This window comes from Boleophthalmus pectinirostris, unplaced genomic scaffold, assembly GCF_026225935.1.
Source record: "Boleophthalmus pectinirostris isolate CB_2022bp ecotype Guang Dong unplaced genomic scaffold, ASM2622593v1 HiC_scaffold_17, whole genome shotgun sequence".
Lineage (NCBI taxonomy): Eukaryota > Metazoa > Chordata > Actinopteri > Gobiiformes > Gobiidae > Boleophthalmus > Boleophthalmus pectinirostris.
This window is the reverse complement of record NW_026571115.1, coordinates 575019-701000: the sequence shown is the minus strand read 5'-3', so window position 1 is coordinate 701000 and position 125982 is coordinate 575019. Positions and strand designations below refer to the sequence as shown.

The window sequence follows — 125982 nt, the reverse complement described above, 5'->3', positions numbered from 1 at the left end:
CGTGATCAATGTACAGAAGCAACCACATCATTTTTGAAACTATGTCAGGAACAGGGTGGGTTCACGTAAGTTTTTCTTCTTCCCGCTCGTTTTCTAGAAATGTGCTTTTATGTTGTTTATAATGTATATGTAAGTACATATGATTATTGTTTCTCTCTTGGCACAAACTCGAAATAAAAATGAATGAATCAATCAATCAATCAAACCTCTGCTGATGAATTTATATTAGAGGGGGGGGCTGCATTTAACTGAAGATCAGCTTTGTTCCAAGTTTTTTTCAGGGTAGAATGAGCAAGAAATAATTTGAAAACATGAAAACCTGTATATGACATTGAATTTTACATAATTAATATAATAATTAGGGCTGTGACGGGACAATTTCCACAAAAGAAGACGAGATTAGGTTATGAGAATGAGACAAAGAGAGGTTTTGAAGTAAAATTTAAAAAACTGTGCGGTCTCATTTTCAGTTTTGCAGTAACATTTTAAATTTTATATTTTATATTTTTGTTGTAGCAGTAGACTTACTTTTTGGATGAGAGACATGTAACTGACCAGCACTTTTGTCCAATCTAGATATAAATAAATGAAAAAAAATCTCACAATTTCCATCACAATTTTCATCACTATCCTCATTTTTCCCATCTTGTAATTTCATCATTCAACATTCATTTCGACACATCAGATCAGAATTTCTTTATTGTCTTCATTCTTTATAAAAGTTCACAAGTGGAAAAGTCGAATGTAAACTTAAAATGTAAGCCACAAACCAAAAAAGAAAGCACAAAAAAATAAAGATGTAAGAAAATAAGAAGTGATTGTCAATGAAAGAAAAACATTTGAGTTCAAAATAAAAGACCAAAAAGAGGCACATTTACAATAATAACAATAATAATACAGATAAAGTTGTAACATCGATGTCTAGACAGGTGTCAGTCTTTGGTCCACTTTAAAGCAGAACTAAGTCACTTTTTACCTTAAACAACAAATATTATGCGTTCATTTTATTGTTATAGGTCTTTAAAAATGCAGTTTGTGATGAGCGAACATGTCAATAATATGTGTCCTTTAAAGATGCACTGTGTAACTTTTTGGATGGGGGTCCGTCACCTGCTTGTTTCTATGGATATGTCGTTGCTCTGTCTGGAATGTTCCGCAGTATGACATTAAACAGCTCTACCTTACATTGGCCACATTTACATGATGTTTTTTAATCCCGAATTGACTGTTCTGAATTAAAATATTTTCCTTTGAGTTTACATGGACATAATAATTCCGAATTGAGGTTTACATGGAAAACGCATTAAATCGTCTTTATTTAATTCTGCTCAACGTCTGGGGATGGGGACGAGTTCTGATTGGATTGGGGGTGCATGAACGTATTTACGTCGACTGGAAGAAAACACACACTTCAGCTGCTACCGGCTTTTTTGTCATCTTGGTTTGTCGTTACGCCACGGACACAAGCACGATCCAAACTTTTTCCGTGGTCATTCCAATGATAATTGTGCAGCAGCTGGAGAATTCTCTCATCACGCTTTACATCTGTCAGCTGAGGAGAAGAAGGGAAGCGTGTCGGAGAAGGGAGGAAGAAGACAAACTGAGTCAACGGCTGCTCTACCTCAGCCCACTCCCACATCCCGCTCACAAATCCAAAGAGACGTGGATGAAAGTCCATAGCCAGGACTGGTGGAGCAGGATCGTCTGGATCACGTTAGAATGGCACAACGAACATGTGCTGAACGACCGGAATTATTTTTACGAAGAATAAACGTTTACATGATCGAGGAATAAATTAATTCGGCTTTAAAACCTGAATAAACCACCCACTTACTTCGGAGTTAACTTTAATTCCGGATAATCATTTTCATTAGGAATTAAGTGTTTACATGGTCTTTTTAAAGCTGAATTAATTTTTATTCAGAATTAAAGCTCTCATGTAAACGTGGCAATTTATTTAGCTACAGGTGGTTTATAGCTCAAAAATACCTCGAAAACAGACATTCTGACTGTGAGCGGGGTCGCCTCTCCACAGATCTGACCTGTAACTTGAAGACTGAAAGGTTTAGTACCATACTGTGAAACATTTCAGACAAAGCAATGACATCTCCATGGAAAAAAAGCATTTGACGGACACTCCACCAGAAAAGTTACACAATGCACCTTTAAAGTTGTCATAGTAAAAATGTATTTAGTCAGAAATCATTTTTAAAACTATGGGAACTTGATGAGTCTAAAAAAGTAATAGCATCTGAGGAAAATGCGTCTGTCACAGTTAAGGCAAAGTTCCGTGGTTCTGCTTTATAACTGCTACTCCACCTTAAACCATTCCGCCTTAAAAGAGCCGTCTCGTTCACAGTACATTCAGAATGATACAGCATAAAGTCCATTCATTAAAACACTCAGACAAGTTGCGTTATGAGTTGTGCAGTTTCCAAAAAGAAATGAAACAAATCAATATGAAAGAAAAGGCAGTCATTTTGAATTCAAATCCGGTAAGTGCTCACGAAACAGTCTGTTGCAAACTGAATAGAAAAAAAAGTGAATAATGAAATATGTAATGTTACCATGTCATCTTCTCCCATTTATACATTTAACTTTAAAAATGCTACAACGATATATTGGAATGAATTAGAAAGTTTACATAATAACATTCAGCTGATACTTTGCAGTTGTTGTTGACATTCTCTGGAGGTGTGAAGCTAACTGGAAGCACTGCTCTGTCTGCTGAAGCTCTGTTACTGACATTACACAATCTGACCAAAAAGAAATGACTTAGTTGGAAAAAACAAACTCCTAAACAGAACCATGAACACTTGTAATGATCACAGACTCCTGAAAAAGTGCCGTTTAAATTCATTTTGTATATTTTTTTTCTTGAGTTTTTAGACAGGGGTGTGCAAAAATACATATACACGTACAATATATCGTATCATTTAATATCATGGGCTGCTCTATCGATATCGCCAAGAGTATTTTTTGGTATATTTTACTAACTTATTTTGTTACAGCCCTACAGTTTTGTGGATTGTTTGGAGGAAGGAAACTCTTTTATGCAACATACCGTATATTCTGAACTATTGAGCGCACCTGAATATAAGCTATTCATATAAATATAATGTTAAAATTGTACATATATAGGCCACAGGTGTCCATGTCTTCAAGAACGTTTTCAAGTTGGGGCCGTCTGCTTTTATCTCCTCTGAAAGCTTATGTCGTCTTTTTGCATTGAGTCAGTTTGTCACACTACCGTCGCCAAAATCTCACCATCGACTCACTAATGCCGAGTTCACGTGCAGCAGCTCTGTTTCCTTCACATCACAGTCACATCAATCGCTGTTAACTTAAAAGCTGCATCATCTGCATTTCTTTGTGTGTTTTCCATAAGAAGGGTGTGTGTATGAAGTGCATAATAACTGTTCAAAACACGATCAAACAAGCATCTTCCTCCCCGCATCACCCCATATCTCCCCGAGTTCTACTGCGCATGTCTCCTGCAGAAAGAGTCGTGGAGGATTTCAGACTCTCTCGGGGGCGGGGCTAGTTGTGTCAATCAGGTGTGAGTGAATGTCAGGCTACTGAAGTTTGAGATGTTTCTTCTCGTCATTTAGGCACACAGGTAAGACGTATCCCCCTCACTAATGTTCATTTAGCATCATAACTTATTTTGTCACATAGCAATAAACTATCTGAGTGCACTGACAATATCGCTGGCTAGTGTAGCAACTTCACGTGAACCCTAGATTCATGTGTAACTGCACAGACAGCTGCGAGTATCCGCTGTGGTGCCAAACCATAGACCATATGAAAGGACAATGTGCCAAACAAATAATCTGTCCATATATTCTCCGCGCCATTTTATTTATTATAAGTGTGAGAAAAAAGTAGCAGCTTATAGTCCGGAATTTACGGTATTTGATATTTTCACTGTTTTGATTATTAAAATATTTGTGTTTCATATTCACTTTGCACAAGAAGCTTTAAAAAGACTTTTAGTATCACAACCACGATTGAGCCTTTATTTTTTATTGAACCGTATTGAATCAATTTGAAATATATCGTATCAAATCGAAAGTGCACTGCATCGATATATGTATCATTTCGAGGCCTATGTATCGAGGTATGTGTCATATTGGTGACTTCTTAAGGCCTATTTTCATTTACTATCTTGAAACCTTTCTGTCTGTGATCACTATTGTGTGCTTTGTGTCACCATGGTAACTGCTGAACATTCCGCTAATACAGATACATGTAGAACACCCCCAGTGTCAAAGATGTAACTGCAAAGTATCAATACTTAATTACTTAATTGTATTTGTAAAATTGACATTATAAAATTTCAATTAATGAAGGATTTTAGTCAAAAGAGCTTGGAATAAAAAGCTTGTGTGATTGTTTTTGAGGAGAAATCATAATTGTACAAAATCATACCCTATTTTAGCCCTAATTATTATTATTATTTAATGCCCCCAAATCTTTAACCACATAAAGATACCGCTACATCCTGATATAAGAAAAAACTCCAGCTAGACTACAAAAAAACCAAAAAACAAAATAGTCATTATGAAAATTACTTGAATTTCAAATCGTAATTTCCGCATTTCTGTCAGTTTCAATTTAAATGCAAACTATATTACTATGTAATTTTCAAGGGGTATAGTCTGAAATCTCCTGGTCTCCATGGGGATGTTATTGTTTTACCTGGAATGTTCCACGGTATGGCATTAAACCTATCTGTGTCCATGGAGTGAGCGTGCAATTTAGCAATTAAAATTGTCTGTAATTGACTAAATGCAAGATAGAATAGTTTAAGTTTAATGCCATACAGTGGAACATTAGAGGCAAAGAAGATGCATATTGACATAAACAGGAGGCAGACCCTTTCCAGAAAAGTTACATAGTGCTACTTTAATTAATAACCCTACATTGACTGCCATGTTTTTGAAAATATACAGTACTAGTCAAAACTGCTTTATTAAATGTCCTATATTACGCAAAAATGACTCTTGTGAGCGTCATGTTATAATGCTGTTACCTCCTTAAAAACATACTTGGGAGTTGTGTTTTGTTTCATTCACACATGAGTAACCTTTATTATTAGTCTGTCTCCAAAGCTCAAAATGCTCCGTTCCACCTTGTGATGTCATGAAGCTGTAATTTTCAAGTTAGCAGCTCCTTTTACCAATGTTATTAGGTTCTTTTTTTCAGACCAAGAGTTTGTTTTCATACCTGACAGTTTGGATTGCTCCGTACAGTCTTCCTCAGAGTCACGTGATGGTTCTGTGACGTGTCGCTCAGCTGATTTAAACAGGTTTTGGTGCTGTCTTCCTACCGGTGGAGGCAGGACAGTATCTCAGGTGTGTGAGAGTAAAAAAGCCCCCTCATCCTGGTTTATAGTCTGATGGGCCCATTTCTGTATCTCAATTGCCTCTTTAATCCAGTGACGACGTTTGTTTTCCTCTGTCCCAGTGATGTTTGCTCCGTCCCAGTCCATAATGTGCTTCTCTCTCTTACAGTGCTCAGAGATGGCCGATTAGAGTTGTTCCTGTTCTGCTTTGTGTTTTGTTGTTCGGGTTCATGTTCACATTCTGTCCTATGTTACTTTATTCGTGTGCTGAACGCCCACCCTGTTTCCCCGATGTCTGTTTTATTGCAGGATATGCAGGGTATTTTGTATATGACATTACATTTATGCTGTGGTTCTGTTTTGTCACACACTTGGGATACTGTCCTGAGGAAATAGGACTGCAGGTGACGCTGTCTTCCTGCCTCCAAAGGTAGGAAGACAGTATAAAACCTGTTTAAATCATCTGACCGGACACATCACAGCAACATCACGTGACCACTCCGAGGAAGAAACTGTCAGGTATGAAAACAACTCTTGGTCTGAAAAAATAACCTAATAACATAAATTATCGGAAGACAAAATGAACCTCATTGGACTATGAGCTCCTTTTACTTTTGTTTGGCAATTGGCCATTCCGGGGCTGAAATCCAAATAATTTTAGTGAAGCTGTATAGTATTAAACAATATAGTGGAGCCCTTCCTCTTTTACCACATGACATCACTATGTAGAACAGCGTGCTTTCAGTTTGAGAGAAGAACTCAGCGTAAATATGCAGGGTTTGTGTGTTAAACATGCGTAAATGAAACAAAACAAAACAAAAAAACTCCAGGTCTGTTTATGATGAGGAAACAACATTATAACATATCAGAAAGTAGCATAATATGGGCCCTTTAAGTTGTTTTGGGTTTTTTTTGTGTGTGTGTGTTGCTTTAGCTGAGTGAATAAAACAAAACAAAAAAAGCACCGAAAGTGTCCTGTGAGTTGTGAAGCTATAGAAACAACAAAGCGAGAGTCCCAGAAGTGTAAAATTCAATAATGAAATCTCTAAAAACAGTCCCGTTTCCCTTCTCGATTTGTGTCATAAAAATATTTGGTCCCTTTGAAGAAAAAACGTGATAAATTAAAAACATTTCACACCACACCCTCGCACTTAAAGGCACACAGTCTGTTTGAATAAGGCCTGAGCAAATAGACTTCTACACTATAGACTTCTGCTCATTTATGGATATCTGGAGGATTTTAACTTGATGGAACACGGTGTAACTTTTCTGGAAGGTGGCCTGCAACCTGTTTGTTTCCATGGCGATGTTAATTTGGCTTGCAAGTCTCCATGGAGATTCATACATTTATGGACAAATTGTGGAACATTCTACGCACATCTCCATGGAGACAAGCAGGTGAGGGACCCTCCACCGGACGAGTTACATAGTGCACTTTTACGATCTTGGCAATATAAAACAACACTAAATGACCAAGCACTTTAGTATTATCAATGCCTAATCAATAAATAGTATAAATGATAATCAAACATTGTACAAAAGCGAGCCCATAATTCTCAGATATTTTTATTTTTTTGTTATGACATAATCAATTTTAGTTTTCAGCATTTTCCTCTATAAACCTCTTTTATATTAGATTATATTTTATATAAGATTTAAAACATTAATACAAAGTAGAATGGTGCATAATTGTTGAAAAGAAATCTAAATTTCTAGTTTAATTTTTTTTAACGATAATTTTAACACAACATTACTGTCTCCATAGAGTGTAGTTAAAGGGACAGTCCAGAATTTTGGACATAGGACCTCTTTTCCTAGTGAGCCAGAGTGTTGGAGACGTGTGGAGACACTTTTTAAAAATATTCCATCCAGTCCTTGTATTTGCAGAGGTCGCTGGTGCTAGGCTAGTGCATGTCAATGGCCATAGTTATCCTGCCACTACAAATACTCCACAAAGCACCCGAGGCAAAACAATTATAAAGCTAGACTGTCGATGCGAATGTCTGTGCTGATAGAATAATTATAGAAGTAAAACCAACCTTGCATTTGAAGGATTTAGATTCATGGTTGTACTTCCTGATAGAAAGCTTGGCAGTGGTGGACTGATATCACCTAGCACCTATCTTAAGTCAAATTCCGCTGCTGCTGAGAAAATAGTCCATCGACATGCAACGATTCATGCGATGCAATGTTAGTTTTATTTCAAACATTATTCTATCAACACAGGATTTACATGGATAGTCTGGTGTAATAATAGTTTTGTTTCGGGTGTTTTGTGGAGTGGGTAAGACTGTTTTTAGTGGCAGGATAACTATGGCCATCGACATGTGCTAGTCTAGCACCAGCGACCTCTGCAAATACAAGGACTGGATGGAATATTTAAAAAAAGTGTCTCCACACGTCTCCAACACTCTGGCTCACTAGGAAATGAGGTCCAAAATTCCGAACTGTCCCTTTATGTTTAATGCTATACTTGGAACATTCCATAGCACAACTTAAAAAATCTTAAAGGTCTCAGTTTTTTTTTTTTTTTTTTTTTATACGAATCTAAATTTGTCTTGTCCCAGTACAGATATGCATTATATGTAGCTCATTAGGTAAAAATAAATCCACTGCTTCTAATTGGAAATAATCTAAAGATGTGTTATAGTCAGGAAGTGTGCGTTAACATGCTAGAAAAGCATGTATAAACTATTTGCAGTGAATAATTAGGATGCTCTGAATGCATAAGGTAAGTGAGGAATAAGTTTGTGCCACTGCAACCTGTTAAAAATGAACAAATTCTGTTTTTCATGTTTTGTAGGACACTAAAAATCAGATGCAGCACCTTTAACATTTCGAAGCGAGCCAAATTGTATGCTAATGACTCCCCAAAAAATCCATAAATGAGCAGAGAAAATTTTAATTCAAATATAGATTTCTTTCTTCTCTCATTTCTTGGTGTCTGTGAGGATAATATTAGCAGTTACAAACATGAGACAGGACGCGGCCCACACCAAAACAAACCAAACCCAGAAGGCATGTCTGAAGGGGGACTGGTGCTTATTCACTGCATCTCTCCCCATTACCGGCTCCAGATGTCTCCTTGAATAGTACACCAAACAAGCTGGAATCACATACTGTATTCCCGTGCCAGCGTATGCCCCTGTAATCCCAACCAAGGACTCCAAATTATGTGTACAAAACGCCACAACCACCGGGGGCACTAGAGTGATCAGGGGAAACACGATTCGGTCGACAATCCACGGATACGTCCCACCTTCTCGGTGGAAAAGCGTCTTCCAGTTGTTTCGCAGCGTCACGGCGATGATCGGGAAGTTCGTGCTTATCGTGAAAACTGGAAATAGTCCAAGGAAGTATCGCAAAAACGGGATGTCCAGTACGTTGCAGTTATCGGTGAAGTTAAGCGTGTACATGTCGTGAAGGAAGGAGCTATCGAAACAGAAGATGGCGGTCAAGGAGAGTAAAACGTAGAAGCCCAAAATGAGGGTGTAGTCGGCGAAAACGAAGGTCCCCACGTGCTTTTTGTTGGAGATCGGAGTGATGAGAGAGGGCAGCGAGTGCTGACACATGAAAGAGTAGACGCAGACTCCGAACAGGTTAGGAACCCCCGATAAAGAGGCGACCGGGGGGTGGCCGTCACCCGAACCCTTACCGATACTGATCAGAGCCAAGATGATCATCATGGTGAACGCTGTGGACACAAGAGAGAGGAGAGAGGTTAGATGAGGTGATTATATGTTCATTATACCACAGTCAGTGAGGATTCTAATGGCCAACTGCTGGTGTTAATTTTGCATAACGCAGAAGTAACAGTTAACAGGTAATGGTAACAGTTAAATCACATTCTGTATCACTGCTCTGCGGCCATCACTAGTCACACTTTGCAGCTGATGGGGTCTAATGCTCATGTAGGCACTGCTTTGTCTGAAGCTCTGTTATTCAAGTTAGATTTTAATCTCAGCTTCATTTTAAGACAATCCAACTAGAAAGAGCTGACTTAGTTGGAACCAGGTGAGCTGATGAACAGTTAGTCCTCTCAAATAACATTCCAGTCACAAGCTGGCTGGCATTAACCATCAGTTTTTTCAGTTAGTGGCTCTTACCTGCGCAAGCTCACTGCGAAGTGTAAATTTAAATGTGTAAACAAAAGCTCATCTGTGTTGATTCTAGAACAGGGGTCTGCAACCTTTTTCCACTGGTGAGCTACTTTTACAAAACAAAAACACCAGAGAGACACTCATTTTAGTGGTGGCAAAAAAAATAAGTAAATAGAAGAGCCACAGTAAGCCTTAGATGGGGTGCAGTTAGATGCCTTTGAAAGATTAGTGCACACAGTTAGGCACATTTACAATGTAATAAGCAGTTGTTCAGCACAATACTCATAATTCAGAAATCCATTGGTGAGCTACTTGGAAGGGTGTGGAGAGATACTGGTAACTCCCAATCTCCAGGTTAGGGACCCCTGCTCTTGAATATAGGGACTACCTTAACAGTCTTTTTACAATCACAGACATTTCAGTTTGTAGCTGTGGTATAAGCGCATTAAACAACTTGGAGCAATGCATTATGCAGCTGTAAACCACTTTGTGCATTTGAAGTAGATAGCGTTTGACTCATTTAATGCTTACGTAATATTTTTACTTTTAATTGAATTTAAAAAGCGACAGATACAAGACACTTAAACATATGGCAATGGGAATATACTGCTGCACATCACTGCCTATAGTCTTTCACTTCTGTAGCCACAGCTGCCCTGGGGACAGCATAAGGCTGCCGTGTGGGCCTGTGTGTGGCTTTCAGCTTCCTGTTTATATATAAGCAACATTTCCAGCACTTTTCACCATTCAAAATGTTTATTATTTACTCAAAATTATATCAATAGATCATCTGCATTTCTTCTCTCAAAAAGAAAACACTCCATCTTGTGAGGTCATGTGGTAATACAGCAAGTGCTCCACTGTGTTTTTAAACTCCACACACCTTCATTAAAATCATTTGGATAATTTTAGCCCTGAAATTTCCTCTTTCTACAAAACTTGTATGTTTTTGAGGAGGCAACAGCAGGTGTAATATAGGACCCATCGATCATTTTATATTTGATGACAGTATTGCGCTAATGTACCATGTATTTTGTAGTATAGGTAAAAAAAAGTTTGCCAATACTTTCCAAAATAAAACTAAACCATGTGAATTCATTTGCTCCAGGATTGATTTCTTTCCCCTTTCTCCATTATCTTCCAACACAAATGTCCACAATCCAGGTGTGTCCCTCTGCTGCTCCTGTCTCTAATGCATTTCCTAAAGACTGACACCTGGTAACGCACCATGAACGCCACGCTGTAAGATCTGACACTGTGAGGGGGCAGCGAACGCGCCCCACACACTTTCATCATGAACTAAGCTGTGAATCCAAACTGACATGCTGAACCTCAGAACCAATTTACTGTACGTTACTGTCACTGTACTGTTCGATATTGACCCAAATAAAGTGAGGGAACGAGGGAAGAGAGCAGAGAAGATTTAATGATGTTTTTCCATGAAACTTTAGATGAAAATGTGTAAAAATTGCATTATTACACAGGTGCAGCCTCAAAATTTTAATTTGAAGCGTGCAGTTTCTAATGGGTTGGAGGAAGTAAGTCAAAGAAAAACTGACTAAAATGTCCATATGCATTATTTAATGAAGTGCATGTGTCTTTAAATGTTTTTGTTTATTGCAGGAGAGGAGACTACAAAGACCATGATCCTTTGCTCCATTTCCATGCACCCACACATATGAATCATTTGGAAAATGACAGTAATGGTAAAGGGTGATCACCATTGGCATAGAACAATAAACAGTAAATATTTAAAATAAAAATTCTCGATTTTGCAGTTAAATTATTTGAAAAAAATATATATATTATTTGGGATTAAAATTTAAATCACAAAATATAGACTTGTCAAAATTCAAAAAGTAATGTTTGGTGATATATTTTTAAAAGTTCTTATGGATTCGACTAGTGAAATGAAGGCCCGTATAATTCAGAAAGTTTTTTAATTAAAACACAAAAACAAAACACTCAGTCTAGACTCTAGTGCAGCTGTTCTCAAACTTTTTAAACCAAGTACCACTTAAGAAAATATTTGGCCTTACAAGTACCACCAGATTTGAACCAGGTCTAAACAGGACTATTCAAGGGATAAACAAGAGATAGATTTCCAACACAAGAGGCAGTTTATCTCTTAAACAGGACCACGACTCTCGTATTGATCACAGGCTCAGGCGCCATTTTGCATTTTGCCTTAAATTTTCATCTTAAAACTTTTTGACAGTGTTTGCTTATGTGTCTTCATGGTAACTCCAAAACATTCCACCATTAGAGATACATGCAGAACACCTCCAGCACGACTACATTACAGCAAAGTATCAATAGCACTACACAGTTGCCATTTTAGTTCTAAACAAGGTCAAACTCAACAGAGGTCAAAAACGTGGAATAAACTGTCTCTAAATTCAGTAAATATTTGAACAGACACGCACGTTTGAGAAGCACTGCACTAACCCATTCTCCGTAAATCACAAACAGGGAAAACAGTTTAAACGGACCAATGGTGTTGCAGTCTTATTACTCCTGCACATTCTGCGGATATCTACAGATGGTTTGGCGCAGCTCCGAAGCATCTGGCCTGGCAGATGAGGGGCTGACGTGAGCCAAATCAAGCAAAAGGGATTTAATTATTGCATATTCATGTTAACTTCACTTTTATACGCTGATCCTTTACATTTTCAAGTCTATATGCAGAGATTTAAAAAAAGTTTGAAAACTTTGGCCCCAGGTGCATTTCAGATCAGTGAAGCATATTGTCATTACTTAAGAGTGCTGATAAAAAAATAAATATAAAAATTAAAATAAAAAATGTAGAAATGGCTGATGAATACTTTGCAGTGACATCAGGCTGGGCTTGGACTACATGTATGTCTATGGAGGAATGTTGAGCAGTTACCAAGGTGACAAATGCCTGACAAGGTGACACTGCCTGACAAGTTTAAAACTTTAAAAACTCAACATATTTTCAGGAGCTTATGCTCAATGCAAGCATTCATGGTCCTGTTTAGATGTTTGATTTTCAACAAAAAGAGCATAGAACTATAATAAAATCTGGAAGGTGGTGTCGTATTGTTTTCAGTGGCCTGTGCTCATTGGTAGCCAGGCTGGTGCCACCTAGTGCCTCTGCTCAATTTCATTTCTCTCCAGCGACTAGGTCAGGAATCAAAATACACTAGATGGTTCACAAAACCCCCGGATGTGCAAGTTCGGACATCAGCCAATCAGCGAAGGGCCACATATTCAGTGTTGTCAACGATTCCCGAGATTGAGGATTTAAAGCCGGAACAAAGAGAATGTTTGGTGAATTTCATCAAGGGGAAAGACGTTATTGTTCTTCTTCCTACAGGATCTGGGAAAAGCTTCATATAACAGTTAGCCCCATTAGCGGCGCATTACATACGTCACGACCAAATAGCAGTGATTGGTTAAATGATAAAAAGTATTCTAACACTGTGCAGTCAGATGGTTTCTACAAAGTGAAACTGGCTGATGAATCAGGCTAGCTCATTGGTGCATGGGCCCAAAATGATTTTCTCTTCCACATTACCTCCTCCCACCCATGTAAAGTCTGTAACACGTGGTGCATTTGGATCATTTAGACTGAGAGCTGCAAGAGCGGAGTTAGCGAGGGCTCAGAGCGGAGCTAGGTTTACTCTTACAAAGCTAACTTTTAGGCGCTTTGAGAATTTAAAGTTTGTGCTAGGAAAATAGAAAAGAATCCTACAAAATCCAACCTTTGTGAAAGTTGTCAATGCCCTGTCAGCTGAACACGGGCAGTTTGAATTCCCAAAATGCATTTGGGCCAAGCTCCTGGGAGCTGCAGGACCTGGAGTGGCCGCTAGTCGGCCTCAAGTGGGACAGAGGGGGAGTGCCTCATCCAGTTTTTATTATAGATCCATGGGTGAGAGTGATTAAGTGAAAAACTGTTGGCTAATGTTGGCGAGCTTGTGACTGTAATGTTTAGTGTGAGAGACTGTTCTGTTCTGTTCTGTTCTAGTAAAGCCTGTGCTTTATGGCCAGACTGTGTTAAAATGAAGTTCAGATTAAAGTCTAATTTGAGTTGACATCAGATGCAAAGTATCCATAAAAAAGAAAAAGTAAAAAAAAACTTGGCAATATATGAATAGAGCAGTTTATGATAATGAAGAATACATCTAAATATTGGTGCATTGGGATTCTAACAGCTTCTGACAGGTTCCCCAAGTTGAGAGAAACAATTCTGAGGAAAGTATGCCCTACCTTACCTTTAAAGACTTAGTATATAACTTTTAACCCAAAATTTGAGTAAAAAAGCATGAGTATGGTTGTATTTATTACACAGAAATACAAGCCCCTTTACTGTGAGCAGGATTGCATCTCCACAAACCTTATTTGGTCTGGGGGATGGCCTAGTACTGCCTGTTTCCATGGCCATAATATTCCACAGTAGGGCATAAAACACATCTATCATGGAGAATATTCAGAAGTATGATTTTAACTTTCTCTTTATGTGAAATCACGCAGTTGACACGCCACCTTCGGAAAATTATGTAATGTTGCTTTAAGTTAAAGATCTTTGCTTTATCTATCAGCTCCCACAAAAACTCTGCAAAGAATAAAACCTTATTGAGCCTTATTACCCGAAGCATTTTCATCTCTGTAATGTAAAAGTCGCTGTAGCTGGAGAAATAAATACCCCTCTAAACATGTCTGCGGTCGTGAATATGCAAAAGGTTATGGCGTACAGTGAGAGGAAGACAAATGGCATGAGCTATTGTGTATGAAAACTGCCTCCCTCTCCTGCTCGTCCTCCTCTTCCTCCCTCTGTACCAGCTTTGATCAGTCCGAAACCTGTGGCCAAGAAGGACTTTAATATTTAATGTGTCTTTGGCTGTAGTCCAGCTGCATCAGAGGCCTCAAGTCCAACCTTAAACCCCATTACAAAAAGAGGTCACGGGCAGCGCACCAACTCAGCAAGGGCATGAAGAGGGAAGCGTGGACAAAACTATCTCGCCAAACTAATGTATCATACGACTGACAGAAAGGGAAAATAGGTGATAAAAGCGTTTATATTGTTTCTTGACCTTCTGTCCACAGATATTAAAGGGCCATACTGCGCTATTTTTGGATCGACTGCATGTTATAACATATGTTTCCTCATCACAAACATGCCTGGAGTTGTGTTTTATTTCATTTGCACATGTTTAATACAAACCTCTAAAACTGTTCTACTTTGTGATGTCATGTGGTAATACAGGAAGTGCTGTCCTGTGTTTTAAAGAGCCCATCTCAGCCGAAATAACTCGTTTCACATTGTATCTTCTGCACATACACAAGCACAATTTGGGTTTTGGAACATCCATTACACAATAGTTATGATATCTTACTGATTTATTGGAGGCATCACAGACCAGGAACTATGAAAGGCCGACTATTGCTCATCCCTCCACCTGTCCTGAGAAAGAACAGGCTCCGCCCTCCAAATGTGACGTAGGCTCTGAGTGAGCCGCCCTTCCTCCGCCCATCTCAGGGAGGGAGGGGGAGACAAACGTGCACCCTGATAGTGGTAGGAATAAACTTTTATTCATCATGGCGATACAACGTGTTCAGCCTGTGTTGCACCCGGAATCAGACGAGGACTTTGAGGTGCACGAAGCCCAAGCACCGTGTCCACATCAGCTGAACATTACTGATTGGTAAAGTATGAATAAACACTCGTAGATAAACTTATTATATCATGTACACTGCAGTGCAGCACAATGAGCTTATGCTGTCGAGGCGGGTCAGAGGTGTTAGAGTGGGGGAGAGGGGCGGGTGCGAAGTGCTCTCTGCTACGTCAAACGTGTCATAGGTGTATCTGCCGTGTCATCGTTGTAGCAGCTTTAGTTCATTGTCACGTGGGACGGTGGCAGAAATACGCTACAATTTGTTAAAAAAAACACCGGATCAATCCAAAAACCACGACATATACAAGGCGCATACATCACTGTTAGAAGGTAGAAAGCTCTGAAAAGTTGATTTTGCATGAGATGGGCCTTTTAAATTCCATACACCTTCACTAGAACCATTTGGGTGATTTTAGCCCTAGAATTGGCAGTCTTTATTGAACTAAATGTAAAAAGTAGCAGTTAACCTTAAAAAGCACTACTATTACATGAAATCACAAGATGGAATAGAGCATTCTGAGCTTTGGAGATGTAGACAGACTATTAAGAAAAGGTTACACAGGCTACAAGACGATATGTTTTTCGATACAGCACACTTTCGATTCACTACGATTCCATACAATATATTTCAATTTGATTCAGTACAGTTCTGTGAAAAACAAAAGCTAAATCATGGCTGTGATACTAAAAGTCCACTAAAGCTACATACAGACTGCAGCCTGAAGTGACCCAAATCCCATTTTTTCATCCCTATGTGACCTGTATCTGATATTTTAATGACAGTCTGAACGACACAGATCTGATTTTTTCAAATGCGACCCAGGACACTTGGATATGTGCTCCTAAAACTAATACATATCTGCTCTTTTGACATGCAACTTCAGTCTGAACGGCCAGGTCGCATTCATCCCACCTACACGCTCACAAACGTAAACAAACATCATCAACTTTCATCATCTGAAAATTGTGTATGAACTTCAGTCAGTAAAGAAGTGAAGCACATATCAATCCCACCACTCTTGGCTGTAGCTCTGCACCCACACGTTCCTTTCTGCCACTGGCCCACAAAACACCATGGCCAAAAACCTTGTACTTTTTCTCCTCCACATCTCCTCCTTATAACAAATAAGCTGTACATGTTCTGGCTCTGATATGACAGCAACTTTAAAATGGTCAGGTGCTCAATGCTCGTGTCCATGTTTAGGCGACTTCCGTAAACACTGAGTTGCTCGTAGCGTGTTACATCATCATGTCCTCCAATACACATGCGGGACACTTTTGGGGCGTTTAAAGTTCACACTGGAGAGTACATACAAGTCGCATTTAATTGGAAATGTGAACGACCTCGCAATAAAATCCAATTTCACAAAAAAATCCACATTGAGCATTAAGCCCTGCAGTCTGAACATAGCCACTCAGCTTAAATGAAAAACACCCATTTTACTCATCAAAACAATGAAAATGTCAACACAATTGTAGCTCTTACATAAAATAATTTAGTAAAATATGCCTAAAAATACCTGTGGCGATATATCGATACAGCGGCCCATGATATTGATACGGTATCATCAAATTAAACTATAAGATATATTGTTATTTGAATATTTTTGCACACCCCTAGTCATGAAACAAAACAACTCCAGGTCTGTTTTTTGAGGAGGTAACAACATAACATGGCTAAAAGCTCATGACTCAAATTTGTGTCTGAAAAACGTGAAAAAGTTATTTCTCACTTACCTTATACATTCTGAGCATCCAACTTATTCACAGTGAGTTTATAAGCACTTGGCAACTTTCAGAGATCAGAACAGAGTTTTTGGATGACAGTAATGCTAATAAGAACTAGCATGCCAACACACTCTTCTTGCTTACAGGACAATAAAATGCTTTCTATTGAGATGCAGACAGCAAGCAGAGGGCACAGTTTGACCTGAAGAGCTGCTTATATATTTACTAGGGATATTTTTACTCAAATACATGGGCCAAAATCTGGAGCAGGACCTTGAAGTGCTGGTTTGGGCCAGATTCTGTCCTTGTCCTGGTTTGGGTCTGGTGCAGTCTGGTTTTAGATAGGGGTTCACTGTGTGTGGCTAATGCTATCGCTAACGCCCAGGGCAGCTTAAATACAGAGTGTGGAGGCTCTGCAGACTATAAAAATGCTAATAACGGCAGAAAAAGAGATTTGCTTTACTTCTTTAATGACTTCATTTAGTCTTTGTAATGGAAGCAAAACTTTGGTAAAATAGCGGATACTGCGCTAATATAGACTTTTTAGACCTGGCTTAGTCCCCAATGAGTCCTGGTTTAGTTTTTGGTTTCCTTGTCCATAAAAATATAAAAACAAAAACATTTACACACCATTACACACAAACTTTTTTCTGTTGTGCTTTTCCACTTTCAAGGCACTCAAAGCGACAAAAACGCACTACCAACTAGGTCTGCTTATCATTAAGAAGTTGCTGATACAATATATACCTCGATACATAGCCCATGATACGATACATATCTCGATATATTGAGCTTTCGATTTGATATATCTCAAATCAATTCGATAAGGTTCAATAAAAAAATACAAAACCACTTCTTGTAAAAAGTGAATCATGAAAACAGTGAAAATGTCAAATGTGTTGCATAAAAAATGTTTTCTTCCTCTGAACAAACAACAAAACTGTGGCGCAGAGGCAAAATAATTTTGTAAAATATACCAAAAAATACTCTTGGCGATATATCAATACAGCAGCCAACGATATTGATACTGTATCATCACATTAAAAGATACGATACATTGATATTTTGATATTTTTGCACACCCCTACTACCAACTGACATTCTGATTCATCAGCCAGTTTCACTTCGTAGTAACTGTCTGACCTCGCAGCGTTAGAATTCATTTCGCTCAACGGTAGGTGGGTACTTTTTTCATTTAATCGCTGTTATTTGTTCGTGATGTATGTAATGCCCTAACAGGGTTAACTGTTATATTAAACTTTTCCCAAATCCCATAGGAAGAAGGACAATAACGTCTTTCCCCTTGATAAAATTATCCAAACATTCTCTTTGTTCCGGCTTTAACTCCTCGATCTCAAGAATCGTTGCCAACACAGAATGTATGGCTCTTCGCTGATTGGCTGGTGCCCGAGCTCGCACTTCTGGGGTTTTTGTGAACCGTTTAGTGTATTCTGATTCCTGACCTAGTCATTGGAGAGAAATGAAATTGAGCGGAGGCATTAGGTGGCGCCAGCCTAGCTAACCAACTGAGCTACTGTTGTCCGGAACTGGTTCAGACCATTTCTGCGATCACTTTAATAGTCAAGAACGTCCCATTGTGTTAGGGCATTTTATCATAGAAAAAAAGTTTAAATTGCATTCTGATTCTGAAATTTAGCTGCTGTGATAACACCAGAATATTTTTGTTACTCACACATTGATCACTAGGCACTGTCCTACTTCAAAAAAAAAAAATAAATAAATAAATAAATAATACAAGTTCAATAATACAAGGTGTTTTGGAACAACATTGGCTAGTAAATCATCTTATTACCCCAATATAGACCAAAACGAGATATTGATTGAACCTGATATCTGATCCAAAAATTTCAATATCAGTACCGATATCTGATACCAGCATTGTATAGGTGCATCTCTAGTTTAGACCTGCTTACATTCCAATTTTGCTCTGGTAAATGTGTAAGTGTAAAGTCAAAAATCTGTCAGTAATTTATTCAACACCACAACATTTGAGAAGAATTCTACATAAAACGTTTAGAAGGCCAGAATAAATTTAAAAAAATGTTAGTTTAAACTCCTTTGGTTGCAGACCGTGCTCAGTGTTACAAACCGGTGGTGTTAACAGCCTGAGCTCTGCGCTGCTCCATCTTTGTCCAGAGGCAGGACATAGTTTTAGCCTGAGCCTCCCATTCGTCACTCTGTCCCCTCCATCTCTGCTGCAGCTAATGCCTTTACAACCACCAGCGGCAAAAAGACTGGAAATATGACTCTGGGAAGGCTAAACGACTCTGAGAAATATCCAATTAAAATTTTTTGGACAAGAATTAAGATTACATTTGTAAGTCATATTTTTAGGGGCATTAAAGGTGCACTGTAGGTTTTCTGGAGGAAGGTCTGAAACCCTCTAGTCTATATGTCTATAAGACTTGTCAAGCTCCATGGGGACAAGCGGGTGGCAATACCAGGCCAAGTAGCAAGACAGATCTATGGAGATGAGACCCTGCTCACAGTAAGAATACATGTTTTTAAATGTATTTTTGAGCCATACAGACACCAGCAAATCAAATAAGTTTAATGAAATACTGTTGAAAATTCTCAGTAATATGTTAGTGGCTTTAAAGGTGCATTGTAGGTTTTCTGCTAGAGGGTCTGAAACCTTCCAGTCTGCAGATTAAAGTAATGTTCTACAGTATTGCATATAACATGTCTTTCTCCATGGAAACAAAAAGGCAACACCGCAGGTAATTTTATACTGATAAAAATGCATGAATAAATGCAAGACACTGTATTTTTCAGACTATAAGACACACTTAAAATCCTTAATCTTCTCAAAAATCAACAGTACGAGTTATAATCCGGTGCATCTTGTGTAATAATTCTGCTTGTGCTTACTGACCTCGACCCGATTTTATGTGGTACATGGTGCTCAAAAATCTGTCAAAATATTTTAGTACGACTTTGGTAAACTACAAAGCCGCACCACTTGATGGATTATCGAAGCACTATGGCTACTGTGGTCAGGAACCTCGCAGAGTCTAATAATAATCTCTGAAAAGTTTCACATGTACAATCTCCAACACGATAGAAGCACAGAACATACTCACCATCAACACATCCTCTGTCACAAAAAGAACACACATATTCCACTGAGTCGTGTCCTTTAGTCCAACAGAAGCTGACCGCATCAGCGCACAAGGAGCGAGCTGTTTTTTCAGTGCTTATAGTTTATGCAAATGAGCCATGTGGTTTAAATTTTGTTTCTGTAAAGCGTAAACAAATGTGCACAAAGCTGCATTAATCACATTATTACTCAATGTATATTTGAGTCATCCTCGTAGGAAATAAAAAAAGCAAACTTATATTATCCACCCACATTCACGTTCATAATACACATTCACCAAGACAAGGACGCAACTCCGGGTGAATCACGCCACGATCTGCCAATGGACCGTGGAAGCCTGGGCTAAGGGAAAAGTCTCAAGTGTTGTCCATTTGTTTCACTTAATGCACCTTATAATCTGGTGCAATTTATGTATGAAAATAGTCAAGAGAATTCAACATTATTGATATTGCGCCTTATAATCTGGTACACCTAGTCCGAAAAATACGGTAGATATGCTTAAGTCCCTACAACATTTGAAAGAAGACTACAATAACTGCTTAAAGATGCCCTGTGTAACATTTCAAGTCAGATCTGTGGGGAAGAGACCCCGCTCATAGTAAGAATGTATGTTTATGAATCTTTGAGAAATAAAGACACCTTCAACTGAATGAATGCAAATGAAATACGCTTAACTCAACACGGCAGAACATTCCAGGCGAAAGATTAACATCTAAAGGGACAAGATGCACCCAGAAAGATACATAGTAAACCTTTAAGTAAGACAGGAATCCCATATATTTCAGAACATGTTTATAGAGATCTAAACTGCAGGGTTAGCAGGTTTAATACAAGATAGAACCCAGGAAAAACAACTTTTATTACAACTGACGATTCAGACTGTGATTTAGTTTCGATTGCAGTTCATTTGACGTGTCTCTTTATGCTAAAAGTCCATACCATCTTTATCACACCTTGACTCCACAAGGTTTTATGCTAATTATCGCCGCGCGGGTCATTTATCTTACTTACGACCATGCATTATTTTCCAAAGCAATTCCGACTCAATCATTTGGAGGGGATCGAAGGACCACCAACGTGTAAGGACCCTAATAATAAAACCATTTGTCATTGGCTGGCGTTGGGCAAATCACAACCAGGGACTAGTTTATTACGCTGTACGCATCTACAGCAGCTATGAATCTCATTGTAGCAGCTTTGATCACCTTTATTTACAGTGGAAAGCAGCAGTGGGGTGGAGGCGTTATATTCAAAGTGTGTTCTGTAACATACAGCGGCATACACATGTCGTAAACACTACTTTAATCTACACCTGTCCAGATCTTATGGCTCAGAGGGTTTTCTTTATTATGGGTCAGCAGCAGACGGAGAGGAAAGAGGAGGGCTTACAATGCAGCTAAACTAAATCAAAGCAGCAGTGAAGCCTGGATTAGTCTTTTGATTGTAACGTTAAAGGGGCAGGATGTAACTTTCTCATTCTATTACCGTCTCTGTGGAGATGTTATTGCCCTGCCTGCACAGGAATGTTCTACAGTCTGACATTCTTTCAGTTTAACTCCCATTGAGAAAGGTGATGACAACAAGCCAATTTACATGTCAGATTTGTAGAAGGATGAAGTAAGATTGAATGTTTTGCTATATAGATGACTTTAATGCCATACTGTGGAATAATACAACCAAAGCAATAACATCTCCTCAACCAGGTGGCAAACCCCCATATCCAGAAAAGTTACACAGTGAACCTTTAAAGGCCCTAAATCATAGTTTGTTCGGTTTTTTTTTTGTTTGTTTTTTTTTTACATTTGACAAACCATAACAGACAGAGAAAAAGAGTTTTTCAGTTACTGTATTTTTCGGACTATAAGACGCACTTAAAATCATTTAATTTTCTCAAAAACACGATAGAAGCACAGAACATACTCACCATCAACACATCCTCTGTCACAAAAAGAACACACATATTCCACTGAGTCGTGTCCTTTAGTCCAACAGAAGCTGACCGCATCAGCGCACAAGGAGCGAGCTGTTTTTTCAGAGCTTATAGTTTATGCAAATTAGCCATGTGGTTTTAAGTTTAGTTTCTGTAAAACGTAAACAAATGTGCGCAAAGCTGCATTAAACACATTATTACTCAATGTATATTTGAGTCCTCCATGTAGGAAAAAAAAAAAAAAACTTAAATGATCCACCCACATTCACATTCATAATACACATTCACCAAGACAGAGAGGCAACGCCGGGCGAATTACGCATCGATCTGCCAATGGATCATTCATGTCTGGGCTAAGGGATCAGTCTCAAGTGTCATCCGTTTGTTTTGCTTAATGCATCTTATAATTCAGTGCAATTTGTGTATGAAAATAGATGAGAGAATTCAACATTATTGATATTACACTTTATAATCCGGTATAGTCTGAAAAATACAGTAGTCACTCTCACCTTTTTGTTGAAAATCTGAGCCCTAACAGGACCATGAACACTCGTATTGATAACTGAAAATATGCTGTTCAAAACCATTTTGTTTTTTTTTCCAGACATCTTAAAACTTTGTGTCACCATGGGAGCTGAACATTTCACAATTGAGATACAAATCGATACTCAACCTCCAAGCTCTGTGGTTGCTTCTGTTCCTCCTGTTAACAGCTGCTCCAAATGAATGAAGCCACCATCTTGTTTTCACTTTATCTGTCTCTTCATTCATACTGTTGATGAGTCATCTCCACAGAGCACTGTCCATCTGTCCTCCATTACTACACACCTTTAGTCCCAGTGTAGTCTTTGTTCAGTCCTGTTTCAGTCCAGGTTCAGTCCTGGTGTAGTCCTGACTGGTGTATGACTAATGCTAAATAACTTTAAAAAATATACAAGAACATACAATAAGAATAAAGATTAGACTTAGATGGGCCTTAAAGGTGCGTTTGTTCGTTTTCTGGTGTAGGGGCTGAAAACTTCTAGCCTGATTCTTCAGCCGGTTTCACTTCGTAGAAAATGTCTGACCTCGCAGTGTTAGAATTAGTTTGCTCGACGGTAGGTGGGTACTTTTTATCATTTAACCAATCGCTGCTATTTGGTAGTCACGTATGTAATGCACTGCTAAAGGGGCTAATAGGTATATTTAGCGTTTCCCAAATCTCGTAGGAAGAAGGACAATAAAGTCTTTCCCCTTGATGAAATTCACCAAACATTCTCTTTACTCCGGCTTTAAATCCTCGATCTCGGGAATCGTTGACAACACTGAATATATGGCTCTTCGTTGATTGGCTGGTACCCGAACTTGCACTTCCGGGGTTTTTGCGAACCGTCTAGTGTATTCTGATTCCTGACCGAATTGCTGGAGAGAAATGAAATTGAGTGGAGGCACTAGGTGGCGCCAGCCTGGCTAGAAACCTTCTAGTCTCCATGGCATAAAAAGCAGGTGACAATACCAGACCAAGTAACAAATCAGATTTGTGGAGAGGTGTTCCCGCTAAGAATACATGTTTTCTATTGTATTTTTGAGCCTGCAGTTCAATAAATACAAAACAAATAAGCTTAATGCAATTACAGGCAAAGCAATAACTAGGGGTGTCAAATTATCATGTTAATTACGATTAATTAATTACAGTCATATTTAGCGCGTTATGTTTTTTAATCGCGTTAATCTCATTTTTAATCTCTAACTTTACTGTTTCTGTATGCGAGTTGTTTTATTATAAAATCTGTTTTTATGTGTTGTTGGGACAACAACACACACAAAAAACACATTTATAATTTTTTTTTATTTCGGCAATTCCACTCATTGCCGGAAACCCACACAAAACGCGCGCAGTAAGAGCGATGTAAACGTCATGTTAATGTTGGCGGCGTCAGTCGCACAATGGATGAGGTCGAAGAGCCAATAGAACAGAGGCAGCAGTGCACAGGTAAAAACACATTCGTGTCTTGGAAATCATTCTCCCGACGTGAAATATAAGAAAATAACAAATATAAAATCGCTTACAACTTAAATGTCACTGGTGAAAACAACATGCATAACCTGCACCACTGTCCTATAGTGACCTGCCACATGAGGGGACACGCACACAAACACACACAAACACAAACAAACACACACCTTCATCATCGTCATTAACCTGAGAACGCGCGGACCACATTTCCTTCCGTAGTTACTGAGCGGACACCGACGTGCTCCCGTGCGCCGCACATGTTTTCTCGCGTACACTGTGTAAACCGCGCTTCCTCCTGTGCGCCTCTAAACCAGAACTAACACCAAGACTAAAACCGGGACTAACCCATTCCAGGACTAAACCAGGACTAAAACAAGGACTAAAACCAGTGATCTCATATATAAAGCATTTCTCTATCAATAATATTTTTAATATGGTTAAGGAAAGACTGGACTTTTTATTGTCTTTAAGTAGACAAAAGTTATTATATTCAGATTTCCTAGTCTTTGCTACTTTACAGCAAACAGTTTCTTATTCATGGAGACTTGGGCTCAACAACCAATTTGGAGAGATTTGTTAAACAATAAATGACTTTATAAAGTCACTTTTTTGTTCTATATCAGTCTTTTGATCTGCCACAATAATGTAATAATGAATTTAAATGAAAATACCTCTGATTGAAGGCTTTTCTCAGCAATTTTTAGGTGAGATTAAAAAGAGATTAATTAGATTAATTAATTACAGATCATAATTAATTAATCTCTCAATTTTATTAATCGCATGACAGCACTAGCAATAACATCTCCACAAAGACGAGATATAGCAGTTTCCACGCCAGAAAAGTTACAATGAGCACCTTTAGTTACAATAATTTCATGTATTTCAGAATATGTTTGTCTCCAGCAGGTTATAGACAACCAAAGAAAACAAGGAGCAGGTGTAGTCCTGATTTTAGCCCTGGCTCAGTCCTGGCTCAATCCTGGTCCAGTCCTGGTTTCCCCATATGGCTCCCTGTGTGTCCATTACTCCACATTTTAACTCAGGACAAGAGACAACAGCTCCTTCATGCCACACGCCGGCGGTCATTTTGATGGATCACACCTGGACACAGATGACAGTGACCTTGTGGTGGAGCTTAAAGAGCCCAGAGGAGAGACAGGCCAGAGCGGAGCCAAGGCCCAGCTTTAAACAAGGCTGTGTGGATCTGAAAAGCCCACCAGAGCCAAACATGAGTTCAGTGGGGAGCAGAGACCTCAGTCCACACTAATGAAGAGGAAATGGTTACGAACGAGATGGATGACAGATACAAAAGAGCAAGTTAAAGGTTTGGGACTGTGAAAATTAAGGCGAAAATTGGGAGATGTGTCATTTTTTCAACTGCGTGGACCATCACTTCTTAAAATTTAAAACACTTCTACGGGGTATTAATTGCTAACACATAACATGTTTCGACTGTTTCGAAAATTGCTAATTTGCCAAAAACATCATATTGACATGTTTAATAAGTTTCAGTTCCCTTTTTGACACCGAGTCTCCTTTCCTTTTGCTCTCCACGCTAAGTCACTCCATCTTCAGAAAACACATGATCATAGAAAGTTCACTGCATCAGGTTTGTGAAGTTGTAGTGTACTGTTTTGTATCATGCTTTTGTATATTTTAGGTTTCACGTCTGACACACACTGGTAAAAATAGCGTAGTAAACTTAGAGATGGTAGCTTTAAACAACAAATCAATGCCGTCCACTCCAGCGTGGTTAGAAGCAAAGTTTAGGATCAAATTTAAAGTCTAATTTATGTTAAGCTCTATTGACTTTGACTGTTATAAAATCAAAACTAAAATCTTGATGTTGCATTAATTAAAATAAATAACCACAAACTTGTAAACAGCCAACATATACTCGCATCATTAGCTACAGCTACTTAAATCTGACAGTTGGAAAATTGCTGGCACACCTTTGCATATTTTCTGTTCAATGAGGCAAAATCTGAGCGAGGGAGGGGCGTCTATATGTATGTACATGGCTGAATGTTCTGGGGTTACCATGGCGACACAAAGCACACGTTAGCAAACAGAAAAAAGTGTTAAGATAATCTGAAAACTCAAGAAAAAATACAAAATGGGTTTAAACAGCACATTTTCAGAAGCCTGTGGTCATTACAAGCATTCATTGTCCTGTTTACGAGTTTGATTTTAAAAGGTGAGAGAGACAAACTGAAAAAAACTAAAAAACTAAACATAATTGGATAATGTTAGCTTGTTTGTGACATCCATGGCAGCACAAATCAGCTCACCTGTTGCAGTTCCAACTAAATCAGCTCTTTCTGGTAGGGGTGCACGATATCTCGATATTTTAAATATATCGAGATATTTTTTAAACTCGATATGAATTCTGACATATCGTATGTATCGATATAATTTTGATTTAGCTTATTTCACGCACCTCCCTGACTCACTCCTCACTATCGCCCTGAATGCCGAAAGTTGGTGCCAGTGAAAAGCTTCAAGCCCCACGAACCTTTTCCACCATTTACAGACAAAACCATCAGCAGCACATCCTCATATTCCACCGAGTCACGTCCTTTAGTCTGAAAGAAGCTAAACGAGCTGAGCTGCATGAGAAGTGCTGTTTATGCAAATGAGCCATGAGCTTAAGTTTCGTTTCTGTAAAATGTAAACACACGTGCGCAAAGCTGCATTAAACACATTATCTCGAACGGGCTGATGTGGCTCTAGAGTCGTTATGCTTTATATATTGTAAAGTTTAGCAATGTAAAGTTTATTTATGCAGAAGATTTTAATGAATAATCTGCTGCAGTGTCACTTGTACAATAGTGTTTGGAAACGTTGGGTTTGATCTGCAGTGGATTGTGGGATTAAACCTCAGAGCTCCTTACTGCTGGATAATAACATGGATCTGTTAAAATAAGGAACATCCTGAGCTTCTTCTGCTAAATGAGCTCATGGTTCTGGTTCTGGATAACAGAGTTAATGCAAAGATAAGCTTGTGTTGAGTTGTTTTATTTATGAATGAAAAGAAAGAAATATGTATTATTTCTTTTATTTTACAGTTAAATTATTATTTTTTGTAATCTTAAATGTTCCTGTATGAACTGCCTACCTCTTACACTTCAATAAAAATAAAAAAAAGACCTTGTGGAATTGGCAGATTTGTTTTTGCAGTTTTCAGTTTTAGGGGGTTATTTTTTCTTGAACATATATAGACAGATATATAACAGATATATATCGTATATAGAGATATAGCAAAATATATCGAGATATATTTTTTGATCCATATCGCCCAGCCCTACTTTCTGGTCAGACTGTGCTAAAATAAAGCTCAGATTAAAGTCTAACTTGAATAACAGAGCTTCAGACAAAGCAGTGCTTTTAGTTAGCATCACACCTTCGATGACATCAGCTGCAAAGTATCAATACATTATCTGTAGTAATAGTAGTAGTAGTAATAGTAGTAGTAGTAGGAGGAGGAGGAGTTGTTGTAGTTGTAGTACTAGTTGTTGTTGTAATAGTAGTTATAGTAGTAGTTGTTGTATTTGTAGTAATTGTAGTTGTAGCAGTAGTAGTAGTAGTAGCAGGACCAGTAGTAGTAGTATCAGTAGTAGTATCAGTAGCAGTAACAGCAGTAATAGCAGTAATAGCAGTAGTAGCAGTAGTAGTAGTAGCAGTTGTAGCAGTAGTAGTTGTTGTTGTTGTAGTAGTAGCAGCAGTATTAGTAGCAGTAGCAGTAGTAGCAGCAGTAGCAGTAGCAGTAGTAATAGTAGTAGTAGCAGTAGTAGTAGTATCAGTAGTAGTATCAGTAGCAGTAACAGCAGTAATAGCAGTAATAGCAGTAGTAGCAGTAGCAGTAGTAGCAGCAGTAGTAGTAGTAGCAGTAGTAGCAGAAGTTGTTGTTGTTGTTGTTGTAGTAGCAGCAGCAGTAGTAGTAGTAGGAGCAGTAGCAGTAGTAACAGCAGTATTAGTAGCAGTAGCAGTAGTAGCAGCAGTAGTAGTAGCAGTAGTAATAGTAGTAGTAGCAGTAGTAGTAGCAGTAGTAGTAGTAGCAGTAGTAGTAGCAGTAGTAGCAGAAGTTGTTGTTGTTGTTGTAGTAGCAGCAGCAGTAGGAGCAGTAGCAGTAGCAGTAGTAATAGTAGCAGTAGCAGTAGTAGTAGTAGTAGTAGTAGGAGCAGTAGTAGGAGCATTAGTAGTAGTAGTAGTAGTAGTTGTAGTAATAGTAGCAGTAGTAGTAGTAGGAGCACTAGGAGCAGTAGTAGTAGTAGTTGTAGTAATAGTAGTAGTAGGAGCAGTAGGAGCAGTAGTAGTAGCAGTAGTAGTAGTAGTAGTAGTAGTTGTAGTAGTTGTAGTAGTAGTAGTAGTAGTAGCAGTAGTAGTAGTAGTAGGAGCAGTAGGAGCAGTAGTAGTAGCAGTAGTAGTAGTAGTAGTAGTAGTAATAGTAGTAGTAGTAGGAGCAGTAGGAGCAGTAGTAGTAGTAGTTGTAGTAATAGTAGCAGTAGTAGTAGTAGTAGGAGCAGTAGGAGCAGTAGTAGTAGCAGTAGTAGTAGTGAACAGCTCATATAGTATTTTGTGTATCATTGCATAATCTGGAGATAAAGTGAACAGGATAAACACTGCCCTCACACTGACCCCAAAACTAATTCTAATTAAAATTCATGCAGATTCATATCAATTGAATGGGATTATTACATAGCATAGGTCAACAGTGTAAACAAGCCCTTAACATCTGGAGAGAGATAATATGGGAGAGCGAGGCATCATGGGACAGAATTTTCATTTAAACACCAACATCTGTGGAATGCAACCTTTGCTAATTAACCAATCGGCTTGAGCTGTTGCCGTAAATAGGAGGTTAAAGGTAAACTGAAACAAGTCGGGACGTAATTACCAGCTTAAGGAAATGACTATGGATTCAAACTGACCAGTAATGAGAACGGCGAACGCAACCCGATTCACCCAAGAGCTCATTTGAACAGGAACTCGAACGCCTCATTAAATAGACTCATCGATACCGGGATGTAAACGAGGAAGTGTCGAAAGAGTAATTGGAAGTGCTGAGGGCCAGTGGCAGAATATGTGAGTCTATTACGCCTGTCAATGCAAAGAAATTTCAAGTAGTTAAAAATGAGCAAGTTAGCGACATCGAAATGACAACTTCCGGCGGGTTCTGTTCGTGGTAGTAAGTCTGACAAAATCTAGGAAACATGAGAAATTGGCCCGGTTTTCTTCACCTCCATGTCATTGTAGCGTTCCGTTGTGTTCGGCTAATCAACAGTTACAACCGTACCTCATTTTTCATCACTTCCCCACTGATGCACAACTCCAAGCACACTGAGTACATGCGATTAGAAGAGATGAGGGCACCATTTTACCGCTCTACAGGCTTCATTTTACCACTGATTACATTTACTTCAGTGGGTTTTATCACAGTCGGTCGGAGAGCCCAGTATTGGGAACTACACCGAAAGTTGTCATCACATGTTTCTCAATTTCATTTCTCTCCAGCGACTAGGTCAGGAATCGGAATACACTAGATGGTTTGCAGGAGTCCGGGCACCAGCCAATCAGCGAAGAGCCAAACATTCTGTGTTGGCAACGATTCCTGAGATCGAGGATTTAAAGCCGGAACAAAGAGAATGTTTGGTTAATTTTATCAAGGGGAAAGATGTTATTGCCCTTCTTCCTACGGGATTGGGGAGCCCTGTTAGTGGCACATTACATATGTCATCATTAAATAGCAGTGATTGGTTAAATAAAAAAGTACCCTCCTACCGTCGGTAGGTACTGCCAGGTCAGACGGTTTCTGCGTAGTGAAACGGGTTGATGAATCAGGGTAGAGCATTATAACAGATCAGAAAATAGCATAATACAGGCACTTTAAGTGGGAATCCCATCCACTTCAGTGTAGAATTTGAAAAAAGTTTTGCTGTTAAAAAATATGTAAATCAAGTTGTGTAAAATGTCACAGGTCCACCAATAAGGTCTGTTAAGATTGGTGTGCAAATAATTCGACTCGAGGGACAATTTACGAGAATATGTAAGCTGCTTTGTGTGACTGAAACCAATGACTCATAACTGTGAGGTGGTAAGAATGCTATGGTTGGCCAGAGCTGAATTTTGCCATCACAGGCCACGTCACATGATGTTTTTTAATTCCGATTTAGTTTGGAATTAAAATATTCTCCTTCAAGTTTACATGGAAATAATAATTCTGAATTGAGGTTTACATGGACATGTTAAATCGTCTTTATTTAATTCCGCTCAACGTCTGGGGGTGGGGAAGAGTTCTGATTGGACAGAAATGTATTTAGGCCGACCCGAAGAAGAATTATATCATCACGTTTTACCCATGTCAGGAAAAGGGAAAAGAGTTGGAGAAGGGAGGAAGAAGACAAACTGAGTGAACAGCTGCTCTACCTCAGCCCACTCCCAAATCCCGCACGCAAATCAAAAAAGCAGAGCATCCAAGATCGTCTGGATTGCGTCAGAAGAGTGACTCAACGGGCATGAACCTGAATTATTTTATTTTTTTATTATATATGATCGAGGAATAAATGAATTTGGCTTTAAAATCTGAATAAACCACCCACTTATTTCGGAATTAATTTTAATTCTGAATAATAATTTTCATTAGGAATTAAGTGTTTACATGGTCTTTTTAAAACGGAATTATTTTTTAGTCAGAATTAAAGCTCTCAAAGATTAAGCTAACAATAACAGACATGCTAACCAAGCACTTCCTGGTTATAAGACAATAAAACGCTTCAAAATTAGACAGTACACAGTGGACTTTTTTTGACCTCAAGAGCTGCTTATACAACATGTCTGTACCGGTGCAAGACAAATTTTACTGAAATACATGAATGAGGCTCTTTTAAGTCTCCCTGAAAGCATGGTATTGTCAAATAAATGCAATCTCAGTGAACTTAAATCAAAAACTGGAAATAAAAAAACAAAATCTTACATCAGTAAAGGACCTAAGTGTCTGCTGTCGGCTTAAGGCACCTCCATCACCGATAACAGGCAGATCAGTGTTCATCATCTGAGCCGGCCTGATACTGTTACAACAAACCCCCTATTGGTCACAACAATCCTCCTCTCTCCATTGGATTTGAAGCATTAACTAAAATATAGGAAATCCTCGGGGCTTATCACTAAATCCCTGTCCTCCTGAAGCCTGGATGTAGAGGCCATTTTGGATGTGACAGTGAGAGGTGAACAGCGGTGACAGGGACATCGGATAGGGCTATGGGTGAGCCAGAGTACTAGTGTCATTCAAAGTACATGTACAAATATCCTACATATACAGTATATTGCATTTAAGTAGTTTTGATTGATCAGATATCTAAAAAAATGTATTATTATTATTTTACACTGACAACAAATTATTACTACTAGGCATGACAGAGTAAATTTAAAAATAACTGAGTACTACTGCTCCTCCTACTACTACTGTAACTATTACTGAAACTACTTCTGCTACTACTACTGCTACTACTACTGCTGCTACTACTACTACTGTAACTATTACTGAAACTACTTCTGCTACTACTACTGCTACTACTACTACTGCTACTACTACTGCTGCTACTACTACTACTGTAACTATTACTGAAACTACTTCTGCTACTACTACTGCTACTACTACTGCTGCTACTACTACTACTACTACTGATATTACTACTACTACTACTACTACTGCTGCTACTACTGCTGCTATTACTACTACTACTACTACTGCTGCTACTACTGCTGCTATTACTGCTGCTATTACTACTACTACTGCTGCCACTGCTGCTACTACTACTACTACTACTACTACTGATATTACTACTACTACTACTGCCGCTGCTGCTGCTACTACTACTACTGCTGCTACTACTGCTGCTGCTGCTGCTACTTCCGCTGTTACTACTGCTACAGCTGCTGCTGCATATTAAGCAATTTTCTGATCTGATCGGCTCATTTTGAGCTTGTGAAATGACAGACTAATAATGTAGAATTACTCAGACATGTGTGAATCAAGGAAAATACAACTCCGGGTATGTTTTTGAGGAGGTAACAACATTATAATGCTTTACAGCTCAAAAGCTGCATAATATAAGATTTTTAATTAAAACAAAGAAAATGAGAAGCTTTAGGCCAATCTTGGGGTCATAAACTTTCCAAAACAACAACACAGAGTTATACCTACATCACCTAAAATCAAATCAGGTTGCCAATGCTAGCAAAAGGCACTGTACTATCCCTCCCCAGGTCTAAACAAATATGAAAAGAGCAATTCTCCAAATGGCGATGGTGTGATTGTGCTGCCGAGGTTTGAATACAAAACCAAATAAAGTGGGGAACAGGGGGGTTACTGGGGACTTTTCCATGTGACTGACGCTCCAATCAGAAGGGCCTGTCAGGACTGTCCCGCTGACGGATGAGAATCAAAGAGCCGAGCGGAGTGATGGACAGAGGCGGCCGACATAAAGGACACCAAATGGAAATGTGGAGTGGCCGGAGACAAGGAATTTACTATGGGCGCTGATTTAGGCCAAAAACTGGGCTAGAGGAAAAGAGGAAGGCAGCAGAAATGTTTGGGAAATACAGAGCTATGCAAAAAAGTTTAAATAAACAGACTACTGGTTATGTAAAAGTTTTATCACAATATTAAAATTTCAACTACTAAGAAGAAAATACCGATTCCAATACCACAATGACAATTAAAAATTGCTCTTTTTATACAATACAATGTGATTTTCAACATTAAATCATCGTACTTTCTTTTCTATTCCCATGTGGTCTTATATGTGTGTAATCCCTCAGTGGTCCAGGTAGGTTCCATAGTGGTCCATGGGTGTACACTAGTCTATGTGCTCTTATACTTGTTCCGATACAGCTCAACATCATTCTAAATCAAGTCTTCAAATATTTTTCAGGCCAGGGACCTCCAAACTGATGGAGAGCTGGAGCAGGGACCCCTACTATATATAAATGGCATACAATTGTGTTTTATAATAAATTGGGCTTAGTGTCTTGTATAAACAGCTACTCTTGTTATCGTACATTTAATACTAGGGGGGGTATTCCACTGAAGTCGCTTAACAGGTCTAGGGTTATCCTGAAATCCTGAGCTGAACCTAGCTCCATCTCCAGTTTAAGCGTCAATTCGTTCCATGACAGAAATAAGCCTGAGTCTGACCAAAGCTAATTCAGGCCTGAAGTATAACTGTGCTCGTGATGACTCTGGGAAGGACAGATCAATGGAGCAACGGCATCACGGAAAAAGGGCTCTAAGTGTGAATTCTTTTTTTCACACTTTGATTAAACGAGAGAGGGGCCACAGTGCACACAGACAAGAGTTTAATATTTTGGGGCACTGAACTTTTCCGGTCATTCTGATCTGAGGAGCGAGAGGAAAAACATGACTCCCCTCTCCTCTCCTGTTGGCTCCCCAGGTAGAGAGAAAGCTGGCTGGGGACTGCGGACTTCAGAGCCTCGTTAATGTGCCCGGAGAATGAAGCTGCATGGCCCCTTCCAGATGTGTGATAGTACCTGCGAAGCTTAAGTTCCAGTATGTGTAAAAGTGAAGCTGTAACAGAACTCTTCACATTTAGCCTAGAAGAAACAAAATCCTTGTAGTCGTGTTTGCAGTTTGACAGGGAGCGAGAGATGAGGGGATGAAGAGAGAAACAGATGTGATGAAGGAGCATACAGACAGAACATCCTGAAAACCAGTTCATCCTCATTCTTCAAGAAAAAAAAAAGTCTAATCAACCAAAGACTTCTTCCCTGTTGAAGACCTCTGTTCTAAAGCTATTCAGGAAAGGTTTCTGTGATGTTTCCTAGGCCTGTCACAATAAACACATTATGTACTGTGATAAACAATAACAGTGAAACCAAACCACAGAGCAGAATAAATATATAAAATTGTAATATGAAACTGCAATAAATAAATAACAGAATGCAACTCTTAAAGGTGCATTGTGTAACTTTGCTGGTCGAGGGTCCGTCGCCAGCAAAGTATAACATCATCTTCATGGAGATGTTATTGCTTTGTCTGGAATGTTTCACAGTACGGATTAAACATTTCAATCTTCATGGAGACCAAAACAGACCAAGTTACAGGTCAGATCTGTGAAGAGGCGACCCCGTGCACAGTCAGAATCCCTGTTTTTGTAGGGATTTTGAGCTATAAAACCACTTGTAATTGAATAAATGTAAGGCAGACCTGTTTAATGTCATACTGTGGAACATTCTAAGCAGAGTAATGACATATCCATAAAAACAAAAAGGTGACGGACGCCCAAGGGAAAAGTTACACAGTGTACCTTCAGTTTGTGAGTCATAGTAGTTCATGTTTCAACCGTCTACAGCTCAAATCTCTATAATAATACAGAAAAATAAACAAAAATTGTCCAGTAAAAGAAAGAAACTGTCCCTCTGATAAATATTGACCCCCAAAAATTGTTCCACCTAACATATACTGAACGTTAAGTCGATATATTTGCCACGGATCAACACAAAGTCAATGTAAAAAGGATCACATTCCGAGTACAGGAGATAAACAGTTTGGGAAAACTTCTAACTGCATTTTCTTTCCAGTAAGTTATGAGACTGTGATTGTGATGAGATCTGCGATTAATGTAATGCCAAGCTTCAGTTGACAGAGCATTTTTTACTCCCATCGAGGGGCACTGACATTTGAGAGAGACTGAAATATGAACAGACTAATACGAGAATCCCATGTATTTTGTGTATTTTATGTGTGTAGAGTCTAAACTACAAAACTGCATTAGTGTTATATGAAAGTCAAGTATTAAAATTCTTACCGATCCAGCGCATGAGAGAGGTGAGGATCTGAAGATATTTGGTCTTCTGAGCGTTGAAGAAAGTGAAGGGTCCCAACAGCAAAGTGAACACAGCCTGAGGAAAAAAAACACATAAAAAGAAACATTTAGAAAGAATGAGATTTATCTGCATTAAAGGAGGGCATAATTTTTCTTGGAGCCTAGACAACAAATAAATCTTGTATGGGTATTATCTATAAAGGTGCACTGTGTAACCTTTCTGGTGGAAAGTCTGCCATCTCCTTGTCTCCATGGTGATGGGATTACTCTGCCTGGGATGTTCCACAGTATAGCATTATATCAATAAATCTTGCATTTATTCAAATACAAGTGTTTTATCGCTCAAAACTTCAGCAAAAGCATGCGTTACTAACAATGGGTGGACCAATTTCTCCACAGACCTGACCTGTAACTTGGCCTGGTGAGGTGTCCTGTTTGTCTCCATGGAGATAGTTAGATTAAATGCCATACTGTAGAACATTTCAGGAAAACATGGACAAAAACATGGAGTCAAGCAGGTTGTGGATTGTGTACACTGTGTAACTTCTCTGGTAAGAGGTAAGAGCAGAGTCATTATACAAAGCTTATAGCAAACTTTATTTAGTCGTAGGATCCCACAAACCAAAGTGAGGAGCTTTCTGCTTGGATAACTAGCCTGAGACCAAAACAAAATGCAAACCTGAATTGTGGTCTATAAAATTAGTATTTGATTTGAACATCTCTACTTTACTTAAAAGGTCCAATATTACACAAAACTGATTCTTCTGAGCTTTAAGCCATGATGTAATGTTGTTACCGCATCAAAAACATATCTGAAGTTTTGTTTCATTCACACATTCATGTTTGAGTAATCCTGGTTTATTGGTCTCCAAAGCTCAAAAATGCTCTCTTCCACCTTGTGATGTCATGTAGAGGTAGTTTTCAAGTTAACAGCTACTTTTTAAGTTTTGTTCAATAAAGATTGGCAATTCCGGGACTGAAATTATCCAAATGTTTCTATTGAAGGAGTTGGAATTTTAAAACACAATGGAGCACTTCCTGTATTGCCACATGTTTTCCATTTGAGAAAAGAACTTGGTCTAAATATGTAGGATCTGTCTGTGAAACCTGAGTCAATGAAAAACAACATGATAAATTAGATCAGAAAATAGCATCATATAGGACCCTTAAACCTACTACCTGCAAGTGTATTTGTATTTGACAGGGGTGGGTCTGCCAGTCTAATTACAGATGGTAGCTTTAACCCACGTGCTCTTTTCTACTCTGGGCATGCTTTGTATCATTTGTCATGTTGGAACATCCATTGACATTGCCGAGTCATTTAACAGTACAATCCCGGGCAGCAGGTCTGACAGTTTCCCATCATGCATCACTTCCCTGGTCTGATCTCACAGACAGGAAACAGAGAAAAGAGTTTCATCTGAACAGCAGCTGCCTCCAGGCTCTCTCTTCAGACAACAATTTAGACATTTTACACTGTAGAAGATGGCAGGGAGAAACTCTATACTACTTTATAAAATATACACAGTCAGTAAATCAACTTTTATGTATCGGGACGTTAGGTTATAATTGTATTTCCCCTCATCTACAGCTGTATTTAGATTCATGCACATTTGAGTAATCTGGTTTTGTCCTGCATTCAAAAGCTTCAGTGTTCCAAAAAATTGTGTTTGTACTTATCACCCATCCCCGCCCACAGCTCTGTACTTTGCAATTCAGTGAAAAACTTTAAATAGTTGACAATGGTAGAGGTCAAACAAGTGGCAGCCTTTTTTTTTCTTTGTGTTTGGAAGATTGCACTGGAATTTTCTGTTCTTTTTTGTAATTTCAGATGTCTACACAATTTCGTTATAATTGTTCTTTCCTCATCTACAGTTGTATTTAGACTGATTGTTTCATGCATGCTTGAATAATCTTGTTTTGTCCTGTATTCAAGGCTTGAGCGCTCAAAAAAAATTAAATCTGTTTGCACCTATCCCCTGTCCCTGCCCACCACTCTGCTACTACTGCTCTACTTTGCAATGTGAAGAATTAAAAAGAGGTTATAATAGTAGAGGTCAAGCAGGTGGCAGATTTTTTTTTTTCTTGTTTGGAAGACGATGCTGGAAGTTTCTGTTCTTTTTTTAATTTCAAATTTCCACACAGATGACTACACAATTTCACTATAATTGCTCTTTCCCTCATCTACAGTTGTATTTTGATTGATTGCTTCATGCATGGTTGAGTAATCTTGTTTTATCCTGTATTCAAGACTCAAAAAAATAAATCAGTTTGCACCTATCACCTATCCCCACCCACAGCTCTGTATTTTGCAATTCTGTAAAAAAAAAAATTAAACCAAGGTGATAATTGTGGGTTCAAAATTTAAAAAATAAAAACACCATAATCTAGAGAGAGTGGAGTCTTTTTTTTCTTTGGTTTAAACTGTTGCAACTAGATTTTAACTTAAAGGCGAATGGTGCAACTTTTTGGGAGGAGGGTCTGCCACCTGCTTGTTTCCATGGAGATGTTATTGCTTTGCTTGAAATTTTCCACGGTACGACATTAAACACATATATCTAGCATTTATTCAATACAGGTGTTTCTTTTGCTCAAAAATACAAGCATTCTCTCTGTGAATAGGCTTGCCTCTCCACAGATCTGACCTGTAGTGTCACCTACGGTTGTCTCCCTTGAGATAGATAGGTTTAATCTCTGCCATGGAACATTGTTGTTACTATTTTGCCTTAAATGTTCCACAGTAAGGCATTAAAGGTATCTACTTGGCATTTATTCAACTACAGGTGTTTTATTGGTTCTTACTATGACAAGGGTCATTTCTTCACAGATCTGACTTTTAACTCTGCTAGTCTCCATGGAGATAGATTCATTTCATGCCTTACTATGGAATATTTCAAGCAAAACCATCACATCTCCACAGAAACGAAACGCTGGCATACCCTGCTCCAGAAAAGTTACAAACACGCACCTTTAAATTGGCTTACGGTTGCAAACTCTTCCCACTGCTTATATTTTATCTGCTTTGTAGCGCTTTACATTTTATTACCCAATCTAAAAAGCCCTACATAATAATCCATATACGGGACATTAAAAAGTTTGCAAGGGAAGTCCTGATTTAACTTTCACGTTGGCCTTTCGGAGTTGATTTTTCCACCTCCTCCGAATGTTTTATGAGCGTAACACGGCACTGAATCCACAGTTATACCCCAGCTTGAGTCCGGCCCTAACTTTGTTCTGGCCTGCACGGACAGCTGGGCATCAGTGGGAGGGAAGGGCCAGGAATAATCGCCCCTAATTCTGCTGAATAGTGGCTGTGTGGTGTGTGTCTATATATTAACTTATTACCATCTGCCTCGGCCTGGTTCGGAGCAGCCCCAGAGCCAGCGCATAAATCTACCGTAGCCATCTCCAGCAACGAATGAACCATTATGGAGAAAGATGGGTCTGAAAAGTGAGTGGGATTAATGACTGACAACCCAGGCGCAGTATTTTAGCCGCGAATGGTAGGGCTCAAACGCTTTCACTTTGAGATTTGTTTAAAAAGACATTTGTTCACGTCTGTGGTTAGGAGATTTAGAGGACTTGGAAGTGGAGTCAGATGGTTGGAAATGGTTTGTTAAGCAGCTGGTGTGAAGCCAAAGATGAAAACTGAAGGAGCTAATTGGATAAAGATGGGCGGCCTTTAGCATATGTTTAACTACTCGAGTCCAAACAGGGCAAAAGGGAAGATGAGAGGACCCAGCAATGCATAAAAAGACCACTAGGGGGCGATATTGATATCCACTTTACAAAAATTTGATCAGATGTAATGAGCAATTAATGGGCTAAACAAGTTCTCGCAAATGTCTTGGTTGAAATTCAGTAGCACAAAATTTTAACTAACAAATCTATAAAACTGTTATTATTACAGTAAAGGTGCACTGTGTAACTTTTCTAGTGGAGGGGTCTGCCTGTCCATGGAGATTGTACTTCTTTGCCAAGAATCAACCACAATTTGGCCATTAACTTCTCTATAACCATAAAGATGGCCGGCCTTTAGTATATGTTTAACTACTCGAGTCCAAATAGAGCAAAAGGGAAGATGAGTAGAGCTAGCAACGCATACAAATTAGATCAGATATAGTAAGCAATTAATGAGTTACAAGGTTCTTGCAAATGTCTTGGTTGAAATTGAATCGAATTTGTGAATTTTAAGTAAAATGTAGAAAAATACCACGTTATTATGTTGTTAGGGAAACTACACTGGAAGTTTCTGTTTTAATTTAACATTTCTTTTATTTATTTTTGATACAAGGCAGATGTCTTGAATCTCATAGCTTAAAGCTGCAGGTATAAATCAAAACATGAAATACGTTAAAGAAGATATATAGTGCTTGTGTTTGCTATAAAGGTATAATCTACGACACCCGTGGATCATTATGTTATAATTTGGACATTTTAAATCACAATTTTCATCTCAAACGAAGTCCGCTGATTTCTGTGTTAGAAAACTGTGGTGCCCAATGGGAGCTGGCATCGCCATAACTCATGCATGCTCAAACGTGCATGAATCACTCTGAATATAACTTTGAGAAGTAAAAACACCTATAACATAGTTTAAAGCTCTGAAAAGTCGATTTTGCATAATAAGTCTGCTTTAATTTTCTCCTTATAAGTTAGTGAAATGTTATTTCAATCCAAACTTCGACTTAGTCAAACTTTGCTGAACCACAAGGGAAATTATTTGGACACAGCAGCTCACTCATCACAATATATTAAGAAGAATAAAAACTGTATACATGGTAAATATAAATTCTAAATAAGTAGCATAATATTGTAAAAAATCACACTTAAACCAGAAATACATACAACATGTAGCTACCTCGAGACATTAACTAAACAGTCAAGCAAATGGGAAACATGATGTTGAATGGCAACATGACACTCTCTGATGCATTTATTCATTTAATATTTTGCTTTGTCCCAGTTCCATCCATCTCTTCTCTCATATTCAGTTCTCTTGTTTTTCTTTGCAGACAGAAAGTGCAGACGTTTTACGCTCGGTTTCATAAATGTCACAACAAAGTAGAACAAATGCTTCCAGGACAAGAGAGCGCTGATGATTCAAGTACGGACCAGCGCCTTCCTCCTTTATGGGTTAAAACGCATCAGGCTCTGGGATGGTGGAAAACACTATAAAGATTCTCATCTGACAGAGAAGAGGTGTCAAACTGTCAATAAGAGAGAACCACCCACAAAACTGAGTAAAGTCTCCTCCAAAACTGGGGCTGCACCCAAGAATCATAAATTAATCTTGTGAAAGGCCTATTAGTATGAGAAACTTTTTTTTTTTCGTCCAAAATTTTACCCAACTGATGTACTTACAGCTCTGTATACCTGATAATTATTACAATACTACAGTTTTTGAGGACTATTTCAGTAGTCAAAGAGTCAAAGAATCTATGACATTCATTCAAGTCACCGAAAATAAAAACCACAACGAATATGCATGATAATAGCATGTCATTGTTACGTTATTTTTTACGTGCTCTGGTATATAAAGTTAGCCTGATTCATCGGCCAGTTTCACTTTGTGGAAACCATCTGACCTCGCAGTGTTAGGATTTGTTGCTCGACGGTAGGCAGGTACTTTTTTTATTTAACCAATCTCTGTTATTTGGTCGTGACGTATGTAAAGTGCCGATAACCCGGCCAACTGGTATATTAAGCTTTTACCAAATCCCGTAGGAAGAAAGGCCCTTGATAAATTTCACCAAACATTCTCTTTGTTCCAGCTTTATATCCTCGTTCTCGGGAATCGTTGCCAACACAGACTGTATGTCCTCGTCTACATCCATCTCAACCACTTTATTTATTTATTTATTTACTTGAGACAGGGACAACGCACAATGTTTACATTAATCTTAACAGGAGAGATGCATGTACCAGGTTGTAGCATCAATTCTAATTTCCACCTGTAGTCCCTGGGCAGGTTCAATGATTGATTGTATTTAAATTACCTTGACTACCAACTGTTCTTCTTGGAGACCTGTAGCATGTTTTGGGTTGTTCGTTCACTGTTTTTTTTACTGTTGTGCTGTACCACAAAAAGGGACCCTGTCATGGCTTCAGAACTCTTCGCTGATTGGCCGGTGCGCGGTCTACAACTTCCGGGGTTCTTGCAAACCATTTAGTGTATTCTGATTCCGCTGAGTGTCTAAAAAACATTGGATAAGTTTGATTAATATTTAAATGTGAGGGGAAAATCTTGCCCAAAGACACAACAACTGTAAACTTTGAACTGGCAGAAGTTCAATCCACTGCAAATCTCAAAGCTCATAGGTCAAAATCTGCCCCAGTGCTACCTGTGACTGGGTTCAGACATTGGCGCTTGCGATTTTATCTGGTGACCCTCTCGTTTGTTGATGTACGCTTAACCCATTACACTAGCATCACACCAGGCCCAGGCATGCCTCGGGTGAGTGATAAGATGAAAAACAGCTATTGATTTTCTTTTGATTAACCAGATAATGATCAGATAATTAAACATTGATTCCATATTTTGCGCAGTCCATCAGAAATGTACTGAAACATCCCGGTAAATGTCTGGATCAAGTATGTGAATTGACTAATCTCCCAATATATATAATCTCCCATGTAGATATTATATTATTAAAGGTCCTACATTACAAAACATTGACTCCAGTGATCTTCAAACCCATGTTACAATGATGTTACCAACTCAAGAACATGCCTGGAGTTATGTTTTGTTTCATTCATACATTTGATAAGGAAACAACATTATAACAAATCAGAAAATAGTGTGATGTGGAGGGTAAACCTAGATCTTAAAATACCAAAAAACGCTTAATTTAATGTAAAGACCAACTTCTCCAGCGAGCTATAATTTGTGGAAAAGCTTAAAACGGCTTAGATATGGTGACTGCCCACAATGAAACACCAATGCCCCCAATTGGTATCTACCAATCACTGCTCCCATCTTTAAACCCCATTTGTTCAGACGATAAAAACAGAATATTAATAATAGATTGAGATAGGATTAATATGGACATGTGTGGCTTTGCAAATGTATGCCTCCCATTTATTTAATTAACGTGACATATTTTTCCGTTCGGTTACAAAAGGTCAAATACATGCACAGATGCTATATGTTTTGTAGATATAGGATTTGAATGGGGAAAAGGGCCTTAAATCTATGTGGTAGCCTGGACAGAGATAATCCTGTCACAGTAGAACACACATGAGGAGATTTGTGTAAAAAATAAGCTGCAACAGATATTTACATGAAGCGATGGATGCTGCTGGAAAGATTAGTTAAACTAGTAGGACACTGTTTCTCAAACTGTGGCACGTTAACCAAATGCAAGCTCCTTCAGATGGTACAGGCAGATCTTCAGTTATGTATAGTCACAAAGCGTAACAACAGCGGAAAAAGACGGAAAATCAATCGTTCGTTACATCCAGTTGAAAGAAAAGCACAGACATCCGTTTTTCACAAACAAAATTGTCCATATTGACACTAAAATAGGCTGAAGTATGTCTGTCAGCCATTTCAAAGCACAATTTGTTGCAATTAATTGATTAACTCGTTTCTTGCTCTACTCCAAGTCAATATTTTTGCTTTGCAATTGTTTCCTAAAAATGAGAAACGGACTAACTTATCCCTCTTTACGGTCACAGACAGGAAGACTGTGGTGACACAAACTGGCAAAACATATTATTTAAATATAATACTAACTAACTAATTAATTAAGGCACTCATCAAGATCACTTCTATTGACAAAACTGCCCTGGAACTGAAGAAAAAATACAAAATTTATTTAAACAACTCATTTTCAGGAGCCTACGATCCATACGAGCGTGTATGGTTCTGTTTACAAGTTTGATTTTCAACAAAAAGGTGAGTGGCTAACTGAAAAACTTTTGTCTAATGCAAACTAGCTTGTGACTTATAAATGTATATAATATTAATAATATTTATAATTTTTACAAATATTATTTGAGAGGTACTTGTTTTAGCACAAATCATCAGCTCATTTGTTGTAGTTCCAATGAAATCTGTTCAATCTCGTCAGACTGTGTTAAAATAAAGATAATTTTAAAGTTTACAGTTTCAGAGAGCAGTGCTTTCAGTTAGATTTAAACCCCTCAGGGAATGTTGATGAATGTATTATAATTGTATTTGCAGAAAATACACAGGACTGCCCGCTTGCCCACATAATAAAGTGCCTGGGATTTGGTTAACAAAATTGACAAAAAACCACAAAGAAAGCAAATAAAAAATGTGTAATGAAACTTAGGCTACGTTTATATGATGATGGTTTGAACAGAAGATGCAAAAGTGGTGTCGCGTCTTCTTTTTATTCAATGTTTAGACGAGCATTTTCAGGAGGAAATCTGTGTGCATACGGTGGCGCAGAGGTGTGTGGAATTCGACTGGGTATGCATGCCAGGCGGGTACATGGTGACGCTAGGTGGTGATGTATGTGATGTAAGCAGATCTGATCAGAGTTTTGCGTCTTGGGCAGTGTAGATGGAAACGCTACGGCGGGGCGTATTCAACTTTTCTACATTGGAGGGTGGTTTCAGATTTTTGCATTTTAAGCCCTAAAACCGTTGTCACTATCTAAACAAAATGCACTTCCGATAAAATATTTAGTTTTTACCTGCAAGCTCATTAAAAAGCCCTTAAATTCTGGTGTAAATTTGTTTTGACCAAGATGGTTTTTTTTCTTTTTACGCTTACACAACTTCTTACGAAACCACTCTAGAAAACCGCCATCTTGTTAACAACATAAAAATTTGAACCTCAAAAGCCTTCACCCAGTCCTTCAGTCATCATTAAAGACTCCTTCCATCTGCCTCCAGTAAAAAGACATCTACAACACCATGCACCATTTAACTTTAATTAAGAGCCAAGTGTATGTGTATAAATGTAACGTATGACGACAGTGGAGTTTGCAGACAGAGAGATGGGACTGAGGTAAGAAATGAGCCAGAGCTGGTCCCTCATTAACACCCATACAAATTAATCAGGAGAAAACCAACTACGTACAACTGGAGATGGATGGGCCTTCAATAATGGAGTGAACAATCGAGAAGAAGCCTTCATGATTTTCAGTTTTTAAGGAAGCTAAAGGTTAAACTGTTTGGTAACCTTCCATCAACTGATTACAGAATTAATTTTTTAAAGATTTTTATGAGAACTCACATGAAGAACACACATTATTTGTACTGTTGTTTACCCTTAAATGTGCATGATGTAACTTTTTGGTTTGGTTTGCTTGTTTCTATAGGTATGTCACTTTTCTGTCATGACTTTAAACAGCTCTCTTACGTGTACTCAATTATGGGTGATTTTATAGCTCAAAAATGTCTAGAAAAGCAGGCATTCTTGTACCTTGGTCTGGTTTGGTCTCCATGAAGATAGAAAGGTTCAAAACCATACTGTGAAACATTACAGATAACAATAATATCTTCACAATGCTCCTTTAAATATGCTCTTGAGTACCTTTGGTTTGGTATCATTTTTAGAACTTACTGTATAATAATGACTATGTATTAAACAAGACATTAAACAGCTTTGGCGATCCTCATCTTAGAATATAATGAAGAGCTCCATCTATTGACCGGAGACGGAATTACCATAGGGAAAGAATGATCTTAACTAATAAAGAACATGTCTCGAGATGTTACTGTAAACATGCAGTTGTAATAAACATGATCTGATGGAACAAATTCTGCCAATGAGTCTGGCAAAGATTTACGGACATTAAAACTGAACAGGAGTTTTACCTCAGACAAAACAATCCAGATAAAATTCAAACCATGTATTTTTAAGGTTTAGAAGCAAAAGAGCTTTTACAGAGGATTACTCAAACAAGCATGTATGAAGCAAAATATGACTCCATGTATGTTTTTGATGAATGAACAGCGTTATAAAAGGGTTAAAAGCCGGTCAAATGTGTCCGGTTATCTAACTGTGAAGGTAACTTTGTGGCTTGTTGAAATTCGCCCTCTGCACTGCCCCATCCTTCAATGTCGCCGGGGCAAAGAGTTAGGAGCAATGAGTAACCGCAGTGCACTGACTGGGGACCCATTTGCAGGCCTTGAATTAGTATTGGTCAGGACTCAGGCTGACAAACAAAATAATCAATTGATACTAAAACTTATAGCAATACACACATTTGAGCAGGTATGAATATTGAGAAAAACAAAAAAACAGAACGGCAGAGATTTAAATCCCAGGACCTTCGTGCTTAGAGGTAAGAGTGACAGCAACTCAGCCATGTTGCTTACAAATCATTTAGATTTAGTGTTGTCATGATACTAAAATTTCAACCTCGATTTCTATAATAAAGAACAGACTCAATACTTGATACTAGATACCAATTTTGATACCAAAATGTTAATTTTAAAAGCAATTTTTTAGACAATATTGTGATTTTAAACACAAAATAATGGTGTTTCTTTATTATACAGTGCAGTCTTATACTTTTTCAGATAAAACTCAAGATGAAACTTTTCAGAAAAGGCCCTAATTATCCAGTTGTGTGTTTTGTTTTGGTTTTTTTTTTTTTTCAGTTTCAATACCTGAATACCTGCTTAAACGAGTATCTAGTTTTAGTACTGATTAGTATCTGATTTCCAATACTTCTGACAACATTATTTGGATTACTTTTTTTTTTTTTTTATTCTCAGCCCATACCCAACAATCATTCAGGTTTACAATGACCAGCACATTTCAAAACCATTCAAAATCAAACATAATAATCTTATTGTAACATTCTTTAGACCTGAGATTATTTTTTAGGTAAACTGTGCTCATTTAACACCATTTTAGCTGAATTTCGTGGCACACTGCAGGCCAACTCCAGCCCATTGACTTTACACCAGGCATTGATGTATTAGCGGTTAGCATGTGGAGTTATGGGTCTATTTATCGCTGCATGCTGATGACACATATGATGAAGCACAGCAGGGAGCATGACCGCGACTCTATACACGAAAAAAAGGAAAAGAATAATGTAAAACCAGTCGTAAAGGCCCAGGAGATACGGACAAACTCCTATGACGGAAATAACATCGAATGATTCAGTGACCACAAGACAGCAACTAAACAGGAAAGGCCCGAGGGAGAAAGCCAAATTCAAAACGTCAAAATGTGTTTGTCATTGTAATGCATGGAGTGGGCAGCTATATTTATCACATAAGGGCACATAAGGAGGCAGTGATCGAGTGCTCCAAAATCCTGGTTTAGTCCTGGTTTGGTCCTGATTTAGTTCTGGTTTAGAAGTATTAGTTAATTAGTCTTGGTTTAATAGTCTTGGTTTAACAGTCTTGGTTTAGTCTTGATTCAGTCTTGTTATAGTCCTGGTTTAGTAGTACTGGTTTAGTCTTGGTTTAGTCCTGGTTTAGACTTGGTTTTGTCCTGCTTTAGTAGTCTTGGTGTACTCTTACTTTGGTCCTGGTTTAGTCCTGGTTTAGTAGTCCTGGTTTAGTCCTGGTGTGGTTCAGGTTTATTCCATGTTTAGTGCTTTCTTAGTCCTGATATAGTCCAGCTTTAGTCCTGCTTTCAGTCCTAATTATGAATGTGCAAAAAGTCTAATTATTGAAGAACAACGTTTTCTGTTATGTTTCCTTATCAAAAACATACCCCAAATTTGGTTCATTCACATATGTTGCTTTCAAACAGAAAACACTCTGTTCCACCTTGTGATGTCACGTTCTAATACAGGAAGTGCCCCTTGGTCTTTTAAACTCCATATACCATAGAATCATTTGAACGATTTCAGCTGTGGAATTTTGAATCTGTACCGGACAAAAGGTAAAAGGTAGCTGTTAAATTGAAAAGTACAGCTTCATGACATCACAAGGTGGAACAGAGCATTTTTACTTTTGGAGATGTACATTGCCTAATAAATCAGGGTTGTTCAAACGTGTGAATGTCGTTGAATGGTTTTGAGGAGGTAATAACATTATGACATTGCTGAAAGCTTGAGTACATTTTGTGTAATATGCAATGTTTAATGATCTTCTATCAATAAAAGGATGTGGTTTAAAAACTTTCACATCTCTTGTTGCAAACTCTCCACCTGTTGCCACTGTTTTCCAACACAAAAGTCATTTATGTTGCATATTGAAAGAAAAGGTCAACTCATACATCAAAATGAACAGCAATAAGAACGTACTGGCTCCAGCTCGGGTGACTTTGAAACCGCTACTGCTATTTCAAGACATCCCACTAATTACAAGAACGCAATATGGGTTTCTTCTCTTCAAAAAAAAAAAAAAAACACATGGCGCAGGTTAAATTACGAGCAGAGAAGATTTATGACAGGGCAGGGACACATGCTGGAAGCGATGAAGAGCTATAATATGCCTTGGGTTTAATAGGACGAAGGTGATTTTGCTCCAAACTATTGTAAAAGTGAGCTATAGGGCAAAAAAGGGGGAGGGGGTGATGGTGGTAAATGGGAAGATAAAGAAATCAATCAGGCTTTTGTGAGATTCAGAATGTAATTAAAAAGAAGGCAATGGATCTGGGGTTTTGACAGAGGGCACCGGAGGTCAGTGCATTTTAAGATCTGGTCCCAAAAGACAGACCAAAAAAACTGCAATGGCTGGACTCAAGAACAAGGAATAAGACCTTACAGAGACATGGGTCAGAGAATATATAGTCCCACAAATATGGCATTCTGAAGAAATTCTAAAAATAAGTAAGGTGCAATACACACATATCATAATTCTGGTGGGATGTTAGCTATCTGATTGTGTCCATGGAGCTGTAATAGTGTTGCCAGGAATGTTCCACAATATGGCATTAAATGAATATAGCAGTTATTTAGTTAGATGTGTTTTTATTGCTCAAAAACTTATGTAATTTTGAAGTGCTCTCTGTAACCTCTCCACAGATCTGATGTGTAACTTGGCCTGCTTGTCACCATAACCTCCTTGTCAAAGCCTGATTTTACAAGATCTCAGAGGCTAAGCAGGGCTGGATCTGGTTAGTACTTGGATGGGAGATGGCTGGAAATTCTAGGTGCCACAGTGGGGTGCCAGTGGCAAAACTGGTTGAGTGTCCTTAGCCTAGACACTTCACCCAAATTCAATTTATTTTTTGTTTCCCCCAAGACAGCAAGAAAGTTTTTATTATCACTATGTAATGTAAATCTGACTTTTTTTTATTATTATTATCATGATGATAGATACCAAACTTTGGAACATTCTAGGCAAAGTAATAGCATCTCCATGCAGACAAGCAACACCCTATTTCTTGAAAAGTTATATTATATTCAACTTTCACTCTTATAGTTTTATCAGTTTTAGGACCTCCAGTGTTTCCTCTGTAGGAGCCTTCTGCTGCATGAGCTGTGCGCCATCTCGACATTTATTTAAACTCTGTGTAATGCACTTTGGGCTACATGCAATGTGTGAAAAACGCTTTATACATAAAGTTTGATTTGATTTAAAATACAATGCAATTTCATCCAAGACTTAGTACCTCCATTCTCAGTCTAACCCGTGAACAGTATATCGCATTACACAAAAGCTGTCTGAATCTTAAACAGGCCCATGAGCCTGGGTAGGACTATGGAGTCATTAGAGTCTACCACATGCGATTGTCCTTGGACCCACTGACCCTCGGCTGAAAGAAAGCTTTAGTCCAGAAACATGCATGGCACCTCCAACTTGCCTCCTATCTGTTCATTACACGGCTCTTTTATCGCTCTTCAGGAGCACATTTGGACCATGCACATTCACACTGCGCCATTTCAGACTAAAATCACCATTTACCAGTCTGCGATAAGGGCACTCAGACTTAGACTTGTAGAAGGGTGGACTCTGTGAAGGACATTACAAAGGCTGGGCATTATAAAGCACCTCATCCAATTATTCAAAGACTAAACGTTTTAACCCTTCAGTAGTTTCTGAACAGCAAAGTTAAACTATGCATACAAGTAACTTAGATTAATTTGAAAATGTTTAATATAGTTTTCGTTTGTGAATAGAGCTAGTAATGGTAGTAGCTCACTATTCTTTCCATTTCAGACATTGTAGGTAACATAGGGCAACATGGGTTATGTTAATTATGCTTTTCTATTTAGGTATTTAGAAATAAAATTATACAGGTCCAAAAGTTAAAAGTATAAGGTGGGGGTAGGGGTCCGTTACCTCTTCATAGACCTGACCTGTAACTTTGCCTGGTTGTGTTACACTCTAATGTTACACTGTGGAACATTCTACACAAAGCTATAACATCTCCATACCAGTGGTGGCCTCCTTTTTTTTTTTTAAACCAACTTTTTGTCCATATTTGGTAACAGTGCCAGCATTAGCAGAGGGCACTGTATTTTAGTCCCTCTCCGCATCCTTCACTGCCTCTCCTCCTCTGTCTGGAGTGGACGCCCTGCCTGTGGATCTCAGTCATAACAGCGCCCCCCGCAGTGATAATCTGCAATAAGCCATCTGCACGGCCCCTCGCTGCTTCTCACGCTCTGGCACCAAAGCTGACAGAGAGAACATCAAATATAAAACAGCACAAATCAGGACCAATGGGCTCAGGCTTTTTTTTTTAACTACTTACGATGCAATGAGAAAGTCCAGGTCATACTGTATTGTTTTGACCAGTGATTATATAAAGAAGGTGGGGATGTAAAAGGAGCATCTTTATAATGTTCAAACCCCAAATTCTACTGACAAAAGATCTTGACTATTCAAAGGTGCATTGTGTAACTTCTCTGGTGGAGGGTCCATCAAATTCTTTTCTCTGTGGAGATGTTATTGCTTTGCCTGGAAAGTTTCACAGTATAGCATTAAACCTTTCTATCTTCATGGAGACCAAACCAGGCCAACCAAGTTAGGGTCCGACCTGTGTAGAGGCAAGCTGAGAATGCCCGTTTTTTCTAGCTGTTTTGGAGTTATAAAACCACCTGTAATTGAGTAAATGTAAAGTAGAGGTGTTTAATGTCATACTGTGGAACATTCCAGGTGGAGCAATGACATATCTATAGAAACAAGCAGATGAAAGATCCTCAACGGAAAAGTTACATAGTGTACCTTTAACTATTAATAAATACTAAAAACATTACTGTTATTAGCTCCATTTTAGAACCGGCATTTCAAATTCTTTCTGAACATAATTCTTGGCACTTTCAGATCAGTACAAAGTCGAACAACGTTAAAGTCACAGTAACCTTTTAGTCAAATGGATTACATTTAAATTATTAAATGATGGTAAAAATGCCAGAATTGTTTTGGGACAAAGGTCAGCCTTCCGACCCTTTACTTGGCAGGAGAACCACTTCTGAGTGACTCATAGCTAGTCACTCTCTTTGGTTGAAGAGCCAAAACAGAAATGAAACACAAAAGCTGATTTAATTCTCATACAAATTTTATTCTCATAGTAAATCAGCTACTAAAACAATATGCACACAGTACAATAATACAAAGTCAACCAAATAAACAACCAAACCTACATCACACATATAAAACCATTTTTATAAAACATATATTGATATAATAATCTCAACTGTGCAGAAAACCACAACATAGATAACGATCTGTGTAATTATTCTGATACTGACTAATGTCTCAATGTCAAGAGGAGTAGATTAGAGGTATGGAGTGCTATCTAACCCTTGATACAGCTGAACCAATCAACCAGTATTGTTTTACTCAGACCCTAATTGTGTTGGTTATCCCTAAAGCGGGAAGTACAAACAAAATTATATCACTCTCCAAGATTATTTTTTACCCACTTCTCATTATTTTTTTGCTGTCAGACAAATCACAACCGTGGCGTTGCATCCGGATTTCCCAGTTTAAGTTGTCAGATGAGACCCAGTCACTGTTGACCCAGAACCACTCCTCAAAAAAGCAAGCGTAGAGTAGTCCCACCCAAACAAACTCTGTGTCGGCCATATTGGCTCTCTCTTGGACCATTCTCTGCTGGTGCTCATCTGTCATCATGGCCAGATCACTGTGGTTTCTCCTACAGTAAACCAGAGCCTCCTCCCAGGTCAATATTCTTTTTGACCAAGACCATGTGATCTGCTCAGAAAAAAGAAAAAATATATACCTGACTGTACATAAGGCTTAGAAATCAGAATAATCACATCAAGACAATGACACAATTGACTTTGACAGACAGTACATAGTGTAGATTGGGCCAGAATTTAAGTGAAGTTTTTCTTCTTTTTTTTTTTTGTTTGAACATTCTAAATAGGTAATATCTTAGGCTTTTGTGTCTATTAAGCAACCAATGTAATGCCCAGATAATAAACAAGTCATTTAATTAAGAATGAGTGGGAGAATCTCTGTGGATCTCAAACTGTGGTGCATGGGTGTGTTCTAGAAGTAATCCAAGTCTTTTAAAGTTTTCTTTAAATTATAGTTCATCCACAAACAAAGTGCATGTGACAGGTTAGACTAAAAATACCACTAAAATGTAGTAAACACAACTGTATTACATATTTTACTAAAGCCTGTTTGACAATTTTGGTGAAGTTTTAATATTTCTTCCTGGTTGGGCATCATTAACATGTGGAAAATCATGTCAATATATAATTAAGGACTAAACTAGGATTAAACCAAGACTAAACATGGACAAAACCAGAGAAGAGCATAATGTGACAAGGACTATATCAGGATCAAACTAGGTCTAAAAAACTACTGTGTATAGAACTGGAATAAACAAGTCTAAAATTTACTAAACAATGACTTTTAAAGTGCAACTAACTGATTAATATATATTTTTATTGTTATGTATTATATACTAGGCCAGAGGTTGATGATCGACTTTGTCATCGTGTCATCTGACCTCCGTCCGCGTGTCTTGGACACTCGGGTGAAGAGAGGGGCTGAGCTGTCAACCGATCACCACCTCGTTGTGAGTTGGATTAGCTGGCAGAGGAGGAAGCCGGAGGGACCTGGCAGGCCCAAGCGTATTGTGAGGGTCTGTTGGGAACGTCTGGCAGAGCCCTCTGTCAGAGGGATCTTCAACTCACACCTCCGGGAGAGCTTCTCCCAGATTCCGGGGGAGGCTGGGGACATGGAGTCCGAGTGGGCTATGTTCTCAGCCTCTATTGTGAATGCGGCCGCTCGTAGCTGTGGGCGTAAGGTCTGTGGTGCCTGTCGTGGCGGCAATCCCCGAACCCGGTGGTGGACACCGGAAGTAAGGAATGCCATCAGGCTGAAGGAGGAGTGCTATCAGGCCTTGTTGGCTTGTGGGACTCCTGAGGCAGCTGATGGGTACCGGCAGGCCAAGCGTGCGGCAGCCCATGCAGTCACGGACGCAAAAACTCGGAGCTGGGAGGAGTTCAGGGAGGCCATGGAGGAGGACAATCGGATGGCCTCAAAGAAATTCTGGGAAACCTTCCGGTGCCTAAGGAGGGGGAAGCAGTTCTTCACCAACACTGTTTACAGTGCAGGGGGAGAGCTGCTGACCTCGACTGGGGATGTTGTTGGGCGGTGGAAGGAATACTTTGAGGATCTCCTCAGTCCCACCGTCACGTCTTCTGAGGAGGAAGCAGAGGCTGGGGACTCAGAGGCGAACTCATCCATCATCCTGGCTGAAGTCACTGAGTCACTGAGGTTGTTGGCAAGCTCCTTGGTGGCAACGAGATCCGTCCTGAGTACCTTAAGTCTCTGGATGTTGTGGGGCTGTCTTGGCTGACACGCCTCTTCAACATCGCATGGCGGTTGGGGACAGTACCTCTGGACTGGCAAACCGGGATGGTGGTCCCTCTGTATAAGAAGGGGGACCGGAGGGTGTGTTCCAATTACAGGGGAATCACACTCCTCAGCCTCTCCGGTAAGGTCTATGCCAGGGTACTGGAGAGGAGAATCCGGCCGATGGTCGAACCTTGGATTCAGGAGGAGCAATGTGGTTTTCGTCCTGGCCGTGGAACACTGGACCAGCTCTACACTCTCCATCGGGTGCTCGAGGGCTCATGGGAGTTTGCTCAACCAGTCCACATGTGCTTTGTGGATCTGGAGAAGGCATTCGACCGTGTCCCTCGTGGTGTCCTGTGGGGGGTGCTCTGGGAGTATGGGGTCTGGGGCTCTTTGTTAAGGGCTGTCCGGTCCCTGTATGACCGGAGCAGGAGCTGTGTTTGCGTTGCCGGCAGTAAGTCAGACCTGTTCCCGGTGCATGTTGGACTCCGCCAGGGCTGCCCTTTGTCACCAGTTCTGTTCATTGTGTTTATGGACAGAATTTCTAGGCGCAGTCAGGGGTCGGAGGGTGTCCGGTTTGGGGACCACAGGATCTCATCTCTGCTGTTCGCAGATGATGTTGTGCTGATGGCTCCATCAAACCAGGACCTTCAATGTGCACTGGGGCGGTTTGCTGGGATGAAGATTAGTTCCTCCAAATCCGAGGCCATGGTCTTCGACCGGAAAAAGGTGGCTTGCCCTCTCCGGGTGGGTGGAGAGTCCCTGCCTCAAGTGCAGGAGTTCAAGTATCTCAGGGTCATTGTATTGGACCGTTGTGGTGAAGAGAGAGCTGAGTCGAAAGGCAAAGCTCTCAATTTACCGGTCAATCTACGTTCCTACTCTCACCTATGGTCATGAGCTTTGGGTAATGATCGAAAGGACAAGATCGCGGATACAAGCGCTCGAAATGAGTTTCCTCCGCAGGGTGGCTGGGCGCTCCCTTAGAGATAGGGTGAGGAGCTCAGTCACACGGGAGGAGCTCGGAGTAGAGCCGCTGCTCCTCCACGTTGAGAGGAGCCAGTTGAGGTGGCTCGGGCATCTGTTTCAGATGCCTCCTGGACGTGGAGGTGTTCCGGGCATGTCCCACCGGGAGGAGGCCTCGGGGAAGACCCAGGACACGCTGGAGGGACTATGTCTCTCGGCTGGCATGGGAACGTCTCGGGATCCCCCTGGAAGAGCTGGAGGACGTGTGTGTGTGGAGAGGGAAGTCTGGGAGGCCCTCCTCAGACTGTTGCCCCCACACCCGACCCTGGATAAGTGGAAGAAAATGGATGGATGGATGGATATTATGTATTGGTTTGATGGTACCTGAGGTTAATATCATAATTTTACTAGGGCCGGGCATGTTAACGCGTTAACTTTGCGTTAACTAATTAAGTCATTAACACCGACAATTATTTTAACACTGTTAACGCAGTTTTTAATTTATTTATTTTTTTTTTTATTGTAAACGTCTGTTTCTCACTGGCTTTTATTTTGAAAAAGTCCACTGCGAGCGTTTCTTTAAGTTTAACATTCTTTCTTTACACTTTTTTCACTTTTTTCTGACCATGTGAGATGCAACGTGCCCGAGTCCGAACTCCGGCTGAGAGTTCGGCCGCGGGCTCCGGTTGTGGGCTCCGTGTGCTCTGAGCTGAGCTTATTTCTTTAGTTCAGTGCTGGAGTAACTGATTTACCCAGATACCACTGGAAGAAAAAATGTGATTGGTCCATTTCCATTCCATTATATTAACCCTTTGTTTCCTAAGAAATATCAGTCCAAGTTTATAACACTGATCTAGAAATTATTACTAGTGTAGTGTTCATTACTCACAGCATAAAAAATATTCAATAAAAATATTAGTAGTACAAACGTCCATTCAATATTTTTTCTTGAGCCTTCCCTGAACACCTTGAAGGCTTTGAGGATTCCTCTGTGAAAGAAATGCTGTTTGCACAACAAATGTGTGGCTCTTTCATTTACATTTCCAATAAAAGAGAGCTATACTCTACTTTTTAATTCATTAATTGGTTTTGCGTATAACATGCGATTAATCGCGATAAAAACATTTTATTTTTGCCCAGCCCTAAATTTTACATAATTGGCAGTTTGTGAAGAAAAGTAGAAAACAAAAAGTTGGAAACTGCAGGGAATCAACTGAAATCAATTATATCTAAATAATATCTAAGGTGCTGTCATTTATCTTTTATGGCCAAATCATAACTATTGTGTTGCAAGGTAACAGTTTAACAGTATGCCATATCTGCTGCCTGTGTCCAACCAGGAGGTAAAATGATAAACTTCATAAAAATAGACAATAGACAAAACTAGAAAAAATAGTCAAGTTTTTTGTAAAATCTGAAATCTAATCTAGTCACATACACTTTCATATGGACTTAAAGTTTAGGTAATTAAATGCCCCTATTTTCTTTGGTGGTGAATATTGACAATCTCTGGACCATGTAATACTCACCATCGTAGCAAATAAAAGGAGGTTCTTTATTGCAATCAACATTATTCCACTTCTTGTGACCTCCAAGTTTGGCACATTTATTTTTATTAATGTCACAGGCAAATTTCTTGTCACCATCTTCAGCCCAGTTTCTGAAGGAGGAGTTACTTTCATCTGACCAGACCCAAGCATCTCGAAAAAGCCCGATCCACCACCATGTAGACAGCAATGTGGTAGAACCTATAACTTCCAGGAGTTTTGGATCTTTTAACATCTCAAATCCACTGACCAGGTCCGTGTGATGATCCCTGCAGTAGTTCTGAGCCTGCAGCCAGGTGAAATTATTCACTATACACTTGGTGCCCTTGTCTGCAGAAAGAAATACAAGTTATATGACCACTGATTAGTATTATTGCATTACTGTCATCATTATGTTTTGTAAACTCTTTGCAGATTCACTTTGGTAGATTCAAATCATTGTTGGGATTAATTAAGAGAGGAAATAGATGCCTATGCCTTTGCAAAAGGGATCAAAAAGAATAGGTGCCTTAAAGGGGCATTGTGTAATTTTTTTGGCTGAGGGTCTGTCAAGTGCTTTTCTCCATGGAGATGTTATTGCTTTGTCTAAAATGCTTCACAGTATGGCATTAAATCTTTCTAGTTTCATGGAGAAACCAGACCAAGTTACTGTTCAGATCTATAGAGAGGTGACCCCGCTCAGAGTCAGAGCCAGTTTTCCTAGGTATTTTTAATCTATAAAACCATATGTAGTTGAAAAAAATGTAAGGCAGAGCTGTTTAATGTTATATTGTGGAACTTTCAGGGCAGGGCAATGACATAATCATAGAAACAAGCAGGTGACGGGCCCCAGCCAAAAAGTTACATAATGCAACTTTAACAAACATTCTTCGTGTGTCTCATGAACTTGTAATGTAATGTATTGTTCATTACATTAAATAACAGGTTTGTGTGAGAAGAAAAGGTTAATGTTATGTTTATTTGTCTTAAATTTGTAGTCTCACCATCATAGCATAAGAAAACAGACATTTCGTAGCAAAGTTGTGCCTTCCCGTACAAATGCTCATCTGTCTGAATCTTTTGAGCATATACAGTTTCTTACTTGTGTGGGCTCAGAGGTCATCCAGTTTGCTTCTTCTTCTTTATAAACCTGTTCAGGCTGAGACCAGTGCCACTGTTTCTTGCATTCAGTGAATTCAGTGAATGAGTAGTAAAGTCCGATCCAGGCATCTCCACAGCCATTTTGATTAGTGAATATGCTATTCTTTTCAGTCATGTTATTAACTGTCACAAGGTCAGTGTAGTGCTTTCTGCAAAACTGTTGGGCTGCTGTCCAGTTTTTCTTCTGGTCAAAATCATGATAAGCCCGACTGTTACCAACTGTGAGAGAACACAAACCTAAAACATAAAAAAACATTAATATCACAATCAACAAGCACTGGGCAAGTACTAAAAATGTACCACTGATACATTTAGCATGATTGAATAAAACAGTTTTAAATTGAAACCCAAACCATGCACCATAGCTATAATTCTCCAGCTAAGGTAGTCCTGACCAAGACTAACTGGAGATGGGTTCCCTTCTGGCAGGTTAGGTTGCCCCAGCTGTATTGAAGGATGGGTCAAATGCGGAGGATACATTTTTCTTACGGGGACAATAAAAGTGTAACTTAGCTTAAAATTATTTTGCTCAGAAAACTGTCAAATCCTCAAGGGTCTTTTTTGATTTTAAACAGAACTGAAAGTGCTTCTGACAGGTTGGACTATTCATTTGACTAAAACACGGTTAAGATCATTACATTTAAGATTTAATTAAAGATTTTACATTTCTTTTCTTACAATTTAGCATTTTTTTAGGTTTAAAATTTTACTTTATAAATCATGACATATAGTTTTAAAAAACACCTTTATTTTATTGAAAATGTTTAAATGTTTAATGTTTAAATATTAGCAAAATGTGTTTCTTTTGTGTAAATTGTGCTGAAATTTTGGACAGAATTCTCTCCAGTGTGATGTCATCAACACTGAACTCTCTAAAACAGAACTTTACTTCAGGAATAATAAAACATATTTTTCAACTTTTCCTCACAAATTCCTTCTTTATTTGTATAAAACATTTATATTTACAACAGGTATTATCCCACCTAATTAAGTCAAAATTAGAGGATCATCAGAACCTGTCACATGCACTTTAAAGAAAATATAGGCTATAAATATATATTGTAGACATGTTGTAGACATTATTAACGCCACATATAATTCCTAAAATTGTGAACATAACTGTATTTCAACTTAAAAAATAAGAACCTCACCCCAAATTTGTTCAATATTTGTCAAAGCAGAAATACTGTAAACAAGTCACTGATCAGAACACAGAGTTGCAGACTTCAAGATACATATTGAACTGAAAAGACAAAAAAGCCAGCATATAATTGACATTGTGAACTAAAAATATTACATTTTTAAGTGAATTGTAGCTATTATCATCAACATTTACATATTACTACAATTTACCAAACTTTAGGAGAGTGTAAAACATATTTTGTACAAAAAACTAAACTATTCTCATTAAACTAACTCCACTTTAAAGTTAGTATAATTTAGATATAACATACAACACAAGATAAGACTGAAAGGTTTTAGAATTACGCAAGATTTGAATCTGGAAAATATTTTCTGAAATATGGAAACTACACTATAGCTATGACAGCAACTGATTTAAAAAACTGACATTTGCAGTTTAATCTTACAAAAAATGCTTTTAAGATGCATCCACACATAAAGACATACATACAAGTATATATTTCAATACAAAACTACTTACCCGTGTCTTCATTGTCACCCAAGTTTCTCTGAAGTGCTCTATATCACTGTCGAAGTAACATTCTTCTTTGTTTGAGTTATGAAAATTTGGCTTCGGTAGGACCATTGTAAAACACTATATTTAAATACAATTCAAAAGAAAAAAACATTTGCATGACTGTTTACATAGCAGCCTGCTGCGTACATCTTTATATTAGTGAGGATTTTTTTGTTATTTTTGTACAGCATTAGAGTTTGATAAATTCTTCATTTAATTTAGTGCAGCTAATTTATTGCAGTATCAGAGGCCTCAAAACATGCAAAAAAAAAATGTATCACAAAACAAAAATCACCTCATGCAAAGTTAACAAAAATTGGCACAAACATTATTTAGGCTACTCCAATCACCATAGCTGTATTATGCTTTGGGTTGCTGGTTCTCAGCCATGGACCCTACTAGTATAATGAGAGTTATGTATGTAATCATAGATGCAAAGTGCAAAGTGACTGAAAACTGACATAAACATTACTTAGATTACTCTCATAGAAAAAGTCAGATAAACCCTAGCTGTATTATAAAGTAAGATAAAACAACTGGTACACTGCAGTATAAAAATAGGGTGAAGAGGGGCAGGGGGGCAGATAGTTTCCTGGGCAGTGGTCAGGAAGGGAGAATGCTCATGTTGGCCATGATTCAAGGGTATGCATGAGAGGAACGTGTGTACAGGAGCAAGGGCTACCACTTGCAGCGTATATTTTTTTGTTTTGTTTTGTTTTTTGTTTTCTATTTGATTTAATTTGACGACTGAATAACCCTGTATGTCTAGTAGTGTTAACAGTTAACGGTGTACAGGTCTGTTTTTATTACTTAAGAAAGTACGGTAATATTAGCTGACAACCAGTTTTGAATATGAAAATTAAGTTTCCAATGACAAAATACACAGCACACATGAGCAATAACAGAATGTAAATGTCAAGCACGTCATACAGCTTTTATAACACATCTTTAGTTATATAAAAATATAATATATGCGTTTTAACTACCAGTGGTACTAAAGTCATTCGTCGCATATTGATTTAAAGTTCTAAAAATCATACACTAAAGCAGGACTAAGTAAGAGATAGTTTTGTAAGAGATCTCCCCCTTTAAATATTAAAATAAGTCAGAATGCAAATTGCATACAAAAACAGATAACATTATCAAATATTTAAAAAAAAAAAAGTTTGAGAGTGGGATACCCTTGTTGCCATGTTGCAAGGGTGGTTTTCCAGCCAGAGACAGTAGTGGGAGACAACAGACAGTTCAAACACCACAAAAATACATATTTGACCATCGCTGGGAATTACAAACAAATTTAACCAGGTAAAATTTTTATTCAGTTCTGCTTTAACCTAAACTTGTTTTCTTACTTTAAAACAATTTTAAATCAATGATGAATGGAGCAAACAAAATTATATCGTTTGTCAAAATTCTTTTTGACCCACTTCTCATTCTTTTTCGACATCGCTCCAGAAAACCCACAACCATGGCGTTTCTTCCGAATTTCCCAGTTTTCGTGGTCAGATGAGACCCAGTCACCGTTGACCCAGAGCCATTCCTCGAAAAAGCAAGCGTAGAGCAGTCCAACCCAAACAAACTCTGTGTCGGCCATATTTGCTTTGTTTTTGACCATGCTTTGTTGTTGCTCGTCTGTCATCGTGGCCAGATCACCGTAGTTTCTCCTGCAGTAAATCAGAGCCTCCTCCCAGGTCATATTCTTTTTGACCAAGACCACATCATCTGTAACATTAATATATGGGTACATTTAGAACCAAGCAGAGACCCTGGGTTGTGTGCATGTTTTAAAACTACTTGAGAGCTAATACATTATGAGATGGTTGAAGTTTTTTTTGTCCACCATTTTGTCCATGAGCCAGATATTTAGCACCTCAGTGTTCTAATGCCACTGTACTCTTGGGCAAAACACTTCACCCCCCTGACATGTCTGTGCACTAGTGTGAGATTATGTAAATGATGGAGCGAACAGCAAATTTAAGTTAATTTAAAGTAGAAAACAGTTTCAGAAAACTTACCATCATAGCAAATGAAGGGCTGAGTTTTGGAACAGTTCTCCCTCTTTGAACTGTTGTCATCATCAAGCTTCTGACAATATGAACCACAGAAATCTTCTGACTGCTCTGTTGGGGATCTGAACAAACCAATCCACCACAGAAGGTACAGGCCCTGGTCTATAAGATCTGTTTTGCAGTGACTTTGGTTTGTCTGGTCCAACCCACTGACCAGAGTCTTTTGCCGTTTTTGACAGTAGTGCAGAGCCTCACACCAAGTCAACAGTTCATGCGTTGGTTGACACTTGTATGACTGGCCTTGATTTTCTATATAATGAAAATAACCAAATGGAAAAAATTTAGAGCTCTCAAAAACAAGTATATATTTGGCTACAGAAGAATAATAAAAGATTTTCTTACCACAACACATAAAACGGCTTTTTTCTTCACAGGATTGATTGTGCCAGGACAATTCAACATCATCATTATTGTGGTAAGTAACATATGCACAGTTTCCATCACTTTGTCCATTTGTTCCTCCCTTTATTTTACTTGAATCATTGAGGATATTCCCATCAATCCAGCGCCACGTTGCATTGCTCTGTTCAGTGGAGTTCAGGAGTCTAACCCAGGCACCTGCACAGCCTTCATCTCTTGGGCAGACAGAGCTCACATCGTTCTGGTCAGTCACTGTGGCCAGGTCTGTATAGTTGCTTCTGCAGAACTCTTCGGCTTCCAACCAGGTTTTGTTCTGATTGATAAAGTGATACACACGTTTGTGACCCACTGAGAGGGAACAGAGACCTAATAACAAAACACAAATATTATTGTCATAGTGTAAGTCATACATTATAAACGTTTAATATATCCCACAAAACAGACAACTCACTGGTCATGACAAGAAGCAGCAAAGTCTGATGCATCTTGACCTGAAAACAAATAAACTAACATACACATTTTTGGTCTGGAATTAGTCTTAGAAGAGTTTTATTTTCTGTTTTTATATAGTTTTATAATAATACACAAAAGTGAAAAGTGAATCCCCTTTAATAGCCTTCACTGTCATGGTTTTAAAATATCAGTTACTTAGGAGTGAATAACTTTTTGAGATGGTGTGTATACTGTTTGAGAATAGCCATCTAAAATCTATTATTATTCACAGGAGTAAAGCAGCGCATTAATATCTAAACAGTGCAGCATAAAAGACAAACATTTGAAAAAGCTTGTTTGCAATTATGAATGCAAATTAGCAGGTGAAATTATTATTTGTTCAAGGATTGACAAAAGAATCAAACATATACTGATTTTGGTTGTGTTTATACTTGTCCTGTTCTAGTCCTGGTTTAGTCTTGGCCTGTTCCAGGATTGGTTCTGCAATTTTGATGTAGCGCACCTTTTAATCAACTCATCCATTTACAGTCAAGAATTATTGCTTAAGTGCATATGGCATGTTTTCAAGTTTTTTCTAATTATTTCTTGGTTTGGTGGGATAGTATCTGTGGTTAATATTCATAATTGGTTTATAAAGTAAGAGTCAGTTTGTCGAAAAAATTGAGAGGGAAGAACAAAAATACAGGAAAAAGTTAAGATGGAACCCCTCTACCTACACCCAGCGACCAAAATTTCTACACAAAATTCACAATACACAATTTATATGCAATGACGGCAGTTCAAAAATGCATTTGACACAATAAAGGTGTTATTATTTTAAGGTGCATTGCGTAACTTTTCTTTTGGAGGGCCCATCAAATGTTTTTTTCCATGGAGGTGTCATTGCTTTGTCTGGAATGTTTCATAATATGGCATTAACCCGTTCTATCAGCATGTAGACCAAACCAGGCCAAGTTACAGGTCAGATCTGTGGAGAGGTGGCGCCGCTCACAGTCAGAATGCCTGATTTTCAAGGTAGTTTTGAGCAATAAAACCACCTGCAATTGAATAAATGTAAGATAGAGTTGTTTAATGTCACATTGTCGAACATTCCACGCAGCGCAATCCATAGAAATTGAAGGTAATGGACCCACATCAGAAAAGTTACACGGTGCACCTATCATTTTTATTGTCTAAACATAACTATTGTGTAATTTGTATTTTTTGTGAACAGGTTTTGCCCCTAGTTTACATTATGTTGTAGTAAAATATGATGTCTAACCTGTCATTCGCTTGAACCAAATTCAAGTTTAAAGGTGCACTGTGCAACTTTTCTAGTGGAGGGTCTGCTACCTGCTTGTCTCCATGGAGATGTTATTGCTTTGCCTGGAATGTTCCATGGTATGACATTAAACACATCCATCTGGCATTTATTCATTACAGGTGTTTCTGTTTAACGCTCAAAAATATGATAACTGCTTCTGTGAAATGGTTGCCCCTCTCCACAGATCTGAATTGTAATGTAGTGTAGTGCTGCAACCTGCTGGTCTCCCTTGTGATCGATAGGTTCAATCTATACAGAGGAACATTCTAGAAAAAGCAACTACATTTCCCTGGAGACAAGCAGGTGTCAGTGAAATGTTGTACAGTGCAAAATTAAATATACTTTGAAATGAGGAGAAATACTCACCATGTTCTTCTTTGGAGCTCTGGAGTTAACTTGTTTTCTGTCTCTCAGATATAACGTGTGCAGTATCAGACTCCTCTTTCAAAATATGAAAAGTCTATTCATTGCGCGATAAGATCCAGGAACAACGGGAGCTTTTATTACCTCCATAAACATGTATCCAAATAGAGGTCTGTGTAATTTCTCAGTTCACCAAGTTTGATGCATAACAAAAGAAACATTTAATTCTGTCAACTGGACAAAAGTGTTTTTTTTTTTGAGTGAAAGCGTTTCACTGCTCATCCAAGCGGCGTTTCAGTTAAAACTAGTATCAGAACTTAGTTTTGTTTATTTAGTTTATTTGACATGTACAGGAGCATTAATCATAGAAACATTAAAACTCATTTGGACAGGTATCGATACTAAAAATGTCACATTCACAGGACAGACATGAACCTTTTCCTGAATAGCTTTGATGATGTTGAGCTGTGTCAGAACAAGTTTAAGACCACACAGATTAGTATACGCCCATGGACCATTTATACATTTATAAGTCCGCATCGTAATATAAAAGAAAGTACTATTGCTTCATATTGAAAATCACATTAAATATCGTTTAATTTCCCTCTCAAAAAAGTTTTTCAGTTAGTCACTTTCCTGTTGAAAATCACCTAAACTGGACCATGAACACTTGTTTAGATCACAGGCTACTGAAAATGTGTTGTTTCAATTTAATTTTGTTTTGTCTTTTTTTCCACAGAGTATTTTCCAACTTTTTAGCCTGTGTCTGCTAATGTGTGCATTGTGTAATTGTGCATTGGTAACTAAAGAACATTCCACCACACACATATTGGCCTACATATAGTATGAATTATGACTTAGTGGGATAGGTCAGATTTGCTTTACTTATAACCAAGACAACATTTTGTTAGGGTTTAGATCAATGTTTATTGAAAAAATACACTTAAAAACAGACAGTACTGCCCCACAAGACATATGCTAAAATCTGAAAAAATAAAATAAAATAACAACCATAACTGCAATGAATCAAAAGTGAAAGGTAAACTAAAACCCTAGTGATTTTCAAAATGTTCTATACATTTTATGTGTGTTAAAAATATTAAATAATAAAATAAAATATATATTTGTAAGGTAGAGAATTGTGTGCATTTAAGTATGTTTTTCCTACTATAATTAAATCTTTAACAGTTTCTTCATGGAGCCCTTTTTAATCCTTCATGTATAAATTGTACTAAACAAATAAACTTACTTTCTGTATGGAACTAATGACAGACCCTTTGAAGAATAGAATTGATTAGAATATTTTTTATAAATATGATGACAACTTAAGATTTAATTTGAAGACTGGATAACGCTCTAAGTCCAGTTGTGGTAACAACTTACAGTGTACAGGTCTGTTTTTATTACTGAAGAAAGTACAGTAACATTAGCTGACATCCAGTTTTGAATATGAAAATTAGGTTTCCAATGACAAAATACACAGCACACAAGAGCAATAACAGAATGTACATGTCAAGCACGTCATACAGCTTTTATAACACATCTTTAGTTATATGAAAGGTAATATATGCGTTTTAAATACCAGTGGGACTAAAGTCATTCGTCACTATATCAGTTTTAAATTTGAAGTTAAACTGTCTTTGTTGCAGTTAAAAATTATGCAGTAAAGCAGGAGTAAGTACCTTTAGTAACAGATCTCCCCCTTTAAATATTGGAATAAGTCAGTATAAAAATCACATACAAAAACAAATAACGTTGTAAAATATAAAAAGAGCCTGAGTTTCTGAGGGAAGACAACAGACAGTTCAAACACCACAAAAATACATATTTGACCATCGCTGGGAATTACAAACAAATTTAACCAGGTAAAATTGTTATTCAGTTCTGCTTTAACCTAAACTTGTTATCTTACTGTTAAAACAATTTTAAATCAATGATGAATGGAGCAAACAAAATTATGTCGTTCTTCAAAATTCTTTTTGAACCACTTCTCATTCGTTTTCGACATCGCTCCAGAAAACCCACAACCATGGTGTTTCTTCCGATCTTCCCAGTTTTCGTGGTCAGATGAGACCCAGTCACCGTTGACCCAGAGCCATTCCTCGAAAAAGCAAGCGTAGAGCAGTCCAACCCAAACATACTCTGTGTCGGCCATATTTGCTTTGTTTTTGACCATGCTTTGTTGTTGCTCGTCTGTCATCGTGGCCAGATCACCGTAGTTTCTCCTGCAGTAAATCAGAGCCTCCTCCCAGGTCATATTCTTTTTGACCAAGACCACATCATCTGTAACATTAATATATGGGTACATTTAGAACCAAGCAGAGACCCTGAGTTGTGTGCATGTTTTAAAACTACTTGAGAGCTAATACATTATGAGATGGTTGAAGTTTTTTTGTCCACCATTTTGTCCATCAGCCAGATGTTTAGCACCTCAGTGTTCTAATGCCACTGTACTCTTGGGCAAAACACTTCACCCCCCTGACATGTCTGTGCACTAGTGTGAGAAAACAGTTTCAGAAAACGTACCATCATAGCAAATGAAGGGCTGAGTTTTGGAACAGTTCTCCCTCTTTAAACTGTTGTCATCATCAAGCTTCGCACAATATGAACCACAGAAATCTTCTGACCGCTCTGTTGGGGATCTCAACAAAACAATCCACCACAGAGGGTACAGGCCCTGATCTGTTTTGCAGTGACATTGGTTTGTCTGGTCCAACCCACTGACCAGAGTATTTTGCCGTTTTTGACAGTAGTGCAGAGCCTCACACCAAGTTAACAGTTCATCCGTTTGTTGACACTTGTATGAATGGAGTGGATTTTCTATATAATGAAAATAACCAAATGGAAAAATTTTGAGCTCTCAAAAACATGTATATATTTGGCTACAGACGAATAATAAAGGATTTTCTTACCACAACACATAAAACGTCTTTTTTCTTCACAGGATTGATTGTGCCAGGACAATTCAACATCATTATTGTGGCAAGTAACATATGCACAGTTTCCATCACTTTGTACATTTGTTCCTCTCTTTATTTTACCATCAGTCCAGCACCACGTTGCATTGCTCTGTTCAGTGGAGTTCAGGAGTCTAACCCAGGCACCTGCACAGCCTTCATCTCTTAGGCAGACAGAGCTCACATCGTTCTGGTCAGTCACTGTGGCCAGGTCTGTATAGTTGCTTCTGCAGAACTCTTCGGCTTCCAACCAGGTTTTGCTCTGATTGATAAAGTGATACACACGTTTGTGACCCACTGAGAGGGAACAGAGACCTAATAACAAAACACAAATATTATTGTCATAGTGTAAGTCATACATTATAAACGTTTAATATATCCCACAAAACAGACAACTCACTGGTCATGACAAGAAGCAGCAAAGTCTGATGCATCTTGACCTGAAAACAAATAAACTAACATACACATTTTTGGTCTGGAGTGAGGCTTAGAAGAGGACATAATTCTAGTTAATTCCTGCTTTAATTATGTTTTTCTCTTCTTATTTTATAATGAAAGGTTCTTGAGTCGTCCAAGAAAGTCAATGCAGAAGAGTATCATCATATTTTATAGTATCAGTTACATGTGAATATCTCTTTTAAACAGACCTATTACCTTAGCTGGTTACAGATTCAGAAGCCTACTTACAAATACTTGAACATTTCAAGTTGAGGTGGTGCCTGAAATGTTGAGAATGTCCTATTAAAAACCTGAAATTATTCATACTAAAAAGTATTCTCTAAAATATTCTCAAAAAGCTTTCTCATGACATGACATTATTTCCATTGGCTAGAATTATTAATAAATCATTTTGAAGATGCATCAATGTTTTATATTTTATCATTTATTGTATTTAACTGAAGTGCACAGTGCACAGATTATAGATCTCAGTGAGACAGGATGCCCTGCATTAGATTTAACTACAAGCTACTTTCCGTCTGCCGTTCTTGGGCAAGTCTAGACAGCCTACTTATATAAAAGCAAATAAACACTATATCTATCAACATTTTGTCAGTAACAATGCCTGCTGATAATTACAACTATTTATTTAATCACGTGGTATTTAAAATAGTCAAAATGCATTAATACTACTAGCCAATAAAATTCAAAAGCTTAAAATTCATAAACTTAAAATAAACAAAACCCAACCCAATAAAATTTTAACATTATCCTCTAAATCAAGGGTCTCCAACCTGTAGTTCGACCCCTTCAAAGGAGCTCACCAAGGGATTTATGTGATTAATTACAATTGTAAATGTGCCATTTGTGCACTAATAATTATTATTTTAAATAACTATATTTTAGTTATTTATTTCATGGACAGTGCAGATTAATGAATACTTTTGAAAATATATCATAATTGGCCATTTTTCATATGTAGTGACAGAAGTTAATGTCAGTCTAAAAACAAAAAAGAATAAAAGTAAATCTAAATTATAAGCATCTAACTGTTCCCCATTCAAGGCTTACTGTGGCTCAATTTCTTGTAACCTCTAAATTTTGTAAAGGAGCTCACCAGAGGAAAAAGGTTGGAGACCCCTGCTCTAAATTGTACAGTTAATCAAATTCATAGTTGAATTTGGAGAGATACTCACCTGTTTTAGTGATGCTCCTCTTTGCAGCTCGAAGTTGACTTGCTTTCAGTGTCTCAATTATAACATGATCAGCAACAGACTTCTCTTTTAAAATATGAAAATTCAGATATTGCGTGATAAGATTCAGGAACACAGGGAGCTTTTTTCATCCCCGTGAACAAATATCCAAATAGTCATTTTTACTTCCTTCTGGAACATAACAGTGAGCTATTTTATATTTCAAAACTTGATCAGGTTTAAAGAAATGAGCAGATTTTCATAGCTATGTAGATAAATTTGAATGTAAATATGATCATGAAAACATGAAACAGAAATAGACAAGATGCATCACCCAAACAGAGATACAAAATAATTGCGAAATAATATTCATTAGTAAAATATTAACACACAAAATTAAATTGCTCAACATACATTTTCCACAAGTAAGGCTGCCAATCAGGCGCCATCAGTCCCTCCAACCACCACATTCATACTAGGCAATGTAGGTTAAGTGTCTTGCCTAAGACCACAATGATGGAACTTGGTCCAACATTCAGGTTGAGGGATCACTGCTCTAATCACTGAGCCATGTCTTCTATTTGTTTTAATACAGCTCAAGCTCATTTTAAAGCTTTTCAGGAAAGGTTAATTCTGTCCTGTAACTGTGACTTTTCTAGTATCAATACCTCCTCAAATGATTATCTAGTTTCGATACTAGTTTAAGTATTGATTAGTATTTGACTGTCACTACTTTTGAGAATACTACATTTTAGACCGTGCATCCAGCGAAACTGCATGCTTTGGTTAAACTGACACTTTAATCAACTGCAGTTTGTCTGGTAAAACTATTTTAGATGAGTTGCCAAAACCTAAACAAATTGAGTTGTAAGAAAGCTATTACTTTACTGAATAACAGCCAAGCATATATTTTACTCAATGAGTTTTAAAGAACTGCCACTTCATTCAAACAAGTGTGAAAACTATATGAATTTAAATACGTCTTACATCAAGGTCACTGCTTCTCCCAGTGGAATAAATCTTCATTAATTAACCAATCAGCTCGCAGGCTACTTTACAATCTCTGGACGACTTGTACTTGAAGTTGCATATAATACTAGACAGGCCATAATTGAAACATCTGCATGAAGTTAAGTGGTGAACATTGCAGAGTAAGCAGTAATAGCCTCTAGCCTATAAACGCCATTGATTTTACATCAGTTTGCACACAGCGATAGAGAAAACAGCTACTGCTCCTGCTAATGCGGTTGGATCGTGGTTTGGTGGCGACAAAACTGCCCAAAGCAAAAAAGAAAAAAAAATAAATTTGAAAACTAAGTCCATGGGGAACAGAAGGGGGCAGCGTAGTTTAATTGAGGTCTGTCTGAACGCAGTAGGAGCTGTGAATGGACTAAAAAGAGAGAAGAAGAGAGGGAGGAAAAACAAACTGTTGATAATTTGTTCAATCAAAGTGGAGTCAAAAAGTGCAAAATCGAGACTAGGGGGATTATCGTGCAACAATTATGAGGTTCAGGTTGACACGGGGGAAATATTAGAAGAAATAAGAGAGAGATGAGTTAAAAAAAAAAAAAAAAAAAAAAAGACAACATTCAGGACAAAACCAAAGCAAATGACAGTTGAACCACTATTAAATCAGCACTAAACCTGAAATAAGGTCTCTATAGTATCTATTATAGCAGCCATCTGTAGGGTTATTGATATATATATATATTTACCAGTGGATAACAGATGTGAAACCTGTTCTCCCTGCCTCCTCACCTGGCCTTTAAACTATATACTGTATTTTCCAGACTATTAAGCGCATCTGAATATAAGCCGCATCAACTAAATTTTTATACAATTTTTAAATTGTACATGTAGGTCGCACCTGAATATAAGCTGCAGGTGTCCACGTCTTTAAGAATGTTTTCAAGTTCAGGCCGTCCGCTTTTATCGCCTCTCAAAGTTTTTGTCGTCTTTTCGCATGGAGTCAGTTTGTTACGCTGCCGTCACCAAAATCTGACCATCGACTCATTGATGTCGAGCTCACGTGCAGCAGCTGCTCTGTTTCCTTCTTCCACAGCCACATCAGTCACTGTTAACTTAAAAGCTGCATCATCCGCGTTTCTTCGTGTGTTTTCCATGACGAAGGTGAGTGTAAGCGCAAAATAACACAAAACACAATCAAACGAGCATCTTCCTTGGCGTATCTTCCTCAGTGCATCACACCCGTCTATCCCCACTGCCCCTTTTTTGTGAGAATACAACAGGGGCGGGTCAGCCAGTCTAATTACATGTGGTAGCTTTAATGACACTGAATTTATGATTAGATGTGGTTGAATTTGGATCATGATTATAAAATAAAATAGGAAAAAAGGCTTTTAAGTTTTAAAAGGGTCTTATGTGAAATGAAATCTTCAAAAGGTGCATTGTGTAACTTTTCTGGTGGAGGGTCAGCTCATTACTTATCTCCATGGAGATTTTGGAGTTATTGCTTTGCCAGGAATGTGCCACAATATGGTATTAAGACTTGGCCATTTCCATAAAAACAAGATTATAAGATTATAGATGCTGTGCCCAAGGACATAACATCTAACACCACCAAGCAAAGTTACACACCTACTTTAATTGAACTGTGGAATATTTCAGACAAGCAAAAACATCATCACATAGACAAGCAGATAAACCTTTAAAGCACTCCACTGACAATGAAACTGAAATAATTAAATACATTTAAAGACATACACTTTTTGCTCAAATAATACATTTTGTGCCCCCGCTCCCCTAAACCGTAGTGTATAGTGGTACGGTGGGGGGTGCGTGTGGATTATTTCCGAGTTGAAAGTGGTTGTGAACTTTTGGATTGGAGCGTCTTAAATGTCAAAATGAGCCTGAGCTGAAGTGACAGAGTTTGTGAGGAACAGGCCGGAGGAGCTGGGGCTAAAATAACACCACACAGACCATCAGAGCCCGGGGGCCACAAAGGAGTAGGTCCACTCCAATGAAAACCACCGGCATAAGTTTAAAGACTGATTTAAAGTCACTGTGGGAGTCCAACCGCTCTGTAGCACTCTCCACTTTATGCTATACCAAGAGAGAGTCAGGCAATTAACCAGATCATTTGTGATTTAATAGAGTGAGTACTTGATTTGCCCAGAAACACATGTAAAGAATCATTAAAGACGCATTTTTAATTCTTACTAGTTTATAATTGTTGTTCACTATTCAAACACTAAATAAACATGATAAACTTGGCTCAAAAACCTTTAAGGTGAGCTGTGTGCCAAATCATTAATATCACAGTGTTCTTTTAACAGCAATGGCTCTCAAACTTTTTCAACCAAGAAAAGACTTATCGAGTACCACCAGATCAGAAGCAGGTCTAAACTAGGGCTAAAACAGGTCTAAAACAGGTCTAAAACAGGACTCAAACAGGACATTATGACCAAAGTATTTCCAATCAAAAGTGCAATTCAGAACCACCGTTCAGAAAAATGCCAAGCCCTATGTGATATAGGTCAAATCACTGTATAAATAGAATCTTGATCAGTCCCCCCCCCGCAATATTGATCGACCATATCAAAAACTGACTTTTTTTTTTCCTTCTTAAAGGTACACTATGCAACTTTTCTGAAGGAGTGTTCTGCACGGCTTTGTTCAGACATTAGTTCTTTGCCTGAAATCTTATTGATCTTGAACTGAATCAACTACAGGTGGTCCCATATCCTTAAAAACATGCTTTCTTATGGGTTTACACTAGGGGTCTCCAACCTGTAGCTCGGGAGCTACTAGAAGCTCTCCACCCCCTTCCAAGTAACTCGCCAAGAGATTTGAGAATTGGGAATTATACCATTGTGCTGAATAACAAAAATTGTATTAATTCCATGCCTATTACCATTGTAAATGTATAATTTTGAAGCCCAACTTTGTGCACTAGTAAATGAACAATTGTTTATGTTTTGCAGACATCTAACTGTACCCAAAGGCTTGCTCTCTTTTTTATAATCATCTCAATTTCTTGCGGCCGCTGAAATTAGTAGCTCTCTGGCAAATTTGTTTTGTAAAAGGTAGCTCACTGGAGAAAAAAGGTTGGAGACCCCTGGTTTACCCCAACTGCTGGTTGAATTTGGCACATACTTTGAGGAGGTTACGTGCGAATAGCCTGTTACACCAACAACGACAAAAGCGGTGCATACTTGATCAAGGCAGCACTGTCAAAATCTCTTGAATATTTGCTTTTAGTTATTTAACACAGTTTTGTTTATTGAACTCTGCTCCAAACTAAATGCTCTCAACAGGATTGGTTGTAGTCCTCTCCATTAAAAAGATCCACACTGATCATTGAAAATTTTAACATTATATTAACTGTACTGTAATTGTAATTGTACTACTGAGTTCTATTTTACCAGGTCACTCAAAATCTCTCTAAATGAAATGACACCTTTATATAGCATTTTTCCACCTTCAAAGCTCTTTAGATAAAGGAACCACTCTCCCATTCACACACACACACTCACCCGCCATTGTGCACAGACACTGGGGGCAAGATAGGTCAAGCGTCTTGCCCAAGGACACAGCAGCATTCTTGGAGCTAGAATCACACTGCCAACCTATGATCTGTGTCAGTGGATTTGACCACTCTGAAAATGATGTTTATATCGCGAGCGAGATTCGAACTACCAACTAGGGATGGGCATTCGATGAAATTTTCTTAATCGATCGTCGGAAGAATTAACGATCGATTATCAATTAATCATTAAAGGTTGTATAGAGGATTTTCCAAGGAACGAGAAATCCAGTGACTGTTTGTCCTTTTTCAAATGTTGCGCATGCGTGAAACCACCCCCCCTCCCCTACAGCTCCCTACGTAGAAACGCCTCCTCCAGCCTCCTCCTTACGCCAGAAACTGGTTTGTTTACAGCCGGTGCACTGCACATGACTTGTAAACAACTAACTACAGTGTTGGTTAGATAAGGCGGAGAAGTGAGGAGCGGGGGAGCGGGTGCGCGGACATTTCGTGCGCAGACGAGAAGTGAGGAGCAGGGAGAAGAGTGGAGCGGGGAGAGAGGAGAGGAGAGAGGGGAGGGGAGCGGGGCGCGGAGATTCCGTGCCCGGAGAAGTGAGGAGCAGGGGGAAGAGCGGAACGGGCAGCGGGGAGAGGAGCAGGAAAGGGGTGCAGAGAAGGGTGTGCGGAGATTCCGTGCGAATGAACTAGCTACAACACGCAGCCGCAAGCGGACTCTTTCTTTGCCTTGAAAATTACGTTTTCAGACATAGGATATCTCTTTCATGTCCTGAAAAACGTTTGTCTAGCTCTTGGAAATAAAGTACGTTTTCATAATAAGCAGAAGTGACCTGTCCAGGAGTAATTTGGCGACCAATGCGTCAGTCTTTAGACCCTGCGTCTGCTTCAGTTGCGCCATCGCTGGAATGAATCTACAAGAATCACCTTAGTTTGGCTTCGCTACTTTTCCGCTTGTCTTCTTCTTTCAGCGACCTCAAAAACTGACTTTCTTTTGGGTATAACTGCTCCTGGATTCTTGTCTGCCATTGCAACAAACTTTGTGCTAACTGCGAGGAAGATATAGGTCAAAAAAAGCCGCTAAGAACTGTTGCGTTGGTGGAGTAAACAGCGTCTGTGCGTCTTGCGTCTGTGGACTGCGTGACAGGCGTACGTAAACCACGTAATGGCAGCGCGCAGGCAAGTCAGTTACGCTAGAAACGTAGGGAGTTTGATTGACAGCCTGTCAACTAACAGATAATGAGGCAGTGTCATTATCTATTGGCAAATGTTTAGCCCCACCACGTCCAGAGTTGATGAATTTTTATTCTCTTTTTTTTTGGTCATCATAATTACAAGGCTACTGCATCTCTATAATGCTATCATTGACAATTTGAAACAAAAAAAAATCCTCCATACAACCTTTAAGGCTTTTATATTAAAATTATCATCATTATTACTAGCTGCACTACTAATCTGCATAAATAAATTCAACTTTACGACATATAAACCGTAACGACTCTAGAGCCACATCAATCCGTTTGAGATTACAGAAACGAAACTTAAAACCACATTGTTAATTTGCATAAACTCAGCGAAGATAAAACTACAGCTCTTGTGCGCCGATGTGGTCAATTTCTGTCGGATTAAAAGACATGATTCAGTGGAATACAGGTTAGTGTGACCATATTTGCGTTTGTCAAAACCAGGACACCGTACGGGGGGAGGGAGGTGGGGACTCGTCATCGACATTGCGCGACTCTCACCTGGCAAAACTTTTTCCCACTGGACACCGAAACATATGTTCCTGCTTTATACACTGTGCACTTGGCCTCACACTTGTCCCGAATGCAACGGAAAGCGTGGATTTTCTTGTACAAGTCATCGTTAAATACGCATTTGTGCTTTGGTACGTTGCAGACTGACCGACCGTTTGTGTTTGCTCGCTCCTTCTGAGTGCAGAGAGCTACATGTACAGACCCCTGTTTGGTCACGCTACGCACAGCAACCTACATTCGGTTTGTCGATTAAAATTAACGTAATCGATGAAATTCTTAATGATCAATTATCGATTAATCGACTAATCATGCCCATCCCGTATCCTTTGTATCTGTGGACAAACAAACAATTAACTGAGCTACTGTCGCAAATACAATAGTGCAACAACATTTAAAGAAATACCAAAGCTTCAAAAACTACATAAACTGAAAATTACCAGCCATGAAAAAACCTCCGGAGGCAAAGTTTGATTTAAGTGAGACACATTTTGGCCATTTTGTGAACCGCACAGTGAGGTCCAGACAGAAAATGTGTTTCTAAAAATATCTATATGAAAGGTGAGCAATGCTTGTAATTCAAACCTTGTTGGTCCAATCGATCCTAAGAGTCTTTCGTAAAATTGCATCACGTAAGGTACTTTTTAACACAATTTGGTCACCTTTAAAAATAGCTTGTAGTTTTCATCGCGTCAGTTTTTTTGGCCAGTTATGACTCTGCAGGTGTAACCAAAAGTTTCAGGTCCCAGAGGGTAGGGAGAGGTGTAAGTAAAATATAAGTCTATCGCTGGACAGAGGGGACAATTCATCTCTGTCATAGAAGCCAAAGTTTGGACTCACTCCAAGGTCAGGTGCAGATCCCGTGTGGAGGGGGGGGCTGGTTTGAGAGGGGACGGAGGCAACAGGGGGCCAGGTGATAGATGCCAGGTGGTGTTGTCACGATACTAACATTTCAAACTTGATACAATACAGATTCTGATACCACAAAGTAGTAAAAATAAACATCAATCATAGTACTTTCTTTTATATTCCCATATGTGTGTAATCCCTCAGTGGTCCAGGTAGGTCCCATAGTGATCCTTGGGCGTCTACTAGTCTATGTGCTCTTATACTTGTTCTGATACAGCACAACATCATTCTAAAGTTATTCAGGAAAGGCTCCTTCCTGTCCCGTGATGGTGACTTTGTTAGTATTGATCCACGCCCAAACGAGTATCTAGTTTTGATACTAATTTCAGTATTGATTAGATATTTTTGACAAACCTAAGTCTGCTTCTTTATAACGATTTCGGCCTTCATTTTTTTGAAAGTTGCTGGCAAATTTTCAGAGTCGCGTGTTGCATCTTTTTTTAGCTTGCTCCCGAGTGGCACTTTCAAGTCATAAAAGAGGTGAGTTTTTATCGGGTTTTTTTTCAGTTCTGTTTTATGCTAATAGACTCAGTAATGACCAAACAGTATAAAAATGACTGAAAAACAAGCGTTAATGCTTTAAAGTCATTATTTATATTAAAGCTGAAATATCAAACTACACCATCTTCATCTAATTAAATGACATTTTATTTATTGACAACATAAGGTGGAACAGAGCATTTTGAGTTTTGGAGGTGTAGACAGACAAATAATAAAGGGTTTTGAGAATGAGAATGAAACAAAACACAACTATAAACACATTTTTGATGAGGTAATAACATTATAAAGATGGCTTAAAACTCACAACATGCCATTTAGGACCTTTAAAAGTACGCACATAACAAAACATTTAACTAGTTGCTTCTATTTGCGGCTTCTTTTTGTAGGGCTCAAGTCATATGTTTGAGTTTTTTTCAAAGGCTTGGTCGCTTGTTGTTCTCTGAAAACCTGGCAACCTTGTCCAGGTGATGTGTAGCATTTGGTATCTGGCACTGACAATGAAACAAGGTCAGGGCGAAGGAAGAGCGGAGGTCTGAACTCAAACATTATTCAACCTGGACTCAGCTGTTTGTCACATACAGTTTCACTCAAAACAAAAGCACCGTTTTAAAAGGGGCTCTTACCATGAAAACATTTGACTTGTGAATTGTAGTTAGCTTTCCTTACTTCTTACTACTATTTTCCTTCCTTACTGCTAAACTGGATAGTACTTGGAGGACTAAAGACGACAGTGAGGGAATGAAGGGCGGGGTCTGGACATATGTATGAGGAACCATGTGATTGGTCTAACAGGTATCCATGCTTCAAACTCTCCTCCTTAATCAGGTGTTTGTATCAGAAACACCTAGCTGTAATCGGGGCAGTTCTGTGTGATGTCACATAGTACTTGAAACTGCAGTGGCCACTAGAGGTAGAGGTCTACATGGGACATAATTTTCAGTCCCACTCCTGCCTACGCCCGCAAAGAATTGTAAGTTTCATTCTAACTTCCGCCCACAACATTTTGCCCCGCTCCCACCATCAAACACCACCTCAGATTAGATCACATCCGCAAGTTTAGGTTACTTAAAATGTTTTTATTAATGTTAAAAAAATATCCAGCACAAATTATGTATGATAGGCATACTTTAATCATTTGTATATTTTACATCACACTCATATTTAGTTTGCCCATTTTGAGCCTTCAAAATGTGTCTCGCACCGCACTGTTTTGCGTCGGGTCCCGCGGAAGTGCAGGGCTCTAACTGGAGGGAGCACACACTCAGGTTTTGACAATTTCTGACCACAGCGCTGCAAAAGTACCTAGTTCGCACTAAAATGGCCAAAAAGGGCTAGGGACAGTTGACAGTGCTATTAAAACACTATATAGAGTTTAGCAGCAAAATAAAGTTGATTTAGTGTTCAGTCCCAATTTAACACCAACACAGCAAATCAAAACCACCAACAGTGATAAGAAGTAGAGCCCGACCGATATGGATTTTGTTGTGGCCGATATGAAACCGATATAATGGGAGTTGGAGCTGCCGATAGCAGATATAATTGTCGATATATTTAGTGATGTAAAAATTCACTGTAAGTCTTGAATTATTAAAAAAAAAACTTAAGTTTACGTTTGGCTCTGGTGGATTCTAAACTGCGTTTATTTAGGCAACATTTATTGTTATTCTGCCTCTTTACATGATATGTCATAGGACTAAAACAGGTCTAAGGCAGGTCTAAAGCAGGTCTAAAGCAGGACTAAAGCAGGACTAAACCAGAACTGAACCAGGACTGAAAAAGGACTAAACCAGGACTAAAACAGATCTAAACCATGTGTAAAACAGGACTAAACCAGAACTGAACCAGGACAGGAGTGTCCGGACTCGGTTTCTCTCTCTCTCCCTCACTCGAGCCCAAGATTAGTCTTGGTTTATTTATTTTATGCTGAATATATATATGGACTTTTTTTTTTACCCTATGCACACGCAGATTTTTGAAAGTTTCGTTTTTAGCCGCTGCTACTGTCAAACTACCACGAGTCTGCATGTGGTGTAAAGAGAAAAAAGTGAGAGAAAGAGAGAGGGTGAGAGAAAGAGAAAACACGGCTCCCAATCCCAATAATCCCGTCGTTCGCTTCAAAGAGCCGGCTCTAAGAGCCGCTTCGATCGCAACCGACCCATAACTCCTAGCTAGTAAATAAACTACTGCTATTAGCCTTTAGCCGTAAAAACGTGCGCGCCGCGGTAATTAATTATATGAATAAATGTGGATCATTCACACTTCTATTCACAGCTCATTTACATATCAATGCTGGTCCAGTAACAAATAAACTGCCAATATAGTCACTTTACAATAGACCAATAGAAAACAGCCTGTTTATATGTGAGAGCTACAGCAGCTAATCGCTAACCTATCAGAACGAACCAAAACCAGCTTCAAAGTCGACATATTATCAACAATCACCGCTTACACAGGCTCCTCCTCACATCACAAGTCTGCACTAATAAATGTCCTTTTACTCCAGACTCAAAAAAAGAATAGAATCTCAGGGTTGCGCACATGGATCTATGTCTGCGGGTGTAAACAAACACATGTGACTCTGGTGGTGTGTTCAGGACACACACACAGAGACAAATGACTCCGCAGATAAATACTGATGAGGAGCCACATGTTAGGACATTTATCTGTCTGTAAATTGGATTAAATGAACATAATGTAGAGAGTCTTAGCTTTATAACGAGGTATAACATGCCCACGTGAAATATCGGCCCCTATCAGCAAGCATATGGGCCAATAGCCGATATGCCTCCAGCTGCTCATATTGGCCGAGAATATCGGTCAACCGATATATCGGTCGGGCTCTAATAAGAAGTCTCAACTCTTCCCATACTGCATGCTTTCACTGAGATTAAAAAGAGTTGAGCTAATCACTGACAAGTGGAAATCACAACTCACACATCACACACATCAGCTGCCATCTCAATAAAGACAAAGATCAAAGTCAAACATGCATCACTTTAAATACAACTCAGTCAAAGTTAGGGAATAATACATAATAAAAGCTGATTTTGTCTCATATATCCCCTTCTAAAGGTGTCCAACGAAGCCAACTTACATCTAGTACAAGGGTTAATGTTTTGTCCTTTCAGCCACAATAGATTATATAAAGTATTATTTACTTAATTACTGTCCCTTTATGACCTCTTATGATCAGTTACATCCCACTTATATTCCACTGATTACTTGATCAAAAATTCTGATTGTTATTTTGAAAAGTCTTAATGATTCTTTGCATCAACATTCCCTGGGGGTACCATGCTAACTGTAGGCATGCTCTGTGTGAGGGCTTGCTACTCAAGTTACACATTAATCTGAGCTTTATTTCAACACAATCTGACCAAAAAGAATCAACTCACCCGTTGTAGTTCCAACTGTTAAACAAGTCCCACTCAAATAACATTACAGTCACAAGCCATCTACTCCTAAGCAGGACCATGAATGCTTGTATTGATCAAACTCCTGAATATGTGTGGTTTTCAGACCATCATAAAACGTTTTGCTAATGTGTGCATTGTGTCCTGAACATTCCATCATGCACATACACGCTAAACACCCCAAGCGTGATGTCATTGCAGTAGTATCATTTCCAAAGTTTGAAATGTTGAGCCAAAAAATAATGTAACCCCATGTGTAAATCTGCTAGTATTCATATTACAAGCAAATTTGTTCAGCACCACTTTGAAACCATCACACGAACACTTTTTTTAACCAAGCAGACATATTTTAAAACACAAACTTTTCAGAGCAAAGTTTGACCGCCCATGAATCCGATCAGCGAGTGTGTAGATGCAGTTTGTGTATTAAAAAGGGGCATAACTCACCAGAAAGACCCTGTACGCGTCCTTCCTGGTGACTGGGCCCCAACACGGGTCGGTGTCATTGTACTTCACGCTGCCTGTGCTACACGAATGGTTCCCGCTGTAAAAACAGACAAACAACTTTATCAGAAGTGCAAAAACATGAATGAATAAATAAATACACCAATCAAAAATCTGGACATGCCTCCTTATTCAATGTTTTTTTGTTTGTTTTGTTTTTACCACTTTATACATTGTTGACATATATGGAAGTCATCAAGAATATAACACAAGATATATGGAGCAAATAAAAAAGTTAAATAACTCAGCTAAATATGTTTAATACTTTATATTCAAATCCTCAAAGTATCAAAACCTTTGCTTTGTTGACAGTGCTGTAACCCCTTTGCCTTCACTCAATGTAAAAGTCTCCTAAAATGGTTTTCAATTCACCGGAATGCCAAAAGTGCAAAGCGGTGATTAAGGCAAAGGCTACTACTGTCTTTAGAATAAAACAGTTACTTTGAGTTCATTTTTCATTTACATTCTACATGTTAGCATGCATAGTTTTGATGCCTTCAGTGAGAATCTACAATGCAAATAATTATGCAAATAAAAAGGAACATAACTGGAAGTGTGTCCAATATTTTGACTGCTTGGTTGTTGGTGTTGGTTGTTGTGGTTGGTTAAAACCATACTTTGGAACATTCTCCATTCCATGGAAACAAGCAAGAGGAGGCCCTCTTCCAGACCAAATAAGAGTCACGTTTGTGGAGATGCAAGTCCACTATTTTCTTTTTTATTCTGAAAAACAACCAACCAGTCAAAATATTGGACACACTTCCAGTTATGTTCCTTTTTATTTGCATGATTATTTGCATTGTAGATTCTCACTCAAGGCTTCAGAACTATGTATTTACATGTATGGAATGTAAACAAAAAATAAACTTAAAATATCTCTACTTATTTTATAAGTTATATGGCCATACTAGCTTGTCAAAGCCTGATCCGGTCAGATTTCAGAATCTAAGCAGGGCCGGGCCTGGTTAGCCTGGTTACTTGGATGGGAGACCACTGGGGAATTCAGGTGCCACAGGGGGGGCGCCAGTCGCAAAGACGTTGTGTTGTGTCCTTAGGCAAGACACTTCACCCACATTGCCTAGTATGAAAGTGGTGTGTGCATGAGTGTTGGTGGTGGTCAGAGGGACCAATGGTGCGATTGGCAGCCACACTTCAGTCAATCTGTCCCAGGGCAGCTGTGGCTACAATAGTAGTTTACCACCACCAGGTATGGAGTGACTGAATAACGATCTGTGACATATGTCTCTGAAAAGCACTATATAAATAAAACTTACTAAAGTAAAGTTAATGCTACTAAAGATTAATGTCTCTCTCTTTTAAATTTAAGATTTAATTTTATGATTATTTATGTTTTGATTTGTTTTTATTGTGATTTTAATGTATTTCTTATTCTGTAAAGCACTTTGAATTACTTTGTGTATGAATTGTGATATACAAATAAACTTACCTTGCCTTGCCTAAAGATGGTTGTGATTATAATTTTCTAGTTATGATTATCGATTTAACCAAATGATCTTGCAATGATCCATCTTAATATTGAAAGTAAACACAGAAAAAAGTATTAATATTGTGGTTGCAAGTGGAGATTTTTCACATGAACTCAAAATGCTCGAGGACTATCTGACTTCTCTCACTTCATTTCACAGATTTGAATCAGAGTAAATACATCCAGGATAAAGCCATGTTAGAAGTGCAGCTTAAACCTTTTCCATTGACTTTGTGCCATTCTTTTATGTGGAGCCTGGATGCGGCACAGGCCTGGGGCTCGGTATTTGAAGTCAGACTCAATCTGTTGAGGTCGAAGTGAATTTAAGTTTTGGTCGAGCTAAAGGTGAACAATGTAATGTGTGGGAGGTAATATATGTATTTTCAATTCATCAAAAGAAAGAAATATGAGTTTGTTTGGGATAGCAGAATTTAAATACTAATCAAAACTGCAACAAGTATTGAAATGAAAGATGCATTTGACACAGAATGGTTTTGGTCTTGAGCTGAATCTTCTGAAGCAGGTCTTGAGGTTCAAATAATTACAAAGTGTTTAACTGGCAGATAATCAGGAAGTGCATGTAAGCATACCAGTTAATTTTAACGTCACGGCAAAACTACACTCTGGCTTCTGAAAGTTGTGAAAAGCTCTTATAAACTCGTCACGGTGAATAATTAAGATGCTCTGAAGACAGAAGTGAAGTGAGGAATAACTCTGAACCACTGAAAACTGTTTAAAATGAAGTAGTTCTGTTTTTCACATTTTTAAAAGACCGGTCAGATCAGGTACAGCGCCTTTGAGAAGCACAAACTTTAAGAAATTAGAACTATTCTGTATTAAAAAGGTACACTATGTAACGTTTCTGCCTGGCATTAAACTTCTCTGATTTGCACTTATTCAATGAGAGGTGTTTATTTAGTCAAAATTGCTATTACTTAATTACTGCGAGCGGGTTCCCGTCTCCAGAGATCTATACTATAACTAGAACTCCATGGAAAGAAGCAAATTTAACGCCATTCTGTGGGATATTCTAGGGCAACTCATAACCATGGAGACAAGCAAGCAGCAGACCCTCTACCCCAAAAGTCACATAGTGTACCTTTTGAAAGTACATTATATGGTGTACAAGTTCCATTATAACACTGAGATGGCAAAAACGCAGCCTTCATCTTTGTCTCGTGCTGGTCCAATTAGCAAAACCTCTAATATCCACACGGTAATTATAGGTTGCATTTTAAGCCTGTATTGTTAAAGCAAAAGGTGACATTGGGTTATAACAAATGAAGAAATAAAGTTACATGTTTAATGATATCCCCTACATTATATCAGATTAAAAGGTTATGAATAGTGCACAGTTAATTGGCCTGTTCCAATTCAAAATAAAGCAATAATTACCAGCTATTAAATTTGACTTTGAAACTGTCGCATAATCATTTAGTAAAATTAACTTTAATGAAGCGATCACAATTATCCCGGGCCCTTGTGTACCATTATCTAATATCCAATAGACAAAATGCCCAGTTAATATTATGATTACCCATTTTTCTTTTATTACTTCTCCCCAATTAAGAGTACAAATGAATTTCTATGAGGGTTCACATTTACCATTACTTATTTCTCATTAGATCATACATTGAACAGTCTTTTATTATGCAAAACTGACTTTTGTGAGCTTAAACCATGTAATAATGCTGTTATTAGGGATGCACTGGTCCAGCTTTTTCAATACCAATACTGATGTCGATACTATGACTTTAAGGTACGTTTACACTGAAACGAATCACCGTATCGGAAACGATCTGCGTCCAAACACGTCGTTTCCGTGTCTGCAAGTCTTCCCTATCCACACAGCTTTGAGCATATGTGTTTACGATTTACAGAAAAGAAACTTAAAACTGCATGGCTAATTTGCATAAACTAAGTGCTCAAAAAACAGCTCGCAAAGATCGTTCCGTCTCAGGAGCCGTTTTCAATTGGATTAGTGTGGACGAACACTGCATCCACAATGAAAATGACTCGAATATTTACTAGTGTGGACAGGGCCTATGAGTTAGCTGATGGCTGATATTTACCGATACCAGTATGGGGATGGAAAATTACACTTATTTCCTTAAAACAGTTAACAGCTCCGCAACACAATTGGATCTCTTGTGTAATGAGTTATTAATCTTTCATCTAACTACTAAACAGCTAATAATTCAAACATTAAATGATATTCTAGGCCAAAAACTGCCTGTAAGTAGACATTATTATTACATCCAATAAAAGTAAAAATAAAAATAATCACCTTTACCGATATCATGGAACCAATACCCGATCCAGCAAATTTTTCATTATCGGCGCCTATCTCTACTTAAATATCATAAATTAATGTCTTAAACTCCTCCACAGTACAGCAGCTTCGGAACATGATGTTTTATCTGACTGTTTCTAAAGGTAGTGTGTTTTTTCAGTGCATATTATGTTCGAGACCTGTAAAGAGTCGAAGCCCGAAGCACATGGCTAGTCAACATATGTAAACAAATTATCGCATTTCGCTCTGCTCTGCCGATTTGTCCATTTTCATTTTCACTCTTAAGGAAGGCTCCGTCAAAACATCACATAGGTAAACCAAACACTATCTATGTGATTAATAATGTTTCTTGCAATTTTAGAGTAACCTCAGTTTGTGTTTAAGCTGCTCTGGGCATTAGTGGCCGTAGCACTAGTGGCGGCAGCTGCATGCAGAGGAAACTATTTGCAGATCTATTCACCAGTAAAAGATCAGGACATCTGCAGTAGCCCTCCTTTGACCCATCCAAATTGTTGGTTTTCAGATTGTAGAATGTGATCTCTCAGATGGTGGCAACAGACAGTATTAATATAGATTTTTTATCATTGATTATAATAAAGAACTTGAATCTGGTTCTATTAATTACCCCTATGTATTATAATATTTGTGTATACTGTTCATATGTTTGTATGGATTTGTATTCCTGTTGATTACATTGTCCTTTGGCATGAAGTCTCTAAATGGTAATATTCAAATGTTGAACCTAATCATTTCTGTCATTGACTAGACCCAAGAACTTGCTACATCGCTACATTGCAACATAAATCTGCATTTAAAAACTGTGAATTTTACCTGTCACCAAAATATTGGCCTATAGAATGTGAGGACATCTGAATCCCACCAAACAGAACAATTATAACAAAAATGGAAAAACATATCTGGGAGCATCTCTCAGTGTCATTTCCATCAAAATTCTTATTTAAAAAATGTCCAGTGCCTATTTCTGTCTGTGTCTCGAGGCAGCATACGTTCTGATATGAAAACTTTATTCGCAGTTTCTCGCCGACGGTTTGGTAATAAAATCCAGTCTCGGGGCAGCTGTGACGCAGAGGGGAGGGAGAGAGGTCAAGAAAACTTTATAGACAAACAGACAAGATCAGAGAGCTTTGGGCTAAAGGAGGCCGTGTGAAATCTCAAGTCACTTGTTAACCGGCAGCGCAATAAAATCTGAAATGTGTTAATTGGGGGAGATGCTAAAAATGTTAAAATGTCTTGAGAATACAAAAACATAATATCTGTCTTGCATATCTAAACAATCTCATTCATTTGCTGTTTAGAGTGACTGCACAGAGACAGCAGATTAAAAAATAAAAATAAAAAAATCACATTACCTCTTGGGTTACCTGGCTCACACCCTGAGCAGTTTTTTTTTTAAGTTCAGTTTTTACTATCATATCATGAGATTTTAAGCAGCTAAGAAGTGCAGCATCTGCAGTTCAAAGGACACAAGTAGGAGACTGTTGGATTGTGTGAAATGAGCTGTTTGTTTTTCTTGTATCAATGTCACCTGGCTCTCCCTGGACACTGTCTGGGCTGCAGGACACAGGGCAGTTTGAGGTGAGGAACAGCCCTTTGTACAATAGTTTCCCTCCCCTGACACAGGATGCGCCGACTCTACCTGACAAGTCCTGTTAAACTGACCTTTGACCTTTGAAAGAACGCAGTGGAAATGTTGCAGCAGAGAAACGTGAATTTCCCCCGGGATCAATAAAGTATCTATATCTCTCTGCATCAACCTAAATCATAAAATAATCTAATAATCTAAATACTGTAATGCACTCATGACATGACATACAGAGTAAATGCACTCACCAGGCGACCTCCATGAGTGAGATGGGGACAGCTGCAGCGTAGATGGCCAGGTCTCCGTACAGATACACGATCAGACAGATGTAGAACATGTTCACGCCAACTGAAACAAACACAGAAAAGACTCAGGTTTTCTACAAAAGTAGTATATACAGTGTATGTTAAAGACACATGGGACATATGCCAAGAATTGTTTTGTTGTCCACACATTTAAACATCACACATTTAAAGTGTCTTGCCAAAGGACACAAAGGCCATGAATGATGCTTTAAACAACCTTTCAGACCCAGGACTACAGCTTGACCATCTTTCATAGGAAAAAAGAGTCCAAGGAAGATACAAGACACTTAATCAAGAGGCAAAATCATTTTTTGTTGCATTGGAACTTTTTCCTGGTGAACCAGTCCCTACATTCTGTTTGAATGCAGGATGACTTCTCAAACATTCAGAACTTTTTACAGCAGATTTAACATTTAATGCTTCATTCAATGTAATGCTTCTTTATCTTCACTTGTAAGCTGTGTAGGGAAAGGTGCCTGTTCAGGGCCTGCTCCCCCATTCTGACCCCCAATTCACACCAAAGCGCAACGGCGCGCAGCACAGCACACGAGCAGCAGACGCGCTGCTTTAGAACTCCATTTTAACCGGTCTGACAGTGTACACCGACAGTGTCATACGCGCGTCCAACGAGCGTCTGACGCTGACGCGCTGCTCGAGATACGTTGGAGTTCTAATTTTGCAGCGTCAACGGTGCGTCTCCAAGGTTTTTAGCAGGGGAAAGACAGGAAATAAACACGCGGTGTCAAAATAAACTTCCGATACCCTTTCAAAATAATTTAACCAAAGTCAAGATAGCGACGTAAACAACGCGCACGTGATTTACGATGTCAGACAGCAGGACTAAACCAGGACTCACTGTCGAAATGTGCTCGGGGGTCCTTCTGTGTAGCCCCGAGTGTCCGCGGGCGAAAGGACCGGTGCAGAGCTTGGAGAAGAGGTACGTGCAGCCGTCGCGCTTTTCGGACACCTGCTCCGCGGGGCTCAGGGTTCACTATCTCTCTCTCTCTCCAAGATTAGACCTGGTTTAGACCTGATTTAGTCCGGGTTTAGTCATGGTTTAGACCTGGTTTAGACCTGAATTAGTCCTGACCCGCCCTTACAATTCCAGAACGTTAAAACTCGCCCGTTTCAGTGACTATTTTCCCTTATCCATCGGTGCAGGACTCTGTATCAACATATAAACGTATAGGCCTTATTACCTGGACGGACATATGATTTTAATCACACTCATAATGTATGTTAATTATACGTGATTTTACCTTATTAAGGGAAAAAAGACTGAGGTGTTTAATGTGCGTGCTAATAGAGTTAAACCTCATTAAACGCAGATGCGTTGCAGTTGTACACTTAATTCATAATACACTTAATACACATTCTAACTTAATACACTTTAACATAAAATAAATGATAAAAAGCAAGTACAAATGTGATGTCTGAAAACAGTGAGAAGATGTGCAGGCTGCATAGCAGGAGCATCTCCGACGCTCTGGTGTGAATTGAAACTTTGAAATTTACGCGTACGCGCAGCTCCGCCTACGTTAAGCACTGCTGCAGCTCCTGGTGTGAATTCGGGGTGCTTCGCTTCACTTTTCTTCGCTTTTCGCCTTGCCTCGACATCTATATTTTGACACAAATGGACCATGTGTTCCTCTGATTGGTTAATCAGCCGATGACGCCCATAGGGGTTTGTGCAGATAGAATAGAGTTTGACTATCAATCTTTGTAAAGAATAGTAAAAGCATGTGGTCCAGCTTGCTGTTCTTATCTGACTACACCACATCTGTCTGTATCAGGCTTTGTCTAAACACTTTAATCTTGAATCACTGTCAGCGGCGACCACAGTCCTCCTCGTTCAAACCTCTGCTCGTCTGTCACGTCTCTCAGTCACCGCTCTGGCTCCGCGGCGCCAGCACAAATATTAATAGTCTTAATTAAAAGCTAATCTCTGCATGAAGGATGTTCCTCTGTCAGGGTTTGGACTGCAGCTCTCAGCCATCTGCCCTCGAGACCATTTCACAAACTTAACGTTCTCATTCTTGTCGACAGATTTAGACGGGTCTTAAACTGATGGCTAAATGAATCCAAGAGGCTGTGTTATTTTAAGGCTGCACTCTGGGTAAGCAGACTTCAACTAAAAGGCTCAACTTCACTGGGAAATTTGATGCAATTTTTACAGTGGCATAAAAGGTTAGCGCGAAGGTTCATGCCATGGTTCAATTTCTGGTCATTCTATGTGGGGCTTTTACATCAACTTAAATACTCCAGCTAAATATTGCTGCACACATAGCCTGGTACTGATATTAACATTTTGTCCAGTTTTTAATTGATACTTTGCAGTGACATCATGCTGTGGGTGTTGTACGTGTATCTCTATTAGTGGAATGTTCAGCATTTACCATGGTGGCAAAATGTACACATTAGCAAACACAGACAAGAGTGTTTTAAGATTGTCTGAAAACAGGAAAGCAGGAGGTGAAAGCGACTAATGGAAAAACTGTTGGGTAATGCTAGCTAGCTTGAATTTAACAGCACAAATCAGCTCACCTCTTGCGATGTATTTTTCAGACTATAAATTGCTATAAGTTGCACCAGCCAAAAAAATGTGTAATGAGGAAAAAAACATCGGTCGCACCAGACTATAAGTTGCATTTATGGGGGAAAATATTTAGTAAAATCAGAGACCAGGAACCGATATTTCATGCTGAAAGACAAGTTCTAGTAATAACAATAGAACAGAGAACAACAGACTGTTAATGTCACATATGAACAGTTCTTCAGATAAATATAACAAACAACAGAACAAGTTTATCAAACTCTCCATCTCACTCCAAATCACTAAATCTAAATCAGCATCAGTTCCAGTTACAATTATTCCGGCCTTTCTGAATATTGACAGGACGGTTTCAAATGTCACTGAAGTCACTTAAATTTAAAATTTTCAGTGGTACAGAAGTAATGGTGCGATTGACTGACATGATACAGACAGGACAGAGGCTCTTTCTGCAGGAGACATGCACAGTAGAGCCAAGTGACAGTGGTACAGGAGTAATAGGAGCATCAGAGACTGACACACAAGACTAGAGCCTAAGCCAAAGCTGTCAGTGTGAACATGTTAATATATAAGTCCCACGCAGAATCACCCAAACCATCAAAGAAAAGTGTGATTTATAGTCTGAAAAATATGGTAGTTCCAACCAAACCAGCTTTTTCTAGTACGATTGTGTTAAAATAAAACTCATATTAATGTCTAACATGCCTCAGACAGAGCAGTACTTACAGGTAGAATCACATGTCAAAGGCATGTTGCTGACATCAGTTGCCAAGTATCAATTCCAGATAAAAAGGTTGATTAGTTTTTTGGGAGGGTTGATAGAAACTCCACACAAAATGGCGCCAGACTTTCCTATAAATTAACTTGGGGCCTTCTTGTTGTGCGGCGTTAATGTTAGCCACTCAGTCACCTTCTACACTAGCATTTCCCTCTATCATAGTTTCACAAGATATTTCTGTCTAGTAAAAATACCTCTTCGGCGCAAAACACTGTAGCAACCATCCCTAATCTCCTGTAGCACTGCTGTTGTATTCAAAGCACAGTCACTTAATGTGCCCTTGTTTCCTCTCTTTATTTTTGGTGACATTTCGCCAACGCCGTAGCTGCTTTGGGAGATTTGATTTGTGAATGTGTCCTTATTATTCCCACAAGAAAGAAAACCATTTGGGTCAAAGAGCTGAGGACAAGATGTTAATATCCCATTTCTATCTTTTCACAACGCTGCCGATAATGAAAGAGGGTGACTTTGTGCACTTGTTCCTTTGTGTAAAATATTGAATGACTAAGATTATTATGAGAGCGAGTGATTATCTAAAGAGATACGCAAATCCCAGAGCTGTGAGATAACTTTCAAATTGCAAGCACTGATATTTTAAATGAAATCATCAAGGCCCGTGGTAATATTGTCATTCAGGAATCCTTTAGTGTTAAGAGAGGCCAGAGGAAAAGCATGAGTAGCACGAGTTACAACTAAAGCAGCAGTTTGGTGTTAACAATGAGGGAGTAAGTAATCAATTGATGGGGTATTCTTCATGCTTTATGGTGGAATATTCAGCAGTTACCATGGAGACATAATGCACACATTACCAAATCCTGTCCAAAATGTTTCAAGTCTAAAAACTAGACTAGTCTTTAAAAAAATAAAAAATAAAAAAAATCAATTTAAACAACATATTTTCAGAACCCTGTGATCAATTTGTGCGTTCATAGTCCTGTTGAGTAGCCTGATTCATGAGCCGGTTTCACTTTTGGAAACCGTCTGGCCTCGCAGCATTAGAATTTGTTCGCTCAACAATAGGCGGGTACTAGGCGTGTAACAATAATTGAAATATCGTGATATTGTATCATCAAAGTTCTCACAAAAATATTGTGAAACATCATAATATATCAAATTATAAGTCTCTTTGCTTAAATTAATAGCTAAAAAAAGACAGAAGGAACTACATAGACCATGATCCTTTGCTCCATTTCAGTGTAAACTACATGAAGAAATTACAGTTCTAAGCACTTTTAAGTCTTAGTTCTTTAGATTGAGTCTTCTCAAGGCATTTTAAGAAGAAAAAGTAGCATATTAACGGTTCTGTTAGCCTCCTCAAAATATCGCAATAAATATCGTACTGTGAGATGTATAACATGAAAATATGGTACCAAAAGATTTGGATATTGTTACATTCCTAATCGTGAGCCTCCCCACCATATCGTAAGCTTTCCCACAATATCGCAATAAATATCGTACCATGAGGTTCATACCGTGACGATATCATATCGTGAGATATTGTTACCCCCCCTAGCAGGTACTTTTTTAATTTAACCAATCGCTGCTATTTGGTGACGTATGTAATGCACTGGTTTATTAAGCTTTTCCCAAATCCCATATTTTCATTTTCATTTCATTTCATTTCAGTTTATTTATTTCGGTCACAGGTATATATTGACATTAATTCATAAACAGTCATATTTAACATATACAGACCGAAAAGGTGCAGGCTGAAGCTTAAGATTATTATGCCTACCCTTTATTCCTTTGTCAGAGCTTCATCTTGACACCAGTTCATCTTCATAAATACAGCAGGAAGAAACAAGCTAATCAGTAACAGAACAACAAAGTTCTACAGCACAAACCATATTTCATGTATCTGTCCAGAGTTAAACATTTAAACTTCTTTATGAAGTGAAAGAAAGTGGTGCACAATTTTAGGTTTTCTGTACAGTTGTTCCAGAGCTCCACCCCTTTAACAGATATACAAAATTTCATAATGTTTGTTCTGATTTTCTTTTTAATAAACATGGTCGTGCCTCTGAGCTCATATCGGCTCTTTCGGATTTTGAACATGTTCTGTAACGATTTCGACAGGAGATTGTTGTTTACTTTGAACATGATTTTAAGAGTGTACAGGTCGACTAAATCGTAAAATTTCAGCGTTTGAAGGTTTATAAATAATGCATTGGTTGGTTCGTTATAAGTTGATAATGTGATTGCTCTTATTGCCTTTTTTTGTAGGGTAAAGATTGGCTTTGTGTTTGTCTTATATGTATTGCCCCAAATCTCAATACCGTAGGTTATGTAGGGCATTACCAGCGAGTTATATATAATAAAAAGACTGTTTTTATCTAGGGTATATCTATATTTATATATAATTGCGATCACTTTGTATAGTTTGTTCCTAATTGTATTTATGTGTGATTTCCAGATTAAATTATGATCTATGGTTATTCCTAAAAATTTATTTTGAAAGACTCTTTCTAGTGGTGTATTATTGAGCATAATTTGTACATGATTTTGTACTTTTCGCTTTGCATATACCATAAATTTAGTTTTTTCTATGTTTAGCGATAATTTATTAATATCAAACCAAACTTTAATTTTCTGCAGCTCCCTCTCCACCATTTGAAAAAGCTGCCTTTGGTCTTCACCTGAGCAGTAGAGGCTGGTATCATCTGCGAAGAGCACATAATTGAACATTTTTGATGCCAAACATAAATCATTTATATACATAATAAATAGTTTTGGCCCAAGCGTCGAGCCCTGTGGAATTCCACAATTTACTTTCAACAATACAGATTTTTTATTATTTATTTCAACATACTGGTATCGGTTTTGTAGATAGCTTTGTAGCCAGGCATGCACAGGTCCTCGCAGTCCATATCTTTCTAATTTTTGCAATAATATATTATGATCGAGGGTATCAAAAGCCTTCTTAAGGTCAATAAAGATACCCACACTGTATTTCTTTGAATCAATTGCTGTAGATAAATTTTCTACCAATTCCATAACAGCCATTGAGGTGGAACGATTTTTCCTGAATCCATGTTGATGGTCACTTAGGAGCTCATATTTTTCTATGAATTTATCTAATCGATGAACAAATATTTTTTCTATTATTTTTGAGAATTGAGAGAGTATTGAAATTGGTCTATAGTTTGAAAATATATTTTTTTCCCCATTTTTGTATACTGGAAACACTTTTGCTATTTTCATTTTATCTGGAAATTTGCCCATTTTAAATGACTGATTACATATATGTGTCAGTGGATCTGCTATGAGCTCTATTGTTTTCTTGATTAGGTTCATGTCTAGGCCAGCTGCATCTGAAGAAGGACAATAACTTCTTTCCCCTTGATAAAATTCACCAAACATTCTCTTTGTTCCAGCTTTAAATCCTCGATCTCAGGAATCATTGCCAGCACAGAATGTATGGCTCTTCGCTGATTGGCTGGTGCCTGGACTCACACGTCCGGGGGTTCTTGCAAACCGTCTAGTGTATTCTGATTCCTGACCTAGTCACTGGAGAGAAATGAAATTGAGTGGAGGCACTAGGTGGCGCCAGCCTGGCTACCTGTTTAGGTGTTTAGCTATTAGCTTTATATCAACACAGTTTGACCATATAGAACTGACTTAGCTGGAACTACAACAAGTCACTCTCAAATAAAATTACAGTCACAGGGCAGCTAGTACAAGGCACCTTTTCTGTTGAAAATCAAACACATAAATGGGTCCATGAACAGTGGCACAAATCACAGCTAAAATGTGTTGTATGTTGTATTTTTTCTTGATTTGTCAGACCATCTAATTATGTGGCAGCATTTTCTAATGTGTGCATTGTGTCACCATGGTAACTGCTGAACATTTTTCCACAGGTATAAATGCAGTACATCCCCAGCATGAGTCATACACCAGCATAAACAGACACCGAGGTAGGCGAGTTAAATGTCTTGCAACAATGACCGCTCTAGCAACAATGTTTTACTTCAGGAGCGGGATTCAAACCACCAACGACTCTACCAACTTAGATACCGCTGCCCACATGATGTACACCTCAATTCTATGTTATACAAACTGTAAATCAATCTAGGTTAGAAGAGTGTGACGGTCTCCCTCTATCTACATCTCTCCCTTTTTTCCATGGCACTCGTCCGATCTAAATGGATGACCACAATCTCCTTGGTCACACTTCAGGAGCTCCATTCATAAAGGAACAATATTAAACAAACTTTGGAAACAAATTAAGCCTTCATCCAGACTCATCACGCTGTTATCGATTTGTTTTCTAGATCACAGCTCGCCGATACAAGACCAGCGCAAATTAAACTGTGTTTGACAAAGAGGACACCGGATCAGTTACATCAGACCAAACATGGCTCCAGCTATCAGCATTCATCTTCTGAGCGACTGAAGCACTTAAAGCTGCTATTTGTTTACAAAGGTGAGTATAGAACATTTTCTAAGTAACGTTTTGAATAAATTGTACTTTTGAAAGCACTATACTAATCTAATCTACCACACTGATCCAATATATTTCAGTGCAATAGTACTCTTATTAGAGTTGTTTTGGTTTGTTTTGGTTTGCTTTGTTTCCTACTCAACGAATTTGATTGCACTTCAATTAGCCTACATCGTACTTAGCCTTAATGAAGCAAGAAGAAAGACTTAAATCCTGTTCCAAATATTTACCGTCTTAAAAACATGAAAAACAGAACTAGTTCATTTTGAACAGTTTGCAGTGGTCCAAAGTTATTCCTTACTTACCTTATGCATTCCAAGAATTCTAATAATTAACTTTAATCGGTATAAAAAAAAGTTTTATATATATATCTGCGCTGATATTTATGTATTAGATAACACTTATCATTCTTTTTTCCATACACTGTGGAAGGAAATACAATGGAAAGGAAATGGTACTGGTTTATATGAGATATTAGTAAATGAGTAAAAACCGACGTACTGATATTCCTATCAGAACAGAAAAGGCAGGATCGCTGCATCTCTAAACCAGAATGGACTAAACAAACCAACAAATGAATTTTGCTCAACACAGAAAAATGTGTAGAGCCACTTTTCAAAGCAAATCAAAATATTTATCTCCTGGGACCTTCAGACTTTAATGCATTACAAACCAGGGATGTAACAATATCCAAATCTCTCTAAGATATTTTCACAATATACATCTCACGGTACAATATTTATTGCTGTATTTTGTGGAAGCTAACAAAACTGTGAATATGCTGCTTTTTCCTCTTAAAATGCCTTGACAAGACTTAACCCAAAGAACTAAGATTTAAAAGTGCTTAGAACAGTTAATTCATCATGTAGCCTGCACTGAAACGGAGCCAAGGATCATGGCCTATGTAATTCCCTCTGTATTTTAATTAATTTAAGTGAAGAGACTTGTAATTTGATATGACCCACAATATTATTGTGAGACCTTTAACAATACAATATCACAATATTTCGGTTACTGTTACATCTCTGTAACACACAAATTCAAGTTCATTAAAAACATAGTGAAGTTAAGTCCTTTCTTCCACCTTACCTTACCTTTCAGTTATTTATTCTTCAAAAATACCAGATTTTGTGATATCAAATGTTTTGTCTTTCCATTTGCATTAACCTCAAATTATAAATCAGATATTACATTCAGACAGCTAAACTTACTCTTAACTTAATAGTAGTTAATAGTAGTAGCTTCTAATAGTAGTGGTAGTTAATAGCAGTGGTAGTAGTAGTTAATAGTAATTAATAGTAATAGTTAATAGTAGTACTAATTACTTGGACTACTATTTACTCATTTACTACACTTCCACTTGAGAGTAATATTATTTTGAAGTAACAGTAGTTTTACTTGAGTACAATCTTGGGCCTCATTTCACATGGGCTTTTGATGCATAAGTTTGACATTTAAGTAAAAGAAGTAAAAGCTAGTGGAGTATTAAAGATGGCGTCCGCAGAGTGGTGATGGCTCTTGTTAAGGCTCAGTTAATTAGTATTCAGGGGAAGTACAGAGGGGAGTGAGAGGAAGAAAGGACAAGTCAAAGGAACAGATAGAGAATACAGAGATAATTGGACAGATGTTTATTTATAGAAGGTTTTGTTTTCAATGTTTTAGTTCATTGCACTAGTTTTACCAGATTCTTATTATGCCCCGTGTATGTGCGTTTATTTATGGTTACTATGCATCATATATTGTGTCTATTTAGGCAATGTTAGATATGTGAGAGTTGGGTTAAAATGTAAACATGTTGCAAATAAAATCAATAGATGCAATTAATTTGTTTTTAAAGGGACAGTCCAGAATTTTGGACATAGGGCCTCATTTCCTAGTGAGCCAGAGCGTTGGAGACGTGTTGAGACACTTTTTAAAATATTCCATCCAGTCCTTGTATTTGCAGAGGTCACTGGTGCTAGGCTAGTGCATGTCAATGGCCATAGTTATCCTGCCACTAAAGTTACCCACTCCACAAAACACCCGAAGCAAATCTATTATTACACCAGACTGTCCATGTAAATGTCTGTGTTGATAGAATAAAGTTTGAAATAAAACTAACATTGCATTGCATGAATCATCGCATGTTGAGGGACTATTTTCTCATATATCAGTCCACCGCTGCCAAGCTTTCTATCAGAAAGTACAACTCGCTGCTGCTCAGACAAAAATCCTTCAAATGCAAGCTTGTTTTTTCTTCTAAATTTATTCTATCAACACAGACATTTACATCGACAGTCTGGTGTAATAATAGATTTGCTTTGGGTGTTTTGTGGAGTGGGTAAGACTGTTTGTAGTGGCAGGATAACTATGGGCATTCACATGCACTAGCCTAGCACCAGCAACCTCTGCAAATACAAGGACTGGATGGAATATGTAAAAAAAAAGTGTCTCCACACATCTCCAACACTCTGGCTCACTAGGAAATGAAGTCCTATGTCTAAAATTCTGGACTGTCCCTTTAAGTTAAATTATATTATTGAATGTAGCATACAATTTTACAAATTTTTTACAGACTTAAAAAGGGCTCCATTTTAACAAACTTTTAGGGTTTTTTTTCCTTATAGCCTAGCAAAATGCGCTCTCTCTCTCTCTTCAAAACACCTTGTTCAACCTATAATGTGAACTTTCAAATTCTATATACATTATTATAAACTGTAAAATTACAAAGGTTATGTCTCTAAGAATATAGCCCAAAATACCTGAATAATGCATAAATAATAGGACATTTTAATTTCAAGAGTTTCAGCTTCCTTATGGACATCATTTATCAGCCTTTAAAAGATAGGACTATTGCCAAAGCAATTAACAATTTAAAACAAAACATCTGAGTTTTTTGGACTAGACTTTCAGACTTTGGAGGAAGAAATTTTACTTTTTCATTAAATGCTACTAATGGACATTCTGCATTTTTATATTCATGGAATTAAGACTGAAAGCCATTTGTATTTGTTTTTAGTCTAAAGTACAAATTATAATAGAGTAGAAAATTGTGATTGATCAATATAAGGAAAAAACTGATACATTTTGTGTGTTTTTGTGTTGTATTGCATTGCCCTGCCCTACTGTGGACATTACCTTTGTTTTATTTGATTACAAGTTACAGCCACAAGTCACAGAGTCCATAACATACAGAGAGATAAAGTGCTGATTCAGTGTGGACCGGGTCAGAGCCGTGTCCTCTGAGAGTCCTGTAATCAAGTTTACAGTTCGGTCTGAGGTTAGGTTCTGTCACAGTTCGGGTCAGGTTGGTGAAGGATCGTGGCTCTGGTCCAAACCTGGTCTCACGTGGTGCTGGTCCAGTCTTGGTCCTAGTCCTGGTCCTGTGTGAGTCCTGATGTCCTCTAACTGTCTCCATCACAGCGGGAGGGTTTAATTAGCAACAGAAGGCCTTTAAAGCTAATTTACCTGCATCCTGTGACTAGGGCTGGGCACGGTTCCATTTTTTCTAGTACTAGTACCTTAATACCTGCTTTCCAGTACTGATATCTTAATGGTTCTTCTTCTAGAGCCTGTATTTTATAAATGACTAAAGTGTAAATGAATGCCCAATATTAGGCACAGTATTTTTCAATCTTTAATTTACATCATACTGTTATAACTTATGGCATCTATTCATTTTCTGACTCAGAACAAATGCTTCCTGGTCCAGTCCCGGTCCAGAGTCCAGTCTGGTGTGAGTCCTGATGTCCTCTAACTGTCTCCTTCACAGCAGGAGGGTTTAATTAACACCAGAAGGAATTTAAAGCTAATTTACCTGCATCCTGTGACTGACAGTTTATCTGGCTATAGGAGGTTTTCTGTTTTTTTCAGACACACAGATGGGGGCAGAAGACAGATTTCCTATTGATTACATTGTACTTTATCATGAAATATTTCAAATATAAACAGAAAAAACTGTTCCACCTTGTGATGTCATGTTTTAAAAAGGATTCCATTGTGTTCTTAAATTCAGACCTGGAATTTCCAAGCAAAACGAAAAGTAAAACTACAGCTTCATGACATCACAAGGTGGAACACAGCATTTCGGAGATATAGACAGACTAATAATAAAGACTGAATGAAACAAAACACAATTCCAGGTATGTTTCTGAGAAGGTAACAGCATCCTCACATGTCTTAAAGCTCCCAAGAGTAAATTTGACATAATACAGGACCTTTAAAAGCATAACTGTCCCGAACCCCCCTGACCCTGCGCAGACACAACTTTCTTGTGTACTTTGCCCACAAAAGCCCTGACTAAACTGTATCCATCTGCCCCGAGGTGTTCGCAGATTCAGCCTTGTTGCTTTATTGCGCGTGACGTGGCGAGAGGAGGAGTCATTTATGTTCTTGGACTTTAACGGAGCGTGATGGACACCGAAGCTATTTACCGTTCAGGGCTTTCAATCTGCGAAAACTCATAAAACCAACAAGGAAAACTGTACCCCTCCCTTTCATTTTAAAACACACTACAACGCATTATCAAGTCACTACTCCTGAGACTGTGATGGCGTCATGGGCCATTTAGTTTTGAACACAATTATCTTTAAATACTCGAGGGAGAATTAATAGACAGGCTTTTTGGACTATTGACAAGACAAGATCAAACTTATAAATCCCACAGGGGACAAATTTAATTCATAGAGATACAGATGCCATATTACATTTTGGTGTTACAATTACCCTGTTTCACCTTGTGATGTCATTAAGTGATTTTAAATGCCATACACCTCCACTAGAGTCATTTAGACTATTTCAGTCCTGGAATTGCCAATCTCTACTGAATTAAAGCTGAAAGGTCAATGTTTACTTGAAAAATACCACTACATGTCATCACAAGGTGGAACGGAGCATTTTAATCTTTTGAGATAAAGACAGACTCATAACAAAGGGTTACTCAAACATGTGTAAATGAAACAAAACACAACTCCAGGTATGTTTTTGATGAGGTAACAACGTTCTAATATGGTTAATGTGGTTAATTTTGTATAATATAGGACCAACAATATAGGGCCCAACAAATATATTGGTTGGCCGATATTGTCGGCCGATGTTACACCTCGTCATAAAGCTTAGACTCTCTATATTATGTTCATTTAATCCAATTTACAGACAGATAAATGTCCTAATATGTGACACCGCATCAATATGTATCTGCGGAGTCATATGTCTGTGTGTGTGACACCGTAATGCCCCTGAACACACCCCCAGAGTCACATCACTCACGTGCACTTGTTTATACACATAGCTGCTGTCAACATGCTGGATTATATTCTTTTTATACACAATCTTTTTGAGTCAGGATTGAAAGGACACTTATTAGTGAAGACTTGAGGTGTCTGTGTGAGCGGTGAGTGTTACGAATGTGTCGGGTTTTGAAGCTACTTTTGGTTCTTTTTCATTGTTTAGCTGCTGTAGCTCCCATTCATAAACAGCCTGTTTTCTGTGATACTGACCTAGTGTAAAGTGACTATAGTGGCTGTATATATGTTTTTGGACCTGCACTGATATGTAAATGAGCTGTGAATAGAGGTGTGTATGCATATAATTAATTACCACGGTGCGCACACATTTACTGCTACAGCCTGATAGCGGTAGTTCACTTACTTTCTTTGCTGGCTAGAATGTCATGCAAAAATGCCATTAAGCTGACCTTCTGTCTATAAATATGACAGTAAAGAGGCAGAATAACAATTAATGTCGCCTAAATAAACCCTATTAAAAATCCTATAGAACCAAACCTTAATTTTATAATCAACTGAAGATTTATAGTGAATTTTTACATCAATAAATATATCTGCTAATCAGCACCTCCAACTCCTGTTTTGTCCGGTGCAAACAAAATCCATATCGTTCGGGCCATAAGAAATTGAGTCTGCAGTCATAGCACTTTACATTTGAAAATAAATTATATATTATAAATGGGGAAAAGTCCTCAAATTGTTCTAGTCGGAGGCTGCCATATACTTGGGCAAGACACTTCCAACATCCAGTGTGTGTGTGTAATGTTTGTTTTTTTCACACAGATTATGCTGATATTGGGGCAATCCTTATTTGAATATTTAAGTTTGATTCAATTTATGGTATATAGAAAATGTGTAGAAAATAATATGATTTATTTTGTATGCCATAAGAAAGAGTGTTTTAATCAGATTATATTAGAATCTGTATAGAGTATCAAGTCTATTCCATAGTAGAGAAATCGAGTTTGAAATTTTAGTATCATAACAACACTCGTTCAGTTACCCATTATATGTTTATTGGCCTGCTCTGACGATATAAGGTTTTGTTTGGTGCAGGTCATAAATAAAAAAACTATCAGTGTAATTTTCTAGCCACTATTTTTGACATAATATTAATTGGCTCATTTAAGAAACCAATTAACACATAAATTGATTTTCAGCCCTGCTTCGGTCTAGAATGGTGCACTGTGATGTAATATTTGGTCATGCGTCTCTCACTGAGGGCAGATAGAGGAGCTGTGATCGGGCGCCGTGCCGATCTCATTCATTTGTGATTGGAGCCAACAGCCCCACAGGATGGGGGAGGGGGAGGGGGGAAGAGGGCGAGGAGGGGGGGGGCAAGAGAGACACGTCCTTATAAGGGATCGATGGGCGCGCACGTGGCTCACCTGTGTGCACGTGACAGAGGACATTAAAGGAGAACTCAGGTGGAGGGCAGACAGCTCCTTCAGTGTCAGCGCAAGTGGCAGCAGGGGTGGGAGATATATTGAAAAATGGGAAATATACAGCGCTGTACCATAGGACTGGGTAATGAAAATGGAATCGTGATCTCTGTGAGGATTTGTCTTTTGTTTTGTTTTTTTGTCATGTTGCCATATATATGATTCACCATTTCTCCATTTAAAAGAACGCATATTGTGTCTGCTATGTAGAGATAATCAATGACAACCCTGGACCATTATCATTTAAATCACAATATTTCCTTTATTAAGTTGTTTTAGATGAATAAGTCCACTGTCTTGGTGCCCAGTGGGAGCTGGTGTTGCCGTAAACGTCACCACAACAGAGAGTCGGCACCTCAGATCACACTAATGAGCAACGGATTTTATTTGCTTTGTACCAAAATGACTTTGTAACGCTGATGAATTCTACACAGAGTTTATTGAGTGAGTAAAAAGGTTTGGTATTTATATGTCAAAAAATAAAAAATAGAATTGTGATGTTAGCTATTTTTGTTATTTTTTCACTTCTCACCATCCACTCCTCCTAGTGGTCAGCCTCTGCCTCTCTGAGTGAATGACAGGTGGATTTAATACTGGTAAATGGAGACATGCACATCCAACAAAAACTGCGACTGCGTTCTGGCTCCAAAAACAAAAATGAAGAAAGAGATCCACACTGCAATTCTCTGAAGCTCCCAATTTTTTTATTTCTATGACATCACAATTTGACATTCTGGGCCAAACCCTTCTTCAGACATGAAAGGTTCCGTTCCACTCCTGTTACATATAGGCCCAGGTCTAGTCACGTGACCCACCACCTGATCAGTCCCAATTAAAGAGAAAGTTTTTTGATTACAGTTGTTGAATAGATTCTTCCAGGTGTGAATCTGAACCTTTCATGTCTGAAGAAGGGCTTGACCCGAAACATCACATTGTGGTGTCATTGAAAAAAAAAATTGACAGATGGATTTAACCAATCACTAAGGGTGCACCAATGCCAATCTGGAATGTAATATCAGCGTCAGTGCTGACAAATTTGCTGGATTGAGTATCAGTTCCCTGATATCAGTTGATGACCTGATAAAAGTTATTCTGGATGCCTTTAATCGGATGTTATGAGAATATTTACAGGCTGATTTTGTCCAAGGACATTTCATAATGTCATGTTAAATAACTTTTATTAATACAAAGCTTGCTAGTAGTTACTTTAAGGGTAAATAACCTAGCCTTTGGGGGTGGGGTGGAGGGGCATGTGGAACTATTTTTAATGTCTATAAAGGACTTTGGGTTACATTTTTGTATAAAAAGTTCTTTATAAATAAAGTTTGAATTGGTGTCTTGTGAAATAAGTTAACTGTGTTTAAGGAAATTCGTGCCATTTTCCATCCCTTCACTGGAATCTGTTAATATCAGTTGTCGGCAGATAGACGAAGTCTCGATATGGGTATCAGAACTGAAAAAGCTGGGTAAGTGTATTCCTGCCTACCGCAGTGAAGAGTGAACTTTCAGAAACAGCTGATGGCTTTAGTTGCCCCTTAAAGACTGTGAAATATGACTTGTGATCAAATTGAAATTGTGATCTGGCTCTTAAAAAAATATTATATTATATATAGATATTATTTTTTTGGCATACCACCCACCTATGTGAGAGAGAGACATAAAAAGGCAAACTTAGGTAGAGGGCAGACAATAGTATCAGAGTATGTGGCAGCTCCTTAATTGCTTCACTTTCACATTTCCTTCACTAGGATCTATTTCAATGTTTGACCTTTTCAGTCTCATGTTTCTAGAGCTTTTTATTTCCTCCTCTCTTTACCTCTTTGCCTCCTCTGTCCCCTTTCGTCAATGAAGACATATGTGCAAGCCATAAGAACACATTGCAAGTGCTACATCTAGTGGTCGTGATCTGTAGTGCGTCCATGTTGACCAAGGGCAGGCAGTATCACTGATAACAAATCAGAAGCTTCCTCAAAGGAGTCAGAGTAAACAAGCAAGCAAACAGACTGTGCAAGGCAAATATATACATAACAGAGATAGTAGTGTTTTGAAATGTGAATTTGGATTTCGAAATACCAAATTACCAAATTTGAAAAGCAGTGACAAGACCAATACAGAAAAAACTGACGCCCTAATCATCTAAAAACACAACAGGAAATAAGGATTCAGTCAAGAGCAAAGGATGTACTGAGTTCACTTTCGGGTTGAGAAAAAACTTAAGCTCGAGATATTGATGTTTATACATACAGCTGATTATCAAGTGTGTGTATATTTGATAAAGATATTACAATGTCAGTTTTAGGTTTTAGCAAATATGTTAAGTTTCTGCATGAATGTTCAGCTGTGGTGACACAATGCACACATTAACAAACACTGCAAAAATGTTTTTATCATTGTCTGAAAACTCAAGAAAAAATGCTAAATGGATTCAAACAACTCACTTTCAGGAGTCTGTGAGCAATACAAGCTCAAGGTTACATTTAGGTGGACAGAAGCTAAGCAGGGCTGGATGGGAGACCACTGGGAATTACAGGTGCTGCCACATTGATAAAAAACTCTCCTTAGGCAAGACACTCCACCCAAATTGCCTAGAATGAAAGTGGAATGTGTGTAAGTGTTGGTAGCTTGGCGTAGCTTCTGATTGTAATCGTAAGTGTAATTTTCTGTGTAAGAGACGTGTTTAACAGCACAAATCAGCTCACCTTTTGTAGTTCCAGCTAAGTCAGTTCTTTATGGTTAGATTGTGTTAAAACTCAGATTGAAGTCTAATTTGAGTAACAGAGCTTCAGACAGATCAGAGCCTCTAGTTAGCATCACACTGCCAGGGAATGTTGATGACATCAGCTGCCAAGTATCAAATGGAGGAATCATGGCCAAAAGAAATGTTCCAAACAACAAACAAACCCAATTATCCACAATGAGACTGATCTAATCTTGTTATATTTGTTAGAACTGTTGCCAACACAATCGTAGTTTCACTCCAAGTTTAACAAACCTAAGATCCTAAATAACAGTGAATTCCTGAGTTATTGTAGCTATAATACAAATGCGTAGGTCTTATCATTGCTCTGTGCCACTGCTACATGGTTCAAAAAGGTTTAATTTCAGCAGACAGTGCTCATATGAGAAAGTACACTGCGTTCAAGGGGAAAATGACAGTGACATTAACCACCTCAATGGGGCCTCGCTGTGGCGATAATACCCAGAACCAATTTATCCAAACATGATTACATTCAATTAGCTTTCGCCCTGGTGTCTTTGTGGAGATAAGACATTAAAGGTGCTATATAACACAAAATGGATTCTTGTGAGCTTTTAGCCATGTTATAATGCTGCCACCTCGATAAAAACATACCCGGAGTTGTGTTTTGTTTCATTCACATGAGTAATCCTTTATTATTAGTCTGTCTACATTTCCAAAGCTCAAAATACTCTGCTCCACCTTGTGATATCATGAAGAGGTAAACCGCTACTTTTTATTTTTTGTTTAGTCGAGATTGGTTACAGTCGAGATTACAAGCTTGAAATTATGAAATGTTTCAAATGATTCTAAACAAAAACACTTTGTTATTGATCATTTATGCAAAACTTTCAACCTGATAAATATAGGCCACAAATATGAACCTTAGAGCAGTTTTGCGATGTATAAAACATAAAATGAATAAATTATACTTTGAACATGAAATAAGGCATAAACGTAAAGTAAAAAGTAAACTGTATCCAAAAAATTATATATCCAGCTGTCCTACATTCTCTATATTGAAAAATATAGCTATAGCTATAGGATGCACTCACACTAGGACAACTGCTGTGGGTTCTACGTTCCGCACTCAAACCTGCACAATCGACCCGGGCCACAGCCAAAGATGTCATCACATGGCGCTGTTTGTTTACATGTGGCAGCAGAGCTAATGCTTTAGCGGAGGAAGTAAGTCCAACAGCAGAAATATCTATTAGTGAGGTAGATATGAGTCCTGCTACGATACACTCCTTCGTGAGTTTATGGAGCTGATTAATCAGTACGGTAGCTCCCATTACGCACAGTGTGTAGGGCACCAAGTGCTTGCGAGGGCACCAAGTGATTCCTCACAAAACTACGGTCATTGCACCCTAGTCCTCACTTGTGCAGGCATGTAAATCATTTCAACTTGATTATATGAGTTTGGAGATTGTTTGATACACAAATCGAAATTGCGATCAAAATTTGATTAATTGCACAGCCTTATAATAGAACATAACAAATTAAATACAATTAAATACAATAATAAACATGAAAACCAGACGCAAAAACATAAAACAAGCCAGAAAAACAACAAAGTTCCTCATCCCTAACCCACCTCTTCCCCACAAAAATACATAAATAAAAATAAAAGTAATGTGGTAGTGCAGCATAGCCATACTGCATACTCCTTACATTTATATTTTGGTCCATTATAATAAAATTTTCCTTCCTTTCCTTCTTTTTTTCCCAAATTTTTAATAAACATTTTTTGTCACTATACTATCATCATTTTCTTTCATCATCTTTTACTTTGTACTACAGTCTTAAATCTTTCTGAGTGTTTTCAGTTTGAGAGAAGAGCTCAGTTTAAATATTTTTTTGTGTTAAACATGTGAATGAAACAACACAACTTTGTTTTTGATGAAGAAACAGCATTCTAACACAAATCCGAAAACAGTGTAATAAGGGCCCTTTAAAGAAGACCACAGTAGCTGCAGCGTTTTCTCCTGTGTCGTGTGATTTGTGAGTTAGCGATGAGGGAGGTGGTTGGTAGATTACCTTTGTTGAAGAACATTGAAGCCATCTGCCCCATCTCGACCCTCTCCACGATGTCGAAATGATCCGTGTGACCTCCGGAGCGCTCTGGAGGGGGAGAGTGAGGTGAGGCTCAGAGCTAAATGCACACAACCGTTTGAACCAGAGCACTGCAAAAAAGAACTTCTAGAATACTGAATTAAAGCTGCACTATGTAACTTGGGTAAGGTAGATGTTGTTTCTATGTAGTGTTGTCACGATACTCAAATTTCAAACTATGATTCTGACACCACAATGATAATAAAAAAACCTCTTTATTATACAATAGAATTTGATTTACAGCATTTCTGCATATACTAATCTGCTCTTATGCTTGTTCTGAAACAGCTCAAGATCATTCAAAAGCTGTTCAGGAACGCTTTATTTCTGTCCTGTGACTTTGACTTTTTAGTATTGATACCCGCTCAAATGTGTATTCTAATTTCGATACTAGTTTTAGTCTCGATTAGTACAATTTGGATACTTTTGACAGCCCTGTTCCTAAGCTTTGAATGATTCACTGTGTGGCACTGAACATATCCGTCTTATATTTATACTGACATGCTTGTTTTATTGTGAGCAGGGTCACATCTCCACAGATCTGACCTGTGACTAGGCTTGTGGCATCACCTGCTTGTCTCCATGAAGACTGATAAGACTGATGCCATACTGTGAAACATTCTAGGAAAAAAAACAAAGCCATAATATAGCCGCAAGCGGCAATGATCGGCCCTCGCGCGTGCTTACGCCGCGCCCCGCAAACGGTGCGCCCCGCAAATGCCAAACTTCACACTGACCCTAATAAACCTAATCTTAAACCTTACCCTTATCGTAATCCCAACCATAGCCCCAACCCTAAACCTATAAGTTTTAATCTAACCCTGCATATTTCAAAATTTGGCAAAAAAAATTATCCAAGATGGCGGACTTCCGGTTTGTAAAGAGGCGTGGTCACAATATACATTTTTGTTCTTATTGCAATGATGCATCTGGCTACCAAATTTGGTTTGGCTACGCTAACGTTTGTGTAAGGACGTCCCATTGGCAAGGATACAATTTTGGCTTGTTGCCATGGCAACACAATGTAAATGGGGGGTGAGCATCATTGAGTTTTTTTAATCGAGACCATGTCACAAATGTGGGTACCAAATGTTTTATATCTGTGACAAATAAAACTTTATTTTTACATACAAATTTTCTAGGAGGCACTATTGCACCCATTTTTGTATTTTCTTACATCAATCTGTTCAGGGTCGGGGTGTGAACCCACGATTAAAATTTTTGTGAAATCAGCCAAAGTTTGTGCAAATTGCTAGGGGGCGCTATTGCACCCTCTTTAAATCAGTCTGTTCAGGGTTGAGGGGTGAACGCAGGATTAAATTTTAGTGAAATCGGCCAAAGTTTGTGCAAATTATCAGTCGTTGAAGTTTGATGGTGAGCCCTAAAAACGAACCCGAAATTTGCACCGTTGCCACGGCAACACCGTTTGACCTTTTAAAAAGCTTTTAACAACTTTTAATGTCCCACTTGTCTAGACGATACTTCCTGTTGGTTGCCTAGCAACCACGTAATATACTTTTTTGTTCCTATTCCCATGATGCATCTGTGTACCAAATTTGGTTTGGCTACACCAAAGTTTTTGTTGGGCGTCCTATTGGCGAGGTCAGATGTTTAACCTGTCACCATGGCAACACGATGGGGAAATGGCATGGGGTCGTCCACACTTTTTTGATCAAGACCATGTCATGAATCTGTGTACGAAATTTTATATGTCTACGACAAAGTAAATTTTGGCACTACTGTGCAATTTTCCTAGGGGGCGCTATTGCGCCCACCTGAGATTTTCTTATATAAATCTGTTCAGGGTCGGGGTGTGAACCCGGGATTAAAATTTTCATGAAATCGGCCAAAGTTTGTGCCAGAATTTGTAGATTTTACCAATGGAGAGTTTATGTCATCGCTATGGCAACGCCATAAAAAATATGACATGGATGTCATTGACTTTTGGATCAGGATGCCAAAATAGAATTTTGTGCAAAATTTCAGAAATTTTTGAACAACTATTTGGGAACAAATGATTTTCTCACATATTAAATTTTGTTTCAATCTATAGGGGGCACTAAAGCGCCAAATTAATAATTTTCACAGTAAGTAGCTTCAAGGCAGAGAGTTTAACAACTGTTTTAAATTTCATTGAAATCGGAGTTCGTTTGAGCAAATGGGAGCAATTTGTAAATATCTCAAATTGTGTGCATTTTTTGTTGCTTCACTGCTCAGAGAAAAATGTGTGAAAAATGTGGATAACTTTTGATGTTCCACGTCTTGAGATAATGTGGACCAAATTTGAGCTTGTTCGGAGTTCGTAAAAGTTTAGCCAACTTTAAGCCAATATTACTGCCCCTAGTGGAGCGCACGGTGTTGGCGTAATAATATTTTTTCCTTGTCTTAACATGATCGACTTCTTTGTCAAATTTTATGATTGTACATGCAACATTTTTTTTGTGTCATTCGTATTCCCTAATGCATTTTTGAGTCGTTTGGGGGCGCTGACGAGCCATTTTATTTATTTTTGGAAAATGAAAATAGCCAAAAGTTAGAGAAGTGCGAGATTTACCAGATGGAAAAATTTCAGGACTTTTTGTCATTGTTCAGTGGGTGAAAAATGGGTGAGTTGGTTAGGAGAATAATCAACCGATACGAGAACAATGTTCCGCTTTTTTTTGGCCGACAAACTATACATTTTCGGAAACCTCTGGCACATTGCTACGTGATGGTGAGGGTCCCTGGTCACTACGGGTGAGTCACGTCGCACCATTCCATTTTTGGGCCACTTGGAGCATCGCTTTGCGATACTAATAGGCCCTTCGCCAGCCTCTGCCGCTTGGGCCTAAATATGTCCTTGGAGAAAAGCAATTGGTAGACCATCCACTGAAAAAATTACAGAATGAACCTTTAAACTCAGAATGCCTGAATCTTGAATAGAGTACTTTTTTTTGGGGGGGGGGGGGGGGGGGGGGTTTAGTAATTAATAGGGATGGGACAAGATCTCGCAAGACCAAATTGGCACAAGATTGTACACACAAGAAAAGAATCTCGTGAGATCTTTTCTCCATGAATTTAATGTTAGTTAAGAGCTGATGAGCTACATAATTGGAGAAGCTGTAGTTCCAAAAAGCAGTACTGCAAGAACTGATAAGCATTACATAAAATAAATAAAAATAGTGAAGCTAAAATTGTGAAATGTATTGCTCTACTTATTTATTGCAAACTATGTACAAATCATTGCTTGTCTCGAGCTCGTGGACCTAATCTCGTGGTGTCTCTCATCTCATAAAAATTGCGTCTCGTCCCACCCCTAGTAATTAACTGCATCATCTGCAAAAGGAGTGTTAATATTATCACTGTGGAATCAAAGCTTGACTGAGATTTAAATACATTTACTAGTTATCCATAAATAAATCATAAAATACAAAGACTAAGTTGTCCAAAAGTAGTTTTAGAACCCTGAATAATGCATAAAACAGGATCTTTTATCATAATTTGAAAATGACAAATAGACCAGCAGCAAAACCACTTCAAACTCATGCATTCAGAATTATAAGTTCAATTCAAAAACAGGAGAAGCAACTGTATTTTCTATCCATGGGTTTCAGAGAGATTAAAGAAAAAGTTTCCATGGCAATTAACAATTCAAAACCTAAATAATATTGTTTGAATAGTGAAAGGTCCTCAAAATGGCACCTATAAACAGAAAGCCTGAAACCCAAGGATAGGCATTCTCTCTACAGAACACACACCACATACCATTAATGCGCTTTGAATGAATTGTGTAGACTGTAGCTTGTTTAACAGAAGAAAAACAAAGATTCACGACTTGGCTAAGCACTTAACCACCCTTTTAAATATTGTAGACTGAGGCTCATATTGATTACCTTTAAGATATAAAATCTCTATGTCATTTGGAGGGCTGCTGCACACACAGCCGGAGCAACAGCAACAGTTCATCTGCTTTGAAACTGACCAACCAGGAGACATGTATTACAATCACTTTTGGTCTTGTTTACATTTTTATAGTCTTGAAATATATGCATACGTTACTTTAAAGGGTCTGATATTACACAGAATTGAGTTTAAAGAGCTTTAAGTCATGTTACAATACTGTTGTCTCCTCAAAAATTCACCTGGAGTTGTGTTTTGTTTCATTCACACATGTTTGAGTAATCCTTTATTATTTATTACTAGCTTTTACTTTCAGCACAATAGAGATCGGTAGTTCCAGGACTGAAATCATTCAAATGACTCTAGTGAAGTACTAGTGAATACTTCCTGTATTTTCTGTGTTTTCCATTTGAAAGAAGAACTTAGCCTAAATCTGCAGGGTTTGTGTGTTAAACATGTGTGAATGAAACAAAACACAACTCCAGGTCTGTTTGTGATGAGGAAACAACATTATAATATAGATCAGACCCTTTTTCATTTTTATGGAGTCGATAAGGACATATCCCTAATCCTACACCTATAAATTACATCTGCTACGGCCATCTTGGTACTGCCGTGATATAGAAATGATAACACTGACATATGAGTTCAGTTATTGGGGCAGTAAAACAGAAGTAAATGCATGGTTTGAATGTTTAGAATGGATTTCACAGAAAAACTACAGAAGAATCCAAACTTTACACCACACCTTCAGCAGACTTCTTTGCTTTTGTTGTATTTGACATGATGTTAATAAGAATATAAAAAGAGGCACATTTCTAGGTAGGTGGAGGACACTCACGGATGGACAGGATGGGTTTGGTCTCTGGCTCTGATCTTCCCCTGGTTATGACTTCATCGTCTGAGTAATCGGAGGTAGAGTCGCTTTCATCAGTCTGCAAAGAGACACACATGAACTTAAATTACAAACGCAATTCATATGGTTTTATACAAATGACACTTTTTTTTCATGATCGGATTTGGAAATTTTTCATGTTCAGGAAGTTTACAATGAAAATATATGAAAAAAAAACTGTATTAAAGCAGGAATATTACAATAATAAGCATGGATGTGGTAACTGGTAACTAATACAAGAACACCATGAATTTCTGGGTCGCAAGATAACCTGAAAGATATCATTTTGAGACCGTATTTCGTATGTTTTTAATTGAAAACAGTATATTTTAGTTACTAAATCAAGTAACAGAACAAACTGCTCAAATAAATCAAATGTAATCCGATTTTAAATATTTTGCAACTTGAAATCATGACAAATGGAAATTAGGCAAGGGGCAATAATGAAATTTGGTGTTGCGATTATCATAGCGAAAATAACAATTGTAATTAACAATTATATCATGATAATTATTAATGTCTGTTATGTTATGGTTATGAATAATCCTAATTTTAATATTATCAATAGGTTCCATATTTAAACTGTTATTGTAATGTACTGTGCTGTAAATGAAAACAATACATTCTGGTGACAGTTCCCACGTGCACGAGTGTATGAATGGGTGAGTGGTTTCTTGTTGTAAAGCGCTTTGAGTACCTTGAAGGTGGAAAAGCGCTGTATAAAAATGTGACTATTTACCCATTTACCGTAATGCAGAGTATGAGAGTGGCCTATAATGACTCTTTGAGAATATTACTGAAAGCACTGAGGATTTCTAGTGCCAGTGAAATATTTGTAAACTGTGGTGTGAGATCCTGTTTGATCACGATTTAATATTGAATTTATTGATTTATGTGTCGAGCCATGAATTTGAATAATCAAATCATTCAAGCTCTAGTGTGTCCTTTGAGGAGATCTGCCAGATTCACCTCCAACATGTGGAAACAGTGGCAGTCTTGTCTGTATACTGTACACTAAAACATGCATTTTTGTGTTACAATTTTTTTATACTTAGTTACTATGAATCAGATATTATGTGTTCTTAATAAAGATTAGATTGAAATTAAATTAACTGAATTAAATTCGGACTATCTTTGTTGGCGATTATCACAATTATATCCTCCTGGGACCTGAAGAAAAAAAGTGTATTGCAATATATATTTTTTGTGTGATTTTCTAACTATTTGGAGGTAAATGTACACCTTAGCATTTAGATTTTGTTCATTTTATTTTTAATTATAATTTTATAACATGTCCTCTGTAATGGACGCCGGGGGCATTTTGGTGTTACATCTATGTGAAGTTAACAATCTGACAAAAATATATATTTTTCTTATCACCAACATCTCTGATAAGCTTCTACAGTCACCTCAAAAAGTTTTTAGATGCCCGTTTAATTTCTTCTTTTTTTTTTTTTTTTAAATCATCATGCAGCCACAAACTAATTCCTATTGAGGTGTTTTTTTGGTTTTTTTTTATGCTGGACATGATCGTACCCTACAATACCCCAGCCCTATTTAGGCAGAGAAACACAAAACACAAAAGACAGACAGGTTAACTCAATGTCCACTATAAAGCATACAAATTAATGGGCCAGGTCTCAGGAGGATATAAAATGTGCCATGAACAATTATTGTATACCCTTTTTATTACGATCAATGATATTATTGTTTAGTGTCCCATCCCTAAAGCAAATACAGTTTCACAATGGGAGGTCCCAGGTTGGTCACAATATGACATATCCATTTCTGTATGTAACTGGGATTAATCTTGCAGCTCTACCATAACCTATCCATGTGTTAAGAACCATAGCAATTAACAATTTAAACATTTTTTGTTTGTTTTTTTAATGGGGAAGAACATTGAAGCGTTGCATAACAGGAAGCTGAAAGTATGAATATTAAAATTAAAGTTCTCCTCTGAATTACCACTAGAGGGCAGTCTCATCTATTGTTGAAATGAGCTATTTTAGTTTGTCACAGCTTTCTTCATCAAATATTCCATTTATTTCCCTCTTGTCTAATAGCCCGGTCTTTTACTCTGGAACAAACAAACAGCATTGGTATTTTCTTGATGAACACTTCATGCATCAATGTGAATCACCTGTTTTATTTCTAATGCAACTCCTCACTCAGGAAAACTACCCCAGCCATCAGTCGGAGACATTTCCGCTCTGCCCTCTCCTTGTCCATTATTCAGAACAGAAATGCTGCGGACTTTAGAGCAGAGCTATGAATCAGGGTAAGCTTTTGTCCCCAGGCCCATAACTCCCAAAATGGAAAAAAGCGCTGAGGTGTTTTAAAATGGAGTGAGAAGAGTGAATGCACATGAGGGGAAAAAAAGATGGTTTATATTGTAGCGATAAAACAAAAGCTCACGATGTCAAATATTAGAGAAGGGAGTTTATGGCTGGATCAATAGAGGATTTCCTAAAGCAAACAGCAACGAGAGGAAGCCAAACATGCAATGTTAAAGGGCCTATATAATGAATTATTCAGGCATTTTAAACTACACGTTCACGTTAAACTAGGTTGCAAGATTCATCACAGTCAAATTGAAAGCGCAAATTGAATGGATGTTATTAAAGATGTCATCGCTTTTCCCGGGATGTTCCAGAGAAAGGCCCATATCACGCCATTTTCTGATTGCTGTTATAATGTTGTTTCCTCATCAAAAATATATACCTGGAGCTGTGTTTTGTTTCATTTCATTCACACATCTTTAAACACTCAAACAATGCATATTTAGGCTGAGTTCTTCTCAGAAAGCACTCTGTTTCACTTGTGATGACATGTGGTATTACAGAAAGTGCTTTGTGTTTTTAAAGTACATACACCTTCACTAGAATCATTTGGAGGATTTCAGACTTGGAATTGCCCGTCTCTACTAAATAAAAGGTAAAAGGAGCAGTCAACTTGAAAACTACCGATTCATGACATCACAAGGTGGAACAGAGCATTTTGAGCTTTGAAGATGTAGACAAACTAATAATAAAAGATTACTCAAACATTTTTGAATGAAACAAAAACACAACTCCAGGTATGTTTGTCATGAGGTAACAGCATTATAACATGGATTAAAGCTCACAAGAATCATTATTGCGTAATAAAGAATCTTTAAACCTAAGGGTTGGCGATATGATAAAAAAAAATGTATAACATTTTCTTAAGAGTTATAATTTTAATATTTTATCACTTCATGTAAACTCGCTCAGACTTCACTATGATTCTTTAATTCCAGCTGTCACTCACTCAGAGCCTAAGGGAGGTTCACCAAAAGGAGAAGGTTTGGAAATGTGTTTGCGTTTGAGCATAGAGCTGCATTAAACAATAGTGACAATATGACCAGCCATATTTGGAACCTTTTGCAGTAAGAGGGTTGGGTGGGGTGGGGGGTTACTTTTGCTAGGATGATCAGACATGTTTAACTGGAGTTTGACAGAAGATCTCACCTCCTCCTGTTCTCTCCTCTTCCATCGGAGCTGAGCGTTCGCCGCCGCCATCGCCTCAATCACAAATGTCGTGGTCATGTAACTGAACAAGAAGAGGCATAATATAATACAACTGTAATATCTTCTATCAAAACCATAGAATGTGTAAAGAAGTGCATTTGGCTCCAGTCAAATGAAGCTCATCAAGGCTGACAGTTATAGGAGTGAATTTGGAGCCAGTGCCATATTAGGAATGGAAATGTATTTACAGACAACACAGCAAAATAAAACATCAGGATCATGTAGAGCGGATTAATACTAACATTTTAAGATCAGAGCCAGAAAAGAGCCCCATACTTGTTTCCTGTTTAGAACATGGCATCTAGCTGGTTAACCATGTCCATTTATATACAGCCTTGATCAAAACACAAATTTGTTTCTTAACACCGACCTCATGAACCCCAAAAATGTGATGAGGGAAAGGCTGACCACCCATCCGGCCGTGGCGAAGGCTTTGGGCATTGTCAGAGCTCCAGTTCCAACAATGAGGTTGAACATGTAAATGAGCCCCACCTAAAAAAACAGAGAAACATATGAGCAAAAGTACACACTCTCATTTTATTTATTTGTTGTTTATTTGAAGGACAGATACAACAAACAAATATATTAACAGTTAAGCACTCAGATGTGTTTAAAGCCTACGCTAATTTGCAAAAGCAGTGCTCAGAAGGGCTTTTACACTGTTCAGATCTTACTTAAAGCAATGGGATTCATTGTGGAAAAAGCTATAAATGCACTGAATTTGTATCAAATCGCATTAAAATATTCCACACTTACATTACAATTCATCTATATTGGGTCTAGTGATGCTGATCTTATTCAGTTAGGGGCAACAGTAACTGGAGCACTCATCCACCAAGCCAAAATTCTGTCATTGTGTGAAATGGCAAATTCATTTTTAAATCCCATTAATTTATGGGGTATAAACGCTACTTGCTGCCTATATGTAATCTTTGACCAGCCATTTTGACCAGTTGCTTTTTTAAGTTTATGTAACAAAGTCCAGTTTTGTTATGCCAAATTCCTAAACAGAACCATGAATGCTCTTTTTGATCACATGCTCCTGAAAATGTGTTTTTTAAATTCATTTTGCATTTTTTCTTGAGTTTTCAGAGTATCTTATAACTTTTCTGATAGTGTTTGCTAATATGTGCTTTGTATCACCATGGTAACTCCTACATTACATCCAACATTACACCATTACATCCAACATTACACCATGTAGAACACCTTCAGTATAATGCCACTACAAAGCATCACTAGGCTTAAATAAGTTTCAAAGTATTAGTTTAAATCATAAAAAAGCTGTTTGTGACTAAAAGAAAAGCATGTAAGCAGTAAAACTCTGTGGTGAACAGTTGCTGACCCAGCAGCCGATCAGAGCCCGATTGTAAAGAGGCCTAAAGAGGATGTGTCAGCAGACTGCTTCCTGTTCAAACCTGTGGCACTTCTCCTACATGATCTTACTCATGAAGAAGAAATTAAAACTGAAAATTGATGACTGCAACTAAACCTGCTACTCAAACCGCAGCCCTATCCCGTACTCAAGAAAACTCAAAATAATTGCTAAACTCAACAATAAATCTTAAATTGTGCATTGCATTGTGTAACTTTTGTGGTAGAGGGTCTGTCAAATGCTTTTCTCCATGGAGATGTTATTACTTTGTCTGGAATGTTTCACAGTAACCTCTCGATCTTCATGGAGACTAAACCAAGTTACCAACCAAACCCAAACCAGACCAAGTTACAGGTTAGATCTGTGGAGAGGTGACCACACACACAGTCAGAATGCCTGTTTTTCTAGGTATTTTTGAGCTATAAAACCACCTGTAAATGAATAAATGTAAAGGAGGTCTGTTTAAAGTCATACTGTGGAACATTGCAGGCAGAGCAATGACATATCCAGAGAATGGAATAGAATGCACCTTTAACTTGTATTGTAACCTTATGTCTTATTGTCTTTAAAAAGAACCCAAGAAGTTAAAGTACATAAGAAGACAAAATGAACATCTTTGGTTTAGTTAACCTTCTGTGTTTTTATTTGAAAGTCAAATACGAATCAAGACTAAAACTAGTACTGAAACTAGATCCTTATTTGAGCAGGTGTTGATACTAAAAAAAGTCACATTCACAGCACAGAAATGAACCTTTCCTGAATAGCTTTAGAATGATCATTGAGCTGAGCACACAGATTAGTATACGCCCATGGACCACTATGGAACCTACCTGGACCACTGAGGGATTACACAGATATAAGACCATATAGGAATTTAAAGAAAGTACTATGATTTAATGTTGATTCTATTGTCTAAATGTGTAGTGTTTTTATTTTTTTTTAATTAACATTGTGGTATCAGCATCAGTTTTGAGTATAGAGTCTATTTATGATATATACTAGTCAGTAACACAATATCTGAAGTGATAACTGTTCCTATAGTGAAAGCTGAAAAGTGTGGAGTGGAAAAGTAGGTCAGCCTTAAACAGCTGAACAAAAGCCACATGAATTAGCAATAGCATCCCGCCACAGAAGAGGGTGCCATATGATTGAACTGCATAAAGGAAGATGGCGGACACTCACAAAGGCAGAGTAGGGCTCTCCAGTCTCTGTGATTCCTCCAGCCATGGCAGCGGTGCACTGGTGATCCCCTACAGACAGCACAAACACAGTCATCAAAAGTAACTACAGAACAGTAAAAACTTTTATTTCCCCCTTATATTCCTTAATCATAATTTTGTTGTATTTTGTCGTATTAAAAACAAATAAAAGGCTTTCAGTATTTCTATTTTGGACATTTAACACAAAGATTTTCACAGTTTCTTCCTCAAAAGTCTGAACTCTGCTCCACTCTGCTTCACACTTTTACTGACAGAGTAATTATTAGTAATTATAGCTGCAAAGTTTAAGTGCTTATGCTAAATTACTACAAGCACCTGAACGCCTCATAGCCCCTGTTCTACGCTTGTCACCGTAAATACTATATCCACTTATTTTTCTGTACTGCGATGAGAATTGAGCTGTACAAGGTTGAACTGTGAACTTTTATGACTCATTATAGATAAAAACTAACAACTTAAGAGATGCATTCTGTTTAGGGATGGGACAAGATCTCGTACCACAAGATCTTGCAAGACAAAAATCACCACAAGGTTGTACACACGTGAGGAAAATGATCTTGTGAGATTGTTCCCCCGTGCTTTTACTTTTGGAAGTGCTGGCAAGTTCAATTTCTTGGGAAGCTGTTGCACCAAAAAACTGTAATGCAATGACATAAAAAATATAAACCATAAATGTTGAAGCCAAAATTATTAACTGAATTTATTTTTTTTTATTATGCATTATGTTAAAATCTCAACTTGTCTCGTTCTCGTGGACCCAATCTCGTTTCTCATCTCGTCTTGTGGAAACTTTGTCTCGTCCCACCCCTAATTCTATTCTTTATTTATTGCAGTTCATGTTTTTAACAATATTGTACATTTAAAATATATTTTTTTGCTTTATGGTTTGGTTTAAATTGAATCGTTAATCAACTATATTTACTTGTTATTGTGACAGGCCTACCCAGATCGCACTATCTGGTTCTATGACCTGCTGTAGACCTGAGCAAATGTGGTCTGACAGGTTTGGGGGTAAAAACAATTTGAATATGGTTGTATGGTGAAATCATATTTCCTTTTGCATGTGAACAGAGTGACTAGTGATAGGTTGTAGCTGTGTTTCCCAGTAGGAAAGGAGATTATAGAGGTCTTCCATAGTCTAACTAATCTGAACAAAAAAATGGCAAAACTAATTACACTTTATGTCTGTAACATGGTCTAAAGGCTGCATTGTGTAACTTTTTTGGCAGAGGGTCCATGAAATGCTTTGAGATGTTATTGCTTTGTCTGGAATGTTTCACAGTATGACATTAAACCTTTCTATCTCCATGGAGACCAAACCAGATCATGTTACAGGTCAGATCTGCGGAGAGGCAGCCCTGCTCACAGTCAAAATGCCTGTTTTTCTAGGTATTTTTGAGCTATAAAGCCATCTGTAATTGAATAAATGTAAAGCAGAGCTGTTTAATGTACTGTGGAACATTCCAAGTGATGTAAATCTTATATCCCTAGAAACAAGGATGTAACAGATCCCCAACCAAGAAGTTACACAGTGGACCTTTAACACTTGGCGTAGGTAGCATCTTTACTCCACACAGCCCTTGAGATCTTACATATTTCACCGGTCTAATACAGCCAGTTTCCATGTGTTTTGTTTAACAGTTAAGTTTATTTTGGGGTGACCAGATTTTCAAAGTTAAAAACTGGGACACACCAGGTTGGAATGTTGGTGTAAATAAAATTGTGAAAAGAGAGCATAACATTGTCCATTCTCGACTCACTTGTGGGTCAGTATAGACTTTTGTTGGTGCATTTTTTTGCCTTATAGTCATTTTCAAGTACAGTTTTCTGTATTTTAGCTAAATAGATGGTATCAGATTGGTCAAAAGCAAACAAACAAACAAACTGGGATTTTTCTGTTATACAAAACCACTGATTTGTCCCAGTTTTACAAATCTACTGGGACAGGGGACACAGGGCTCAAAACTGGGACTCTCCAAGGTAAAGAGAGACATTTGATAACCCTGTCTTATTTACAAAAGAAATTTAAAAATGTTCTAACATTCGACATCTTAAATATTTGGATAGGGTAGGGTGACCAGATTTTAAAAATTATAAACTCAGACTCGCCTTTTGTCTGAGATGGGATGGTATAAATAAAATTGTGAAAAGAGCGTGTAAGATTGAGCATTCTCACATCAGTCACAATCTGAGGGACTTCTGTCACAGCATTTTTGCTTTATGGTCATTCACAAACATGGATTTCTGTATTTTGGTTAAAGAAATAACAATTTATGCTCTTCTTTACTGTTGGCAAAGATCATATTAGTAAAAAGTTGTGATAATCTTGTTTTAGTCCTGGTTTAGAGTTGATGTAGTCCTGGTTTGGACCTGGGTTAGATCAAATTGGTCAAAGGACAGGGGGATCATATGCTGACTAGTGTCCACACGAACTCATCAATCAAACTAAAGGCGTGAAGTCCAATATTATTTTAGTAATACAACTGCAGTCATTATTAGGGTGACCAGACGTCCCTATTTACCAGGGACAGTCTCAGTTTTGAGCCCTGTTTTGCCTGTCTCATCATATTTATACCAGCAGATATATATTTGATTTGATTTGACTCAGTTTCCTACAAGAAATGTCTCATGTGTCCCAATTTTTTATTGTCCCGATTTGATCTAAACCAGGTCTAAACCAGGACTAAACTAAAACTAAACCAGTACTATATCAGGTTTACACCAAGACTAAACTAAGACTAAACCAGTACTAAACTAAGATTAAACCAGGACTACATCAGGTCTAAACCAGGATAAAAACAGGACTACCAAATTTTTATTTTATTTTTTTACAAATCTTATCTCTGCCAACAGTAAATAGGAGCACAGTGTCTCAGTGACGGTGATCAAAAAGCAAAAAAATGCAGCGATAGAAACTCCTCAGATTATGACTGACACGAGAATGCACAATGTTACACGTTCTTTCACAAATTTATTTATACCAACCATCCATCCTAACCCAGGTTTGTCCCAATTTAGAATTTTGAAAACCTGGTCACTTTAGTCTCTATAATATGATATACACAGTTGTTAACCAGATGTGAAATAAAATGGCCTTAACATTACAATATTATTTGTTGTTTTGTTGTTGGTTAAGTTGGTTAGCATCCTTGGGACTGCTATTTTAGAACAATGTTTCAACACTGCAGCGTTACTACATACTTACACGATTTACTCAAAATAAATAAGGAAAAGCGTAATCATTTGAGGCAAACTTACCTCGGTGAATGTGTCAATTATATGCTACAAGGATGCTCCACGCTGTCAGCTAACATGAAGCTAACAGGCTAAAAACATTAGCTGGTTTCCCCGCAATCAACCAGGAAACGCGGGTTAAGTTAGAAAAAACGCAAGAATAAAGAGTTAAAATGCATGAACGTCAGGGAAATTCACCCTAAAGTTCGGTGGAAATGTCACTAGTTAAACCATGACTGCAAACAACCAGCTGACCCGACTCCGAACTGCTACGCTGCCGCTAATGCAATCGCAATACAATGTATGCATCTTCAAAATAAAAGCACTAAAGAAATTAAGAACGGGAATTTTCGATATTGAGTCTTAATTCATGAATAACTAGATAAGCAAATGTTGGCTTTTAATAATAAATACATATGGTGTGTCTTGTTTAGCATATTCGGACACTTATTGGATGAAAATTGGGCAAAGAATTTATGTTGAAAGGTCAGACGGAAAACGTTTCGAATAGAATTTAATTTTTCTGATTACTTCTCATACGAGCCTTTACTGTCACATGACACGTGTATAAGTCAGCTGGTTTCTCATTCCTGCACCTGCGATCTGTACTTTATTAGTCCTTATCTTAAAACGTTTTTATATAAAACTCAAATACACTTTTAACATTAGACTTAGACTTAGACAAACTTTATTCTTCCACAAGGGATTTTTTTTTGGAAATTACAGGAGCTCACACATCACAATATATTATAATATTTAATAATATAATATAATATAATATCAAAGAGTAAAAAATATAAATGGTAATAATAAATTCTAAATAAGTAGCAAAAAAGATAGCAAGAGACAGGTGTGAAATAAGACATAATTGTAGACATGTATATGCACAAGTCAAAATAAAAGAGAAAAATAAGTAATAAAATATAAAATCTCGGCTTTATACAAGAGGTCCTAGAAAGACAATGCAAGTGCAACAATGATATCATGTTTGACAGGACTTATACAGGGGTAACAGGGTTATCCATTACATAAGGGTGAGTTGTTTTACAGCTGTAGGAGGTATTATCTGTTACATGAGTTGTTGTACAGTTGTAGTGAGTATTATTTGTTACATAAAAGTTAGATGATACGGCTTTATTTATTATTTATGATTTATTTATATATTTTGCCTCCCAGTGCTAACAGTGCCTGATTGTGATTAAGGATTATTGTTAGAGAGAGAAGACCAAATGTATAAATTTCACCTGTACACTAGAGGGCGCCATAGTATAGGCTACTAAACATAACAAGCTGCTAAAACAACCTTATGGTAATTTACTATTTTTGGTCTCTGTTTCCTCAACAGATCAGAAGTTGTGTTTTGCTTCTTTCATCAAAATATTAAGAGCACTTTTTAACTACATATTTAACATAACTATATTTACACTTTTACTCAAAATCATACCTAGTTTTTTTTCTTCTTTCTTTGTTTTGTTTTGGAGATATTTCTGTAACTGTTACCAAGCTCCCATAAGGTTAACAAAAGCCAGTGGTGGATGAAGTACTCAATTATGTTACTTAAGTAAAAGTACAGATACAGGGGCAAAAGATTACTCAAGTAAAAGTAAAAGTATCACATGAAAAAATCTATTGAAGTACCTGTAATGTACTTTAAAAGAACTTTGCAGAGGTTTTTGAACAATTAAAGCATCAAATGTAATGATTTTGATAAAGAATTGAGCAGATTTTAAGTGATTCGAATGATTTTTTAATTTATCTAGTTGGTTTTTTTTGTGTGTTTTTGGTTTGCTGGGATACTAACTCCAACTCCAATTAAATGTGTGAAAAATAAGTCTCAGCTTTTTCAGCAGGTCTCAAACCATAAAGAAAAGTACTTTTTACTTTTCAATCCAGATTTAAAATGTAGTGGAGTAGAAAGTACAGATATATGCTCTCAAAAGTAGTGAAGTAAAAGTAAAAAGTATCCTCTGGAAAATGTACTTAAGTAAACTACAGATACCTAAGAACAGTACTTAAGTATTGTAATTGTACTTCATTACCTTCCAAAACTGACAAAAAACAAAATGTGTCTAAATTACACAATAGTCATGATTAGGCCAATAAAAATGAATGACAAAACCTATATTTTGTTTAATCAAACTTTAATATGTCCCTTGTGATTCCACCAGCACTACAGCCTGTATAGTTGTACTTTCTTTTCCACTTTTTGTGCCACTTAACTAATGTAAAACTGTGATAAATGTTTACCACAGCTACTATCCCACTAAACCAAGTAACTGGGAAAATATGAAAACCTGTCATATGCACTTTAACCTGATTCATTAGCAGTTTATGGATGTTTCATTGGTTTCATTTCATGAAGTTTATTTGCCTCATTTGCAAATAAGATGAATTAAATGTTAGTGAGTATTAGTTAAGATGAGAAATGAGACCTGTCAATAAACCTTTAATGTAGAATAAATTCATCTGAAATAGTCCATCCACTATTGAAATAGGGGAAATATTCATATAAAAGAATTAATGTAGATGCAGTTTACAGTTTTCTCAGTTATTTTAAAAGTCTTATATTTAAAAAAAAAAAAAAAAAAAAAAGCTTTACACTATGTTATAATGTTGTTCCCTCCTCAAAAATAGACCTGGACTTGTGTTTTGTTTCATTCACACATGTCTGAGTAACTCTTATTATAATAATTATTATTCTATCTACATCTCCAAACCTTAAAATGCTCTGTTCCACCTTGCGTTGTCATGTAGTGGTAGTTTTCCAGTTGCTGAAATTATCCAAATGATTCTAGTGAAGATGTGTGGAGTTTAAAAACATAGTGGAGCACTTCTCATATTACACATGACATCAGAAGGTGAAGCAAAGTGTTTTCAATCTGAGAGAAGAACTCAGCCTAAACTAAATTCAAGTGATTTTAAAGCTGATATAATGCTTAACTTACATAGTATTTTTTTCTTTTTTCTGTCAACAAAAGGCCGATCGGAGACACGGAGAGTTATAAAACCACCCCCACCCACTGCGCCGAAGCCCATCCTAAAACATGGCAAGTACCACCAAACACATGAAATGATGCCTGTCACACACAAACCCTACAGAAATACATTTAACATTGAATTATTATTTTTAACATAACATTTCATAACGTTACTATTATATCTATATAACTGTATTGGTGGGTTTCAGATGACATGACAGCATTCTATAGGCCAATATTATTTAATACAGATGGGAGCAAATTAAAGTAAAAGTAAATACAGTTCAAATATAAGTTTTTCTTGTAGCAAGTTAATGGGTTTAGTCACCAGTAGAAAATATTACATTGAATATTTGGGAATAAACTTTCTCATTACTTCATGACGAAGTACAAAGTTATTAATAGGGAAATTTGTCTTTTGCCCCCCATCTGGGAGTATGACATAATCACATTCTATAGTTTCTCCTATTCATTACATTGTACTTTGCCACAAAATATCGGAAAGGCAAATTCCCAAATATGGAATGTGATCATTTCTATTAATGACTAGACTCACGACCAGGCTGTATTTACAATATACATTTTAGCTGCCCATATCTGTATTAAATAATATTGACCTATAGAATGCTGTGATGTCTCTGGTTTGCTGTATGTGCATGTACGTGTGTATGTATACAGTCTATATTTATATCAAGGGTCTCCAACCTTTTTCCTCGGGTGAGCTACTTTTACAAAACAAAAAGAGAGGGCTACTAATTTAACAGTCAAGTAAATGTAAGCGCCACAGTAAGCCTCAGATAGGCAACAGTTTCATAAAAAATGAACTATAAAAAAATTTAAAAAATATATATAAAAATTAACCATTATCTGTTTAGAAGTCAACAAACTTGGGCATCATTTACAACATTTACTATACTTATGTGTTCAATTTGAGTTATTCAGTGCAATACGTATAATTCAGAAATCCCTTGGCGAGCAACTCCCGAGCTACACATTGGAGACCCCTGATTGATATCCTACCGTATTGCTTCTACCCTACAAACCCTTGCGGGTGCTGCGCTCCTCAGGCAGCAGGCTCCTGGTAATTCCCAAAGTCAGGACACACACTCATGGAGAGGCGTCTTTCCAGTATTATGGCCCCCGTCTATGGAACTGTCTGCCGGAGGAGCTCAGGGCTGCAGAGAATGTTCATGTTTTTAAGAGTAGGCTCAAGACCCACCTTTTTAGCTTAGCTTTTGATTGAAATCTTATACTTTTACTTGTTTCTAGTGTACACATTTTATATTTATTTATTTTAGGCATATTTTATGGATTTCCAATGTTTCCTCAGTAGGAGCCTTCTACAGCAGGAGAGGAGGTCGGCTGTGACTGCTGGGTCTGTCATGTGGGCTCCTGGTGGAGGGTTGATGCTTGGGCCTCATCTCTCACCTGGGCCCTGTGGTGGTTCCTGGTGGTGGTGGACAGCTCTCTGCTCCTGGTGTAGACAGCTCCTCTGGTGGTGCTTTGGTGCATTCTCAACTGGTTCACCTGTATTCAGCCTCACATTAGGGTGGTGGGGGGGTGAGGGGAGGGGGTTCGTGTGTGTGTGCCTGTTTGTGAGTGTGTGTGCGTAGTGTGCGTGTGTGTTGTGTTTGGTTGTGTAGGGTCGGACAGGTGTGGGAGTTGGGTGGGTGGGCAGAAGGAAATGTGGAATTGTTTTTAATCACTGTAAAGCACTTTCTGTTACATTTTGTTAAAAAAGCACTTTATAAATAAAGTTTGATTTGATTTGATTTACTACCAACTGATTGATTGATTGATATGATAACTTAATGTTGCACTATGTAATGTTTTGGTTGGGGGTCCGTCACCTGCTTGTTTGTATAGATATGTCATTGCTTTGCCTGGAATGTTCCACAGTATGACATTAAACAGCTCTACCTTAGATTTATTCAATTACAGCTGAATTTATAGCTCAAAAATACCAAGAAAAACAGGCATTCTGATTGTGAGCAGGGTCACCTCTCCATGGATCTGACCTGTAACTTGGTCTGGTTTGGTCTCCATGAAGATAGAAAGGTTTAATGTCATACTGTGAAACTTTTCAGACAAAGCAAGTACATTTCCATGGAGAAAAGAATCTGACAGACCCTCCAACCAGAAAAGTTACACAATGCACCTTTAAATGACAAACATTTCAATATGACAGAAAGGTTGCAGGTCTTATTAATTGGGCGGTAACTCAGTCAAACCTACATTAAACCCAACATTTTGAAAGATACATGTTGTGTCAGTGGCCGTTTGCTCCATTTATGTGCAGTGTGCAGACTTCAAAGAAAAAAGTTTGAAGTTTAAAAAGAAAGAAAGAATGAAAGAAATACGAAGGGGAGGAATTTGTAGACATATCATGCAAATTACATGCTGAAGGTGTATAAAGTTTAAAAACACACTGGAGCACTATTATTACTACTACTAATAATAATAATGATAGTATCTGTTTTTGTCAGTTTGAACTGTGTGAAGTATCTTTATGCGTGAAGAAAAGTGTTATACAAATGTTATGTGTTATTATTATTATTATTACATTAAAACACCATGTACACAGTTAAGTAGCAAAAAACTACATCTAGTCTTAAAACAACAGTTAAAACAAGGATGCTAATAGATGTACTGTCCTAAGTATGAGAACGTATGATGATAGTAGTAATGACAGTAGTAATGTAGTAATGTTGCAGGTCCAATAATTTCCCGTGTTTGTGTTTTAAGGGTGTATTCAGGAGCTTCTGGTGGATGTGAAATTTGAAGGAAGATATGTTTTCCAAATGGACACTCCGTCTGCCGAATATTGTCAGATGATGTGCACTGAACAGGCCAGCTGCCAGTTCTTTAGTCGACCTGAAGGGACGGGGGGGCAAAGGTAATCCAAAAATACTTTAAAAAAATAGAAAAAATAGTACTCCACTGCTTGCATGTAACGTCAGAGCCGGTAAAAGATGCATTGTGCAACTTTTCGGGTGGAAGATCTGTCACCAGGTTGTATCCATGGAGATGTTAATGCAATACTTCTATCTATCATTTATTCATTATGGGTGTTTCTAATTGCTAAAAAAATATAATAATTCTCCATAAATCTGACCTATACTGTAGCCTATAGTTGTCTCTATTGATATAAATAGGTTTAATCTCTACCGTGGAACATTCTAAACAAAGCAATAACAAATAAAGCAATCTCCATGGAGACAAGCAGGTGACGATAATCCGTGTGTCACTGATTTGTTTTTCAATATAAAACCAAAAATAAGGAAATGAAAAAATAACAGTTTTCTTCATTATTTGTTTCCAAAACTAAAATGAAAAAACAGATAACAATTAGTTTTTTCAGTTTTCAATTTTGTGTTTAAATGAAGAATGGAAAAAAACAATAATGGCCATTTCCCGTCTCTGTGACTTAAACTGTGATGCTGGACTTTTGCGCCACATAAGGACGACAGCAGCAATAAGTTTTAAGAAGGAAGTAAAAGGGTTGCACCTGTCCTGTGTGAGAAAAGTGTATAAAGTGTGTGCTGAGGTGTTTTACAGCCTTAAAACAGATAGAATAATTAGAAAATATAAAGTTGACTACTTTGTGGATTTCACCTGTCGCGGGTTATTTTTAGAATGGAACCCCCACGATAAACGAGGGACACTGTACTCTCACCTCACAACCTGTGCACATGGACTCCCACTTGTCTCGACCAGGATGGAAAACTGAGAGTTTCTAGTACAAGTCATTGTTAAATGTGCATTTGTGCTTCATCATGTTGCAGACTGACCGACTGTTTGTGTCTCGCTCCTTCTGAGTCACAGACGCTACAAGAGACGCTCAGTTTAATGCCCCCAATGAACGGTAATGAAAATCCAGACATTTGCATCATTTTATAAAAAAAAAAAAAACCTGGACACCCCGGACATAACGCAAAATACAGACATGTCCGGGGAAAATCGGATGTTTGGTCACCCTAGTCTAGTCATCATGGTGTTTGTTTGTAATGATATAGAAGAGCTTTGGATTTCCTATTTAGTGCTTATCAGGATTGTGCAGCAACGCTTACACAGTTAAACAGTGTAAGTCAGTAAGTGAGTGTAAGAACACAAGTTATTTTGCAGTATTAAGGATTTGCGTGTGATGTGGCAGTTGCTTGATTTAATGTTTGGCAGCCATACTGGAGGTCAAGACTAGGATTATTCAGTTTATTTCAATATAATCATGGCTACTTTAAACAGTGCAAATGACATAAAACTGTCCAAAATCACTGGCTCGTTAGATCAGCCATCATATATAAGATAAAGTCATCCTCCTGGGTTGTGGAATAGATCGCAATCTAATTCCGATGGAGCTTTGTCAGTCTAATCAACGCTTGGTTTGTGCCCAACCTTCAGTATCCAGATATTTACAACTACTTAATTCATTTGACATCATCCTACACCAACCAAAAACTGAAAAGCTACACGGGGTGAGAAGCATATAAATATTTTGTAGCAGGATGCGTGAGCTCTTTGTTGATCAACAAACATCATATCTGTTCCTTATAACAGCCAGGATAAGTAGAATGGGGGTCAAAATCTGAGTCGGAGCTACCCAGGACGGCCGGGACGGTGCAGCAGCGAGAAAAATACTTTTGGTAGATATCATTTAATTTACTGTAAAGCCCTTCTTCATTTGTGTGGAGGCGGTCCCTCACCAGAAATGAAATGTTGATGGCACAGACGATTGTACTCAGTGGGCTCCCATCCCTCTCTTTTTATGTCCGCTATCCACCCCTGTCTGCGATCAGTCTGTCTTTATCAGCCGGGATCCGATAGTAACATACTTTGGGCTCCTTTAGCAGATTGATTCAAGCCAGACCATCCAATAGCAACACAGCTCAAAACCATTGTTATTCAATTCAAATGTTATCACACACAAATATTACAAGTTTGTCCATATGGATAGTTTGACCTGCAATATGGTGACATAAACAATAGGTCATGTGGTTTTGTGATGCAAAACCTTAATAGTATGTACAGTATGAATAAATACACCAAATACTTTCACATTAAAGATAATTGAAATATAATTGAATACAAAGGTACACTTATTTAATGTGTTAAGACTCTGTACCAAGGTCTTCAACAAAAAGTAATCACAAACAAAACATAAACTGTTACTGCCCTTTGTCTTTGCACGACTCCTTATTTTTGGCTCATGATACAAAGGCAGTGAACAGAAAATGACAAATAAGAGTCAAAGGGAAATTCTGAGCTCAATATTTTTCACTATATTTATTCACATGATAAAGGAGGTCTCAAATACAGACAAAATGACATGAACTCATTTTTGACGAAACATGATATTACAGCCAAATTAATCGTTTTCAGATTCTACA

General features: G+C 38.0%; 1 protein-coding gene across 1 annotated transcript; it reads right to left on the bottom strand.

The window, feature by feature from the left end:
• Nucleotides 1–7262: 7262 nt before the first annotated feature.
• Nucleotides 7263–117894, bottom strand: tmem104 (transmembrane protein 104). Its single transcript, XM_055152360.1, has 10 exons — nt 117645–117894; nt 114349–114416; nt 112162–112283; nt 111732–111813; nt 108187–108280; nt 103392–103475; nt 84079–84178; nt 78392–78488; nt 34688–34781; nt 7263–9041 (listed from the first exon to the last, which is right to left on the bottom strand). Exons 2-10 carry the CDS (start codon nt 114391–114393, stop codon nt 8278–8280), a joined length of 1482 nt encoding a protein of 493 aa, XP_055008335.1. The 5' UTR covers nt 114394–114416; nt 117645–117894; the 3' UTR covers nt 7263–8277.
• Nucleotides 117895–125982: the final 8088 nt, after the last annotated feature.

Excerpts from the sequence above, each read along its gene's own strand:
- tmem104 (XM_055152360.1), bottom strand. The coding sequence starts at position 114,393 with ATGGCTGGAGGAATCACAGAGACTGGAGAGCCCTACTCTGCCTTT. Across the intron at positions 84,179-103,391 it reads TTCAATGTTCTTCAACAAAG|TTGGCGTGAACATGTTCTAC; the intron begins GTAATCTACCAA and ends TGTTTGTTTCAG. Across the intron at positions 78,489-84,078 it reads TCACTCATGGAGGTCGCCTG|CGGGAACCATTCGTGTAGCA; the intron begins GTGAGTGCATTT and ends CTGTTTTTACAG.